We start from the raw sequence: 117,381 nt of genomic DNA on the forward strand, positions 1-117,381 counted from the left end.
CTAAGTTCAAACTTAGCCTAGTTATAGCTTAACCCATTCAATCCGGGGACGCATCTCTGCCATTTTAGATGTCTTTGGCTATTCAAAAATAGCAGATATACAAGCTCATAGCGCGGCACCGAGTGCCGCGCTATGAGCTTGTAGATCTGCTATTTTTTGAAAAACGTGAAAATGTGTGCAAATCTTTGAATATAGATTTTTTTTAAATATATATCTATTTAAATATTTGCACACATTTAAAAAAATATATATATATATCTGCTATTTTTGAATAGCCAAATACATCTAAAAATGACACAGATACTTTCCTGGTCTAAATGGGTTTTTTAAAAGCCATTTAAGCTATAACTAGGCTAAGTTTGAACTTAGTGTGAGGTGGTGCAACTGGGTCCTGGTGTCTGTGGCAGTGTGAGCGGCCCTCTGCTGGCCTCAGTTGGAGCCTCATTCATTCATTCATTCATTCTTCCTGGTTGGTCAAGTGGTTCTCAATAGTTCAACATGTCTACATCCAACATTGTGAAATGTTTAGGACCACTCGACCAGCGTCAAGGAACCATCAGCTTTGTGGACACGCGCCTTCTTTGGACATCACAAGGTGGGATTTATAGGGAGGCAAATATTGCACTTTGTAATCCACTGCAATCATCTGAAAACGTCATAGTTACAAGTTACTTTGCAGATTTCGATTGTTATAAAAGAAAAAGCAAATCACACATTTTCAACCTTATCTTACTAATCGGTCCTCACTAATGCTCATTATAAGATGTCACAATATTCGTCTACTCACTCTGCTGTGTCTCGTTGGTGGGCGGCGGACAGCCGCCAAAACCTGTTTAAAAACACGTTTGAACGTTCAAAACCTGCCCTACCAATGATGTCACTGGTAGGGCAGGTTTCCTGAACTGTCAGCCCTCCTCCGAGACACAGACCAAGTAGACAGAAAAGTTAACATCAGAGCATTTTAGTGAGGACCATTTATATGAAGATGGACGAAGTGGTCCTTTAAGCACTACTTTATACATCAGCTATTCAAAAACAGCCGATCTACAAGCTCGCGACGCGTCGTGAGCTTGCAGATCGGCTATTTTCGAGAGAAGTTAGCACATTTTGACGAACACATTGTGAAATGAGATATTCTGCATGATCAGTAGTGGAAAGTACATGTGCTCAACTGTACTTAACTACAATTTTGTGATACTTTTACTTTACTGGAGTATTTCCAATTTTCTATATGCTTTTACTTTTCTATACTATCTAAACTTTGGCTGTTTAGAAATAGCAGATCTACAAACTCACAATGTGAGCTGCGACGCATTGTGAGCTTGTAGATCTGCTGTTTTCAAATGTTTTTCTACAGTTTAGACATAAGACACTTTTACTTTTGGTACTTCAAGTATATTTTTATGCCAATGCTTTTGTGCTTTTACTCAAGTACATTTTGAATACCAGACTTTTACTTGTAACAGAGTGTTTCATTGCATTATTGATACTTTTACTTAAGTAAAACATGTGAGTACTTTTTCCCACCACTGTGCGTGATGACAACTTTTACTTTGGTAGCGTATACATACGCGGCCGGTCTCATTCTGCTGGCCTCTGGCCTCAGTTGGAGCCGCATTTATTCATTCATTCATTCATTATTCCTGGTTGGTCAAGTGGTTCTCAATAGTTCAACATGTCTGTATCCACATTGTGAAATGTTTAGGACCACTTGACCAGCGTCAAGGAACCATCAGCTTTCTGGACACGCTACCTTTCAAGGTTGGATTTGGAGAAGTCATTTCTAGTTACTGTATAAGGAATGGTTTTAAATCTGTTGGTTCAAGTTTAAACCATTAAGTAACGCAACTGTATAGATTTCTTTGGTTATTTTTGGAAACACGTGGAAAATTTGTGCAAATCTTTGAAAATATATCTTCTAACTCAAATCTTTGCTTCTGGGGATTCTACAAATGTCTTCTAAATCCTAACAGTTTAAAAAAATATATATATATCAGTGGTTCTCAAACTGTTTTGCGGACCCCCATCTTAAAATATGCTGTTCCAGGGACCCCCAGAAGCAAAGATTTTAGTTAAAAATGCTCAAAAAATAAATAAAAAAAAATAAATATATATATATATATATATATATATATATATATATATATATATATATATATTCAAAGATTTGAACGCATTTTCAAGATAAAAAAAATTGCAGATCTACAAGCTCATAGCGCGGCACTTGGTGCCGCGCTATGAGCTTGTATATCTGCTATTTTTGAATAGCCAAAGAAATATTAAAATGACACAGATGCGTTCCCAGATTAAATGGGTTAATATAGTTGCTGAGATATTTTTGCTTTTGATAAAATAAGTGTTAACTAGCTACATATATTGTGTTAGTAATCATTGCTATGGAGTGTTTGTTCAGTAACAGGGGGTCTTCCCATCTCTCCAGCTCTTTAGTAAGCGGTAAACACATTATATATTGTACAGAAATGTGGTTGTAATGACTTATAGATGCAATAAAAGTGTGAGACTGAGTCTGAAGTGATATTGAGAGTTGTAATTGTTCACAACACGTGTAGCCTGCATGTTTAAACTGCAATCATACCTGATATTTATCAGTGGTGTAAAATAACTAAGTACATTTACTCAAGTACTATACTTAAGTAACATTGAGGTATTTTTACTTTTATAAAATTTTACAAAGTTGTTATTTTGTTGTGTTCTCCTCCCCCACATGTAAAGCGTCTTTGGGTACTTAGAAAAACACTCTATAAATTAGAGATATTATTATTACTATTATTATGACTGCTTCAAAGGACCAGAACATGGATAATTAAAGCAGCACTATGCAACATTTTAACAACTATATATAGCATAATATGTCCCACAAAATTATAAAGTTAAATGTATAGACTCAGGGGGGTCCCTGCTAGGGGCTTGTATAGGTATGTATAGGGGAGACAATGAGTTTCATCCTGGCATTTGCCAAGGCACCAAGGCAGTACCGTTAGTCACATAGGTTAGTCACAGCATGTCCTCTCCGGACATACTTTCAGAGACTCTTGGGTAATGGAGTCAAAGACGATGGCTGCCATGTTATTTGTGTCCAAAGTGGCCACTGATACCAACCAACCTGAAATGAATCAACAAAATCAATGTGTTCCATCCAGTAGAGGGAGCCACACACACACACACACACACACACACACACACACACACACACACACACACACACACACACACACACACACACACACACACACACACACACAAAGCAAGACCAGACTGACTGTCTCCTATATCTACAGGACCAATCTGCAACACATAGAAAACACACCTGGGCTGATGTAATCTTTAATTATTAATAATCAATGTCTGTTCTGCTTATCTGAGCCGACCGCCTAAATGTATATGAGACATTACTTTGCTCAGTGGTGTTAAAGGACAAGTCCGGACTAAATAACATATATGCTCATTTTCCTACTTATATTGATCCCAAATGACTGGCCATGGGGTCTATTTGCAGAATTGCCCCCGTCGTCAGGCCCGGATCAAGGTCTCTCAGGGCCGTGGGGCTACACCAAATGAAGGGCCCTCCTCAACATTAAACGCACAATTTCGAGTGTGGTTGTGTGCCCAGCAAATGCACGTGCATTCGGCGCACGTGCCACCAAGAGCACACCACAGCTGACACTGCCTTTGTGTTTTTCCAAGTTAACTTCAGTCTCTACTATGGCTACAGTGTATCTGTCTCATCTTACTAATTACATTTATTAATAAGGAGGTTACTTTATGGTTAATACAGTTGTAGGCTGCAAGCACTTAGCACACAACAGGTATTATTGTACAGCATTATATTTGTTATTTTTGACATGTTAAATTACTACCTTTTTAGGTCTGTTTCGTTCTTCACATGCCTACAGCACAGTACATATTGTAGCACCAACTAGCCTAACTTGTATGGATAGTACAATTCAGGTCCAGACAGAAATCAATTGCAAATTCATTTAAATCTAATCTGGATCCGAGTCACATTCTCCTCAAAAGTTAGTGGTGTACTCGAATCAGAATTGAATAGGTTGAATCATATTCTGGATTTAAATGTTTTAAATTTAAATGTAGCCTGCATTTACTGAAAGCATTTCAGTGCTGTAGTTCTGTAATTATATATAACACAAATAAAGACCTGTAGCAGTGGAACGTTAAAAAAAAAGAAAACAACTTTATTGCAGGTTCGTACAATATATGTGATCCATTTAATAATACAAAAATGTATAATACAAAGACAGTAAAAGTAATAAAGTAAAAGTAAAAGAAAGTAAAAGTAAAAGTAAAGAAAAAAGTGAGACCATTTAAAATAAGGATAGCTTTCCTGTACTACTCTTAAATTTACCTTTAGACTTTTTCTGAGACTCATTTAATAGGTATTTCTGAGACCCATTTAGCAGTGAAACCTTTATAAAAAAATATATAACAGCAAACCTTTGCTTTTCCCAAAAGAATCGTTGATTAGTCACCTTTACAACGAGGTACAGCTTGTAAGGATCGGACATTCGTGGAATGAGCAACACAGCTAAACGTGTGGGTAGCGCCCCCAGAACATTTGCCAAAATTCCGCAATATGCTTCTGTTGGTAAGCACTCTCGTTTTGAGCGACCTGCCAGCACACACCTGCAGTGCTGAGAGGTTTGTGGGACAAAAGTGGCATCTTTCCATGGGGGCAGTGTTGCTGCTTGGAGCATACACAAACTCAACACAGTTGCAAGACCCATGCTCAGGTGCCAGTCCCTCACCTGTGACTGGCACACACCTCTCAGCAGGTGTGTGCTGGCAAGTCGCTCAAAACAAGAGCGATTACCAACAGAAGCATATTGGGGGATTTTGGAAATTTTGTTGGAGGCATTACCCACACGTTTAATTGTGTTGCTCATTCCACAAATGCCCGATCCTTACAAGCTGTACCTCTTTGTAAAGGTGACTAACCAACGATAAAAAATGATATAAAACAAAATACCAATTGGTATTATAAAAGGGGAGGTATAATGGACCGAAGTTACGTTGTGAGAATGTACTATTATTATCCGCTTTGTTAAAAAAATATTTTGTGTAAACATGTTGGCCCAATGTTGTGTCCAAGATCTTTGACAACTCATTCGATTTCTACAAAAAACATAATTTAATCAGGCATAAACAGGCGTAGCTATATCCTAAGGTCCCCTGTCTCACGTCCTGGTTTAAAAAAAGACAGGAAAGCTGCTGAATCTATTGCAAGCTTTCTATTTTTTGATTAATGCATTAAATACTATTATTGCATTTTTTTTATTGAAATGTATTGAACATTTTCTGGCACAGGATGCAATCCTCTACGCCAGACTTGCGACATTCACAATTCATAATGTACTACCCTTCAACCCACCCCAACCCACCCCCCACATACAATCCCCCACTATACATACGGTACACACATAATTTCATTTTCACATCAAATCAAATCTGTTGGTTAACCAGTCTATGAAGTTACAAGCCAGCCCTATAATTGTACAGAAACTTTCTGTACAATTATAGGGCTATAGGGCTTATAGGGCTTATAAGTCTTTTGATGACCAGAATTTGTCAAGTCTATTCTTGAAGGTATTGACTGAAGGAGCCTGGACCACTTCCTCTGGAAGTTTGTTCCATGCTCTCACAGCTCGAATTGTAAAGACATTCTTTCTCTTTTCAGAGTTACAGTTTAGTGATAGCAATTTTAGGGAATTCCCTCTCAACTCGTACCTATTGTCCCAGAAGTGGACAATAGGTTCGGCTGTGAAGTCATCTGGTGAACAAGTTTATAGACCTCAATCATATCTCCTCTGTGTCTCCTATATACTAACGTTGGTAACTGTAAATGTCTTAACCTTCCTTCATATGACATTTCTTTCAGGCCTGGAATTAATTTAGCAGCCCTTCTCTGAACCTTCTCAATTGTCTCTATAAATTTGATTTTGTAAGGACACCAGACTGAGCTTGCAAATTCAAGATGAGACCTCACCAAGGATTTGTATAATGCAATCACACTAGCTAGTTCCTTTACAATCCTAGGATGTATTGCATCAGGCCCTGGAGATTTGTAAATGTTCATGCTCTGTAGCAGTTTTTTGGTGTCCTCAGTGGTTATTATAAGACATTCTGTGTGCTGAACTTCCACTCTTGGCAGTTCAGGTATCACATGCCCTTCAGGTTCATTCACAAATACACTGCTAAAATAATCTGAGAGTATTTCATCTTTTTCAGAGTCCTTCTCTGTTTTGGGGGAGTTCTTGTTTTCCTGGTTAACATGTATATCTCCTACAGCTGTTTTAATTTTTGTCCTTTTGTTAATGTAATCCCAAATAACTTTTGGTTTGTGTTTAGATTGTCTTGCTAAGTCTTCTTCATATAGATTTCTTAAATTCCGGGTTCTCGATCTCACACAATTTCGAACTCTCCGATATTCTTTTTGTACCTCTGGGTCTTTACTTTTTATAGCCTTTCTTGCAAGAGAGTTTTTTTCCTTAATTTTTGTTTTTGTAATACTGTCTAAGGGAAAGTTGTGCTTCCTATTCAATGGCCTGCTCTTGATATTTGGCACATATTTATCCTCTGTTTCTTTCAACTTCAACTTTAATAATCTCCATTTATTGTCTACATCATAGTCAGAGAAATATGTTTTCCAATCAAATATTTCCAATTCTCTAATTGCTGCCTCAAAATTCCCCTTATTGTAATTATTTCTTATTTTTTCGTTTTCCTAATTTTTGTACAACATATGACCTTAAACAGCAAAACACAGTGATCGCTTTTACCTAATGGTCCTAGATATTGAACATCCTCAACCAAATTTTCCTCATTTGTGAATATAAGCTCCAACACATGTGGTGTGTCACACCCTCTCCACCTTGTTGGTTCCAGAACATGTTGAAACAACAATGCATTCTGAACACAGTCCAAATATTGCTATCAGATGTGTCTCAACCATAGCATGTCAACTTTGTGAGTCCTTCTAAATCCAAACTAGGGATGTTAACAATTAATCGATTTTCGATTAACTACTGTTAAGAAATTATTCGATTAAATCAAACGATTAACAATTAATTGAAAATTCTGCGGTTCTATCATTGGGCGGTTTTCTGTGAATGTAATGCTGATGTAATGTCTCGCCACAACACACAAGGGCGCCATTGCTTAGTATAATTATTTTCAAGAGGCCACACCACGCCTACACCAGCTGCCTACACCCTCCAGTGACACACGCGAGTCGACAGGAAAAAAAAAAAGAAAACAAACATGAAGCGGGTAAAACAAAGTCCTGTGTGGGAACACTTTGAACTTAAAAACCAAGACAAAGATGCAAGGTGTAAAATATGTGACGCTGTTTTCAAGTACAGCAATTCAACCAGTACGTTAATGTACCACCTAAAAAACCCACATGCAGTCGTGTTGTTGGGGGAGAGTAGTGGATCGCAACCTAAAATACCTGCAGCGTTTGCCAAAAAAAAAGACGTGTGATGAGGCACGAACGGAGAGCATTACCCAGAGGAATTGCAACATGGTTGCAAAAGACATGATGCCAATAAGCGTAGTGGATGGCCAGGGGTTTCAAGGGCTATTAAACTTCATTGAGCCAGGGTACAATATCCCTTCTCGAGGAACCATAACAACCCGCACGGAAGCACGCTACAAAGTAAAAAAAGCAGAGCTGAAAACACAGTTAGCCACAACAAATGTAGCTCTGACAACAGATTGTTGGACTTCGTTAACAACAGAAAGCTACATCACAGTCACTTGCCACTACATGGAGAAGGACTGGGAGATGAAGTCCGCGGTCCTGGTCACAGAAAGCATGTCGGTGAGCCATACGGCTGAGAATTTAGCTGAAAAATTAAACAAGGTCGTGGAGTCATGGGGACTGACCGGACGAGTGATCGCCTGTGTTCACGACAACGCGCGGAACATAGTCTCGGTAAACAGACTAGATCGAGTCAACTGGGCCTCGGTTCCATGCTACGCGCATACTCTACAGCTGGCCGTCAACGACGGGTTCGCTGTCCACCTGCACAGAGTCATTGCAGCTGCGGGGAGATTGGTAAAACACTTCAACCACAGCACCAAAGCCACCAAGGCGCTGGAAGCGAAGCAAGTGTCAATGAATGTGGCAGATCATCAACTCATTCAGTCCTGTAAAACCAGGTGGAACTCTGTATGTGACATGTTTGCCAGACTAGTAGAACAGCAGTGGGCAGTGTGCGCCGTGCTTTCAGACCGCACAGTGACCAAGCTGACAGACGCTCGGACACTGGAGCTGAAAGACGAGCACTGGCAAATAATGGAGGATGTAGCGCCTGTGCTGGAAGCACTCAAGTGTGCAACTACCTTCATGTCTAGAGAGAGTGAGGTGTCCATCTCCAACACATATCCCATCAAATTCAGTCTAATCAACATCCATCTCAAGAGAGTAGAGGGAGACTCCAGCAAAGTGGCAGAATTCAAATTTAAAGTGGCTTCTTCACTGAGTGAAAGGATGAAGGTAATAGCTAATGTCCATTATAATTATAATTAATACAACACTAATGTAATCAACCTAAAATATATATTTACAGTTAAAATGCATCAGCTCTACACTACACTTACTATTTTTTGATTTCCACATACATAGCATTGTTACCACCAACAAATAACATTGCCCATGTAAGGTTAGGTGGCGCTGCTTATCAGTGGTGTAAAGTAACTACTGTAAGTACATTTACTCAAGTACTGTACTTAGCTACAATTTTGGGGTACTTTTCTTTAATGGAGTACTTCCAATTGTCTGCACTTTTACTTCTACTCCACTACATCTCAAAGGCAAATGTACCTTTACTCCAGTCCACTACAATTATTTGAAAACTTTAGTTACTAGTTATTTGCAGATATAAATTATTACATTATAAAACAAACATACATTAACCGCTTTAGCCCTATTTTATACCAAGGCTATTTGAAAATAGCAGATCTACAAGCTCAACGCAACGCGTTGTGAGCTTGTAGATCTGCTATTTTCAAACATTTTAGTACTTTTACTTTTGTTAATTGTTACTTTTATTTTAAGTACATTTTGATACCATTACTTTTGTACTTTTACTCAAGTACATTTTTAATTCGGGACTTACTTGTAACAGTCTAACAGAGTACTTCTACATTGCAGTATTATTGATACTTTTACTTATGTAAAACATTTGAGTACTTTTTCCTCCACTGCTGCTTGATATAATATATAGAATTTAAGTTATCATATTATTATTATTTATTTGACACGGGTAGCGTCTGATGACCTCACATCAACAACACCAATGATAGCGACGATGCTGGACCCTCTGCACAAGCACCTGGGATTTCTGACCCCAACCAGGAGGATTTCAGCAAATGCCAAACTGATTGAACTGGCTCTAGCAGAAGATGCGAGCTCCACAACAACAGATGAAGCAACTCAAGCAAGCGGTACCTCTACCTCTACCGCTGCCACTAGAGCAGTGGTTCTCGACCTTTTCAGGCCGTGACCCCCAAAATGATCATATTTGAACTGGGGACCCCCCATTTTGTTTGACTCCATTCCACAGATAAATATTGTGAAAATAGCAGATCTACAAGCTCACAACGCCTCGCGTTGCGAGGCGTTGTGAGCTTGTAGATCGGCTATTTTCACAATATTTGCCTCTTTCTTATATTATTTGAGAATTTGGCCAATGTTTTATAATATAGTTTGTTGATTACTTTTGATGCAGTAATGGTCTTTTTCTTTTCTTTAATTTATTTTAATTTTTTAGGTATTAAAAAGGTCTTAACAGTCCATAAATTGTCACTTCACTGTCATCTGGGGACCTGCCCAAAATCATGTGGGGACCCCCCTGGGGGTCCCGACCCACAGGTTGAGAACCACTGCACTAGAGAGGACAACGTGCCAGTCCAGGCCCAGGTCGACGTGCCTGTGCAGGGAGCTGCGCTTCAGAGGCGCAGATCAGCTATGGTTCTACTCCTGGGTGCCAACTATACCACCAACCAGCACTGATGATGTGGAAAAAGAAGTGGACAGTTTTCTGAAGGATCCCGCAGTGGGACTTGATGCTAGTCCCACAGAGTGGTGGAAAGCCAATGAAGGAAGGTTTCCGAGGTTGGCAAAAGTCGCACGGCGATACTTGTGTATCCCTGCCACATCGGTCCCTTCTGAACGTGTGTTCTCAGCAGCTGGCCTTACTGTAAACAGGCTGCGCTCACGGCTCACTCCTGAGCATGTAGATATGCTGATATTCTTGAATAAAAATGAATAAATAGGTCTATCTATTTCCTCTCGGGGTGACATAAGGTACCTAGAACTACCTACCTACCTACCTATCTATGCATAATGAGGAAGAGAGCCTATTCAAAACAGTGACATTTTCACTTTAAGCCTGAGCTTAACATTTTAAGTTGACTGTTCTAGTCATGGATGCTTAATTTTCAGTTTAAGTCAGCCTATAGGCTAGGCCAACTAATTTCACTGTCACTTCTCACTTTTCCCAGTTCAAGAGGGATTATAGAAAATAAATGCTGCTGCTAATAATTTTGCATGCTGTGACAGACGAGACAGTGCACTTTTCATTTGATTGTATGTTCCTCATCCAAAGATGCCATTGCCTGTATCTGAAATGGTCAAATAAATATTTGATTAATGAATATATGCCTTTTGTATTCTATATCAGCAAAATGTAGATTTTTATGTTAGACCTTATTGAGGGAAATTAAGATTCTCAGATTTTTAAAAAAAACGCCGCTTATCAGTTAACCGGTTAATCGGTTAATAAGGTTATCAATTATCAATTAATGAATTGATCGATAATTTGCATCCCTAATCCAAACTAAATATTAGCATTAAAAAAAAGAATTGAAAAAAATATGTTGATTTTCATCTTTGGTATCTGACTTGTCATTGTCACTTGTCGTTGTCATCCTGGACCTGGATTATATTGAATGATCATCCATCTGTGATCATACATCTACGTCTGTGTGTGATATCACGTGTCAATTAAGATTGCTTTTTTGAAACAGGCATTCACTACTTGTTCATCTAACAGCTTCCCCCTTGTATGAATCCTCATTATCTTCACATGTGCATTTTGATCAAAGCATTTGCCAACAGCTGCAGCTAAAGGGTTTTTCTGCCTGTATGAGTCCTCATGTGTTCTTCCAGAATATCATTTAGACGGAAGCTTTTTTTTGTTTGTTTTTTTACAAACTGGGCAAGCAAAGGGCTTGTCCCCTGCATGAGACCCTTTGTATTTTAGATTACCCTTTTTACCAAAGCCTTTACCACAAACTGTACAAGCAAAGTTCTTTCCCCCTGTATGAGAACTCATATGATTCTTGAGACCTTGCATGTGACTAAAGCCTTCATCACAAACTGTACAAGCAAAGGGCTTTCCCCCCTTATGAGTCCTCATGTGTATTTTTAGATGCCCCTTTTGACTACAGCTTTTACCACAAACTGTGCAAGAAAATGGCTTTTCTCCAGTATGAGTCATTGTGTGTTTTTTTAGCACGGTACTTCGACTAAAGCCTCTACCACAAACTGTACAAATACATGGCCTTTCCCCTGTATGAGTCCTCATGTGTCCTTTTAAGGCACCACTTTGACTACATCCTTTGCCACAAACTGTACACGTAAAGGGTTTTATACCTGTATGAGTCCTCATGTGCGTTTTCAGATGACCCATTTGACCAAAGCCTATAGCACAAACTGTGCAAGCATAAGGCTTTTCCCCTGTATGAGTCCTCATGTGTGTTTTTAGGTCGCTACTATGACCAAAATCTTTACCACAAACTTTGCAATTAAAGGGCTTTTCCCCTGTATGAGTCCTCATGTGCGATTTCAGGTTACACATTTGACCAAAGCCTGTACCACAAACTTTGCAAGTAAAGGGCTTTTCCCCTGTATGAGTCCTCATGTGTTTTTTTACATCACGGTTGTGTACAAAATCTTTACCACAAACTTTGCAACTAAAGGGTCTTTCCCCTGTATGAGTCTTCATATGTGTTTTCAGATTACTCATTTGGCTATGGCCTTTACCACAAACTTTGCAAGTAAAGGGTTTTTCCCCTGTATGAGCCCTCATGTGTGTTTTTAGATCACTGTTGCAACCAAAACCTTTACCACAATTTTTACAAGTAAAGTACTTTTCCCCTGTGTGAACAAGTGTGTGCCTTTTCAGACTTACCTTGTGATTAAATATTTTGCCACACTCAGTACAAGTGAAACTTTTCTTCCCTGTGTGACTCTTCATGGAGTGAGTTTGTTTTGACGATGGCAGGTCCTGGGACAGCTTGTGGCTTGAAGATGATGTTTGTCCTTCCGCATTTTGTGTCTTGGGTGAAGTCAGTGTGTTTACAACCGACTGACCTTCCCTGGTCTCCTCCAACTCATCACTGTCTTCAGTGACGTCAGATTCAGAACAGTGTGGAGAGAGGAGCTGGTCACTACTAGTTGGTTGTGATGTACCAGGCTCCTCTACATCAGCTTGTGTTTTTATGTGTTCATCACTCATTGGTTGTGATGTTCCACAGTCTTCTACATCAGCTTGTGTTTTCATGTGTTCAGTTGAGGTTCTGGCTACAGGTTCTATCTTTCCGTTGTCATCATCATCTTCACCTTTCACTGCTGGTAATGTCAACGTTGACCCATCAGCCTCTGGTCTTTGAAGTAGCTCCTCCTCTTCCTCTTTAATATGTGGAGGTTGTGGTTCCTCCTGGACCAGACTGGGGCTCCTCTCCTCATGTTGTGGAGGTTGTGGTTCCTCCTGGACCAGACTGGGGCTCCTCTCCTGCAGTTCAGGGAAACCCTCCTCTTTACACACAAGGAAGGGCAAGTTGTCTAGGGGGGGGGGGGGTGAGAGAAAAAACATTAAAGGTTTGACCTTAACATTATTTCATGCAGTGTTTCCTCTGTTTCATAGCGTTGGTGGTTGTAAATTCAGCTCATGCAGTGTTTCCTCTGTTTTATAGCGTTGGTGGTTGTAAATTCAGCTGTAAATACATTTTCCATTTCCAAACCATGAGTCTATTCTCAAAAAATGCCATTTGCGACAAACATTCTAATTTACCAACATTCTAATTTACCAACACATGCTCAGAGCATATTCCAGTCTGGATGTGCATGCTCTTCTACTTCTCTGTTGATAAGAGGATAGCCTTACAATAAAACAGAAAAAATGAGAGAGAGAGAGAGAGAGAGAGAGAGAGAGAGAGAGAGAGAGAGAAAGAGAGACAGAGAAAGAGAAAGAGAAAGAGAGAGAGAGAGAGAGAGAGAGAGAGAGAAACGTACTGATGTCCAGGTGGTTTTCAGGTTCCTGTTTAATAGAAACACTCCAACTCATCTTCACCTTCAGGCTGGACTCCGCACACTGGTCTGCAATGAAGTACAATGAGGGCTTTAATAATAAGGACATTTATGTGACATGAATAAGGACTTTAATAATAAGGACTATGATGTGATAATAAGGACTATGATGTGACATGAATAAGGACTTTATTAATAAGGACATTGATGTGATCAGATTGGGCTGTGACGGCCGGCCCAATCTGAGGCATTTGACCCAAATTAAACGAGCCATCACTAATTGACTAATGATGGTTGACACCTGGCAATCAGACCTGCCAACATTGGGGAAATGTTTTGAGTACCACACTCGCACGCTTTTTGAATGGGGCCCATTCAAATGAATGGGGCCCATTCATTGGGCAAGAGGGTATGTCACGTCACCGGCCGTCCCTTCCTCTTTCCGGAAGGACATATAAGGCCCGGTCGTGACGTAGTACTTCCTCTTCAGTTCCTCTGTTAGCAGATGTAACTACGGCTCACACGCATTAAAACTGAATTTATTTAACAACAACTAAAATCTTCGATTCCAGTCTTCACGAGAGAAACCAGCTTTAGCCCTAAAAGCGGAGATTAGGATAAATCACCCACAGGTTTTCTCTCGCTCTAGAAACCATCTTTACAACTTATTTCTACCTCGTGGCAAGTTGGCTAACTAGCCACCTTTAGCTGCTAACTAGCTACCTTAGCCCCTAACTTGGCTGCTAACTAGCCACTTTAGCTGCTAGACTACAGCCACAGCTTCCGCTAGCACCTCGTTTCTTTAGGCTAACTCCCCGTATAGAGCTTTTAGCCTAGTTTACGGCCGCCTCTCACGATGGCCAACGCTAGCAGCGTCTCCACCTACGATGGCCCCCTACCATCACGGCGATGTGGACTCCCAGACTGCTCGGCCCTGATCGCCGGGGACAGCAGCAGCGGTGAGTCGCCCGCCATCACCGGCCCCTTGCGCCGCAGAGACGCTGAGGCCTTGGATGCTAGTAGCGGCTCCCGCACCGCAACGGCACTCCCACCTCCCACCTCCCCCCTCCCCCCCTCTACCCCCCCTCTACCCCAGTAGCCACGAGCGGCGGTTCTCATCGCTCGCAGCACCTTGATGGGACCCCACCACTATCTGCCACGGGCCCTGTGGGTCGCAGCACTAGCCTCCCACGGAGCCGCAGAAACCAGCACCCGACCACCGCCGCTGTGAGTGCTGATATTCACTACTCCTAGCCCCGCCGTGGCCAGGCACAATCCGCCGTTATTGTTCCTGATGGTTCTCTTCTAGAACAACACACCAGCTGCCCTCCCCCCCCGCCCCAAGCGGTCCTTCCAAACAGCAGGTTCCAGCCCCAGGAGGACGTTTATTACTCGGACGAGGAATATTCGGGCGGAGAGGAGGAGGACGACGACGACGAAGGGGAACTCCCGTGCTACCAGCGCTCCAGCGACAGCGTCTCGCGCAGCCCCAGTCCTGAGCATGGAGTCGACTCCGGAGCCACATCGGCCCATATCGGAGCAGTGATCTCCACCAGCACCCCCCTCCCGTCCGGCTCATCTGGTCACCTTAGCACCACCAAGCTCTCCATTTCCTCCGTCTTCGAGAGGGCGGTGGCTAGGTGCAGGCAGCAGCTTCCAGTTGAGGAGATACAAGCCTCCTCCTCCGCACCCACGCCGGCGTTCGCAGGCATGGTCGCCCTAGAACCTCACCAGCCCCGTGTGAGGAAGCTGCCAGTGGCCACTGGATCTAAAGAGAACTTCCAGACCGCCTGCAAGGGCCACGCCGATCCCCGTAAGTTCCCCGAGCTTGATGCTGCAGGACCTCAAATGTGAGGCGGCGTCGGGCGTCTTTGAGCCCCCTCCTCCCCCCAATGCTGCCAGGTCACAACGTTGCGACGCCACCCGACCCCCTCGGGGGCGGGGTACACGACACTGACCACCCTGTTCCTCCCAGTGTCTGACATACCTAGAAGGAGACACAGCATTGCCGACCGTCCCACCCAGGTCTGCTAGGTCGGCGTGGGTGGGAGCGGTACAAAATATAATGCCTGTTTTTTGTGCCAATAAATGTGTTACAAAGAACCAAACCTTGCATTATTCAAACCCTGTCGAAATAAGTCCACAGTGCTAGGAAAAGGGCTGGTGCTCGGCTTTCCAAACACTGCTGGATACAACATATAATGCCTATCACTGTGTCAATATATTGTTATATAATGCTTGTCATTGTGCCAATATGTTTGTTACACTTGCCACACCTTGCATTATTCAAATCCTGTTGAAATAAGCCCAAAAGTACTTGGAAAAGGGCCGGTACTCGGCTTTCCAAACACTGTTGGGATACAACATATAATGCCTATCATTGTGTCAATATATTGTTATATATCGCTTGTCATTGTGCCATTATGTTTGAAACTTTTACCACACCTTGCATTTTCAAACCCTGTTTGAAATAAGCCCACAGTGCTTGGGAAAGAGCCGGTTTCTCGGCTTTCCAAACACTGCTGGGATACAAAATATAAAGCCTATCATTGTATCAATATATTGCTATATAATGTTCGCCATTATGCCAATGTGTTTGTTACACTGAATTTAATAACACCAGTGCAGGTAATAAGACCAGTATCACCTCTGTCCGCCAGAGGGCGCCTTTGCACAGGGATCATGCCGGTTTTATCTCCCGTCCGACAGAGGGCGCCAAAACGCCACTGTAGTAAAGGCATTTCACAAGATGGCCGCACGGAAGGTAGGCAAGATGGCGACAACCAGGTTAAACCGGATGTTGACATCGAGGAGGCATCGCGTGCAGGGTCACGTGACTTCCTCGAATTCCCCAGTCAGTCATATAACACCTATACTGTCTCTAGTGGGCGCCACACGTGTGGCCCCACCAGATCGACCGACCACGTCACTAGTTCCCATGCTTACGACCGAACGGTTTGTGGGACAAATGACGCCAGCAGCCCCCCCCCCAACCCTCCCGCTCGCTGGTTAACACAGTGGAAAGCTTGCAACCCACCTCCTTAGGTGCTCCGCACCATACAGAAGGGTTACAAGATATATTTTTCCGCAAAACACCCCGTGTCGGACAAGGTATTGTTCTCCCATGCGACGGGCGGAGCTGCGCTGACTTTGGGAGAGGAGGTTCTCTCTCTCCTAAGCAAGGGCGCTATCAGAGAGGACCAAGCGTGTTTACAACCCTCTGTGTACTGTGCCCCCCTCGTCTCTGGAGGGCGACAGAACGCCTCCACCGAGGAAGAAGGCCCGACTAACAACTCTAACTCGACAGCCAGGGCTAGACAAGATGGCGACGACCAAGTTAGACTGAATGTTGACGTCGAGGAGGAATCTTGTGCACGGTCACGTGACTTCCCCAAATTCCCCGGTCAGTCATATAACGCCCATACTGTCTCTAGCGGGCGCATCACGTACGGGCCCACTGGATCAGACAACGACGTCACAGTTCCCATGCAAACTACGAAACGGTCTGTGGGGCGAATGACGCAATGGAAAGCTTGCAACCCATTTTCTTGGGCGTTACGCACCATACGGAAGGGTTACAGACTACAATTCACTGTGAAACCTCCCATGTCGGACAAGGTATTGTTCTCCCATGATTCACTTAGCGGCTAACTGCCCCCACTCGCAACGACACATAGCAGTGTTGTTTCTCTAGTGCAGCGCATAGCCAGCCCCGCTGAGGCAACACCACGGTGACCACCTACCAGCGCTACCCTCCACGACCTCCAGCGGGCACCGCGTGTGCAGACCCGCTGGATCACGTGACGACGTCACCGATCCCCTTGGAAACGGATGTCAACGTCTCCTCGTTCATGGTGTGTCAGCCTTTGACTAGCTTGGATAGCTTCTATGCTAGCAGAGACCTACACGCACTCTCGTGAGTTCGGAGTGCTTGTGTTTCTCTAATAACGACGGGAAGGTTCTTTTGAGACCGAACCTGCCGTTTGTTACCAGGACCGGGGTGGTGGCACCGGCTCCGGTTGAGTTGGTGGCTTTCCATCTACCTCCTTTCGCATCGGCGGAGGATAAGCGGTTGCATTGTCTCTGCCCAGTGAGGGCTTTGAAAATCTATTGTCAGAGGACGGCGGCCAGCAGGTCGTCTACGCAGCTCTTTGTCTCCTATGGCCGCGGTAACCAGATGAAAATGATCGCCAGAGCGATGCTCTCCAGGTGGATCGTTGAGGCTATATGGCTCGCCCATACTGGTGGTGGAGCCCCGATACCTAATGGACTGAAGGCTCACTCTACTAGAGGAGTGGCTGCATCCTGGGCCCTCTCTAGGGGGAGCTTCGGTTCAAGAGATTTGCACGGCCGCTGATTGGTCGTCACCTTCGACCTTTGCAGGCCTCTTATAGCCTGGACGTGGCGGCGTCCTAGTTGGTGCACGCAGTCCTAGGTGAAGCGGCCGCATCTACTTGAGGTTTTCTCCTCCTTATTTTTTCATTCCAATGCTGGGATTTGCATGGTCATATTAATAATGGTCTTTTGTATGTTTTGTGAGGTTATACAACGAAAGTGATTTATTTTATGCAAAGGATAATTGACGGCGATTCGGTCATTGTTGAGAAATAAACCAGACGGGGTGATTAAATCCTGAAAGTAAACACACTCGCCCGATTTGTTTTCGGGGACCGCTTGCCCCTGTACAACTTTACTAAATGTTGTAAATTAAACAGTACATACCTATCCTGTGCAACTTTAATACAGGTTGCATCGTTGCATCAAACAGTCCACGTCCCTGGTCCGTCTCTCGCTGTCCCTTTGACAACGTCGAGTATTTTTGGGAGGCCATCTCTCTAGATACGGTAGACCTCTCCTTGTGGGGCTCTGTGGAAATCACCAGTAGAAATGACTTTTGGTTATCATTCAGTAACCTTACATTGTACCATGTAATCAAATCACACTAGACTTTTACCATGTTCTGTTCAGTTGAAAGGTGCAGTCACTAGGTGTGCTACAGTAAGTGCAAAAATAATTGTCCCCATCCTGATGTAAACACCAAGTGAAAATGTAAATTAATTTAAATAAATGAAAAAGAAAATCCCAGTAACTGATACAAGTAAAAAAATATTGCCGATCCACAAGCTTAACATCATCATTGTGAGCTTGTGGATCGGCTATTTAAGTGACTTTATTGGTCCTGGTTTGTGTTTTTGGAAATATGGTCACCTTAACGTACGTAAAACGTGTTTACAAACCTGCAGCGTGTAGTTTGGTGGTGTGTATGCAACATGCTAGCCTTGGATCATACATGTATTTTATCGATTTTTACATTTGCAAATCTATGTTCGTCTTGGTCATTACTCCCCAATTGTCACTGGAGTGAACATCGGCCCGTAAAGTCTGTATTTCTCCGAACATTTACAAATGCAAAACCCGGTAGTCAAGGATGTTAACTAGGCATTTGGAATCGTCGTGCACTGTATTAGTCCGTATTTTTCGATTGATATGCATTTTAATTCCATCTGTGCATGAATGAACCCCATTTTCCCCCTTTGTTTAGTTTAAATTGAGTGTAATGCCGGCTTTCACCAGATGCGCCCCGCCACCAAGGAAGCTAAATTAAGGAAAGGACACCAAAGTAATTTTCTCTATCCAGACATTCCAGCCGGAAGATTCGTCGCTATGCATGTGACGATATGGAAATCACAATTATTGTGGCCAAAATAAGAGCGATTCACAATATTAATCGCAATTTATGCAAATTAAGCTTATACAATTTTAAAATTATAGAAAACGGACTGGATTCACTTGACCTGTAATTTTTTAAGAAATATGTTTATTGTCGGTCACTCAGGACAATTTTTAAACATCCAACAGCCTTTCTTGACAGTCACATATCATTTGCTCAAATACATGTTTTTAATAACATTTTAAAAGGTATACATATCCAACAGATGCTGACTCACACGGATCTAGAGCAGTAGTTCTCAACCTGGGGGTCGCCAAATAATTTGGGGGGGGGGTCGCCAGATTTTTTGGTGAATTTGAACTCCAAGTAATTCATAATATAAGGTGCCTCTGCAAAGACACAGCCTAGAGGGGAAAATGTCAATGAATTAATTGACCCAATAACTTCATTCAGAAGTAATCAAAGATGACATCTCTACTTCTATTGCTATATAAATAGCAATCTGACAACGGAAAGTTAAAACGGAAAGGGACATGCTGCTATAAAATAATGCCTAATTTATACTTGGTTGAGCGCTGTGTCACTCACTAAAACAAGCCGATCTACGAGCTCAAAAATGTAATGAGAGGCTACAAGAGATATCTGTGCAACAGCTGCAAAGTGTGCATATTTAAGGTCATTTTTTGCAACCAAAAGACCATGTTGTATTATGCAAGTACATAATGAAGTTGACCAAAGTTTCTCAGCTGCATTTAAAAGACATTTTCTTTATTATATTAAGCCTTTAAATGTCTTAATAACTTAATATAGGGTGCATTTGGAAATTAAGCACTGAGCGCACTGGCCCATACAGACTAATATGCGAGTGCGCTCCCGGTGTGCATTTCCGAACGCACCATAGATCAAAATGATAATGTGAACAATCATGGTGCCGAGTCCCCCTGGTTTATAGCGGTGTTCGATTTTTTTACATTGCCAACTCTCACATGTACATAAACGTTCAGATTTCAAATATAAAGTGCTTACCCCCGAGCCACGGATGTTACAAGGCGATCCGGACCGCGATAAGTACCTGTATCTCCTGTATTGTTCAATAAAAAGCATTTTAATCCCATCGCCAGCCATTTTCTTTTTTTTTGGGTAATGTATCAGAGTGGAATACACCTCCCAACCATTAGTGTCGCATGGTTGAAAGTATGGGAGAAAATTTGGAGAAAATGGCCGGCGATCGGATTAAAATGCTTTTTATTGAACAATACGGGAGATACGGGTACTTATCGCGGTCCGGGTCGCCTTGTAACATCCGTGGCTCGGGGGTAAGCACTTTATATTTGAAATCTGAACGTTTATGTACATGTGAGAGTTGGCAATGTCAACAAAATCGAACACCGTTATAGACCAGGGGGACTCGGCACCATGACGCTTGTATACAAGAGTCATGTGAACCATGGCTAATACATGCAGTGTGTAGTGTGATGCTGCGTATGTAACACACATACCTGTGGTGTGTAGTGTGATGTTGTGTGTGTAACACAAACACGCAGTGTGTAGTGTGATGCTGTGTGTGTAACACACATACCTGCAGTGTGTAGTGTGATGTTGTGTATGTAACACACATACATGCAGTGTGTAGTGTGATGTTGTGTATGTAACACACATACATGCAGTGTGTATTTTGTTGCTGTGTATGTAACACACATACATGCAGTGTGTATTTTGATGTTGTGTGTGTAACACACATGCATGCAGTGTGTAGTGTGATGGTGTGTATGTAACACACATACCTGCAGTGTGTAGTGTGATGTTGTGTATGTAACACACATACCTGCAGTGTGTAGTTCGGTGTTGTGTAGTGTCTCTATCTCTCTCTGGAAGAGGTTGCACATGAACTCTGCAGCCGCACTGAGGTGCTCCAACACAAACACTCTGACAAGCTTCACACAACAAACATCAGCACCACGCTGCTGTTTGTCCAAAACACACAATATCTCCTCTCCCACCGACGTCATGTGTGCATTTATCTTCAGCCGTACAGACTCCATTGTTTTTACCTCCATTATGAGACGGTTTTCACCTCCTTTATGAGACAGTTTTCACCTCCTTTGTGAGACGGTTTTCACCTCCTTTGTGAGACGGTTTTCACCTCCTTTGTGAGACGGTTTTCATCTCCTTTGTGAGACGGTTTTCACCTCCTTTGTGAGACGGTTTTCATCAGGCGCTATGATGTTCCAGGGGTAATTTCTCCATTCCGACAACTCACCACTCCGACTAGTGGCTTCCGCGTGCGGTTAGGGTTAGGTGTAGGGTTCGTTAACGTCGGAAAGGCGACATGTCTGAAAGGCGACATGCACCCGATGTTCCAACGCAACGAAGAACCAAACTTTCCTTTGTTGTGAAAAACGACACGCTCTACTTCCGGAAGTTCCGGATCAACGTGCTTAACGCATGCGCAATAATGGATCCAGGCACTGTTGCTTTAATGCCTTTCGCCACCTGGTGGAGGAGATGTGTAACTGTCACAATGATAGACAGACAGACAGACAGACAGACAGACAGACAGACAGACAGACAGACATACTGTTGTTTAAAATATATATATATATCATCTATGAATACAATAGCCTACATCCATCTACGAAAATAGCCAATCTGGAAGCTCACAACGTGTCAAGCTTGTAGATCTGCTTCTGCTAATGTTGTAGAAAAGAAAAGTGTAGAAAGAAACATGAATAAAATAGCCTACAATATGCAAGTATAATCAATATGGTTTTTAATTTTTCAGAGGCGAACATGACGACCTGCTCACATTATTGAGTCATTTCAAAATTGCGAACAACAGCAAAGTTAACAAGTCAAATAATGCTCAAACATATCTACATACTACAGCGTCACGATATTTAATCAAACCTGTAATTACATCTCTCTCATAAGGTAGGCTATGTACAGTGGTTCTCAACCTGTGGGTCGGCACCCCCAGGGTCTTTGTTACATGTGTGTGATTTTGGGGGCTGTCCCCAGATGACAGTGAAGTGATAATTTAAGGACCTTTAAGACCTTTTTAATACCAAATAAAAAGAAGAAAGACAACAAAGAAAAAGACCATTACAGCATAAAAGGTAATCAACAAACTAACTGATCAAACATTGGCCAAATTGTCAAATAGCATAAGAAAGAGGCAAACATTTTGAAAATAGCCGATCTTCAAGCTCACAACGCGAGGCGTTTGTGAGCTTGTAGATGAATTGCTGCCCATTTTCCCAGTAGTCTAATCTTTTGTTATACAATGGCTCCTTAATCACTCTTCTTAATTCTGTAATCATATATATTTTCTGTGTGTCTCCTGCTGCGAGTTTGCGCACCGTTTGCGGAGTGACATTGATATGCTCAGTTGGCTCAAAAAATCCTCTGCGTCCCGTCTGCGACCCAGGGGAGATCAATTTGCGTCCCAAATACATATTTTTATGTCAGGTTTCCCTTATTCTAGAGGGGGGGGGGGGGGGGGGGGGGTTAGGCTATGACTTTTACAGGGGCAAGCTTCGAACTGCAGCCACCTGTAAGTGCCTTTTAGAGCGGTTTTGAAGGAGAGTAGGAATTTACACTCCTTTATGACTGTTGGTAGGGCGTTTCACAATTGTGTGGCATAGCAGGAGAACAAATTGAACCCCTTGTTAGAGACAAATCTGGGTTGGACGTGATTAGTGGAGCTCCCTATGGTGTTTTGATTGTGTACTTCATTGTTCAGTAGCTATTATGAGGTAGGCCTGTATTGTTCACAGTAGTTATTATGGGGTAGGCCTGTATTGTTCACAGTAGTTATTATAGGGTAGACTGTATTGTTCACAGTAGTTATTATGGGGTAGGCCTGTATTGTTCACAGTAGTTATTATGGGGTAGACTTGTATTGTTCAGAGTAGTTATTATAGGGTAGACCTAGACTGTATTGTTCACAGTAGTTATTATGGGGTAGACTGTATTGTTCACAGTAGTTATTATAGGGTAGACTGTATTGTTCAAAGTAGCTAGGGGTAGACTATATTGTTCACAGTAGTCATTATAGGGTAGGCTGTATTGTTCAAAGTAGTTATTATGGGGTAGGTAGGCCTAAATACACGATTTACACAATTAGAGTAGATGAACCAGACATCTTTTGATAAAATGTCTTTAATGATATATGAAACAAATAAAACACATGTAGCAGTGAAACCTTTATTACAAAAAGGAATAACAGCAAATATTTGTCTTTACAAAAACACTTCTACTTCTACTTACTTACAAAAAAAGGTAAGTATAATTTAAACAAGTAATCAAACTAAGTGATGATGTCGTCTGTCTTTCTGGCACCAACCAAATATGGACCATAACATGTCAACTCTGTAAGTCCTTCTAAATCCAAACTAAATATTAGCATTAAGGCAATGTTGAACAAAAAAAAATTGTCTACTCACTATGACTGCGGTGCTGAATGAAAAATATATATAATTTTGTCAACTCCGTAAGACTCCATAAGATGTCAACTCCGTCTTATGGAGTTAACATCTGAATAAAATAATAGTGGGAGGTTGGCCCATTGCATGGTTTAATCAACACTTTGATCTTTTAAAATATATTTTCCGGGCAGATTTGAAGAGTATCTTAACACAATCCCTGCCACTGACGCAGATCTACAGTACGTCTTTTCAAATCAGGATGACAGTAGAGGGCGCTCTTCTCCAACCTATGAATGATCCTTTGACTGAGAGAAGGCTAGAACAGGACATGACATCATCCCAAAAAAAGTTAACCCGTTCAGTCCCATGTTATGAAATTTAGAAAAACACATCTAGCTCGGATGTCTTCTCCCAGACTGCCTTTTCTGATGAAAACGAGCCTTATTAAACTGCCCATAACAACAGGATGGACGATTGTGGTTAAAAAATAAATTGTTCCGGTGGAATGCAGAGAGTCTGTTTACATCCAGGTAGAAAAACAAGTTTGGTGGCTCATCAAAACAACACAAAAGGTAAAAACGCTGACAGGTTTGGATGAATTAAGTAATTAATACCTGGCGGTGAATGTGTTAGAATATATAAAAATAAATATAAATATAAAGAATATTTGAAAAAAATAGGTTTTGTCCCAATTCTCAAGAGTGGGTGTCATGTTATGTTGATTTTCATCTTTACTTAAGTATCTGACTTGTCATTGTCACTTGTCGTTGTCATCCTGGATAGCCCTTTAAGGTCGGGAAGGGAACGCATGTGTGTCATTTTAAGATTTCTTTGGCTATAAAAAAAATAGCAGATCTACAAGCTCAAAGCGCGGCACTGATTGCCGCGCTATCAGCTTGTAGATCTGCTATTTTTTTAAACATCGTGAAAATTCAAATCTTTGCATCTGGGGGTCCCTGGAACAAGATATTTTGAGATGGGGGTCCGCGGACAAATACATGAAAAAAGGTTGAGAACCATTGATAATATAGCAACATAAGTAAAAAATAAGAATACAAAAAAAGTGTTAGGAAGCAAAGATTTGAGTTAAACACTTTCGCTTTGAAAAAGTATATATATATATTCAAACTAAAGATTTGCACACATTTTCACGATTTTTCAAAAACAATGCAGATCTAGAAGCTCAGCATGGCACTCGGTGCCGCGCTATGAGCTTGTAGATCTGCTATTTTTATATAGCCAAAGAAATCTCGAAATGAAACAGATGCGTTCCCGGTCTTAAAGGGTTAGATTGAATGATCATCCATCTGTGATCATACATCTACGTCTGTGTGTGATGCCACGTGTCAATTCAGATTGCTTTTTTGAAATAGGCATTCACTACTTGTTCATCTAACAGCTTCCCCCTGTACGTATGAATTGTATGAATCCTCATTATCTTCACATGAGCATTTTGATCAAAGCATTTGCCAACAGCAGCTAAAGGGTTTTACTGCCTGTATGAGTCATCATGCGTTCTTTCAGAATATTATTTAGATGGAAGCTTTTTTTTGTTTCGTTTTTAACAAGCTGGACAAGTAAAGGGCTTTTCCCCTGCATGAGACCCTGTGTGTTTTAGATTACCCTTTTTACCAAAGCCTTTACCACAAACTGTACAAGCAAAGTTCTTTACACCTGTATGAAAACTCATATGATTCTTTAGACCTTACATGTGACAAAAGCCTTTGTCACAAACCGTACAAGCTAAGGGCTTTCCCCCTGTATGAGTCCTCATGTGTATTTTTAGATGGCACTTTTGACTACAGCTTTTACCACAAACTGTACAAGAAAATGGCTTTTCTCCAGTATGAGTCATTGTGTATTTTTTTAGCACAGTACTTTTACTAAAGCCTCTACCACAAACTGTACAAATAAATGGCTTTTCCCCTGTATGAGTCCTCATGTGTCATTTTAGGGCACCACTTTGACTACATCTTTTGCCACAAATTGTACACGTAATGGGTTTTATACCTGTGCCACAAACTGTACACGTAATGGGTTTTATACCTGTATGAGTCCTCATGTGCGTTTTCAGATGACTCATTTGACCAAAGCCTATAGCACAAACTGTGCAAGCATAGGGCTTTTCCCCTGTATGAGTCCTCATGTGTGTTTTCAGGTTATACATTTGACCAAAGCCTGTACCACAAACTTTGCAAGTAAAGGGCTTTTCCCCTGTATGAGTCCTCATGTGTTTTTTCAGGTTATACATTTGACCAAAGCCTGTACCACAAACTTTGCAATTAAAGGGCTTTTCCCCTGTATGAGTCCTCATGTGTGTTTTCAGGTTATACATTTGACCAAAGCCTGTACCACAAACTTTGCAAGTAAAGGGCTTTTCCCCTGTATGAGTCCTCATGTGTTTTTTCAGATTACTCACTTGACTACAGCCTTTACCACAAACCTTTCAAGAAAAGGGCTTTTCCCCTGTATGAGACCTCATGTGTCGTTTTAGCTCATCACTTTGACCCCAGCCTTTACCACAAACTTTGCAAGTAAAGGGCTTTTCCCCTGTATGAGTCTTCATGTGTGATTTCAGACTACTCATTTGACTACAGCCTTTACCACAAACTGATGAGAGAAAAAGCATTAAAGGCTTGACCTTAACATTATTTCATGCAGTGTTTCCTCTTTTTTTATAGCTTTGGTGGTTGTAAATTCAGCTGTAAATACATTTTCCATTTCCAAACCATAAGTCTATTCTCATTCTTAAAAAATGACATTTGCTGCAAACATTCTAATTTACCAACACATGCTCAGAGCATATTCCAGTTTGGATGTGCATGCTGTTGAACATCTGGAAATGTATTAGAACGTAATTTATGTTGAACAGCTCACTTTAGGATATAGGCTTTAAATTATGTTATCACTTGATTTGTCTAAAGAAAGAATATGATATTGACTGGTTGAAATGACTGCTGAGGTGCACTCGAAGGCTTGCAGCAGGCAGAGGCCTGCATTCCCTTTATGTGCATTTCCTGTATGTGAGCTGCACTCACTGTGTACATGACATACAGCCTGCATCTATGGCTGATCAGTGAGGTCAAAGGGTACCCAAGATTTGATCGTTTTAACCAAATGTTACATGCACACATGCAAGTGTGAATCATTTGATTTTCTGATAAACAATTTAATTTAATCATATATAATTGCTGATAACATGCAGTATAATTGCATTTACTGAATTATGCTCAGGTATAAGATTTTGGGGGACATCTAACCCCTCAGTATGCCCATATATGGCCATGCTGATAATGTTGTACAAGGTGCAAAGTAAGCGTTTTTTTTGTGTGTGGGTGGCTGTTGGCAAAGTCACACATAAACACACATACAGACACACTGACTTCTGAGAATCACCTATAGCGCCTGACTTCTAAGAATAGGCATGCACGCCTATGTGCACGCATATACACACACTGACTTTCTTAACTTTCGAAAAGTCACCTACGTGCACGCATACGTGCACACACATACACACACTGATGTCTGGAGAGCTTCCTTTTGACCGTACTACCGTATAAAGGGGCGCTCACAAGAGCACCACAGGAGAGGCTGGGGAGACAGAGGCTGAGGGAGACTTGGGAGGTTTTGGACACGGACGGCTGTTGGGGGCCCCTTGGGCTCTTAGGTTTTTGGGGCTTCTTCTCTTGCACGTTGCTCAGATGTTAAGCAGTCATGGCTCCACATGGAGGAAGGTAAAAAATTACTTAAATTAGGAAGGTGAAACACTGAAATTAAGAAGGTAAAACAATACTTAAATTTAAAAAGGGTACATTTCTCTATTTTGAGATTAAACCTATTTAGTGCTACTTTAAGGACATTTTTTGAATTACCAAATTTAGACTAGCCTTTATTTCAGGCTGAATGACATCTAAATGGAACCTCCTCTTTTTAATCTAAATTCTAAATTATTTTAGGACAAGCCTAAATTAAGGCATTTGTAATCTGACCAGACAGACATGAAACATTACTAGATTTCATTTCTATTGGTATTTTGTATTTGTATTTTGTATTGTTAAATACACATCTGTAATCCCACTATGAACTGAGCAAATAAAGGGAAGCTTTTAATCTTCCAAAAAGCCTCATTTTATGAGTTAGTGTTATAAAGATAAATAGACTAGGGGTTTCTTTTGAAGGACACCATCACGCCCTCGGTGAGTATGAGAATTCTACACTACGGCAACATACATACACATTCAATTCACACCCCATACAGGTAGAGATGTGTGACTGATGCAAAGTTTGATGCCAGTGTTTGATGCAATGCTGAGCGGAGTAATGTGTTGAGTAATGTTTTTGGAGTACAATGTTTGGTATGCAATGAATTGTGAGCATTGAGTTGTTTTGCAATGACAGTGTGCTATAATGATGTGCTGTGGGTATGCATGGTGGCGTAAAGAGTGATACGGTTTGCATGTGTTGGCTCATTATCCCTATGTGACTAGACTTAAGAGTAACAATAATTCTCTGGGTTGTAGGCATTGGGGATGTAGTGGGTTTGAAGAACGCATGAGCTTCAGTCCATTTCTATAGTCAGAGGAGTAGGATAGGTTGTTTCAGTAGAGTCTCTTGATCGAGTGAGTGGTGAAGTTGATATTTCTGTTGAAGCGGGCCAGTAAGTTTAGGGGGCCCCTCTGCCCCCTGCCTTTCTTATAACTGTGATATCCTCAGATCCATAGTTTGTCTTAAGTCGGGGACTGGTTATTATGGGAGGGGATTAAGTTATTAAAGGGCTTACAGATGGTGACCAGACTTAGACTAAAAAGTTGCCGTAAATTCCCTGAAGGCCACAGGCCTGCTAACACAGTCGAATTTGCTCTGAAATCACCATGACGGAGAACAGGTTGTTCTTCCGTCGCCACAAGTAAATATACAGTTTTTACGCTTCTGTGTGTTGCTTGTTATGCCTATCTGTATTGAACGCCGCTCCAGTCGTGGTCTGGAACGATTATTAATGCTCTTCCACTTCTCTGTTGATAAGAGGATAGCCTTACAATAAAACAGAAAAAAGGAGAGAGAGAGAGAGAGAGAGAGAGAGAGAGAGAGAGAGAGAGAGAGAGAGACGTACTGATGTCCAGGTGGTTTTCAGGTTCTTGTTTAATAGAAACACTCCAACTCCTCTTCACCTTCAGGCTGGACTCCGCACACTGGTCTGCAATGAAGTACAATGAGGACTTTATTAATAAGGATATTGATGTGACATGAATAAGGGCTGTGACGGCCAGCCCAATCTGAGGCATTTGACTCAAATTAAACGAGCCATCACCAATTGACTAATGATGGTTGACACCTGGCAAACAGACCTGCCAACATTGGGAAAATGTTTTGAGTACCACACTCGCACGCTTTCTCGCCGCTTTCGCGCACCATAACAATACGCCACCATACAGTATTACCAGCCTGGAAATCAGAATAATCTGCCAGTGCGAAAATAAATGAAAAAGAAGCTCTTGGCAGATTTGGACTGGCCCCACTCGGTTATGATTGGATTTCGCTGCCCCCGAAGTCGTGGGGCTCACCAAAGAGCACCTACCAAGCCTGGGGCGTTTAGCATGCTGGGAACTGGAGTTATGGCAGAGGAACTGGGAGACAGAGTGTGGAATCGTGTCCAAGGAGACAATGAAAGTATAAGGAATTTTGTTAACAGTTTTCACTCTTTGCGCCATAGGTGGAGGCCTGAAATTTATCAGGGGGAATTAATCAAACTAATCTTTAAAAATATTAGATCTAGGTGTCCATTTTGTTCTGGGCATTTTTTTATTTTGTTTTTTCATTCTAATGCTGGGATTTGTATGGTCATATTCATAATGGTCTCTCGTATGTTTTGTGAGATTATACAACAAAAGTGATTTATTTTATGCAAAGGACAATTGACGGCGATTCGGTCATTGTTGAGAAATAAACTTGACGGGGTGATTAAATCCTGAAAGTAAACACACTCGCCGATTTGTTTTCGCGGACCGCTTGCCCCCAGCGGTTCTTGTATTCCTATATTTGTTTTACTGAGGTTACGTTTAGGAATACCTAGTGGCGACCGCTCCGAGGTTGCCGGATTTGGGAGCGAGCGTGTTTTGGGGCTTGTATTCAATAAAACACTACAAACATATCCTGTACACTACAGGTTTAAACCACCAGTACATAAAACAGTACATACCTATCCTGTAAAACTTTGCTAAATGTTGTAAATTAAACAGTACACACCTATCCTGTGCAACTTTAATACAGGTTGCATCAAACAGTCCACGTCCCTGGTCCGTCTCTCGCTGTCCCTTCGACAACGTCGAGTATGTTTGGGAGGCCATCTCTCTAGATACGGTAGACCTCTCCTTGTGGTGCTCTGTGGAAATCACCAGTAGAAATGACTTTTGGTTATCATTCAGTAACCTTACATTATACCATGTAATCTAATCACACTAGAGGTTTATCATGTTCTGTTCAGTTGAAAGGTGCAGTCACTGGGTGTGCTACAGTAAGAGCTAAAATAATTGTCCCCATCCTGATGTAAACACCAGGTGAAAATGCAAATTAATGCAAATTAATTTAAAGGTAGGGTAAGTGATTTGCAATTATTCAAATCATTGCAAAATGGGTCTATGTTCTGATAGTGCTCGTTACTATAGAGTGTCCTGTCCATATAGGAGTCTCCAATGTCTCTCCAGCTCTTTATTAAACAGAAAATGCATTTTCAGTACGCTCTCCTGATTGGCTTAAAATGTGTCACCTACCTGAAAATGTACTATATTCTGTTTACTAAGAGCTGGAGAGACCCCTGTGACCGAAACAACACTCTGTAGCAATGATTACTGTCAGAATATAGTACTTTAAACTTTTTAACAAAAAATAATAATAACTCAAAAAAATCACTTACCCTACCTTTAAATAAATGGGGTAAAAAATCCCAGTAATTGATACAAGTAACAAAAAATTGCCGATCCACAAGCCACATCATCGTGAGCTTGTGGATCGGCTATTTAAGTGACTTTATTGGTCCTGGTTTGTGTTTTTGGAAATATGGTCACCCTACAAACCTGCAGCGTGTAGTTTGGTGGTGTGTATGCAACATGCTAGCCTTGGATCATACATGTATTTTAGTGATTTTACATTTGCAAATCTATGTTCGTCTTGCTCCCCAATTGTCACTGGAGTGAACATCGGCCCGTAAAGTCTGTATTTCTCCGAACATTTACAAATGCAAAACCTGGTAGTCAAGGATGTTAACTAGGCATTTGGAATCTTTGTGCACTGTATTAGTTCGTATTTTTCAATTGATATGCATTTTTATCCCGTCTGTGCAAGAACCCCATTTTTCCCCCGTTTACTTTACATTGAGTGTAATACCGGCTTTCACCCGATGCGCCCCGCCACCAAGGAAGCTAAATTAAGGAAAGGACGCCAATTTTCTCTATCCAGACATTCCAGCCGGCAGATTCGTCGCTACGCATGTGACGATATGAAAATCACAATTCTCTATCCTGATTGGATCAAATTGGAAATTAAACTTAAACTGAAACGAAAATGCATTTTCTGTTTTATAAAGAGCTGGAGAGACAAGGAGACTCCTTTTACTGAACAAACACTCTATTACAATGAGTACTATCAGAACTATTTAACACTTATTTTAACCAAAGAAAATCACTTACCCTACCTTTAATTGCAATTTATGCAAATTAAGCTTATACAATTTTAAAATTATAGAAAACGGACTGGATTCACTTGACCTGTAATTTTTTTTAAAATATATTTATTGTCTATCACTCAGGACAATTTTTAAACATCCAACAGCCTTTCTTGACAGTCACACATATCCAATAGATGCTGACTCACACGGATGTAGAGAAAGATAACGGAATGTAAACATCTTAAAATGATATTTCACTTTCAAAGATATTTGGGGTAATTTTATCATCTATTAAGGCTTTTGTGAGCACCCTCGACAGTTTTTAAGTTGCTTGATTCAGTATGTAGATATTTGATATCTAAATACAAACCCATTGCAGCTTTTTTCATTGTCACAATCATTTTTTTTAATACATGTAAAAAGTAAAAGAAAAAACATTGCGCATCAAGCCGCCTCACGCATTAGAAGGACAATATCAGTCACCAGAACCAAGGATGGGTGTTTTTGATGAATCTATCATGATTAAAATAGAGTTTGAAGTTACATTTTGTTTGTATAGGATATTTGATATTCATTTTATCAGGCACTGATAAGATGAATATCAAATATCTAAATACTGAATAAAGCAACTGAAAAACTGTCTGGGGTGATCACAAAAGCCTGAGTTGATATTCAAATGAACCTAATCATGTTTGAAAGTAAAATATCCCTATAAGCAATCTCAACTTCAAGTAATCATTCAAAATATAAGGTGCCACTGCAAAGACACAGCCTAGAGGTGAAAATGTCAATGGATTAATTGACCCAATAACATCATTCAGAAGAAATCAAAGATGAAATCTCTACTTCTATTGCTATATAAATAACAATCTGACAATGTAAAGTTAAAAGGGAACGGGACATGCTGCCTATATAATATAATGCCTAATTTATACTTGGTTGAGCGCTGTGTCACTCAATAAAACAAGCCGATCTACGGGCTCAAAAACATAATGATAGCATACAAGATATCTGATATCTGTGAAACAGCTGCAAAGTGTGCATATTTAAGGTAATTTTTTTTCAACTAAAAGACCGTATTATGCAAGTACATAATGAAGTTGACCAAAGTTTCTCAGCTGCATTTAAAAGATATTTTCGTTATTATATTAAATTACAGTTTGTGACAAAAGCTTTAGTCAAAATGCTAATCTTAAGAAACACATGATACACACAGGAGAAAGGGCTTTAAATGTACTCTTTGTGGCAAAAGCTTTAGTCAACTTACTGTAAATGTTGTTTAAACCAGTGAAATTGCTGCAGATGATGTATCCATATCAAGGGCCCAATTGATATAAAAACCCGCGGCAAATAAAGTCGGTCTTCTACGCCACTGGTATACGGGGTTCCAAAACAGCTACCTAACGTAACGTTTGCTATGTTTTTACAAAACTGCAGTGTGTAGTGTAATGCTGTGTATGTAACACACATGCAGTGTGTAGTGTGATGCTGTGTATGTAACACACATACCTGCAGTTTGTAGTTCGGTGTTGTGTATCGTGTCTCCATCTCTCTCTGGAAGAGGTTGCACATGAACTCTGCAGTCGCACTGAGGCGCTCCAACACAAACGCTCTGACAAGCTTCACACAACAAACATCAGCACCACGCTGCTGTTTGTCAAAAATACACAATATCTCCTCTCCCACCGACGTCATGTGTTCATTTATCTTCAGCCGTACAGACTCCATAGTTTTTACCTCCATAATGAGACGTTTTTCACCTCCTTTATGAGACGGTTTTCACCTCCTTTGTGAGACGGTTTTCACCTCCTTTATGAGACGGTTTTCATCAGGCGCTATGATGTTCCAACGCAATGAAGAAGCAACTAACTGTCACAATGATAGACAAAGACAGAGACAGACAGACAGACAGACAGACAGACAGACAGACAGACAGACAGACAGACAGACAGACAGACAGACAGACAGACAGACAGAACAGACAGACAGACAGACAGACAGACAGACAGACAGACAGACAGACAGACAGACAGAACAGACAGACAGACAGACAGACAGACAGACAGACAGACAGACAGACAGACAGACAGACAGACAGACTGACTGTTGTTTAAAGTATATCATCTATGCATACAATAGCATACATCCATCTACGAAAATAGCCGATCGGGAAGCTCACAACGTGTCGAGCTTGTAGATCTGCTTCTGCTAATGTTGTAGAAAAGAAAAGTGTAGTGAGAAACGAGAATAAAATAGCCTACAATATGCAAGTATACTCAATATGAGAACAACAGCAAAGTTAACAAATCAAATAATGCTCAAACAAATCTACATACTACAGCGTCACAATATTTAATCAAACGCATAATTACATCTCTCTCATACGGTATGCTATGCAGTGGTTCTCAACCTGTGGGTCGGCACCCCCAGGGTCTTTGTTACATGAGTGATTTTGGGGGGCTTTCCCCAGATGACAGTGAAGGGATAATTTAAGGACCTTTAAAGGACCTTTTTAATACCAAATAAAAAGAAGAAAGACAACAAAGAAAAAGACCATTACAGCATAAAAAGTAATCAACAAACTAACTGGTCAAACATTGGCCAAATTGTAAAATAGCATAAGAAAGGCAAACATTTTGAAAATAGCCGAACTTCAAGCTCAAAACGCGAGGCGTTCGTGAGCTTGTAGATGAATTGCTGCCCATTTTCCCAGTAGTCTAATCTTTTGTTATACAATGGCTCCTTAATCACTCTTCTTAAACATAAATGTGCATACAGTTTAAACACCTTTGGAGGTGTTGTTGGGGGGACACGGTGAGTTGCTGACTCTCCATCCATCGTTAAGCAGAGACGTTTTTATTTTAGTTTATTCCGGTCAGTCTTTCAGGGGCAGGCAAGAGCTCACATGGGCAGGCAACGGTCTGCCTTAATGGTGGGGGTGGCTATGGCTTCTGACCTGAAATGAATCAACAAAATTAATTTGTGTTTAATCCAATAGAGGGAATAGAGGGAACCACACACAACAACACCATGACCAAGACCAGTCTCCCATCTGCAACACATAGAAAACACACCTGGGCTGGTGTAAATATTCATAATGATTAATGTCTGTCTGCTTATCTGAACAAACTGCCTAAATGTATACGAGATATTTATTTGCTCAGTGGTGTTAATTTCTTGCTATTCACTCAGTGAATAAACAATAATAGATTTAACTTTTTACAGTTGTGGCCCCCTGCCTAATCTAGTTGAATACCCCTGTTCTACAAGGTTGAATACAAGTAGAATAAACACACATTTGACTACAAATCTTGCCAACACAACCCCAACCTGTTGACATTATACATTTCACATCATTTCACCAAGTCAGGGGACTTCAATGTTTGTCATGCCCAAGAAAGACCCTTTAAGCTGCATGAGGATGAAGTAGGGACCCCCTATATGTTGTCTACAATTGTTTTGCAGTTTAAACTTTTTCATAGTAATAGTATTCAGTGTAAAAATAATACTTACTCCAATAATGTTTAAAGGTGGGGTAAGTGATTTTATTTCGTTCAGATAAGTCTTAAAGGTAGGGTAAGTGATTTTCTTTGGTTAAAATAAGTGTTAAATAGCTCTATATTCTGATAGTACTCATTGCTATAGAGTGTTTGTTCAGTATTAGGAGTCTCCTTGTCTCACCAGCTCTTTATTAAACAGAAAATGCATTTTCGTTTCAGTTTCAGTTTCATTTCCAATTTTATCCAATCAGGATAGAGAACTCAATCAGGATACAGATTAAACAAGTGAAATTGGAAATGATGACACTAAGAAATGAGCAGGCAAATTGGAACTGGAACACTATAAAAATGAAGCTTAAAAATGGGTACTTTCTCCTGATTGGCTGAGATTTTGACACCAGAAAATGTATTTTCTGTTTATTAAAGAGCTGGAGAGACGGGGAGACTCCTGTTACTGAACAAACACTCTATAGCGATGATTACTATCAGAATATAGTGCTTTAACCTTTTAACAAAATACTTTTTGTTTTAACCCAAAAATATCACTTACCCTACCTTTAAATTGCTCTATATTGTGATAATAATCATTGCTATATAGAGTATTTGTTCAGTAACAGGAGTCTCCCCGTCTCTTAGCGCTTTGCGGATGCCAATTTTCTCCAAACAGGATAGATAAATCAAACAGGATATTACATAGATAGATAGATACATAGATACATATTAGACAGATACATAGATACATATTAGACAAGTGACATTGGAAGTGATGACAAAGAAATGAGCAGACACAATTGGAACTGGAACAATATAACATTTAAGCTGAGAAATGGGTACTCTCCTGATTGGTTGTAATGTTGTCATCCAGCTGAAAATGTATTTTCTGTTTATTAAAGAGCTGGAGCTGAATTAACTTTCTGTGCCAATTTATTTTAATAAAATGTATTTTCATTCTGGGTTATTTAAAGCAGCACCCTGGAATTTCCCTCCTCTACCCCAGGTTTGAGCCCGGTTTCCTGCGCAAGTGCTGCCATTTTTTACCATTGAGCTAATAGAGCCTTGCCTGCTTGCTCAGGGGATGAATTGAATCTTGACCATCAGGTCAAAATCCATGTCAGATCCTGTGTCTAGGTGAGATATGACCTTTGATACGATCTAAATGCCTCAATAGAAGAGCAGGGAGACAAAATACATCCACCCCAATTGTATACATTACATTGTATTAACATACTCTACCATACACGTTTTACGAAATTACATTTTATTCATCAAAAAAAGTTACATAGTGAGGCTTTAACAAATTGGTTTGTATGTTTACCGGTTTTATTGAGAACTAGTCTGTGATGTTTTGTGATTCTTTGTTACTTCTTCTTTGTGTGTGTGTGTGTGTGTGTGTGTGTGTGTGTGTGTGTGTGTGTGTGTGTGTGTGTGTGTGTGTGTGTGTATTAGTTAATATTAGATCATTGGTTTACTTCCGTATTACTTTATTATTAGATTACTATTTCTATGCATTTCCTGCGAATCGCTCTGGATTAAGAGCTAAAAGCCTAAATTGTAAATTGTGTGTATAAAACCTGTTGGAAAATGTCAATACATTTTTTTTTAATAATAAAACTTAAAGAACTGGAGACAAGGAGACCCCTGTTACTGAACAGACACTCTATAGCAATAAGTACTATAGGAACATGGTGCTTTAACCTTTTTACAAAAAAAACGTTTTGTTTTAACCAAAATGGTACATGGTATGTAGGCTGTAAATGTAATACCTACTCCAATAATGTATCCTAGTGTAGTGATAGTTTAATTATAATGTTTACAGGCTGTAAAATTAAGCCGTAATTGTTCCTGTATTGTTCACAGTAGTTATTATGGGGTAGGCCTGTATTGTTCACAGCAGTTATTATGGGGTAGGCCTGTATTTCTCACAGTAGTTATTATGGGGTAGGCCTGTATTGTTCACAAGAATACAAGAACAATCACCCCAAAACACGCTCACCCCGAGTCAAATCCGACGACCTCGGAGCGGTCGCCAGCAGGTATTCCTGAACGTAACCGAACCTTTAACTTATTCCTAAACCGAATCTTAGTAAAACTATGCCTAGATCTAACCTTATTCCTAAATGTAACCTCAGTAAGACGATGCCTAAACTTAACCTTATTCCTAAATGTAATCTCAGTAAAACTATGCCTAGACCCAAGCTTAATCCTAAACTTAACCTTAGTAAAACAAATACAAGAAATACAAGAACCGTTGGGGAAGAGCAGTCCGTGGAAAAAATGAAAAAAAATGGTGAGTGTGTTTTGGCACGGTTACCGTTCACAGTAGTTATTATGGGGTAGGTAGGCCAAAGTACATGATTTCCACAATTAGAGGAGGTGAATCAGGCACCTTTCGATAACATTTCTGTATTGATGTATAATACAAATAAAAGACAAGTAGCACTGAAACCTTTATTATAAAAAGGTATAACAGCAAATCTTTGTCTTTACAAAAACACTTTTACTTCTACTTACTTACAAAAAAAGGTAAGTAGAAGTAATCAAACTAAATGATGATGTCGTCTGTCTTTCTGGCACCAACCACATATGGACTTTAAAATATAACAAGGATACAAAATATATATATATATATATATATATATATATATATATATATATATATATATATATGAATTACGTAATGATTTGTACAATGTTTTGTTCTGGTTTCCTCTACCAGAAAACAATCTTGTCTCAGACAAGGATTCACAACTTCAAACACATTTTTTGTTGTTGTTTAATTCAAAAATATAAATTAAATAAAGAACACAAAGAAAAGACTAACCAAGTGTACTGATAACATGGGTGTAAGAATGTACTCTTATTGTGATCTTTGTTTAAACGTATATTTTTGTAAAAATGTTGGTACTTTAAAGTCCAAGAAGATCTTTGTCAACACCTTCGACTTCTACAAAAACATAGTTTAATCAGTGATGAACAGGTTTAGCCATATCCTAAGGTCCCCTGTCTCACTTCTGGTTTTAAAAAAGGCAGGAAAGCTGCTGAATCTATTGCAAGATTTATATTTTTTGGTAAACGCATTAAGTAATATTGCTATCAGATGTGTCTCAACCATAACATGTGAACTCTGTAGGTCCTTCTAAATCCAAACTGAATAAAAAATATGGTTAAAAATGTATAATTGTATTAATATTTAGAGAACTCTGAGCAATGTTGACAAACTATGACTGCACTGTATGAGTCCTCATGTGTGTTTTTAGATTACTCATTTGACTACAGCCTTTACCACAAACTGTACAAGCAAAGGGCTTTTCCCCAGTATGAATTCTCATGTGTATTTTTAGACAACTCATTGTACTATAACCTTTACCACAAACTGTACAACTAAAGGGCCTTTCCCCTGTATGAGTCCTCATGTGTCGTTTTAGCTGACCACTTTGACTACATCCTTTACCACAAACTGTACAAGCAAAGGGTTTTTCCCCAGTATGAATACTCATGTGTATTTTCAGATAACTCATTTTACTATAACCTTTACCACAAACTGTACAAGTAGAGAGCTTTTCCCCTGTATGAGTCCTCATGTGTCGTTTTAGCTCATCACTTCGACAACAGCCTTTACCACAATCTTTGCAAGTGAAGGGTTTTTCCCCTGTATGAGTCCTCATGTGTCGTTTTAGCTGACCACTTTGATTAAAACCTTTACCACAAACTGTACAAGCAAAGGGTTTTTCCCCAGTATGAATACTCATGTGTATTTTCATATAACTCATTTTACTATAACCTTTACCACAAACTGTACAAGTAGAGAGCTTTTCCCCTGTATGAGTCCTCATGTGTCGTTTTAGCTCATCACTTCGACAACAGCCTTTACCACAAACTTTGCAAGTGAAGGGTTTTCCCCCTGTATGTGTCCATGTGTGTGTTTTCAGACGACACTTTTGACTAAAACCTTTACCACAAACCTTGCAAGTAAAGGACTTTTCCCCTGTATTAACAACTGTGTGCCTTTTCAGACTTACCTTACAACTTAACATTTTGGCACACTCTGTACCACTAAAACGTTTCTTCCCTGTGTGACTCTTCATGGAGTGAGTTTGTGTTGACGATGGCAGGTCCTGGGACAGCTTGTGGCTTGAAGACGATGTTTGTCCTTCCGCATTTTGTGTCTTGGCTGAAGTCAGTGTGTTTACAACCGACTGACCTTCCCTGGTCTCCTCCAACTCATCACTGTCTTCAGTGACGTCAGATTCAGAACAGTGTGTAGAGAGGAGCTGGTCACCACTAGTTGGTTGTGATGTACCAGGTTCCTCTACATCAGCTTGTGTTTTTATGTGTTCATCACTCATTGGTTGTGATGTTCCACAGTCCTCTACATCAGCTAGTGTTTTCATGTGTTCAGTTGAGGTGCTGGCTACAGGTTCTATCTTTCCGTTGTCATCATCATCTTCACCTTTCACTGCTGGTAATGTCAACGTTGACCCATCAGCCTCTGGTCTTTGAAGTAGCTCCTCCTGTTCCTCTTTAATATGTGGAGGTTGTGGTTCCTCCTGGACCAGACTGAGGCTCCTCTCCTGCAGTTCAGGGAAACCCTCCTCTTTACACACAAGGGGGGGAAGGTCGTCTGGGGGGGGGGAACATAGGTTTGAACTTAACATTATTTCATGCAGTGTTTCCTCTGTTTTATAGCTTTGGTGGTTGTAAATTCAGCTGTAAATACATTTTCCATTTCCAAACCATGAGTCTATTCTCCTTCTCGAAAAATGCCATTTGCGCCAAACATTCTAATTTACCAACACGTGCCCAGAGCATATTCCAGTTTGGATGTGCATGCTCTTCTACTTCTCTGTTGATAAGAGGATACCCTTACAATAAAACAGAACAAAGGAGAGAGAGAGAGAGAGAGAGAGAGAATGAAACGTACTGATGTCCAGGTGGTTTTTAAATTCCTGTTTAATAGAAACACTCCAACTCATCTTCACCTTCAGGCTGGACTCCGCACACTGGTCTGCAATGAAGTACAATGAGGACTGTATTAATAAGGACGTTGATGTGACATGAATAAGGGCTGTAACGGCCGGCCCAATTTGAGGCATTTGACTCAAATTAAACGAGCCATCACCAATTGACTAATGATGGTTGACAACTGGCAATCAGACCTGCCAACATTGAGAAAATGTTTTGAGTACCACACTCGCACACTTTCTCGCCGCTTTCGTGCACCATAACAATACGCCACCATATAGTATTACTAGCCTGGAAATCAGACAAATCTGCCAGTGCGAAAAGAAAAAAAAAGAAGCTCTTGGCGGATTTGGTCTGGCCCCGCTCGTTTATGATTGGATTTCGCTGCCCCCGAAGTCGTGGGGCTCACCAAAGAGCACCTACCAAGTTTGGGGCGTTTAGCATGCTGGGAACTGGAGTTATGGCAGAGGGACTGGGAGACAGAGTGTGGAATCGTGTCCAAGGAGACAATGAAAGTATAAGGGAACAGTTTTCACTCTTTGCGCCATAGGTGGAGGCCTGAAATTGATGAGGGGGAATTAATCAAACTAATCCTTAAATATATTAGATCTAGGTGTCCGATTTTGAGATTTTGTTCTGGGCAGAAAGAAACATTCTTGTTTTGTTTTTTCATTCTAATGCTGGGATTTGCGTGGTCATATTCATAATGGTCTTTTGTATGTTTTGTGAGGTTATACAACAAAAGTGATTTATTTTATGCAAAGGATAATTGACAGCGATTCGTCATTGTTGAGAAATGAACCAGACGGGGTGATTAAATCCTGAAAGTAAACACATTCGCCCTATTTGCTTTCGCGGACCGCTTTCCCCCAGCGGTTCTTGTATTCTTATATTCGTTTTACTGAGGTTACGTTTAGGAATACCTAGTGGCATAATTAATGAATTTGTATCTTTGATACACCTGGAGAGGCTTCGTTGCAACAAACAGGACAGTCTGGCAACATTTGAATATATCTCGACTCTGTGTGATTGCTCTGTTTTTGTCTTTTCCTTTTTTTCTTTCCTACAAGCTTGATTGTTAATGTGTCCAAATGTATATTGTGGTCTGTTGTACTCTGCCTATACATTACCTCATTAAAGGAGAATTCCGGTCATTGTAGCTAGAGATGCACGATATAATCGGTAACGTATCGGAATCGGCCGATATTGGCCCTAAAATGCCATATCGGTATCGAACCGATCTCAAAATAAACCCGATTAAATTCACCGATGTTGAGAAGCATTAATAAAATGACCGTCTGTCTGCATGTCTCTGTCTCTTTAAGACAATCAGCTGTCGCTCCGCCCCCCCTCCACATGACGTTCTCTCAGACAATGCAGTAAGCAGCAGGCTACATGCTGCTAGGCTAAGCTGCTGCGTGAACAAGTTGTCAAACTAACACTAACAGCAAACAAACTCTTCACGTCCATAGTTCATACCCAGAACAGTCAGAGGGTTTCTTGTACATCTTAAATTAGATAGAGTAACACTGCGGAGGATATATTTTCAACACGAATGTGTACCAACTCTATGATGTGTACATTGCCCCGTTATTTAACATCGACGTAACAAACACTCGTCGTTACTGGACTCGAGTGTAGCCATGGTTCACTTGACAGTCATGTTTCAGGGCTAGAGATCGAGTGCAAACAGCGGCCGCTTTTGAACAAGCAAGCTGCTTGTTTATTTAACCACAGAGAATGAGCACAGATTAGCTCTCAGCTGGTAATGTTTCTGTCTTTGACATCCTGTCCTACAATTTGTAGTGTTGTGTATGAAGCAAGCTGTCCTTCTCCTAAACTCACTGATGTTATAGAATGTTAGAGTTAGTGATAAACCAAACAATGATTGTATTTATGGTTGACAGAGCCGATTCTCAGTTCTATGTAATGTGGGTTTATAAGTTCTATTCATATTGTTAATGTGTTCAACTAATTAATCATTCAATTGAATAGATGATGTATATTCTTCTCCTTATGTGTGCAGGAGCCAGAGACTGCATATTAGGTGGTTTGTTATCGTTACAGCTACAGATGTTTACATAGTTTCCTTATCTCTAAGTCCAGCAGAAGCTTGCTGTCTCTGTATCCTCTGCTCTGCCTGCTAACTTCAAGTACTGAGTACTCATAGAGTACTTCCTAAGCCCTGCCTCCTGCTTAACTGTATCTCCTGTCTCATGTTGCTGTATATAAACCAATGTAAAGTATTTGTACTTCAGAAATGATTCAGGTCAAGCTGTACATTGCTCCTTGCGCAAGTAAAAAGAAGGAGATCTCCGTTGTGTCTGTGTCTATCTTATTCCAATGTGTGATCTGAGCCTAAGGTGTTTGTAAAATGATAAAGCAATCTATCATTACAATGGTCCCTCGAGCCTGGATGTCAGAGCTGTTCCAAGAAGAGTAAGAAGGAAGACGCCGCTGGAAAAGTCTGCAGCCAGGACCCGGATCCTGAAAAAATCCTGGAGCGTTGAATTCGCCTCCAGGCCGGTGGTCATCTCGTCTTATCATCTGCTCTTCAAGGAACGGCCGACGGCATTTGAACGCTGATCACACAACTATAAGATAGCACGTAAGTGAGACACAAAAGTTGTCTATGTGAATATAGACATAGGCCTAAGCACTGAATAAGCAGTGAAATCTTAGGATATTTTGCTACGTTTTAGAAGCAACAGAGTGATTTATTTCCTGCAAATTGTATACTGTAGTGTGTATGAAATCACAGATATTGACAGACGTGCGTCATCACTATGTGTATCCAAAACGCGATCTGAGTGAGTTATCCGGGTCTAACGATTTTCTCTCCGCGGTCATCACTATGTGAGTGAGCCGTGAGCACTTTTCCGGATCATCTTCTAGAATAACCCACGAGGTATCTATATTCAGTCTAAATCTAGAATAACCCCCATTTCATTCTAAGGGGTGTTCGGTCTAGATTGGATGAGAGTACTCTTGGGTGTTCGATGAGAAATCCGTTGGAACGTGGTGAAACTGAATGTGTTTATATTGTATGTTTGTGCTTAATATTACTAAAAGATCCTCACTACCGTGAGCACCTTTCCGGAGAAATCCGTTGGAACGTGGTGATAGTGTGATATTAAGATGTGTTATTAAGGAATGTGTGAAGTATGATTCAAACAGTATACAGCAGTGTAAATAACGCTCGAAATAAGTATGAATGATAATCACGGTGGTTGAGAGACGAGGTCTGTTTGGGACAGTCGCGTGGACTGGTGATTTCTGTATGAATCTATGAATGAGAGTACAGTGAATGTGTGTGGGGATCCCCAGGGAATATGTGTATGTTCCTGTAGAAGCCTATGAGAGATTGTGAGGAATGTTCAGTGGAATATATGTGAATGAGAGAGAGAGAGAGAGAGACTAAGTGTGTGATTTGGACAGTTATACAGACTGTTTAAAGACTAATGAGTGGATCTGCCTCTCTTTGTGTGACTGTGAATGAATGAGATTTTCAGTGTCTGTGTATGTCCTCACGAGTATAGGAATACAAGTGAATGTGTGTGTGTAGGTTAGGGGGTTAGGCTCCCCAATCCCTGCACACAACAGGCGGCAGCGGGGTCGCAAGGCTCCCAGAGCACGTTAAATACCACATATAGTGCTGGGGAGAGACTGAAAGGCCCCCGTGTTCTGTCAAGGATGAATTAACATCCTAGCTGTGTAAACAACCGTCTAGTCTGCGGGGGTGTCGCACATGGCAACATTTTGAAAGTCACAGCGTTGCTTGGTGTCACCTGTGGGTTTTTGTAAATGTTGTGATGTGTCAGGCACTGCGTGGTACGTGGATGACAGTCCACACCTAGCAGAGGGTGCGCTTTGTAGGGGTGACCTCTGTGAAAAGGCAAGGCTGGTGAAAACGGTTAATATTCTGGTTCCCGTAGCCAAGCGGGGCCAGGACAAGACCGTCGGTTTCCTGCCTGAGGCGCCAACCACGCCGACAGGTAAGGGGTCGCTATCGACTGGGTCACCGGCCGGTCGGGTCACAGGTGACATTAAGACCATGCGATGCCTTTGGAAGGTATGCTTGGCCGTCGTGCTCGGCTCAATGTACAGTCAGGCCATCACAAGCTCAAAGCGACCGCCGCTTGTGCAACAGTTACTAAGCGAGTGATGCTCCTGTGATCGGTGGGCTTTGAAAAGAAGACGCCGGGAAGCAGGAGACTTGAATTCTCTATCCAGGGTGACCTGGGTGTAGACCTCAAGTGGAAAGGGGTCTAGCCTAGGACTGCGTCCCGGTGCAGGAGGCACAGGAGTGGGGAGGTCCGAAAGACTTAAGCGGAGAGCGGCATGTGTGTGCAGAGAGAGAGAGATAGCGACTGCTTGAGAGAAAGCCGTGTGTGTGAAAAGTAACTGAGTACATTTACTCAGATACTGTACTCAAACGTGCTGTGTGTGGGACTGTGTGGGAGTGCGCGCGGGTGTGCAAGATGGATGTGAGAGAGAACGAAAGAGAGTGGGGTGCTAAGTCAAAAGGGAGGAGAGGCCCCGCTAGGCACCCGCGAGAGCGAGTATGTTATCGGTGTGGCCATAGCGGCCATTTCATAGCAGATTGTAAATCGAGCACTACGGTTGACGGATGGGAAGAGGAAAGTGATAATAACAGAAAGACACGTAAACCTAAGAGCAGAATGGAGAAAGATGATACATGGCAGGACATTGGTTTAATTGGGACAGAAACCCTTATCTATATGTATATTTATATGGTGAGGGCACACATTTGGTATTAATTAGCTACGATGTCTTGGCTCCTTTCCTGTTTACAGTAAGCCTTTTGTCTAAAGCTACAGTTAAATGCCCCTTGTAGATACCCAAAACTTTCCCAGTAGTCAACTAGTGACACACAAGACCGACAAAGTGTTTGCACAGGAAGAGTAAAACTAGTGACGGTGTGGGGAGCATTTCCAATACATTATTTTATTGTCTACATAATAAGTTGTTAAGTAAGCCTTGCCCAGCAACAGTGTGAGGCCCATAGAACAGGAGCCTATCTCCTGTTTCCTTAGTGTGAGCCAGTTTTGATGTACAAGTACACCCCCCTGGACATGATGTTTTATGATTTCTGTTACAGTAAAATATGAAGTTTTTAGTAAATTATCTAAGCAAAGCGCTTAAGTATTGAGCATTGTAGTAGTTGTCACACACCCAGCAGTCCCAGCAGAACGGTGTATTAGGTGCAAGTACCCCAAGCTAGGAATGTGCACTCACAGGTCAAGGGTCATTTTTGTCCAGCAAGTTAGCCCAGGGTTTGTGTGTGGCTTTCAGGATCATGGTGTGAACGATGGCACTGCAGGGCCATCTAAAGCTCCATTATAATGAAAAGTGGCTCACAGACTTTGGGGAGATAGGGAGCATTTTTTTTGTATTAAAACTATATTCAATATTTTTGTTTTGATTTAAAAATAGTTAAAAGACTTAAGCGAAGATAGCTCTACTTTTGTAAGTGACATTTGTGTCTTAACTAGCAATGGAAATCTTTTTCCAAAAGATGGCAGATCTACAAGCTGTAGAGCAGTTGTTGATTTTAAGAAATACTCAATAATGAAAAGTATCATAAGTATTAGAAGACTTATGTAAAGTTACCCTATGTCAAAACTGACACTTCGTACATGTTTGAGAATCAGTAGTATTCATAGTTTTGGCCCTTTCCCTCTCCACATGTAAGAAACTAGAGTATTTCTACTCAAATTGTGGAGTATATCATGTGAAGACATTCTAATCTCAGCCTGCAAGATGTTATGGGTAGAGCAGTGACTACCTCGTCCCAAGCCCATGGGAACGCTTATATAAAAAAAAAAGCAAAGGAAGCGAGTTCAGTTCTCATGGAACTTATCTTTCATTTGTTGTGTCTTGATACTAGTGTGTCAAATTCCTATATTTGAAGTACCCAAGCAGTGTTATAAGGCGATTGTTTTATTTTTTTATTTTTTTATAATTATAGTGTCTTAATGCAGTAATTGAAATATATTGAACCAATCATCTGAGTAATGGTTCAACAGGAGGGATAGTTGAAGATTATGAAGCATATTCACACTATATTCACACTTATATTTTAAAAATTCTGGTAAAAGCCATACACTGTAAAAATGAATTTGAAGACGTTACAAAGGTCAAAAGAACTAGTAAGCTGCCAAGATTTTATCTCTTCCACAGGAACGATGGGACTGCTTATGGTGATGCTGACCAGGTCATCAAGTGTGAACTGAACTCTCCGTGCTAGGAGGGTCCATGCCCGGGTCACGTCAACATGCCAACTGCTGTGAGATGCAGTCCCTGGTCAACATGTCACCTGATGTGAGACGTGTGGTTTGTCCAATCCACACAAAAACATTCGCAAGTTGGTGCAAACATCATCGAACATTACGTAAGAAGGTGAAGAAGGCCGGCTTGTGGGGTGGAGTCTCACATATAGAGTGATATTAGGCCCTAACCGGTGAAGAATCCACTTAGAATAGTACCCCCTCCCTCACCTGATTACACTTAGAAGGACGATGCACCACACTTGTTTTTATTTTTATATTTTCCTATCTATGTTATTGTATATTTTTCTATGTATCTTTTGTCTCTATTATTAAAAGTTAAGCAGGGGAAGGCTAAAGCTAAGATAATTATGATTGTTATGTTGCATATATATACATTTCCTGTTGCAGTTAACTGGTAGTAAGTAAGTGCCTCGAATCCAAAATAGTGAGTGCGCCTTGGGGGTCAATGCTATTTGCCGTGCAAAACGTATGATCAGTTTTAAGCACATAAATAAGAGCTTTTATGTCACTCTGAAGCGGACTAAGTATGAAGTGTGAGGAGGTTAAATGCATATCATGGAGTGTAAATGTGTTAGTGTGGAATGAGGGCGCATTTAAGACAACCTCCGAAGGGAGGGGCGGGATAACCGACCAAACGGTCATCATCTGGGCTAAGCCACACCCTAACATGCCATCAAACCCTCTCCGAAGCCACATACTAATGATGCCATCAAAACACCGTGACACCACTGGGGATCCAGTGGTCCTGGTGAGAAGTACTTTTCGAACAAGTACCTGTTGTGTTTACATTTCAGATGACATTAATGCTAAGGAGGCCAATAACGCGATGTCCAATCTACGTGCCCTTCAGAAAGCTATGAATGGTAACATCACGATAAGGGGTGGTTTTTCTTGGTTAATGGGAGGGGGTTGGATTCAAGCTCTGTGCAAATTTGAAACAATGGTACTCTGTGCTTTGGTGCTGTTTCGCGTGTTATCGGTCTGTGTGATCCCGTGCATCAGGACCTTAGTGAAACGCATGGTTGCTGACACGTTCGTTCAAACGTATACTGCGGTATCCCAGACTGGGCAAGACTTAAAAGATGACGGGAATGTGTTCTCCCTTCGAAGCCTTTATGATGAAAATGACACAGACATTTAAGCTCTGTTAATATTTGAAAATGAATTGTCAGTTCATAATGGTCAAATTAATGATACAAACGGTTGAAGGTTATTAAGTGTTACAACCACTGCTCACAAGAAAGCCACACATTTTGAGAGTGATAATGTCCTTTTTCCTATCCGTGGGTTTTTTCAGCATTATCTACAATCGTTTATATCATTATTGATCAGGATCAATTGACATTCTAATAGTCTCATCATGTGCCCTGATAACAGCTTTGTGCTATGCTCTGTATGACAAAGTGCGAAAAGCGGATAGCTTAAGTACCAAGGCCACTGAAAGCAAAAGAGGCAAGTGATTCCTGTTATGATGTCCATTTTGAAAAAGCGGAAAACAAGAAGAATGTGAAGATTAATAAATTTGATCAACAGGAGGGAAATGACAGAGCCGATTCTCAGTTCTATGTAATGTGGGTTTATAAGTTCTATTCATATTGTTAATGTGTTCAACTAATTAATCATTCAATTGAATAGATGATGTATATTCTTCTCCTTATGTGTGCAGGAGCCAGAGACTGCATATTAGGTGGTTTGTTATCGTTACAGCTACAGATGTTTACATAGTTTCCTTATCTCTAAGTCCAGCAGAAGCTTGCTGTCTCTGTATCCTCTGCTCTGCCTGCTAACTTCAAGTACTGAGTACTCATAGAGTACTTCCTAAGCCCTGCCTCCTGCTTAACTGTATCTCCTGTCTCATGTTGCTGTATATAAACCAATGTAAAGTATTTGTACTTCAGAAATGATTCAGGTCAAGCTGTACATTGCTCCTTGCGCAAGTAAAAAGAAGGAGATCTCCGTTGTGTCTGTGTCTATCTTATTCCAATGTGTGATCTGAGCCTAAGGTGTTTGTAAAATGATAAAGCAATCTATCAATGGTAAGATTAGTTTGTATATCACTCACACACACAGTGGTGGCTCCAGGGAGTTTAGATTGGGAGCTCCCCTAAGGGGGGCTTTATTGTTTAGAGCAGAGGCTAATTAATTTAGGCAACAGACAATATGAATAACACTAATAACAAACTAGATTCAATGATCTTGTTCCATAGGCCACATAACATATGGTTTTGTGTTATACAAAGATTCAAATAATTGTGTGATGGCTTATAGCATACAAAAATGATGTCATAGTTAAGTTTGTTACTTAGAAGAATATATATAATTAATGTATTTATTCCATAAATATTTTTCATCACAGTAGGGCTAGTGGAGAGGGGGGTTTACCATCAACTTTCACCAGTAAAACAAATTAAAATAAAAAAAAATCAGCAATGAGCTCAATATAAATATACTATATAATTAGGGATGTCTGATATTATCGGCCTCCCGATATTATCGGCCGATATTAGCATAAAAATTGATATCGGGAAAATATCGGTATCGGTTTTTGAAAAAATTTTTTTTTTTTTTTTTTTTTTTTTTTTGCTTTATAAATAAGTTACAGGAGTTCTTACTGTATATGGTGTGTGTGATATGAAATTTGAGCTTACCCTAATCACAATAATCCCCGCATATATCGGTATCGGTTGATATCGGTATCGGTAATTAAGAGTTGGACAATATCGGTATATCGGTTATCGGTAAAAAAGCCAATATCGGACAACCCTATATATAATATATCGGTATCGGATCGGTATCGGCCGATATGACCAAGCAAATAATCGGGTATCGGATATCGGTCATAATTTCAATATCGTGCATCTCTAATTTTAGCTTGTATGTTTGATGTGTCGCTAATCACTCACCAACATACAAAGGAACGTTGAATAATTCCAGATCTGCCCCTGTCGTCCATTCTGCAGACCCCTTGCAGCGGCATAATGGGAGAGTGTGTATGACAAATGCAAAGTCTGTTTTTTTTCTCCTAGTACTCATTGTGGAGTCTCATGATACTCAAACACGCGATGAATGTCGCGCTGAATGTACCGTTCGTGCAGAAAGTCATGACGCTGGTTGCTTGTTTCTCTCCCAGAACCTGGCGTCTAGGAGAGAAACAAGCAACCAGCGTCATCTCGTTCTGCATTAGCGTTAGCTTGTGACGGACATTCAGCGCCTGTTTGAGTATCATGAGACTCCACAATGAGTACTAGGAGAAAAAAAACAGACTTTGCATTTGTTAAAATAGGCGATTTTCAGTCATACACACTCTCCCATTATGCCGCTGCAAGGGGTCTGCAGAATGGACGACAGGGGCAGATCTGGAATTATTCAACGTTCCTTTGTATGTTGGTGAGTGATTAGTGACACATCAAACATACAAGCTAAAATGACCGGAATTCTCCTTTAAGATAGGTTAATTACTCATGCTTACACATTATAGTCTGGTGTTTGTTTGTCTTGTTGTGTCTTGTCTTCTTATAAAAAATCAATCAATCAAAAATGAGTTTTGGGGCTTGTATTCAATAAAACACTACAAACCTATCCTGTACACTACAGGTTTAAACCACTAGTACATAAAACAATACATACCTATCCTGTACAACTTTACTAAATGTTTTAATTTAAACAGTACATACCTATCCTGTGCAACTTTAATACAGGTTGCATCGTTGCATCAAACAGTCCACGTCCCTGGTCCGTCTCTCGCTGTCCCTTTGACAACGTTGAGTATGTTTGGGAGGCCATCTCTCTAGATACGGTAGACCTCTCCTTGTGGTGCTCTGTGGAAATCACCAGTAGAAAGGACTTCTGGTTATATTTCAGTAGCCAGTAATCAAACTATAGACGTTAGCCATGTTCTGTTCTGTGCAGTCACTAGGTGTGCTAAGGTAAGTGCTAAAATAATTGTCCCCATCCGGATGTAAACACCAGGTGAAAATGTAAATAAAATAAAATAAATGAAAATAATTCCCAGAAATGTATAAAAGTAACAAAAAATTGCCGATCCACAAGCTCAACATGTGTGTCATCGTGAGCTTGTGGATCGGCTATTTAAGTGACGTCATTGGTCCTGGTTTGTGTTTTTGGAAATATGGTCACCCTAGCGTACGTAAAACGTGTTTACAAACCTGCAGCGTGTAGTTTGGTGTTGTGTATGTAACATACTATGTATTTTGTATTTTATGGATTTTCACATTTGCATATCTATGTTCGTCTTGGTCATTACTCCCCAATTGTCACTGGAGTGAACATCGGCCCGTAAAGTCACATTTACAAATGCAAAACCCGGTAACCACAGATGTTAACTCGGCAGGTTTATTACTTTTGTCATTATTATTTTTAAAATAATGTTATTGTATTTCTTTTTTTCCCCCATTTTCACAAACATTAAAAAAAAACAATTTAAAAAGTAATTGAATGGCCGCCTCACGCATTAGAAGGACAATATCAGTCACCAGAACCAAGGATGGGTGTTTTTGATGAATCCATCATGATAAAATGGAGTTTGAAGTTACAATGAGCAAACAAAATCTCAAAATAAAATCAATTCATTTTTGAAAGTGACTTTGCCCTCCATTATTATGTCACCTCCCCTACCCTAGACAGGGGAGGGGGTCGTAACACCCTACCTTTAATATAAACGTGATTTAGTTTATTAAAGTTCAGCAGCTCAGCAATAAAGCCGGGTACATCGCCTGTTCTCTAGGGCACTGCCGTAAATTATATCTAAGCTACGGAGACCTGATTGATTGATTGAATATTTTATTAGACAGAAATGTCTCTGACTGAAACTGTATCCAGTGCATATACACTCATGCTCACCACTGTTTCCATTGATTCTCTCTAGGCTGGATAAGCAACCTGGCAAAGCAAATCGACACGAATCGTTGGTCAAACTTTTTTTCTTCTTATCTTTTTTTTATCACGATGAACGATAATATCGAATATCGTCCCGTGCCTTTTCGTCGCACTGGGTGGCAAAATGCAGCTGGTAATTCTATGGAAGTTAATGAGGGCCAGGTGGATCAGCTTATAAATAATCACCATTTCTGAATGACCTTTGTAAAATACTAGGTCCAGGAAAATAAAAGAAGACATATCCCTCATTGTTTTCAGCTGTGTTGCTTTTCGATGTGTACACTGTATATTTTTAAAGAGTATTTAAAGAGCACAAATACGTTTATGACACTGGCTTCGAATGCTATCAATGCATTGAATGGGAGATTATCACGTTTTATCAGACCATTGAATGGGCGAAGTAGGCGAGCTACTGTCTACCCCGCGATTTGTCAGACCATTCATTGGGCGTAATCAGGAGCTACTGACCTACCGACGGAGGCGGAGCAGTCCCCACAACAATATTTACGATTCTGTGCGTATCGGTACATAACTCGAACGGCGCTGAGTAGGCACAGGCGAGCGTCGCACCGCTCCGGACGGCAACTCAGTCGCCTTAGCTCCTTCGGTGGCCCGTCGCGGGGCTCCAGCTCGCCTGAGACTGCGCGCCTCCGTCATGGTCCGAAACCAAAACAACCAAAACCAAAACCGAAACTGAAGTATTTAAGTCATCTCCGTCGGTAGGTCAGTAGCTCCTGATTACGCCCAATGAATGGTCTGATAAATCGCGGGGTAGACAGTAGGTCGCCTACTTCGCCCATTTAATGGTCTGATAGAACGTGATAATCTCCCATTCTATGCATTGATAGCATCCGAATCAGGTGTTTATGAACATGCCAAAGCCTTTCAATCATTGCGAGTCCAAGAACCAATTATCGCGATACTACCAAGCCTGAAACGTTGCCTGGCGCCCATTTTAGATGCCTCAATAAAACGACCTACTGTGCACATCAATAGCTTCTCTCCTCAGCCGGTTCCATAATATTATGCATTGGAAGATGCAATTCAACATTTGACCAGTAGGGGCGCAACTTCCGGGTATATCTTAAAAACATCCTACTATAATTCTAGTAACCTCACGGCGGAGTCTTCGTTGGTCGTTGGTTGGGGGGACTCTTGATCAAACTGCGCATGCGTCGTTGCCAGGTTTCGCGAGAGAAACAAGCAGTAAACAAGGCCAAACCAAACGAACCCTACAAGCAACGAGGTCTATCAAAAGAAGGCCAAACGAAGCGCCTTCACACATTTACCTTGCCTATTGGAAAACAGCCGAACTACAAGCTCACAACGCGTCCCCACACCCACCTGCACTTTCACAACCAACGCCAAAACACAACACCACCAATATCGCCACTAAAGCGCTTACAATAAGCGAACATGGCAACACCGCAACACCGAGACACATGATTCCATTCAGACTGCGACACCGCAGCACATCAACTGCTCAACAGAAACACGGTGACATCATTTACGCATGTTTACACAGAAAACATTCTTACAGATGTCTCTCTCTCTGTGTGTGTGTGTGTGTGTGTGTGTGTGTGTGTGTGTGTGTGTGTGTGTGTGTGTGTGTGTGTGTGTGTGTGTGTGTGTGTGTGTGTGTGTGTGTGTGGGGTGGGGGGTGGACGGGTCCGCGGCCCATATGCGTGTCAACGCATACACGGCTCGAGGGAGGGAGAGAGCCGCGCGCCGGGTATAGCCGCTATCATTGATAATCACTTGGATCTAAACAAACGCGCTGGACGATCTCTGTGTGTGTGTGTGTGTGTGTGTGTGTGTGTGTGTGTGTGTGTGTGTGTGTGTGTGTGTGTGTGTGTGTGTGTTCGCGACGGGAGCATGTACCGTGGACTTTACTATATAACTTGGGGTCCAAGACATAGAAATGCCATTAAATGGGGGTCCATAGCCCTAATGCATGTCAAACTGGGGGTCCTTGAAATTAAAATGGTTGAGATTCACTGCTAGAGCCGTAAAAAAAAAACGCTCTTATGGGGGTCCCTGGCATATCTTTTCAAATGGGGGTCCGCGGGCTAACAAGTGTCAATTTGGGGGTCCTTGACATAAAAACGTTTGCGAACCACTCCACTACACAGTACAAACTCACTTTCGATCCCTGTTACTGTCTGTTCTCAGCGCATAAGCCAAACTGCACACGTTGGATGTTCATATTCCCCTACGGGTATGGTCTAGTATCTTAAAAACATGTAAGAGAAGCTATTTAAACGCTTTTTTTCAACTCGTTGGATAGATTTTATTGCACGTTAGAAGTTAAAACATCTGAGAGCATTTCAGAAAACCTTTACTTTTTGGATACGATGTGCAAAAAGGGGTAAGAAACATGCAAAGTGGAAAATGTTCGAAAGATTTTCGCTAAAACGGCACCGACAAACGTGGAACCTCATCTCGGAGCTATACAGCGGAGGGAGAGGTTCCGATTGGAGCTACCATATGTTGTGCTATGACGAAATAAACCCATAAAATGTAACAATGTGTACGTTCCGTAACGCAATTCCAATGGTGAGAGCTGTGTTGTTTCAATCCAATCCCCGAAATACCCATGTGTGTCTCAAAGAATACCTTTTTTAGCCGCTTGCTGAAAGCGCGGCTCTACAAACAGGCTCAGACATCGTCATCCCCGACATGTATTTGTCTATTGGCTGTCCTGGCTGTCCTTCACTACTTATAAGCCAATGGGGAGACACTACTTTAAAGCCAATGGACGGCCGTCCTTTGCAGCACCCGCCTCCCCTCGCAGCACCGCGGCGCAGGCACGGCAGGCAGTTGTCCCCCCAACCCCCCTTACCTCTGACTGCAAAGGTCTAATAGTGGCCAAACAACGGATGCACGCTTATACAGTACTTGAGTAAATGTACTTAGTTACTTTACACCTCTGTGTTGTAGGCACGGCAGGCAGTTGTCCCCCCAACCCCCCTTACCTCTGACTGCAAAGGTCTAATAGTGGCCAAACAACGGATGCACGCTTATACAGTACTTGAGTAAATGTACTTAGTTACTTTACACCTCTGTAGGCAGACAGACAGAACATTTATTTTTCGCCGACTTCACATCGCCCGTCCCCGCAGGGAAGGGGGTTCCCTGGCTCAAAATAGATGGGGGGGGGGCTGTTGACAAATACATATTCATCTGGGGGACCATGAACATGTTTGAGCACGCGAACGGCGTTTTCCTTTCGCCTCCGCCGACTTCACATCGCCCGTCCCCGCAGGGAAGGGGGTTCCCTGGGGCTGTTGACAAATACATATTAATCTGGGGGTCCATGAACATGTTTGAGCACGCGAATGGCGTTTTCCTTTCGCCTCCGAGGCACCCAAACCAGTAGAGACGCGAAAGGAGTTGGGGAGAGCCTGGCTGTGTTGTTGACTGACAACAGATGCACTCTTTTATGCGAAACAACAACAATACAACCTGGCGCAACAGTTGTGTGCATTAACGCAAGATGAGGACAAAGGAAACGTATGAAAAGGCTACTACAGTCAAGCTGGACTGAATGACTATGCCCGTGCCGTGGGTTTCAATCACCGTCACACAGAGTACTCACACACGAGCATACTGTCTGAAATACTCTGAAAACAGCCGATCTACAAGCTCACAATCATTGTACAGTACTGGAGTAAATGTACTTAGTTACTTTACACCTGACGAACATACTGTTGAGGCTCCGAAAATCTCTACGAGCCACAACTCACTATCTCTCGCCCCTAAACACGGTCGCCCCTGATCGCAACGGTCAGAGGTGAGCGATCAGTGCCGTTCTGCCTCGCCCCTAAACACGGTCGCCCCGGATCGCAAAGAACGGTCTGGAGTGAGTGATCTGCTCTGCCCTTCAGTGCATATTTGCATGCACATAATGATATTGTTGTTGTGGTTAAGTTGAAATAAAATAAAATTTGTTGCAGTTGCAGTATGTACGTACGTACATACATACATACATACATACATACATACATACATACATACATACATACATACATACATACATACATACATACATACATACATACATATATATATATATATATATTCCAAATATTATTTAACTTAACTACTGCTCATGTAGCCTAGTCGCTTCTTTTGGCCTTGTTTTCATAGAACTGACTGCTTATTTCACTCATGCAAGAGAGCCTAGTGAGCCTACGTGAAACATAACATCACACTTTTGCGGATTCCCCTGTATTGCACGTTTAGATGGAGAAGCGAGGCTGCGCCATTTACACCCTGAAAGGTGGTTTCACTTAGGATTAGGGTTGCACTTAACTTTCATAGCCTAAGCATAAGTAGGCTAGGCTAACTATTTTTGTTGTTGATACAAATTTAATTTACTTCTACTCAACTACATCTCTGAGGCAAATATTGTACATTACATTATAAAACATACATTTACCACTTTAGCCCTATTTTACACCTACAAGTATAATACCTACTTGTAGATCTGCTATTTTCAAACATTTTAGTACTTTCACTTTTGGAACTTTACGTACATTTTGATACCAATAGCCTACTATTGTACTTTCACACAAGTACATTGCGACACACACACACACACACGCGCGCACACACACACACGCACGCACGCACACACACACACACACACACACAAACACACACACACACACACACACACACACACACACATCCTTTATATTGGTAGCCAACCGATGAACCTCTCTGTGGAGTTATTTTGGTTGCATTGGAATGGCTGAGATTTCATTTTAAAGACCACTTTTACATTTTGTGCTGCAGATTGGGGCAAAAAAAGCCTGCCGCAAGCGGCTATATTATGACTTTAGTCATTTCTTGTTTGTATGTCATCCCAAATAAAAAAAAAAGGTGTACAGGGTTCCGAAAGAAACGTGTTTACAAAACTGCAGTGTGATTCTGTAACAGACATACCTGCAGTGTGTAGTTCGGTGTTGAGTATAACACACATACCTGCAGTGTGTAGTTTGGTGTTGTGTAGTGTCTCTATCTCTCTCTGGAAGAGGTTGCACATGAACTCTGCAGCCGCATTGAGGCGCTCCAACACAAACACTCTGACAAGCTTCACACAACAAACATCAGCACCACGCTGCTGTTTGTCCAAAACACACAATATCTCCTCTGCCACCGACGTCATGTGTTCATTTATCTTCAGCCGTACAGACTCCATTGTTTTCACTTCCATTATGAAACGTTTTTCACCTCCTTTATGAGACGGTTTTCACCTCCTTTATGAAACGGGTTTTACCTCCTTTATGAAACGGGTTTCACCTCCTGTATGAGAAACCAACAGTTCCTTCGTCGTGGAAAAAACGACACACCCTACTTCAGGAAGTTCTGGGTTCCGGATCAACTTGTTTAACGCATGCGCAATAATGGATGCAGGCACTGTTGCTTTAATGCCTTCGCCGCCTGGTGGAGGAGATGTGTAACTGTCACTGAATGATAGATCACCCTCAAACACACAATAATTCATAGCATTTTGTTTCCTGTCTGATGCTTGGGGTGGCAGGGTTATTTTAGTGACGTGGAAATTGTGCATCAAGTGGCTTTCTTACAATGTGTGATCATCATCTAGGTCAAGGGTTCCCAAATGCTTCAGGCCGCAACCCCCCAAAATAATCATATTTGAACCAGGGACCCCCCAAAATAATCGTATTTGCACTGGGGACCCCCCAAAATAATCATATTTGAAATGGGGACCCCCCCACCCTGACAAGCATTTGGAATTGAAGGAGTTGAGGCATTACATTTAGTTTGACTCGGTTCCACACATAAATATTGTGAAAATAGCCGATCTACAAGCGCACAACGCCTCATGGTGCAAGGCGTTGTGAGCTTGTATTTGCCTCTTTCTTTGACAATTTGGCCAATTTGGTATTAAAGCAGTCTTAAAGGTCATTAAATTGTAACTTTAGAAATGTACAGATACCCTATACACTTATACGTATGATGGTTTGTTTACCGTTGAGTGAGAAAACAATGTTGCAAATTAAGCTAATCTGGGGATCCCCACCAGTTTGGGAACCAATGATGTAGCTGACCAGATATTGGCTGATGGTGGATTCTCAATGAAGGAGGAATTAGCTGCCGATCTGTTCCCTTGAGCTCCAGGCTCCCTCTTCAGGCCAACTTACACGGGACCCTAACCTTAGTGGGGGAACATAGAACCCGGGGAACATAGGGATGACCCCACTTACACACTCACAGTGGTGCCACTGATGAGGGCAGTGACTGGTGTCACACAACCCATCATTGGGACTTTGTCAGCAGTCCCTCATGAGCAGTGCTGTGTGTTGTCACCCAGTCACCATCATCAGGACCTTTCTATTAGCCTGGGATCAATACCATTTTCGTCTTTTTGATCCGGTCTGGAGCGGAAATAACTTTACGTCGGAACCCACGGCCGGAACCAAGTGCACCTCCAAAACGATTCTCCTTGTTTAAAATGTGTTTAGTTTGGTATAATTGTTTTGTTTCTTTTGGTATAATAATAATAATAATAATAATTTACTGGTATGCAAATGGCGTGTGCCACGCATATGATAGGCGTGTGTGCTGTGTAGCTGTGTGTGAATCCACAGAGATTATACGTGGGGTAACTTCACATGTCGGAGAAGTTCCTCTTCTTGGCCGTATCCCGCTACTTCATCTACGTTATCGCTGCTGTTTTCATTGTTTGTTAAGCTGTATTTTAGATTTTGTGTGGTTGTGTTTCCATAATTCATTGTATTTTATTGGGCGCTTAGATAACGCTGTACAGTGTTTTTTCATTATTAAATGTGGGTCTTTAACTTTCATTAAGGTTGTGCCTTGGTTAAATGTTTGCCAAATTCTCTCATATTGTCCTACGAACCTGTGTAGCATATCTTTTGTGAATTTAAACCAGAGGACCTGTACCTCTACAAAAAGGTGGCAAAGTCATTGTTTATACATTTGATTGTCTAGACACAACACACTGCACTTTAACTAGCCTGTGTCAGGGCGAGGGCCACACATGGATATTGTCATAATGAGAACTTATTTAATTTGCTATTACATGCCTTGATGTCAAATTTGACCTGTGGGCCTTATATATCACATTTTGTTATTAAACTTCTGTAGCCTATGGAATATTTCTCATGTTATTTTTAGATAGATAAATAGATGCTGTCTAGAAGATAGATAGTGTAGAGCAGAGGTCGGCAACCTTTTTTACATGAAGTGCCATGTTTTTATTTCCTTTATAGTCAGTCAGTGTGCCAAACCAACATCAAGTTTAATCATGATGTGGAGGGTGATTACTGTCACTGTACGTATTCCTACAGGCTGGGACGGCACCTGTCAGCAGGGAGTGTCGGGCGGGAGGAGTAGGACGAAGGCTCTATGTCCTCCTGGTGGGGGCTCCTCACTGGTAGGATACAATACAACCACCCCAATTGTATACGTTATAATATAACGTATACAATCCGTCGCAGCCATTACTTATCACCTTAAGAACAATAGCTTCACACATGATAAGCCATCAACTCAGAGTTAGCCCACATTCTTGCTGCCCCCCAGCCTTGGGCAGTTAGCGTATCAGAGCATCAGATACGCTGTTTTGAACAGTTTTTGAAGGTATACGGTGGCGACGAAAAAAAATCTCAAGGTATACGCCGTACACAGCATCTGACGGTAGAACACACCACTGCGTTATATTGTATTAAGATAGTCTACCATACAGGTTTACACGTTACAACAAAATTACATGTTATTCATTAAGACAAGCTACAGTACATAGTGAGGCTTAATTTAACAAATTGGTTTGTATGTTTACCCATTTTATGTTGTATTGAGTACTAGTGTCTGTGATGCTTTGTGATGCTTTGTTACGTGTGTGTGTGTGTGTGTGTGTGTGTGTGTGTGTGTGTGTGTGTGTGTGTGTGTGTGTGTGTGTGTGTGTGTGTGTGTGTGTGTGTGTGTGTGGCTGTCAGGGCTCCAGGCTAACTTATTTCACCCCTGTCCCAGAACCGTACCAAAATACAAATGTAACAGTCACAAAATGAATGTAATCCATCCCCAATGTTTTCTTAATTAATACATTTATGTATTTCTTTAATGAATGAATGTATTATTATTATTATTATTATTATTATTATTATTATTATTAGTAGTAGTAGTAGTAGTAGTAGTAGTAGTATTATCGTTATTACTGGTATGGCTTGGCAATCCTTTCTATTTTTATACTGTGATTTGTGGCTACTGAAAATCTGATTGCTTCAGCTAGGGTTGCTTGCTGGTGTAAGAGGGGGTGTGGGTTTCTTAGTGTGTATACGGTAAAGAACCATGCGCGATTGTTGGAGGAATTACAGTAATACCTGGTTTGTACTTTGTGCGTACGACGGTGTCACTGGGTGAGGGCTTTTAGATCGGCTATGCTCACAGCACAACACAGTCGTACGGTCCGGACAAAGTATAACCACGCTTATTTGAACGGTCTCTCCATGCAGTCTGTCTCGCGGCATAAGTCGTTGTTTTAGTTCAGATGGAACTGTAGCCGAGAGATGGAGTCATTTATTTGAGACGAGCTGACCTGTTGTTATTGAGAGTTAAATAAAATACCATTATTGAGTAAATAAGCCTTCACAGCACGGAACTCCGTGAATGCCAGCGTGGACGACTGATAACAATGTGTCCTCTATTCAAAACAAACGGCTCACTTTTGAAAGTATGTATCTATGTGCTTGGTGTGATGACGTCGCGTTCCGTTTAACATTTTATCTTTAATAACAAAATCAAAATCATATCCATGACATTACTTAACTTACTTTTTAAGTAGCGCAGCAATATTTTCCATGGAAAGGAGACAGGGACGCTAAGATTTATCTCTCAGCCACAGCTTGTAGATCGGCTCTTTTCGACTAGTTGTTGGATAAAGTTCCAATACATCCTATAGGCCTACTACAATCAGAAAAGGGTGGGGTTTTGCTGTTTGTGGGTGTCGCTTCTCCCAGCAGACCAGTTGTCCAATTGCCTCCACACTTGGCATACATATTGGTCATGGGTCTGGCCTTTGAACTGCCTACTTTTGGTACTTTCAGTATTCTCTCCGAATGCAAGTTCTCCATCTCTTCCTACTCTGTAACTTAACCTCTTCAAATAGTGCATGTTTGCAACTAAGTTCTACCTGAAAAGGATGATCAGCACTGCCTGCGGTAACGTTTAAGGATTCTGTAATCATATGTATTTTCTGTGTGTCTCCTGCTGCGAGTTTGTGCTAAAAAAATCTCTGCGTCCCGTCTGCGTCCCAGGGGAGATTAATTTGCGTCCCAAATACATATTTGTATGTCCCTGGGACATCAGGTTTCCCTTAGTCTAGGGGGGGGGGTCTAGGCTTTGACTTTTACAGGGGCCAGTTTCGAATTGCAGCCACCTGTAAGTGCCCTTTTAGAGTGGTTTTGAAGGAGAGTAGGGATTTACACTCCTTTACGACTGTTGGGGCGTTCCACAATAGTAGGGCATAGGAGAACTAATTTAACCCCTTGTTAGAGCCAAATCTGGGTTGGACGTGATTAGTGGAGCTCCCTCTGGTGTTTTGATTGTGGACTTCATTGTTCAGTAGTTATTATGAGGTAGGCCTGTATTGTTCACAGTAGTTAGTATGGTCACCAGATGAATCGACCCAGGACAATTCGACCCGGTCAGGTCGACCCGCTTTCGACCCGCTTGGACCCGACAATTCGACCCGGACCAAGGGCGCCGATATTTATAAACACCTGCGGGTGCCCAACATGCCTGCATGTGGGGCCCACGCGCTTTGCGCGTGCGCGAAAAAATTTGCGGGTTTGGGTCGGATAATTAACTTTTTTGGGGGGGTTTTGTAACTTTATTTCGGTTAATTCGGTTTATTCAGTACACAAAATTTACTCTGAACTGAGTATGTTTAAACTCCCCCGTCCCCCCACCCGCGGCCGAAAGAAAAGGCATTCTTTTTCTTTGGGTACTTTATTAACAGTTTGCCAATAGTACAGTGGTACTGGTATGATTTTACAACAATGAATGTCAACTCAGACTCACTCATGACTTTACCGACCACGACCACCACCAGCAGCGGAGCTGGCTGTGCTATCCTCCGCTTCCTCCTCCTCCTCCTCCTCACTCTGACTGTGCTGTTCGCCTCGGCGGGTTTGAAGAAATTTAGTTTCTGCTGGGTGAATCTCTTCTTTGCTGAAGGTGCTGGTGGCTTCATCTTGCTATTAGTGCAGTAAAGGCAAGCCTCTCTCTCTTAGTTTGTGAACTTTGTGTTAATTTACCTGCTAGGTGAAGACTGTCTAGAGCCGGCAAAACGTAAACAAATGGGAGCGCGCTGCAAGTACGAGCGGCTGCGCGTTGACTGCGAGTATGAGCGCGTGCACCCCCCCCCCTCATACTCGCGCGTGGCGCCCCCCCCACCAATGAGTGGATCTCCGAGTTAGACAGCTAGTAGCTACTGTAATGGTTATGGTACTGTAAATCCGGGCACCCACCACTACTGATTTTGAAAAAATAAAAAATAAAAAAATAAAAAAAATATATATATATATATATTTTTTTTTTGGGACCAGCACCCAGTGGGTGCTCCTCATTTCAGGTGGGTGCTTCAGCCCCGAGGCACCCACGGTATCGGCGCCCTTGACCCGGACCGCGAGAGAGAGAGAGAGACAGAGAGAGAGAGAGAGACAGAGACATAATAATAATAATATGTACATTGATTTACCAAACAATTATTATTTGTCTGTCAGGGTGAAACAAGCCCAAAGGCTTTCAAGCACAGCCATTGAGATAGACACCTCCTTACCTCAAGCCCTATTGTCTTCTTGAGGTGATAAGGCTTTCAAGCACAGCCATTAGACACCTCCTTACCTCAGCTCTAAATCCTTTTGTAATTGATTACAGTGTGTCTATTATCAATTGGTTCAGCCTGGCGATCCTCAATCTGTGTTGTCTGACAATTATTCTTGCACTCACTTTATTCTCCCCTTTTCAGGTAAAGTGCAAAGTTGCCATGTTATAATAAGTTTCTATGAATGCTTTAGCTTCAAGACTGTATGTGTGTGGGACTGTGTTGGTGTTTTTGTTGCACTTGTTACAAAGCTAATGGAGGGTAATGCCTTTATTGATTGTATGCTGTGCTTTGAATACACTATATTATTTGTATGTGTTATGGAAATGATTATTTTGTGGAAATGCATATTTCATCTTACTTACATTTTGTTTACAAGGTGAATATGTACACAGCATATGACCGTGTCCTTAATCATGTTTAAGGAGGATAGGCTATCATAAGCTTTTAGCTTCAGCCTATTTCCTTTTGATCACCTCAAACAATGATGGATGTAAGACTTGTATAGAAAAGAAGGTTTACAAAAACACTTCTTTAAAAAAAAGTATGCAACTGGGGGAGCATGCTTACAATATTTACTCTTAAATATACTATAAATATACTCAGGACCTCCCTCACCGTCACCTTGTACCTTGTACTCTACTACCCTCTAGGGCAGGCTTGTCAAGGTGGCGGCCCACGGGCAGTAAATTTATACTACCTCTAACAGACATAGTCGCAGTTTGCATTGTCTTGCTGTGCGGCTCTGAGGACGCTCCCCCTCCCCCCACTCCCCCACTCGCTGCAGCGAAACTTGTTCTTCTGTGAGAACAATAGGCAGCAATTGAAGCCATGGCCATGTAAATTAACATAAGGTGTCCTCTTCTACGTCGTCTATTACCGCATAAAAAGAGCCACAGGTGAACAGTTATTTACCATTCACCTGAAAGCTAAGGAGAAGAGAGAACACAAACCCTGCTGGCTGCTGCTGCTGACTGCTGAGACACCCCTGAGATTGCTGTGACTCATTCAATATGACTACTACGCTGTCCAGGAAAAGAAAACTTGTGGATGAAGGCCGTTCATTCAAGGAGGATTGGAGAGAACGCTATTTCTTCTACGAATACAAGGGCAAGTCTACTTGTATGATATGCAATTTGGCAGTTTGTGAAGGAATACAACGTCAAGCGAATTATCTGAAGTAGTATCTCTGTGTAACCCCTAGAGTCTAGGGGTTACACAGAGATACTACTTCAGATAATTCAACCCGGTCGATTTGGGTCGAGCTGACTCAAATTCGCGGCTGGGCGAATTGTCCTGGGTCGAATCATCTGGTGACCGTTATTATAGGGTAGACTGTATTGTTCACAGTCGTTATTATAGGGTAGACTGTATTGTTCACAGTAGTTATTATAGGGTAGGCTGTATTGTTCACAGTAGTTATTATAGGGTAGGCTGTATTGTTCACAGTAGTTATTATGGGGTAGGTAGGCCTAAATACACGATTTACACAATTAGAGGAGATGAACCAGACACCTTTCGATAACATTTCTGTAATGACATATGAAAAAGGGGGAAAATGTTATAATAAAGACATTTCATATACAAGATAATGATAATCAACAGAGAAACTGTTTATCACCCATTATTTTTGGATTGGGAAATATCATGTCGTACCTTGACATTTCAAATTATTACTTATCACCACAAAAAAATATATTCTTATAACACGTATATATATATATATATGAATTACATAATGATTTGTACAATGTTTTGATCTGGTTTCCTTTTTTTCTTTTACATCTTAACTTGCACTCTACCAGAAAACACCCTCATCTCAGAAAAGGATTCACAACTTCAAACACATTTTTAGTTGGTGTTAAATGCAAAAAATAAAGTAAAATGAAGAACACGAAGAAAAGACTAACCATGTGTATTGTTAACATAAGTGCAATAATGTACTATTATCATCCTTGTTTAAAAATGTTGGCACTTTAAAGTTGTGTCCAAGAAGATCTTTGTCAACTCGTTAGATTTCTACAAAAACATAAATTAATCAGTGATTAACAGCTTTAGCTATATCCTATGGTCCCCTGTCTCACTTCCGGGTTTAAAAAGGCAGGAAAGCTGCTGAAGCTATTGCTAGCTTTCTATTTTTTGATTATGTTTTAAATAATATTGCTATCAGATGTGTATCAACCATAATATGTCAACTATGTCAGTCCTTCTAAATTCAGACTAAATACAAATTATGGTTGAAAATGTGTAATTGTATTAGCATTTAGAGAACTCTGAGCTTTGTTGAAAAACTATGACTCCCCTGTATGAGTCCTCATATGTGTTTTCAGATTTCCCTTGTAATAAAACATATTGCCACAAACTGTACACGTAAAGGGCTGAGTCCTCATGTGTGATGTCAGATTACTCATTTGACTAAAGGCTTCACCACAAACTTTGCAAGCAAAGGGTTTTTCCCCTGTATGAGTCCTCATGTGTTTTTTTAGATCACCACTTTGAACACATCCTTTGCCACAAACTGTACAAGTGACTGTGTGACTCTTCATGGAGTGAGTTCGTGTTGACGATGGCAGGTCCTGGGACAGCTCGTGGCTTGAAGACAATCTTTGTTCTTCCACATTTTGTGTCGTGGGTGAAGTCAGTGTGTTTACAACCGACTGACCTTCCTTGGTCTCCTCCCACTCGTCTTCAGTGACGTCAGATTCAGAACAGTGTGAAGAGAGGAGCTGGTCACTAGTTGGCTGTGATGTTCCACAGTCCTCTACATCAGCTTGTGTATTCATGTGTTCAGTTGAGGTGCTGGCTCTGCAGGTGGTTCTATCTTTCTGTTTTCATCATCAGCTTCCCTTGTCACTGCTAGTAATGTCAATGTTGACCCATCAGACTCCTCTGGTCTTTGAAGTAGCTCCTCCTGTTCCTCTTTAATGTGTGGAGGTTGTGGTTCCACCTGGACCAGACTGGGGCTCCTCTCCTCATGTTGTGGAGGGGTACATTTCTCCTTTCCGACATGTCGCCTTTCCGACGTTGACGAACCCTATACCTAACCCTAACCCTAACCCTAACCGCACGCGGAAGCCACTAGTCGGAGTGGTGAGATGTCGGAATGGAGAGTGAACACCGTTGTGGAGGTTGTGGTTCCTCCTTGACCAGACTGGGGCTCCTCTCCTCATGTTGTGGAGGTTGTGGTTCGTCCTTGACCAGACTGGGCCCTCGGTGGGCCCCAACTAGGCAAGTCTATATGGGACCGAGGTGGGTCCTGACTGGGTTTAGTTTGCCTTAGGAGTGCAATGGTTCCTTTGATTTCCAACGTGGGTCCTAATAAGAAATTTGAATAAAATAGACTAAGCAGTATTTGACATGAGCCATGTTAATTATTGTAAACACACCGAAAATAAAAATTGGGTATAACAGTTTACATATCTTAAGCTTTACCAGGATGAAAATAGACAATAGACAATATCTATTTTGACAAAGTTTATTAAATAAAATATTACAAGATAATAAAAATACAATTAAAGTAAAAATGGAAATAAAGATAGCAGTAGTGTACAGCCGCAGGAAGAGAAGGCACACACATCAAATATGCAAGTGTGCATACAGTATGTACATAACAATCACAACAATGCAAAATAATATTCACACAATGCTCCACAGAGACTAATAACAGAACAAAATATAAGAATACAAATTGTCAAAAAAAAAAAGAAATAGTGTATAAGAGGTGCATCAAAATCTTCCATTGTCCATGTAACAGGGCCGAGGGATTCTGAGATCCAGTTTCATGTTAGATGAATCTTGTCCCTCTGTGCTTGTGGGTGTCTCTTGAGCCTTTCTGTTTAAATCCCCAGTGACAGGACCAACCAAACAGAGAGTTTGTCTACTGGGGTGGTGCATCATCCAGTTGTGGAAGATGTCTCTGAGGTCAAACTCTGTTTCCACCTCTATCACGAGCCCCAGTGAACCACTTGGAGAGAGCCCTCTATGCATCCTTGTGTTCTTCAGTCCTCCTAATAGAAATGACAAGAAGCCAACTGTTAGAAATTATAGAATTATGAAACCTTCCATTATTGTATATGCTGTGGCATGCCTTCTACTGGTATACATCAAATGTTTTGCCAAATTACACTTAAAGTTAGACAGATAAAGGAAAATTAAACAACCAAACTTACCATATATAACATCATAAAGAAGCAGGTCTCTGAACTTCTCTTGCCGTTACGCACAAAAAGGTTGAACTGGAGTGCCAAATCATGTGAGAGGAGGTACGACATTGGTAGCATCATCCAGTGAAGAAACTCCGATATCTCCAACCATGGCAACCTGAGTGTATGGTAAAGGCCACAGGAAGAAAAAGCTGTAAGTGAACACCAAGATATAAATATCAAGTAGTCATTCTATCTTTAAAATACTTACACTTAACTGTTCCCATTCTACCAGAACTCCAGAGGTCCAGTCTTGTCACTGCCCACTACATTACATTACATTACAGTCATTTAGCAGACGCTTTTATCCAAAGTGACTTAGTTACAATAAGTGCATTCAACATAGGGTAGGCAAGAAAACTACTAATCACCAGAAGTCTTAAGTGCATTCTCTTCTACCTGCTCCTTTTCCCCCCAAATACAAATGTACAAATACAATACAAGCACATTTTCTTAGCAAATACCATGGCTGTGGTATGTGTTAATCCTATATTATTTTTGGTTTATTGTACGCAAATTAGAAAATATAATTTACTAAGTTACCAAATATAGACTTACTTGTGCATGCACTGTCATTGAAAAGAACAAAAACAAAATAACAAACTTACTTTTCCCCCTCTTTTTCAAGCTCATCTTATTTGACCCGACTTTAGCCTGGACAAAACAATCATTAGCATCTGCAAGAAAAGCAATATTCAAAATGTTAAACTTAAACCATATCTTTGCTGTCGGGCAGAAACCAGCTAACTCCAAAATGTCAATTGTTCAGGAAATGAAAAAACGAAATATATTTTTTTTCCGAAAAAGAAGAAAACCCTATATTTTTAAAACAAAGCAATACTGCCGCATCAAAGTTGGTATTGTGACTTTATATATTGTGAGATACTTGCATGTGTCATTATATTATCACCACTTTACCCAAAGTTTTGTCCATCATTGATAAGAACAGCTGACAATGGATCTCCAAGCTCACAATGCATCACAACACGTGGATTAATACGTGGATCGTCACAGGCAGACCTGTATCCCGAGAGAAGACAGACTATGCACCCACTGCACACAAAAGGAAGTGGAAACCGAGCTACACTTCCTAACCGTCTGTCCATTGTACCAAGACATCAGAGACACATACTTCCCACAGATTACAACCACACATAGAGATTTTGAAAACATGACCAATGACAAAAAACTCCCATATCTGCTGGGCGAAGTACAACAATGTGCAAACACAGCAGCAAGATTCGTGAGTTGCTGTGATAGGAGAAGGATATCGAACGGAACACAACCACCCTAAAGACTAATCATTGTGTATATTCCTGCACTATACCTGCACCCAGTGATATTGGTACATAGAAATTGATCTATTGAAGATTCTGACTTTCAAATGTACATTTTTTGTTTTGATTGTATTGCTGTATTGCTGTATTGTTGTATTGTGCTTTTTGCTTTGGCAATGTAAACGTATGTTTTCTCATGCCAATAAAGCCCTTTGAATTGAATAGGCTCTATGCACAGCAGCCATATTGGAAAGAAATTGGGCCTCTTCTTACTTCCTTCACAGGTGTTACCAATGATACTAATGAAGGCTCTGTTCCATTCTGGTCAGGGTGTTGACATTGTGCATGTTGGCTCACTAGAAACACTCCATTTTGGTTCCCAAATGGCCCCTTATGGTGGGTGTGTAACTCTGAGAGTGTACAAATGGAACCAAATGGACTCGTAAGGGTCCATTTGGTTCCATTTGTACACTCTCAGAGTTATGGGGGTCCTTGAAAATAAGACAACCACTATGCCACACTAAATGGAACAGAGCCTTAATTAGTATCATTGGTAACACCTGTGAAGGAAGTAAGGAAGGGGCCCAATTCATTCCCAATATGGCTGCTGTGCATAGAGCCTATTGAATTGATTAATGCCCTGATGCTTCATGACACTGCTTATATAGGCCTACAATAATAAGCAGGACTTTAAGATGCACCGCATTGTGAGCTTGTAGATCACAAATAACTTCTGCAAAGAGGGGTTCACAGAGTTGCAGTTTCAGTAGAAATGCTATGAAGTAAAAGGTTAACTGGTAAGAAAAAGAGGGGGCCTGAAGGACCCAAAGCAAGCAGGACCTTTAGCGGTCCTTAGAAATACCTGAGCAAATAAACAATAAATAAATAACAATAAAATACTAACTGAATACTAAATACAATAGCCTTGCCTGTCTTAAGTAAAGTCTGTAACCTTGTCTTAAGTAAAGTGTGTAACCTTGTCTTAAGTAAAGTGTGCCTCTGTTTAACACAATGCTGTACCCCCTCCAACTGTACTTCTTAAATTATTCTCATTATGTTTTTTAAAAAGACATCATTCTAAAGGGAAAAATGTTTGTCCCCACAAGCCAAAAAACAAGGCTTTACAAAAAAATATATCCGAAACAGGAAGGATTGTGTATTTTCAAAGGTAACTAAAACAATCTTTCTGAAAAAGACACATTGTGAGCTTGTAGATCGGCTATTTTTGTGAACTTCTCTGACTAATCCATATTACAATAAATAGAAAGAAATAAACTAAACCATCCGCCCTCCACCCATCCAACCCTAGACCAGTCTGGCATGGCTTGGAAGTGAGAAATTTGAAAAAATGTTGAAGGACCCACAGGGTCACACACAGATAAGGCCATTAATAGGCAGTTCAGGGGGAGGGGATTTAGTGTGGATTTGACCAGGAGAATACAGACATGCTTTGACTTGAAGCGGCATATTTCACTTTTTTTTTTAAATTAATACAATGTAATGTCAAATCTGTATTATATGTATGTTCATATAATATAACTTATACAATTGGGGTGGTTGTATTTTGTCTCCCTGCTGTTCTATTGTTTACCAGTTAACCTTTCCTGATTTCTATCTCTCTGGCACTAGCACTTTCCTTAGTGTCTGCAGTGAGATTAAATATTTGGGCCATTTCATTTCAAATGACCTATTTGATGACAAGGACAGACAGTGTCGGACGCTGTATGCTCAAGGAAACATGCTATATGTCGCAAATGTAGCATTTCACTCTTTAAATCTTTCTGTACACCTCTGCATACTGTCGACCTGTGGTGTCGCTACAAACAAGTCAGTATCAGATGACTCACAGTGGCTTATAATGACTGCACGAGGCTGCTACTGAGAGCTCCAAGAAGCTCCAGTGCAAGCCAGATGTTTGTTAGTGTTGGGGTACCAACCTGCTCTGCTACACAATCCTATGCATACATTTATGTGTAGGGCATCTGAACACTACATTTGAAGAAACTACTTGGAAATCTAAAGAACTGTCCAACTTGTGTGGTGCAAAACGAGACGAAGAGAACCAGGAAACACAGTTGAAGTGAGCGGTCTGCTGACGGAGTCGCTCGTCAGCAATGCAAGAACAGTGAAACCACGCCCCACTGATACAAATCTATATACAACTAATTAGATATGCCTAGGTCATGTCGCAGAAATTGAACAGATTGAGCAAATATGTAATGGGTGGCGCCAAATATTTATTTTCTACCCAGAGCCAGGAAATACACCGAAATAGCTACAGATCCACAAGGCTATGAGTAAATTGTATTAACATTGCTCCCCATCACAAACGACACATTTATACTTGTTCAAATGTAAGAAAAAGTGTGTTGGGGTGTCCTGCCCCTTTAACCACTTAAACCCTTAGTAAACTTGTACTTGGTCTGCTCTTTTCCCCCCTCTACACCACACCTCTTTGCCTAAAATAGCCAATCTACAAGCTTGAGCTTGTAGATTGGCTTATTAGCCAGGGATCCTATATAACCTAATATAACTTATCCTATATATATATTTGGGATGGTTGCATTTTGTCTCCCTGCTCTTCTAGATTAAGTCAAAGGTCATGTCTCACCTAGACACAGGTTCTGACACAAATTCTGACCTGATGGTCAAGATTCAAATCATCCCCTGAGCAGGCAGGCTCAATCTTAATGGTAAAAAATGTCAGCACTTGCGCAGGAAGCTGGGTTAAAATCCGGGGTAGAAGAGGTTACATAGTACAACTTTAAATGGGGTTGAATCTTTTGTCCATCTTTGTGAGCTTGTAGATTATTTTTGGCCTTAGCATTTAGTTTGGCAGTGGTAAAACTAAAAACTAAAACAAATGTCTCCGTTAACACATTATTCGATTTAGAGTGAGTGAGTGAGTGAGTGAGTGAGTGAGCACGTTCCATCCCATGCCCAGTGATCACATATGTACATGCCAGTTAGCCCACATGTAGACCATGTGGGAACGACATAGGCTTGCCCACTTCCAACCCATGCCAGTTAGCCCACATGCACACCACGTGGGAACCACATGGGCGTGCCCACTTCCATCCCACGCCCAGTTACCCCATATGCAGACCACGTGGGCCCAGGATGGGCTTGCCCAGTTCAAGCCCACGCCCAGTTAGCCCATATGCAGACCATGTGGGACCCTCATAATTTGCCTAGTTCAAGCCCATGCCCATTTGGTACCCAAGCAGCCCGCATTGAAACCATATGGGTCCCACGTGGACGTGCTGGCTGGGATACATACCTGCAGTGTGTAGTTCTATTTCATCCTTCCTGACTGCCAGAGGCAGTGCTTAACACTGGATGATATCCGTCTCACGCACGTGCAGTCGAGTAATTAATATCAACAAAGTCACAGCTGTGACATAATGACGGTGGGCGTGGAACGCAGTAGTCAGCGTACATAAGCCCACAGCCGTCATTAATGACTTCCCTTTGATCTTCTCGCAGGCTACGCGTTGCAGGTTTGAGGTTCTAAAGAAACAAACTAAACTATCGTCTTTTTCGCAGGGAACCCTACTGTAACCTACAGTAGGTTGGAGCTTCGCGTCTCGCGTCCTCCAAGGGCTGCGATTAAGACTCACTATTGTGTTTTTCCGAAGACCGACATAGCTCCCCAGCAGAGCAGTGTTTGCGCGGCCACGCTGTGGGAGACGCACAGGTTGGTGTGGGTTATCAGAGTCTGTTTTCGGTCTCTGTCTCTTTATAAGTTGTGGAAAGACACCATATATACATTTATTTTTTGTTAAATTGCCTGTTCTAGTAAACTGAACAACCTAAGTTATCCAATTTTGATTGCCTGCTGAGTGTTTCTGCTCTTTAAAGGTGCTTATTTGAGTTGATATTGTAACTGTTTCCCAATAGTGGGTGATTTTCTGTTTATCATTGGGGGTGCCTTCGCCCCTTAGTTACTGTATTACTGTTCCCCAGTACAGCGTGTACGTTGGTGGGTGATTTTTCTCGTATTGTAATACTTATTTTAGCTTTATAGCTGTTTCCCAATTTTGGGCGATTTTCTGTTTGTTACTAGGGGTGCTTTCGCTCCACAGTAACTGTATTGAGTTTTCCCAGGTAAAGCGTGCACGCTTAGTGGGTGTTTTGTTTTTTTCTTGCAGAGTGCATACTGGCCATGGCACATGCGTGCCGTGCCTGCGCGGTGCCTTTGTTGCCCGACGATGGTCATGATGAATGCCACAGGTGCCTGGGTGTGGCACACCTAAGGCAGGGGCTGACGGAGGAGCAGTGCGCGAACTGCAGTTTCATGCCACATGACCTTAAGCTGGCCAGACTGGCTGAAGTGGAGCAGCAGCCAGAAGACCAGATGCCCCCATCTGGTGTCCCTCCACAGGCAGGCAGGCGGCGGAAAGGGTCTCCGCACCGGAATGCCCCGCACAGCAAAGAAAGGAAGAAGGACCCACTGGCTGTTAAGGTAGACACCTTGGCATCCCAGTTCGTGGAGTTGAAGGAGCTGCTCCTTAACATCCGACCGGACAGGACTGTTCCCCGGGCCGGCAGCCGCCCCTGCCCCAGTATGGGATGTTGATTTGGGGTGCATTTCGCCTTTCCGACAAATCGCCTTTCCGACGTTAACGAACCCCATACCTAACCCTAACCCTAACCGCACGCGGAAGCCACTAGTCGGAGTGGCGAGATGTCGGAATGGAAGGAGCACCCCGTTGATTTGCTGTCGACAATGGCTTCCTGTACCGACTTCCATGATGCTCCAGAGGAGGCAGAAGAGGCCACCCACACTTCATACCCCGGCTCTCAAGTCTAGAGCGGGCTCGGGGCCTGCCTCGGCTTCGATTAAGCCTGTGATTCGGATGGTGCTGGCACGCCTGGGCCAGGACAAGGTCCGGGCAGCAGCGAGGCCTACAAACGTCTTTTCTAGACGCGCTCAACCTCAGGCTGCTTTCACTGTGCCTCCCGCTGAGCAGTACATCCAGGAGCTCCACAAGTGCTGGGAAGACCCCAAGTCCCAGACCCATCGGTTCTCCGACGCTAGGGCCTTGGCGTCTATGCAGGATGCTGACAGGTATGGGTTGGGCAGCATGCCATTGGTGGAGCCATCCATCGCCTCCCTGATCTGCTCACCCGATAAGGTCCTGCGGCCGGTTTCCCGTTGCCCCAGGCCCCAGTGCCGTATCACAGATGACCTGCTGGTCAAAAGCTATGACGCAGCGGCCCGTGTCGGCTGCATAGGCAACTCTTTGACGCATATCCTGTTGGCCTTGTCCCAGTCCCTGCAGCCCCTGGGCGCGGCGGCTCCCTCAGGTGCGGATGCTGTGTCTGCCGCAGATGTTAACCCAGGCATGGATGCTTCCGTCCAGAGTCTGAGCGACGCTTCTCTGGAAGCTTTCGCGTATATGACAACGGAGCTTGGCAGACTACTGTCGACATTGACTCTCACTCGCCGACAGGTATGGCTGGCTCCGTCCCCACTGTCGGAGCCATGCCGGAGGGTCCTCCATGCACTCTCCGTGATTCCGGGGCAGCTGTTTGGCCCTGCAGGACAGCAGGCCTTGGAGCGTAGTCTCCAGGCTAATCAGACACGGCAGCAGTACGCCAGCCTTCAGGGGCCTTCCCCTGCAGTGAGACAAAGGCCTGCGCCAGGTTATGGCACCGGTCGCCCCCGGCCACAGCCGCGGCAGGACAGCTACCCAAGGAATTTCGAGCAGCCCGACCAGCGTCGCCGCGCCCCTACTCGCCCAGGCCCCCAACGTCCGGCACCTCAAACGCAGAGGGCTCAGGGGTCTATGTTTCGCCCCTCAAAATGAACAGTTGGTTCACTTCAATAGATTTAAAAGACGCATATTTTCACATCCCTATAGCGCCGCATCACAGGCAGTACCTGCGCTTCGCATTCAAAGGCAGGGCCTACCAATTCAGGGTTCTCCCGTTCGGGATTTCCCTGGCCCCTCGGATATTTACAAGGTGCATGCGGGCTGCGCTGGCCCCAATGCAGGCCCGGGGCATGCAAATCCTCCCATACCTGGACGACTGGCTGGTCTGTGCCCCAACCAGGGAACAGGTGGGGCGGGATACGGCGGCCTTAATACATCATGTGACACGACTAGGCCTCATGGTCAACTACAAAAAAAGCTGCCTTGTTCACAGCCAGAGAGTTATATTTATCGGCTTGGCCCTGGACTCCTGCCGAATGCTGGCCTCTCCCACTTCTCAACGGGTGGAAGCCATCCTACAGCTCTTCTCTGGTTTCGGGGGAACAAGAAGTTGAGGTTCAGCCTTTTTCTCAGGCTGTTAGGAATGCTGACATCAGTGACAGCAGTAGTGCCACTGGGTCTCCTTTGCTTGCGGCCATTCCAGGTCTGGGTCAATGGCCTACATCTAGACCCAAAATTCCACAGGTCCAGGAGAGTCAGGGTATCCGGCAGCTGCCTCCTCACACTACAGCCCTGGAGACAGGGCATTTCTGTCCAGGTGTCTCCTTGGGTTCGATCCCCTCGCGTTGCGAGGTGGTGGTGACAGATGCCTCGCCCTCTGGGTGGGGAGCAGTATGGCAACACAGGGCTATGAGGGGGCTCTGGACGAAACAAGAGAGGACAGAGCACATAAATGTGCTCGAGCTTTGTGCTATATTTCTAGCACTACAACACTTTGTACCGCAGTTGGAGGCCCGACATGTGCTTGTGCGGTCCCACAGAAGGTCAGCTGTCTACCACGTAAACCGGCAGGGGGGCACCAGATCGACCCTGTCGTTACAGGTGGCACGGCGACTCCTCATGTGGGCTTTCCCTCATTTTCCCAGCCTGAGGGCTATGTATCTGCCAGGGCCACAGAATGTGGTGGAGGATTTTCTGTCACGCCAGAAACCTCCTTCGGGGGAGTGGAGACTCCACCCGGAGGTAGTGGAGGAGATTTGGCACAGATACGGCGCTGCAGAGGCGGACCTGTTTGCCTCAGAGTCCACAACACACTGCCCTCTTTGGTTCTCCCTGATGGAGACATCGAGTCCATTGGGACAGGATGCTCTAGCACACCCATGGCCAGATCACCTCCTCTATGCTTTCCCACCTTTCCCGCTGATAGCATTAACGCTACACAGGGTTCAGCAAGACAACCACAGACTCCTGCTGGTTGCTCTGGCATGGCTGGGGAGGACGTGGTTCTCGATGCTGCACAATCTCTGCTGCAGCTCTCCATGGCACCTCCCCAACAGGAAGGATCTCCTGTCCCAATAAGATGGCCACATTTGGCATCCGTGCCCGGAACGCCTGCAGCTGTGTGTGTGGCCCCTGAGGGGCCGGACCCACTCCTGAGTCTGTGTGACCAGGCTGTGATCCAGACCGTGTTGGACGCAAGAGCACCCTCCACCAGGGCAATCTATGCCAACAGGTGGAAAATATTCTCGCAATGGTGTGGTGTTAACAGAGAGGTCCCTGAGAGTTGCTCGGTGCCAATAATATTGCGTTTTTTACAATCACTATTGGAAAAGAAGCTGTCAGCGTCGACACTCAAGGTCTATGTGGCTGAAATCTCGGCCAGCCATAGCAGGGTGGACAACCAGACTGTGGGGTCTCACACTCTGGTGACCCGGTTTCTTCGTGGAGCCCAGCGGCGGAACCCCCTGCGGGCCGTGAAACACCCCTCATGGGACTTAACCCTGGTCCTGGAGGCTCTTCGTCTCCCCCCCTTCGAGCCCCTAGAGCAATCAGGGCTGATGTGGGCTTCAGCCAAATTGGCCTTTCTTCTGGCAATGGCATCGGCGAAGCGTGTGGGTGAGCTTCATGCCCTATCGATGAGTGTATGCGCTGGAACTCGGATGGCACGGGAGTGGCACTTTGGCCTAACCCCTCATTCTTGCCGAAGAGGTTGGCTTCAGACCACACTAACCAGGTCATAAGACTGGCAGCGTATGACCCCTCAGGTCTGCAGGGTGATGCTGCTTTGGCAAGGCAGCTCTGCCCGGTAAGGGCTTTGAGGCAGTATACAGGTGACTGTTGGGTTCCGTCGCTCTGATAGCCTGTTCGTCTGTTATGGTGGGCATAGAAAGGGGCACACCCTGTCCAAGCAGAGACTCTCTAAATGGGTTGTCATGGCGATAGAGGAGGCATACAGATCAAGATGCCTGCCACCGCCTCATAATATCAGAGGCCACTCCACCAGAAGCGTTTCCACTTCCTGGGCGCCCCTACGAGGGGTTCCTCTGAGCGAAATTTGTGCGGCAGCCACGTGGGCTGCACCATGCACCTTTGCCCGGTTCTATAGGGTCAATGTAGCTGCAACCAATGTGGTTGCGACTGCTGTTCTGGGGGTCCCTTAGGCCGTTCCCGGCAAGGTAAGATTCCTCGTGACTTTGTTGATACTAGTCATCCAGTGTTAAGCACTGCCTCTGGCAGTCAGGAAGGATGAAATAGAAATTAAGTTACGTATGTAACTATGGTTCTATGAATCCTGGATGACTGCCAGAGTTCCCTGTCACTCGGAATCTCGCGAGAAGATTCCGCAGGGAAGTCATTAATGACGGCTGTGGGCTTATGTACGCTGACTACTGCGTTCCACGCCCACCGTCATTATGTCACAGAGTGACTTTGTTGATATTAATTACTCGACTGCACGCACGTGAGACGGATATCATCCAGTGTTAAGCACTGCCTCTGGCAGTCATCCAGGAGTACCTATAGTTACATACGTAACTTACGTTTGATGTGTGTGTAACAGACATACCTGCAGTGTGTTGTTTGATGTTGTGTGTGTAACAGACATACCTGCAGTGTGTAGATCGATGTCCATATCAAAATCAATGTCCAGCAGTTTGTTTTGTTTCTCCAGCAGAGTTTCTAGTGACTCTATCTCTCTCTCTGGAAGAGGTTGCACATGAACTCTGCAGCCGCACTGAGGAGCTCCAAAACAAACACTCTGACAAGCTTCACACAACAAACATCAGCACCACGCTGCTGTTTGTCCAAAACACACAATATCTCCTCTCCCACCGACGTCATGTGTTCATTTATCTTCAGCCTTTCACCTCCTTTATGGCACGGCTTTCGCCTCCTTTATGACACTGGTTCTCAAACTTTGTCATGTCAAGGACCCCCAAATTAACATTTATTAGCCCGCGGACCCCCATTTGAAAAGATAAGCCAGGGACCCCCATAAGAGAAGATTTTTACAGCTCTAGCAGTGATTTTCAACCATTTTAATTTCAAGGACCCCCAGTTTGACCATGCATTAGGGCTACGAACCGCCATTTAATGGCATTTCTATCTCTGGGACCCCAATTCATATAGTAAAATCAATGTTAATTTCACTCTGACGGGTCCATTTGGTTCCATTTGTACACCCTCAGAGTTACAGACCCATAGGCCTAAGTGTCCATTTGGTTCCTATCCATCATTTAACTGGGGACCCCCTGGAACCCCCTAAAGTACCCCTGGGGGTCCCCGGACCCCACTTTGAGAACCAATGCTTTATGAGACTGTTAGCACCTCCTTTATGATACGATTTGCACCTCCTTTATTAGACGGGTTTCAACACAGCTAGCTGCAGAGTAACCTCGGTCCCAGCCTCACTCATGGCTGCAGAGTGACTGCTTAAAGCTTATGTAAGCGTTGCCAGTTTTGTTAGAAAAACAAGCAGCCAAGGTCTGTGAAAACCTTTCGCAGATGAGTGAGGCTGGGACCGAGGTTAGTGAAAACAAGGCCCAAAATAGCCACTATTCTTAGTTTAAAGTCCACGGCTATTTGAAAATAGCAGATGTACAAGCTCACAACGGACTAAAACTATGATTTAGATTTAATGTCAATTTTGTATGTCGCCCCGCCCCCCCCCCCAATTAACGATTAACAACTACAGAAAACAACAACCCGAAGTCGCTTAGAAGAGGCGGACATGGCAACACCGCCTCTGTTGTTTACGTTGAAGTGCGTCAACACAGCGCTAGTTCAGATCACCAGATGTCTGATTCAGCTGGGTTTCAAAATAAGGTGTCACTGACCTTCAACATAAAACATTTTTACTGAGCTCACGTCACCAGGCTTTCCGTTATATCTCAGTATTGTTATAAGTAACTATTATTATAACTAATATTATAACTAACAACATGAAGATATTCAGTAAAAACCTACATTATATTAACATACCCTATTATATTAACATACATTATAACTAATTAAATTCCAGCATTCTTAACCATATGAAATCAACAGCTATAATTAATCTAACTATTGTAAACAGTTTAAAACACATTAACAATATGAAATCAACAGCTATAATGTAATACAATATTGTAAACAGTGTAAAACACATTAACAATATGAAATCAACAGCTATAATGTAATACAATATTATTGTAAACAGTGTAAAACACATCTTGTGTTTGTTTTCTGTCTGACAGTCTGACTCACTGTCTCTTTTCATTCTGCGGTCTGTGTTGCCCTCCTGTGGACAAAGTCAACAGTGCAAGTGAGATGGAACATTATAGCTAGTAGCAGGTAGATACAAGCTCACAACTTGTCAGATCTGCTATTTTCACTACGTTTGTGTGGCACTCTGGTATGGTGAAGTAGGGCTTTAATTTATGAACAAAACATAAAACATTTAATTATGGAGATAAGAGGTTTCTGCCCGACAACAACAATGTACAGAATATACAGTAAATCAGGGCATATATATGGGCTGATATATAAAGTATATTATATACAGTATTATATTATATACAGTAAATCAGGGCTTTTCAAACCTTATCAAACCTGGCGTCTCCCCTGGATCCAAACTTTAAAAAAATACATCATGAATTAAAGGTAGGGTTAGGGATTTTCTCTGGTTACAATAAGTGTTAAATATCTCTATATTGTGATAGTTGTTATAGTGTTTGTTCAGTAACAATGATTACTACCACAATATAGAGCTATTTTAACACTGTTCTAGTGTTTGTTCAGTAACAGTGTTAAATAGCTCTATATAGACCAATTAATTGTTTACTAACATTGAGACTGGATGTGCAGGTGATTGTTTCACGCAATCAATTTCCAACCTGTTGTTTCGGGGTGCGCTAGTTTCAGCACATCCCAACCCCCTCTTGTGTTGGCTAGTGAGGCGCGTCCTAGCGAGACCTGATAGAATGGGTTTCATTTAGCGCATACTGGTTGCACGCATACTGGTTCTTATCAGTGTGACGTCGTCTGTTAAGGGGTCTATAGTGATAGTAATCATTGCTAGTGTTTGTTCAGTGTTAAATAGCTCTATATTGTCGTAGTAAACATTGCTGTAGTGTTTGTTCAGCAACAGTGTTAAATAGTTCTATATTGTGATATTAATCATTTCCATGTATAACATATTAACTCTTCAGTAAATTAAAGAAACATTAAAGATGTTTTTAAAACAACACCTCATCAAACTTGGTACGGTGACTTAATACATTGTCAGATACTTGAATGTGTCCTTACATAATAATCACTTTACCCAAATACAGCTCAAGTGGAGTTAGGTTTTTGACCATTAATGTGGAGATAGTTGTTTTGTCCATCATTGATTACAATGAGAAGTTGAAGTTAGGAGGTTTGACTGACAGTTTGAGGATCCAACAATGGACTTAGGAGGTTTAGTCAGAAGTGCTTTTTAATACTATTCATTGGTTCAATATTCGTAAAATCCACACAAAGACATAAAGGGTGTTCAATATAACTGCTTTATTAAAGAAATAAAAAAAGTTTAAAAACAGACATATAACGATATATCGAAATATGAAAAAAAAAAAAAATCCCATAAGAACATGAACCAATAATAACTGAAACATGACTGTTCAGAGTACTTTAACCCACCTTGCAATAAAAGGACCCCTTTAACTCTGAGTGTACAAATGGAACCATAATGAACCCTTATGAGTCTGTAACTCTGAGAGTTATAGATCTGTGAGGGTCCATTTAGAACCCCTTCATGGAACCCTGACGGTCCCTGGAGAACCAACAGCATTAACCCATTAAGACCTGGAACGCATCAGTGTCACTTTAGATTTCTTTGGCTATTCAAAAATAGCAGATATACAAGCTCATAGCGCGGCACCGAGTGCCGCGCTATGAGCTTGTAGATCTGCTATTTTTGAAAAATCTTGAAAACATTTTTTTTTTTTTTCAAAAAAACTGTTAGGATTTAGATTTTTTTAAAGAATCGCCTCAGGTCTTAATGGGTTAACCAATGAGAAGCGTGCTGGTCAGTGATTTGAAGAGCTCATTTCTTCTTGCCTTTGGCGGCTTTGGCCATCAGAAGCGGATTGATCTGGTCTGCCTTCAGTCCCTTGACGGAGAAGAGACGAGCGGCGCGGTCGCTAAGCGTTCCCCCACATTTCAAACCTCTGCTCATTAGTTCCACCTTCAGCAGCTCCAGACCAAACACCTCCAGCTCCTGAGCGGAGGTCGCGACCTCCAGGTCAACTGGACCTAAGGTCGTGACCGCCGGGTCAACTGGACCCGAGATCGCGACCTCCGGGTCAACTGGACCCGAGGTCGCGACCTCAGGGTCAACTGGACCCGGGGTCGAGACCTCAGGGTCAACTGGACCTGAGGTTGTGACCTCCGGGTCAACTGGAGCCTCCGTCTGCTGTTGAGAACAAACAAACACACAGAGGCACATCAACACCTTATGTTACGATACATCAGTCCACGTACAGTATGAACAGTGAACAATTTCTCCACACAAATGGGACAAACTTCAGGACTCTCTGAAACTGGTTGGATTGATTGGTCTCCATAGACATATTTAGGACGCCTTTTGAGGAGAGATAGATATATATTGACTTAATATATCTTATGTCTAACCTCATGTTCGTTTCACAAGAGCAGAATGAAAACCTCCAGGATTTAAGAGCAGGTCTAGTCAGTCTTCAGCACTGTGACTGACTTCATGAAAACAACAGGACGTTTGATTCTCCTTAAGATTACATTGTTTCCTATTCATTATATTGAATTGAAATGAAAAAGAACAAGCGATAACGTTCTTACAGTTTTCAACACATCCGTCAAACTTCCTTTTGTACTTTACAAAACATCTGTAAAGACATTTTAATGCACTACTGTTGTGCAGATTCGTATGATTCTGAACTGTTACTCTCTGTCCAGCACCACTAACTGACGCAAAAGCGTCTCCAAACAGGTTTTAATTTACCTTCTGCTCGCTGTGCTGTGGTGAGTTGGCTTCTGGAGCACTGGGATCACACTGGGATCCACTGGGATCACACCGCACACTGGGCCCAGGCTGAGGTTCTGCTGGACTGGACTGTGGACCACTGGAGCTGCTCTCTGCACTGGACTGTGGTTCTGTCTCCATGGCAGTGGAACTGCTTTGTTCTCTGAAATACATCAATGATAACACAAGTTATACCGGCCCGCAGCCCATAAGCAAAGAAGAAGTCAACACACTGGATCATATATAATAAAGAAAGAAGAAGTCAACAACACACTGGAGCATAAGACCCCTTCAAACTAGTATTACTGAACACATATCCAACAAACATAATCATGATGGCAGTCAGTCACTTCACAACAGCAGCTCATAATGTTTCAACTGAACATGTCAAACCACCCTAGCCTCGGAAACCCATGGCTTTTTTTTGTTACAAAAGAAAAAAAGCCTGGGAGAACCATGCAGGAATGGTCTTAGGACCTTGTTATCTCCTAACCAATCAGAGTGCAGAGGGGCGTCGCTCTAAATTTGGTGAAGTCAGCGTGCTCCGTGCACAGGCCGGGGGGGAGGGGAGGTGGGGACATAGATTGGTGAAGCAATAGGAAGCGCCGCAGGAAACCGGGCGGCTGGGTTTGGATCCGCCCTTCAAGACCATCGATTGGGCTCGTTCTTTCAGTCTAAACCTCCCTGACATAGTGCTGACATGACATAAATACGTCACTACTTAAACAATTACACTGTTAGAGACATTAGCCCCTAAGGGTAAGTGCTAATGCTCCAATGCAAAATGGAATGGTGGTCCTAAAAATAAAGAGGGATGACCATCGTACGTTGTCATAAAGGATATGATGAGGAGCCCTAGTTTCACCAGTAATACAACTAAAGACTTTTTCAGTTACTTGAGCCCCCAATGAAGATAATGAATAGTGTTAATCGATGAAGATAGTGAATACATAGTTAATAGATGAAGCTATTGAATACATAGTTAATCGATGAAGATATTGAATACATAGTTAATAGATGAAGATATTGAATAAATAGTTAATGTGGTCCTTGGGGGAGGAGCCATAGAGGATCCATTACCTGTCAGACAGCTGGGGTTCAACGCTCCTCTGAGCTGCCTGGCTCACAGGACTGATGGAGGGCAAGCCTTCATCATCATCATCATCATCATCATCATCCTCAGAGCTGTCCAGGTCATCAACCCCCGTCCTGAAACACATTTAACCAGGGTTCACATTGTGTGTGTAACAGCCAGAAACACAGTTAACCAGGGTTCGCATTATGTGTGTAACATGGATAACATCTGTAGGAGTACTGTCAAAAAATGTGTTGTGCAAAAATCTGCCTACTGGTGGCGCTATAACAAGTCGATGTGAAACATTTGGGCCAGAGGTTCACCGTTGGCTCATCAAGCCAACGGTGACGAGATTAGCTGTTTACAGCCGGCCGGACGGACAGGGTGCAAAACGTAGTCTTTAGTCAACTAAAAATGTAACACTGATGTGAAAACAGATGTATTGAGGTGACCAATCAGAAGCCAGTATCAGTGTGACTGACCACATGCGTGTCTTCTTGGCGTGCTGCTGGTCCTCTTGACGTGATTTGTTGATTCTTTTTCCTCTGCGTCCTTCCTGCCCCTCCTCCACTGACACCAGAGCACTGGACGATGCCTGCATCCCTGTTAGATATACATCATATATTATTAATTTTTTTTTTTTAATATATATATATATATATATATATATATATATATATATATATATATATATATATATATATATATATATATATATATATATATATATATATGCCTGCATCCCTGTTAGATATATATAAAATTAGGGCTGTGACTCGATTAAAATGTATCTAATTAAATAGAGACTTTGTAATGAATTAATCAAAATATATATATACATTCAAGGACCTTCTGTAAACTCAAGCACAAGTAAAACACAATACTTTCAAGTACATTCCAAAACAGTGGAAACCCTGACCATTAGGAGAAATAAAAATAAAGATGTCTTGATTGACCTTATTGTCCAATATCCTGTATGAACAAACCAGACTAACAAAAACAAAACTCTGTTGCTTCAAAGGCCATAACACTACCAACAATTTAGTTAGTCCATATTGATCTAAAAATAAAAATAAGATAGACGCCTTCAGTCTATCAACTCTCCCTCAATATCCTTGGCCAAAATAATAAACAGACCACCGGTCTTGGTGCACCGGCATGATCGGAACGCCTGAAACCCCTCCAGTGAGAAGGGTTCTGTGGTGCAAAAACTAAGCGCGATTAAAATGTTAATTTTCTGTAATTAAGTAATCGAAATGAATCAGTTCAAGTACCAGCCCTAATAAAAATACACAATATGATATACTGTATATATGTCTGCATCCCTGAAACAAGGACAATTACTATTTATAATAGACATTCAGCACACCTCTTATCCAGAGAGACTTAGTAGTGTGAGATCACAATAAGCAGAGTAAACATCAACTCTAGTCAATAAGAAACATGGTAAACAGTCAAATAAATAGAATGCAGAGAGAACAACGAAGTGCCTCAAAGAAACGTGTGTGTGTGTGTGTGTGTGCGTGCGTGCGATCCAACCCTACAACCCCTCCCACTCACTTAGATCAGCTAACACAGGCAAGCCGTAAGAACCTTCTCTAAAACACCCTGGACATCGCTCCACACGTGCTAGACTCTTCCCCCATTCTCTAAAACACCCTGGACAACGCTCCACACGTCCTAGACTCTTCCCCATTCTCTAAAACACCCTGGACATCGCTCCACACGTCCTAGACTCTTCCCCCATTCTCTAAAACACCCTGGACATCGCTCCACACGTCCTAGGCTCTTCCCCCTTCCCTAGAACACCCTGGACAACGCTCCACACGTCCTAGACTCTTCCCCCATTCTCTAAAACACCCTGGACAACGCTCCACACGTCCTAGACTCTTCACCCTTACAGTACTACTTCTGTACCTTTAAGAACAGAAAGGTGCTACTGTACCTTTCAGAACAGAGTCGTCCAGTCTCTCAGAAAGGTGGTGACATTGCTGGTGGAACTGGGGGTCAGTGAAGTGGTGTTTGGGTTCAGACAGTTTCCTCTGGATTCTGTCCAGTCGACGTTGTTCTTTCTCTGCTTCACGTTCGCCCTGTTTCTGCAACCACTCTGCCATCCTGACACACACACACACACACACACACACACACACACACACACACACACACACACGTGAGGACATTCAACATGGACTGCAATTTTAAGAATGTTATGTTTAATACATTTTGCCATCTTTAACCTTAAAGCTGAAAAATAGCAGATCTACAAGCTTAAGGATCGGCTATTTGTCGGTGCATGGCGCACGCAATTAAGTATAAATCATGTTTAAGTCTAATTCCAACCCCTAAACCTGACCTCTAAATGTCTAATCATAATCCCTAAATGTCTAATGTCTTCATCACCTTTATTACTGTAAAATGTACTCTTTGTGCTCCTCGAGCAGATTGCTAAGCTTCAAGCACTGTAGTACAAAAAAATATATAAAAACAGATAGTTTTAAAAAATGTAAAAAATGTCTAAACATTGTCTTTATACTTGCATGTCATGTGGTGGGACACCCACAATAGTAAATATTCACAGATCGGTGTTCAATATAACCTACTTCTGCCCTATAAGTTCCGTGGTCACGTGTTGTGACCCACTACTATATAAAGGGAGGTGGGTCACCTGATGAAGAACAACTGTGACCCAAACGTTGTACCATGTGATATTTTCTGTGTTTTAAAGTGAACTAAACACTTCTTTTGAACTGTTACACTGTATCCAGCACCAGCGACAAACTGGATGACGTGCGCAACCCACTGTTCTGAACTAGTGTGGGCGTGTCTTAATGTGTGGCCGTGTCTTACTCTTTCTCATGATTGACGTCTCTCAGGCGACGCCCACTCAGGTCTCGACACGCCTCCCTGTTGGTGGTCTTCTCAATCTGAGCCCCCAGAGCTCTGAGCATGGAGCCGAACCCTAGGGGGTTAACATATTATTAATATACCATTTAATACTATAACATAGTAACCCCAGAGCTCTGAGTATGGAGCCGAACCCTAGGGGGTTAATATATTATTAATATACCATTTAATACTATAACATAATAACCCCAGAGCTGAGTATGGAGCCGAACCCCAAGGGGCTAATATACTGTACCATATAATACTATAACATAACCCTAGAGCTCTGAGCATAGAGCAAAACCCTTAAGGGTTATTATTATAGGGTTAATATAGCATTAATATACCATATAATATTATAAGCTAACCCTAAAGAGTTAATATAGCATTAATATACCATATCATACTATAACATAGTAACCCCAGAGCTCTGAGCATGGAGCAAAACCCTTAAGAATTAATATATTATTATAGAGTTAATATAACATTAATAATATACCATATAATACTATAACATAACCCTAATAATATACAGCATGATCAGAGGAACAGGAAGTCACCTCCTTTCCCTCCAGGTAGGCGGGGCTCCAGGTGATAAACGCCTCCATGTTGGACGATGTCATCAAGGCTGGACAGACGGCCGTTGTTCTTCACGTAGAAGTCGAGACGAGGAAGTCCCTGATACACAATTATGACATCATCAATACAACCATGACATCATCAATACAGCCATGACATCATCAATACAACCATGAGGACGTAATCATGCCAGGTTAAGTCCTGCCCCACGCAGGATCTATCTATTTCCATAGACCAGTGGTTCTCTAACCTTTTCATGTCAAGACCCCCAAATTAATATGTATATTTGGCCGCGGACCCCCGTCTAATAATATTTTGTTCCAGGGACCCCCAGAAGCAAAGATTTGATTTTTCAAAACAGATCCATGAGCTATGATCAGAGGAACAGGAAGTCACCTCCGACGCGTTGTGAGCTTGTACATCTGCTATTTTCAAATAGCCGAAATATAAATAGAGTATAGTGTATGTTTAATGTATGTTTACAAATAAAAACCTAAATCTAGAAAGTAACTAGTAACTAAGTGTTCATAGAATTGTTGTAGTGGAGTAAAAGTACAATATTTGTCTCTGAGATGTAGTGGAGTAAATACTGAAAATTGGAAATACTCCAGTAAAGTAAAAAAAAACACCTCAAAATTGTACTTAAGTACAGTAAATGTACTTAGTTACTTTCCAGCACTGCCTACGTAGTGGAACCTCATCTAAGAGCAGAGGTTACAAACGGGCCTGTGTTGTTAGCATGTTTAGCCGCTAGCTCACTGCTAACAGCACGATAAAGTTGTATTAGTGTAAACTATGTGTTGTTAGCACAAGTTGTATTATAGTAAACATTCTTACATGTGTCTCGGTCACAGTGTGCAGCAGCTCACACACTGTAGCGTCAGATGATAAAGTAACGGCTTTCGACTTTAACGACTTAATAAACGGAACACAAATAAACGCCTCCATGTTGTCGCTGTTGTTGTTTTTTTCAGACCTACGAGACGAGAAGAACACTTCCTGGTGATATATTGTTGTTCCGGTGCCGCTGGGAGCGGAAGCTGAAGTCCTCACAGTGCCCCCTGGCGGCTCCGGGTTTCTCTGCATCATTACCGACAGACCGTTGCTGATCCGGTCTGAGTCTAGAGCGGATACGGAAACGTTTCTTGAATGTATGTGTGCGTGTAAATGACCGGATACCGTAGGCGGGCTGTAGACCGGATCACACTAGTTGATTCACAATAAACCAAGTGAAAATAAAACTTACACATAAAAAAAAATAGAATAAAATAACTCAATGGACGGCAGCAGCAAAGAGTTTGTTATTTTTTGTTGCTGCTATGTATCATCCAATGAATTACAAATACACTACATGTATCATCTAATTTATTACAAATACACACTATATGTATCATTGAATTTATTACAATATATGTAGGCAACACAATTATAATAATGTGTTGTTGTTGTTGTTGTTGTTGTTGTTGTTGTTGTTGTTGTTGTTGTTGTTGTTGTTGTTGTTGTGTATCCCAAAGAAGTCCTTCTTCAACTAAACTAGCCATGGATTACATGACGCTCGTCCATCACGACCGTCATAGCTGAACTTCTACCTGTTTTTTTTGTTGTTAAACTTTCTTCCATTTTAGTCCGTTCATCTACATAAACGTTCATATTTCAGATATAAAGTGCTTACCTCATGGCCACAAATGTTAGTATTCAGTAAGGGCCCTCAGAAGTACCCGTATTTTCCTAATTGTTCAATAAAAAGTATTTTAAGCGGATTGGTGGCCATTTTCTCCGCATTTTCTCACGCTTTCAACTACGGGACCCTTTCGGCTAGGAGGTGTATTGCACGCTGATACATGATAACTCTATGAGAAAATGGCCACCAATCGGATTAAAATGCATTTTATTGAACACTACGGAGGATATACGGGTACTTATACCCTCCCGAAGTGAATTGTAATATCCTAGGCATCCATGGGGTAAGCACTTTATATTTGTCATGATATGACAGTCATGATATGACAGTCATGTTTCAGGGCTACAACTGAGCCAGAGTGGGGAACAGTTACGAGTGAACGTATTGTCCAGTTTCGAGTTACAATGGCCCCCTCATGTGGTCATTATATGGAAGATCAGCATGTAGTATAACTTTTTTTCTTTTTTTTTTATTAGTTTCGGCGTCAAGCCTTCCTCAGCATGTTAAGAAAGTGGTCAGTGGTGCTCGGTGTACTGATAGACAGACAGACAGACAGACAGACAGACAGACAGACAGACAGACAGACATTACAAGGACTTCAGTTGACTGTCACTGTCGGTATTATTATTATTATTTTTAAGTTTAAGTTTTTTTTTTAAGTATTTAGATATTTGATATCCATTTGATCAGACACGCCCCTTCCTATATGAACCCATTGTAACTTCAAACTCCATTTTAACCATGTTAGATTAATTGAAAACACCCGTCCTTGGTTCTGCATGGTGACTGATGTTGGCCTTCTGATGTGTGAGAGGCTGTGGTTTTTCAATTACCTATTTTTTTAAATACATTTTATATTTTTTGGGGAAAATGAAAAAAAGAAATACAATAAAACAAATTAGGAAATTAAAAAGTAATTGAAAAAAAAAAAACGGACGGAGGACAGGGTGCAAAACATAGTCTCTGCCATGCCGACAGTTAAACGGCTGCTGTATAGTGTTGAACAGGATCAAAGGATTTTATACCTAAGCTATTTGAAAATAGCCGATCTACAAGCTCACAACGCGTCGCGATGCGGCGCATTGTGAGCTTGTAGATCTGCTATTTTCAAACATTTTAGTACTTTACTTTTGGTACTTTAAGTACATTTTGATACCAATACTTTTGTACTTTTACTTGTAACAGAGGAGGCTACTTCTACATTGCAGCATTGATGTTTTTACTTAAAGTAAAACATTTGAGTACTTTTCCCACCACTGGTTTTATGCAGCCATTATCTAGTTGCTATCACTGAAGCCTCTATCCTGTATAGGCTACTGTCCTCCCATCTTCTCACTTCTCCTCTTGCTCTTTTACAAACACTGTTTTGGAGGGTCTTCCTGATTGGAGGACAGACCCCCAAACCTCTAAAAACAGGTCCCGCTATTAGCACAAGTGTTGGATCTCATCTCAATCCCCTCCATTATTCGCTCCCCTGCCATTAGGATGGCTTAGATCAGCATAAGGATGACCTTTAAACAAATTAATTCATTACACTTCACACACACACCTGCACTTAAATGACTATAGTCAGTAGCCACTGTTTATATAACAGTATACTGAACAAAAAATTCTGCGACTGCCTTGAATTCATGGAGAATTTTCTTTTTGTCTGAGCCAATAATTTGATGACCGGGTGTGTATTTGATAGAAAATAAGTCATTGTTTGGGTGAACTACTCCTGTAAACATAAAACACATTTTAATTGCTTTTTAAAAAAAAACATTTTGACGCATAGTGCCTAAAAAATACCTCCTATAAAAGTATAACTTGAGTAAATACTCTACAGTGTGACAAAATTACACACAGTGATATCATTGTATCAAGCAACATATCAAAAAGCATTCAAAATACAGATAAAGAAAATTCAAACATTTCTTGAAAAGAATGTACATTTTCAACTTTTATAAAATTGTGACAATAGCAAATCTACAATCTCGGCGTGCATGGCATGGACTTGTGAGCTTGTACTGTACATCTGCTATTTTCACTGTTAAATAAGTGCTTAAGTAGTTCATTCATAATGCTTTTTGTTTGGGTCCCAGGGAGACATCACATTGGGTCTCATCTGTAATGCTTTGGGAACCCCTGACTTAGACACATTACTGTAAGACCTTTCTTATCTTGGCCTTGTGGTACATCTTCAAACATACTCATGAATATTCATGCATTTTCAAGACATTTCAAACATATTATTACAGAAATATCAAAATGTTCAATAATATCATATATGTACAAGCTTGTGAGCTTGTAGATCAGCTATTTTATAGGGGCTTCAAAGGATAAAGTTGTTATCTTAAAAATCCAAAGTGTGTCCAACTCCAAGTTGCTTCAACATGCTGACTGATCCAGAATTCCTCCACAGTGTAAATATTAACACTTAACCCAATAAGACCTGAGGCCCATTCTATAAAAGTCTTCTAAAAGTGTTTTCTGAAAAACCTAAGTTGCTATATCAGCGGTGCTGAAAACCTTTTCATGTCAAGGACCCCCAAAATGATATGTATTCGGCCGCGGACCCCCATCTCAAAATATTTCCAGAAGCAAAGATTTCAGTTTAAAAAGTTTGCTTTAAAAATATATATGGTATTATTCAAAGATTTGCAAAAAAATTCAAGATTTTTCAAAAATAGCAGATCTACAAGCTCATAGAGTGCCAGATGTTTTGATGGGTTAAACCCTATAATAGTTGACTGGGGTCCCCCAGGGCTCTATACTAGATCCTCTAGAACAGTGGTTCCCAAACTTGGGGCCGGGTACCCCAAGGGGGTCCCCAAATGATTTTGGGGGATCCCAAGATGATTAACTTAATGTGCAACATTGAACAAAACAACATACAGTATAAGTGGCCTCATGTAGGCCTCTGCAATTCCAAGTGAGGGTGGGGGGTCCCTAGTCTAAATATGATTATGTTGGGGGGTCCCCAGTTCAAATATGATTATTTCGGGTGGTCCCCAGTTAAAATATGATTATTATGGGGGGTCCCCAGTTAAAATATGATTATTTTGGGGGGTCCCCAGTTAAAATATGATTATTTTGGGGGTCACAGCCTGAAAAGTTTTGGAACCCTTGCTAGTAAAGTGGATCTCAAACATTTTCATGTCAAGACCCCCAAATTGATATATAATTGGCCGCGAACCCCCATCTAAAATACATTTTGCACAAGGGACCCCCATAAGAGGAGATTTGTGTTAAGAAAATAAGAAAAATGTAAAAAATATAATTATATTGTTTTTTTTTAAATTACAAAAAATAGCCAAATAACAAAATAGTTAACACTTGCTTTGATGCTATATTAACTACTTTTACTGGGGACCATGGAACCCCCCCAATGACCCCTAGGGGTCCCTGAACCCCACTTTGATTATTTCCCTCTTCACCAAATCTCCTTGCTGTAAATAGCCGATCTACAAGCTCACAATGCATCGTGTTGGGACGCTTTGTGAGTTTGTAGATCTGCTATTTTCTGCAAATATTCGTCCCCAGAATTGGGTCACTAGGGTTCAAGTTGTTACATTAAAATGAATAACATGCTAAACCATCATAGTTGGTGTTTTGTATTAAAGTGGTTATGGCTACAACAGTTTGAACTTCTGTACAATAAAATGTTGCGTTTTTTATCATTTTCACTACTATTACTACTGTAACAGAACACTGAGCTTCAGTTTCATCAATGAAGTGAAAACAAAAATCATTTCTCGCAGATCGCGGCCCTTGTAGCTGAACATAACTCACTAGCCCAAAAGCCTTTGCGATTATAGTGCTGGTAGACTGCACAGTAATTGTCTTTATTGATTGGCCATCCACTGCCCCAGTACCTGCAAATGAACAGCAATGTATTTTAACATCCACTCAGTCACTCACATACAGTGACTTTGCTAGAATTACAATTCTTCTGTACTGTTAATGACACAAGATCAGCTCCTTGATTCAGACATTCTTCTCTACTTTGCTGCCATGTTTTCTCCTCTGTAGATCTGTAGTAACATCTGCATCCAAACTTCTCCCATCCATTGGGACACGACTTGTCTAAAAACATCAAACAGGAGATTTACTGATGGATTTTCAATATACTGATAATCCATTCTAACATGTAGTTGTAATAATAATAGTAGTCAGAGAACAAAGAGTGTCTCCTCTATCCACCGGAGATCCCCCCCCCCCATTCCTAAGTTGTGTTAGAGCGCCCTCTTGTGGAAATGGAAAGAACGCGTATGTTCTTGGCAGCATAGGCGGCGGGTAATGAAGACTAGGGTAGGCTAAGCCTTCCCAAATGTTATGCTGGGAAATTCTGGGATTTGTGCAAATCTTACTATCTTACTACTATATAATTGACAAAAGCTCCGAAAGTTCGTCCGGGGTCGCAAGCACAGGATCACTCCACATGCCTCCAAGACCCGCCACAGACTGTTGATCAGAGCTCTGGCTATGTTTTAGGCTCCTCACCCCACCTCGATCAGTGATCAGACTCTCGGCTTGATTGATTTTCCGATTTGCCTATCAGACCCTCAGCCTGATCTGGCAGGTTGCCATAGCAACCAGATACAGGAAGTCTGACCTCCTTATCACATGACCAAGGTTGGGAGGCTGGGACTAGAGGTTAGGCCGCAAAGCAAAGCGGGGAGGGAGGAGAGGAGAGGGCTTCGCGGCCCTCACATCACGTTAAATAACATAACATCACATTAAACATAACATCACATTAAATAACCTAACACTATACCCTAACCCTAAAACCGCTAGGCTCGAGCCCCCCAGCCTCGAGCCTAGCCTTCCCAATTGTCAGGCTCACCCGCCACCTATGCTTGGCAGGCAATGTGTTAAGACCTGAGGCTGATTCTAATGCCTTCAAAATCAGTAGTTCTCAAACTTTTTCATGCTGCGGACCCCGCAAAATTATATGTATTCGGTCACGGACCCCCCATCTGAGCAAGGGACCCCCCTCTCAGAAGATAAGATTTAAAAGATTTAAAATCTAAATTATTCAACATTTTTCTAACACTTCAAGATCTTTCAAGATTATTTTTTTTTCGAGCTTGCAGTGCGGCATAAAGTGACACGCTGTGAGCTTGTATATCGGCTATTTTTGAGAACCACTGTTCTAAATCCTAAGAGTTTTTGTTCTAAATCCTATATGATTTTTCTTTTTGTTTTACATTACTGTTCTATAATAGTTGTCATACACCAGCAGTGATGAGTTTACTCAGATTTTCTACCTCTATATCCCTGATAACAATTTAATATTTCTTCATCAAGGTTTGCAACATCTCTCACCCTCTGTCTGTCTCTTCAGCTGGCTTACTTCAAGGGTCAGGTGGTTTACTTCACTCTCTAACTGGATTATCTTCACGTTATCTTTGTAGATCTTCAGCTCGTCGCAGTTTTCAGCTGCAAACAGAAGACCAAAAGGTGAAGATAAACACAGTTGTGACTGTTATAAGAGAGACTTAACCGACACTGAACCCCATGCTGAGTCTCACAGCAATGATGTCACCAGTGTGCCCTGGTTGTGCTTTGACATCACTCTCTTATAAAAAATAATTTCAGCTGATTGACATTGTAATGTATAGATCAACAGACTGCTTAGACCTTGGACTACTCTACATCCGGTTGAAACTTCATTTCTGATGGAATTACGACTTTGTAACTGTGAATTCTAGTTGAAAATGTCCGTCATCTTGAAAACTATAAGCCATATTGAATTTCTATTGGCACCATTGAATTTCTCATGTCAAAATACATACATTTTGATAACTAGAACATTGAAATATGTTCATACATTCAAGTTCTACACTTCTTTTCCCATTCCGACCCCGGACAATAATTAAAATGTTAATAATAATGTTAATATTGCTTCAAAATGGTTTGTAACCTCACTCACCTCTAAATAATTTCCAATTCAAATTTTCCATGGTCTGGTGTTCATAGGCTAATTTATCTGCAAAGAACCAAACATCGTGATTATAAACACTGATGTTTCTACTGTTGCTAACACAATGATATTCTTATTTTTTATGTGAATAACCTTCTAACAACACTTTATTCACCTCAATCTGCAAGTGCAAGCAATAATACACGTAAAAAAAAAAGAGTCTAGAAAAGGAGAAATAGGTCAAAAAGAGAAGCTACATCATCAAGGTTTAGGTTCATACTGCGGTATATTCTGTAATTGCCAAAGATAGAAAATGTCAGGCGACAAAATCCCTCAGCAAGCTTTGTATGGTTGTTTTGTGATATGGAATACTTACAGTGCACAAGCAGACCTATGAACACCACTAGCAGTATAAGACCCATCATCCCCAGAAACACAGCAACATCTCTAAGAGGCCTTCTCACTGTTTTAGAGCTCTGCCCTGCAATGGAAAATACAGCTTGAGCAATATACTGTAGGCTCATTGGTATTTAGATGAGGCACAAACCACTTTTGATATGGAAAAGTGAATATGTGGGACCATTCTCAATTATGTTTAAAATGTAAAGCATGACAAAGACGATGCAGTCTGTGCATCCTGTGCATTCTTGTGTCGTAGCTCTATGGATATTGACAACTGTTAACTGCTGTCCATTCAGCAGAGACAGATAAAGACAGACAGGATTGAGCCCAGTGCGGCTCAGGACATTCCTACTGGATGAGAGCCCCTAAATGAATACAGTAGGCTCTCTGTCTCCCTCACTCTCTCTGTGTGTGTGTGTGTGTGTGTGTGTGTGTGTGTGTGTGTGTGTGTGTGTGTGTGTGTGTGTGTGTGTGTGTGTGTGTGTGTGTGTCTCTCTCTCTCTCTCTCTCTCTCTCTCTCTCTCTCTCTCTCTCTCTCTCTCTCTCTCTCTCTCTCTCTCTCTCTCTCTCTCTCTCTCTCTCTCTCTCTCTCTCTGACTCTGTCTCTCTCTAAATCACACACATTTTATACATTTCATCATAAAACCTTAAAATACATTCCAAGTCAAAATGTATCAGAAAGTTATAACAGACAAAAATCTGAAATGGAGGTAAAAATGTCTTTCTAAATTATGGAAAATTAGGAAGAAGTTAAATAACTTTACCGTTGAGACAAATACCAATACAAGATTAAATATATTAAATAAAATACATTCCCAATGTTTTTCCTTGATGATTACTATTATTGATCAGACATGTTTATGTCTATTAAAAAGGTATTTTGTTCAGTTCATACTTCTGTCTTTACTTACCAACAGATTCTTCCTGTGCCATTGTAGGATGCAGGAAAAGTGTACAGTAAAATGATGAGAGACCAGGCCTGTAGAAAGGGAGTGGTCTAATAGATCTGTCACGTTTATGTTCACGCTACATGTATGTTCTCTTTGTGCTGTATTGTACTGCGATTATGTCTCAGAAAAGATTCGATTTTCCCCATTGGACAACAACTAAACACCCACTAACATCTGGCTTTTAGAGGGAAGGGTTCCCACACCTACAAAACCCTATAGACCTACGTACTGTACACAATGTAAGTATGTACTGTAGAATTACAGTCATATGTCTCTTCCATATGTTGGCTCTGCAGGAGTCACGGGTATTTATCTATAACACTTAAGGATAATTCCTTTTAACAGGTCGTTCATGAAAGTCCTTGCGGTCTTGTTTCCAATGAGAACCTGTGAGCAATTAGGGGTTAAGAGTCTTGCTCAGGGACAAATTTCATTTCATCGACACATATGCTGGCCTGGCCGGGAATCGAACCTGCGGCAACCAGGGCCTCTGGCTCCCTAGGCGGACTCACTAACCACTCAGCTATGGACCAAAAAAATACCCACTAACATCTGGCTTTTATTATTACTAGAGGTTGGGCCCCCTCACGCCACCTCACGTCTACAGTTCGGCCCTGCCTTAGGACAATTTAATTTAATTTAAGTAATTTGTATGTATGTATGTGTTACCGGCCTCAGACCTAGGGGAATCTGGGCCGGTACAAGTGACACACAGGCAAGGGTGCACTGTGGATCATGTATTCTGTGGAAAACGAGGAACAGACACGTTACTTTTATCTTGCCTCGCTCAGCCAGCAGCGGTTTATTACTGAACAAATATCAATATCATTTACCATCTCAATACTTTCAATCATATCACAAAATGCTTTCAATATCACAAAATACTGTTTAACAGTCCAACAGACATTTCTCTTCACAATACTTGCAAAAATACAATAAATCAAATAATACAAAAATACAATGTATTCTTCAGAAAAACAAAATAAAGTGCAAAAATACTCTTTTGTATTCTTTACTCCAAATAAACTCTTAATACTGTGGTCAGAATCATCAGATTCCATCAACAATAACAATAAAACATTTCCTAAATCTAATACTCTTATATTCATACCATTAGCTCCAAATACACGTTCTCAGTCACACAAGCACGCACGCACGTGCACGCGCACCACGTGTGCTTTCTGTGTGCTTTCTGTGTGGTAACACAGTGAAACAAACTACCTGGCAGCAGCCATTATTCAACTCAACAAAACAATAAAACTACTCGTCCAAACTTACTTCAGGTACACTCAAAACGTTACAAAACATGTCACTGACAGTTCACATTAGTTTTAACATCCTTAGGAATGTTTTAGATAGTTATATCATTACCTGTGGAAAACGAGGAACAGACACGTTACTTTTATCTTGCCTCGCTCAGCCAGCAGCGGTTTATTACTGAGCTGCGCATGCGTGGGCCAAGACTATAGTGTTTCCTCTGTCATTCACAGGAGCGCAGGGGCGCCATCTACTGACTTGGAAGTCTAATAAGATGTGAAAACACATACAAAGTGTCACAATAATGTTAGAGTAATTCTGATAATCTTAAAAAATGGGGGGTGTATGTTTTACTGCAAAACTTTAAATAGAGGCATTTTCTGAACCCTCTACACTCTCCCCTGCTTTAAGAGATGTCTCCTGACATCTAGAACTAAACCAACAATGAGTAGTCAGGTAATAGTCTAGGAAAAGGTCATCTGTCTGGTCTGTGTAGTGTCTGGTAAGTTTTGTTGGGGTTAGTCAATGTCCGTCAAGTCAGTAAGTGTGACAGTGTCTGTCAAATCCTATGCTAATACAAGTCCTCTGTCCTATGTCTAATAAGTCCATACGGTTGGGGTAGGGTAGTAGTAGGTTTCGGGCAGGACTGGGTAAGGGGTCATGGGGTAAGGCACACATGTGAACATGGCGTTTGCTCCGGGTCTCCAGTGCTGGTATGACGGCTGACCGAAATGTTCATATGTGAATCTTTCTCTGGGTTTTACATTCCGGGTAGACCTCCTTGCAGGCAGTTCCTCTTCACCTCGTGGCTCTGTGTCAGGTTCAACCATTTCCTCTGGTACCCCTGGATCTGTATCACCCTCATTGTCATCCATTACAGGTTGTTCCTGATCATCCTCAGCAGGCAGTGTGTCAGCTGGTGTTGGTGCTTGTGCTGATGCTGGCACTGCAACTGGAAGAGTTTCCTCTTGCTGCTGCACATCACCTGCTTCTGTTGCTAGTCCTGGAGGTTGGAATTCAGGTGCTACTGCTCTGAGATTACTGTGTGGTTCAGGTTGAGGTGCCTGATGTCTGACTGACCTCCTTGTAAACACAGGTAACGGTCGGAGGCTGTAGTAATATCCTTCCTCTTCAGCAGAATCATCAGACTCCTGCTCAGCTGCTTCTCTGCTGTGAGTCTGTCTGTCTCTCTGTTTTTTCTGTTTCTTTTGGGGAAGGCTGGGCTGCTCATCTTGTTCAAATGGCAAGTCATTTACAGGTAGCAGGAGGTTACGGTGCAGCACACGGATAGTTTTGTCTCCTTTTTCTGCTTGCACTTTGTACACAGGTCCGTCTCCCATCCTTTCAATAACTCTGTGAACTCTCTCCTCCCAGTAAGCACGGAGTTTGCCAGGTCCACCTCTCTGAGAAAGGTTTCTGACAAGCACACGATCTCCTGGCTGAAGTGCAATCCCTTTAACACCATGGTCGTAGTATTTTTTTCCTTTTGCTGAGGACTTTTGGCTATTCTCTGAGGCGATCCTGTAAGCATCTTGCATCCGAGAAGCCCATTTCTGTGCAAATTCCTGTCGATTCGACACCTCTTCATCAGTTCTCAGATCAAACACTAAGTCAATGGGCAAGCGTGGGGCTCTTCCGTAGAGGAGAAAGAAGGGCGAATAGCCGGTTGCTTCATGCCTCGTACAATTGTACGCATGGACTATGTGGGGCAAATGGTCTTTCCACTCAGCTTTTCTTTCCTCTTGGAGAGTGCGGAGCATCTGTAACAGTGTTCTATTCAGGCGTTCCACAGGGTTCCCCTGCGGGTGGTATGGGGTAGTTCGAGAATGGGAAATGCCAGACAGCTGCTGGAGTCGCTGGAACAGATTATTCTCAAATTCTCGTCCCTGGTCATGGTGCAATTTTTCAGGGTACGCAAAACGTGGAATAAAATCACTGAAGATTTTCTCAGCTGCGGTTTTGCCTGACTTATTCTTAGTCGGGTAGGCTTGTGCAAAGCGGGTAAAGTGATCTACCAGGACTAAAATGTACTCAAAGCCTCCTTTACTTGGCTCTAGGTGGAGATAATCGATAGAAATAAGCTCAAATGGGGCACTGGTTGTGATTGAACCCATGGGTGCTTTTTCTGGGATGGTGGGTCGTTTCTGCTTAATACATGAGCACTGGCGGATGACATAGTCCTCTATTTCACGCTGCATGAATGGCCAATAGAACCTTTGCCTCGCCAGGTGGATTACTTTGTCAGCCCCGACATGACCCATGTCATCATGCAGGTGTTTGAGCACGGTGGACTTCAGCTTACTGGGGAGAACGAGCTGTTTCCATTTTCCTGATTGCCTGTACAGAATTCCTTTGTCAAGTTTGAGTCTGTTCCATTCATGTACTAGTCTCCTTGTCTCTTGTCCCATTTGTCTTTTGTCTTTGTCATTAGGGTTCCATCCATTCCTCTTTAATGTCATCACCTCAAAGATTGATGCATCCTCTTTCTGGGCAGCTCTAATGTCCTCTGGGGTGATGGTGGGGACTGTCACAGAGGGGTCGTCATCACCACCAGATGAGAGTTGCAGTGCAGCCATCCATGGCACATCCTTCTCGGCCACCGCTTTGTTCCCCTGCCATATGGTGGAAACTACATCTGGGGGCAGGGCTTCAGTGTACTCCCCTATGTGACCCTGGAGCTTTACTGGATACCGTGACAGTGTGTCTGCGTCAGCATTCGCCTTGCCTGGCCTGTATTTTATGGTGAAGTGGAAATCCGCCAACTCACCCACCCAGCGATGTCCAACAGCGTTGAGTTTGGCTGTGCTTAAAACATAAGTAAGGGGGTTATTGTCTGTGTACACAGTGAATGTGGGTGCATAGTAGAGATAATCCCGGAACTTATCGCAGATGGCCCACTTCAATGCCAGAAACTCGAGCTTACCAGAATGGAGATGGTAATTATTTTCTGCAGGCGTGAGTGTTCTGGATCCATAAGCGATGACGCAGAGTTTACCCCCCTGCTGTTGATAGAGCACAGCCCCCAGACCTTCGTTGGATGCGTCAGTATTTAACACAAAAGGCAAATTAAAATCTGGGTAGGCTAAAATGGGTGGATTGGTCAACATGTCTACAAGGCGAGAGACAACAGCACTGTGTTGTGTTCGAGGGTCCACTGGACAGGTGTTTTAGAGGGGAGCTGGCTAGACTTTGTGACATTTCTTTTGGGTGCAGTATTATTATCTTTAACAGGCCTCTGGTTGGGCTGACTGGGACCCTCTGCTAGCTTAAACAGTGGCCGTGCAATCCTAGAGAAGTCCTGTATGAAGGATCTATAATAGCCTAAGAAGCCTAATAGACCTCTGACTTCCCCCACATTCTTTGGCTCTCTCTCTTTTAACTGCAACACTGCTTCCAGGTCTTTAGGGTCTATCTGGACACCTTCACTTGTCACTAGGCGCCCTATGTATCTCACTTGTCGTCTGAACAGCTCACATTTCTTTGCACGTAACTTGATGCCATGCTCCCGCAGGCGACGGAGCACCCGCCTCAGGTCCTCCACGTGGTCATGGAAGGATTTGGAAAAGCAGAGCACGTCATCCAGATAAGGAGAGCAGCACTCGTCTCTCATGCCATCAAAGACGCCCTCCATACATCGTTGAAAGGCCGCTGGGGCGTTGGTAAGGCCAAAAGGGAGGCGAAGCCACTCGTATAGTCCCCAAGGGGTACTAAAAGCAGTCAGGTGCCTGGAACTCTCATCGACAAAGCCCTGGTGGTAAGCGCTGCCTTGGTCGAGTAGTGAGAACCAGGAGTAGCCCCCCAGGTTATCCAGCAGGTCTTGAATGCGTGGGAGTGGATGACGGTCTGGGACAGTTTTGCGGTTTAACTCCCTGTAGTCAACGCATAGACGCAAGCTCTTATCTTTTTTTCGGACACAGACCACGGGGGATGAGTACGGTGAAGTGGACTTTCTTATCCAGCCATGGTCAAGCAGGTTCTGGACATACTCTTTTACCTCTCTGTAGAGGGGTTTTGGAATTGCATTGTAGCGCTTTTGGACTGGTGTCTCATCATTTAGCTGAATCTTAAGCTGCAGGTTTGGGATGCAACCTATGTCAGCATCATCCTTGGCAAATGCATCTGACTCGTCGTATAACATGTCTCTGGCTATCTCTTGTTCCTCCTCTTCGAGGTGTGACAATTCGACAGGTGGGTGCCATTTATCTCGAGTCAGAGCGGAGCAGGTTTGAGCAGTGGGACGGTTTATGGGCTTTGGGTTGTTGGGGGAATGGTTAATGGGTTTGGCCTCAGTAATTTCCTCAAGTGTGCCCAGAATGGTTCTCTGTGACAGATAGATGTCATGTTTAGTGAAATTCTGAATAGGGATTTTGGCCATTTTTGATGAGCCACAGGGGACATCTACTAAAGAGGGAAAGGGGTCTAAACCCTCAGGACAGTGGTTTTCTGGGCTGGGCTCAAATAACATTGTTCTGCCCTGGGGCCATGCTCTGACTCTGCACTTCACCTCACAGATTTGGCCAGCGAGGATAGTTAGTCCTTTCTTTCCGACCCGTACAGTGCAATGGGGAGGCGTTTCATCAGGGGCCAGTATCTGGAGAACAGAAATCAGGGTTTCCACTGTGCTTTCACTGACACTCATGGCTTCCTTCAGTATGGCTGTAATATCCACCTGTTCTATGTTCTCTTTGATCATCTCTGCAATGACATTGCTACCTAAAAGGGGACAGTCAAGGCAGCTCTGACTGATTAATATGGGCACTTGTATGTCAGCATGTCCATGGCTCTCACTGCGTATCTGTAAGTCAACATAAGCCCATCCATCAAAGGGAACCGCTGTGCCATTTGCTGCAGATATTTCGATATATCGATTTTGATCGGGGAATAGGGATGAGAGTGGCTGGATTTTGACACTGGGCAACGCTTCCTCTATCCACGCCCTCCCCACCATGGTCACCTGGGCCCCTGAGTCAAGCAGCATTTGGAGCGGGACCCCATTAATTGCACATGAGACCATACATCGCTTGCCAATTAGTTGTGCTACACGTTTTCTGGGTGTTGACTGGCGCTGTGTAGTTTGTTTTACGGGGTTTACAGTTTCAATGGAGTTAACCTGTACTGGAGGCTTGTTACTGGCAACAGTCACTGGCAGCCTCACTCCAGTGACCTCCTCTCGTTTCCCGAAGCCTTTCTTTTCAGACAGCCAACTGCTCTATGTCCTTCCTGACCACAAATGAAACAGTGAGGGCAGCTCTTAATGTTCTTTTGCACACAATCATGACATCTGCCCCTGGTCTCATTCGTTGATGTCTGGGGTCGAATTGAGGGTCGGGTGGGGGGTGGACCAGAGCTTTCAGGAGTGACAGGTTCTGTGGGCTTGACCCCCTGGGCAAAGTGTTTAGTTAGTGAGGCCACTTGTGCAGTCAGCTCTAGAATAGCAGCACGATTAGCCTGTAATTCAGAGTCAACTTTGGTCTGTTTTGTCTGGTCAGTCTGCTCAGTCTGAGCTGCACTTACAGCCACTGGTCGGGTTTTAGTAACTGTACCAAGGCGTTTCAACCTATCTGCCTCCTCACTTGTGGACTTAGTGATCTGTTCTAAGAGAAGGTCATCATTAACCTGCAAGTCTGTAAGGAAAGGTTTGAGATCACATCTGACATGGTTATTTTTCTCATTTAACCCTTGGTAGAGCGTGTGAAGGAATGTACCTTGAACAAGCTTTCTGTCATAACAAAAATCTGCACCTGGCTGTTGTGACTCAAAAACAACTCTCTGTTTTAGTCCCATGATTCTGTACAAAAATTGCTGTGGGCCCTCTTTGTCTTGCTGTTTGGCAGTACTAAGCTCCTGAAAGAGCTCAGTGCTGTTTTTGTCTCTAATGTGGGAGCGGAGAAAACGTTTTAACTCACTCATAGTAAGGTCATCTTTGTTAGTTAACATCTCCCTGAATGTACCAGGTTTAGTGATCTTAAGCACAGTGCGGATAACCTCTGACTCACTAAACCCTTCATTTAACCCTTCATCCATTTGTTTACAAAGGCTACTGTATGACATCTCAGACCCTGTGTCAGAAATCTGACCACCATAAAGTTTAAACTCTCTGCGTGGAAACAGAGCGGCTACATCAGTAAACCTCACCACCTGCTCACCCATACTTGAGGACGGACTGGCACGGCCAGGAGGGGCACCACCTGCACTGTTGGTGATGGATCTGGCTGGTGATGTAGTGGCGTGGTTCCTGGCTGGTGCGTTATTGTCTCTGTCCATGGTCGGTTGTGGTGTGTGAATGTCTCTTTCCCTGGGTGAGGACAGCAGGTGACTGTCCATGGTTGCTGCAGTTGAACTGGTCAGTTGACGAGTCGCTGTATCTTCCACCTGGAGGGGTGCAGCCTCGACCACTCCTCCGTCGTCAGCTCCTTCAACGCCAGCTCCTCTCACAGCATCTCCTTTATCCGGGGCTCTTAACATGTCATCGAGCATGTCGTCGAGGTGAAGCAGTTGAGACATGCCTTCATCATCCATGCCTCTCAACTTCTCACTTCTTAGGTAATCGACAATCAAATCAAATAGTTCTGGTTCACTCAGGACCGCAAGGTCCTCAGTGTCTAAGTCTTTATCAACCGCACTGGCAAAAGCCAGTAACTGACTGGTACTTAAAGCTAAGATTCTCTTTTGGATCTTGAAGATCAGCATCCGTCGTGGGGTTGTGGTAGCCATCTTTAGCCCCTGTGGCCTCTACTTTCTGGATGACGCACAGCAATGCAGCCTTCCCTGAAGCTTTAGGCACAGGTTCTCTCCGTGGCAGTTCCCACTTTCCCAGCTAGGTGGCGCTGTATCCCGGACGAGCCCCCAATTGTTACCGGCCTCAGACCTAGGGGAATCTGGGCCGGTACAAGTGACACACAGGCAAGGGTGCACTGTGGATCATGTATTCTGTGGAAAACGAGGAACAGACACGTTACTTTTATCTTGCCTCGCTCAGCCAGCAGCGGTTTATTACTGAACAAATATCAATATCATTTACCATCTCAATACTTTCAATCATATCACAAAATGCTTTCAATATCACAAAATACTGTTTAACAGTCCAACAGACATTTCTCTTCACAATACTTGCAAAAATACAATAAATCAAATAATACAAAAATACAATGTATTCTTCAGAAAAACAAAATAAAGTGCAAAAATACTCTTTTGTATTCTTTACTCCAAATAAACTCTTAATACTGTGGTCAGAATCATCAGATTCCATCAACAATAACAATAAAACATTTCCTAAATCTAATACTCTTATATTCATACCATTAGCTCCAAATACACGTTCTCAGTCACACAAGCACGCACGCACGTGCACGCGCACCACGTGTGCTTTCTGTGTGCTTTCTGTGTGGTAACACAGTGAAACAAACTACCTGGCAGCAGCCATTATTCAACTCAACAAAACAATAAAACTACTCGTCCAAACTTACTTCAGGTACACTCAAAACGTTACAAAACATGTCACTGACAGTTCACATTAGTTTTAACATCCTTAGGAATGTTTTAGATAGTTATATCATTACCTGTGGAAAACGAGGAACAGACACGTTACTTTTATCTTGCCTCGCTCAGCCAGCAGCGGTTTATTACTGAGCTGCGCATGCGTGGGCCAAGACTATAGTGTTTCCTCTGTCATTCACAGGAGCGCAGGGGCGCCATCTACTGACTTGGAAGTCTAATAAGATGTGAAAACACATACAAAGTGTCACAATAATGTTAGAGTAATTCTGATAATCTTAAAAAATGGGGGGTGTATGTTTTACTGCAAAACTTTAAATAGAGGCATTTTCTGAACCCTCTACATATGCATGTATGTGCGTGCGTGTGTGCGTGTGTGTATCTGTGCTCTATGCATGTGCTGTTTATTTCTCTGCAACCACACAGTTTGATAGCCAGAAATCATACAGCATGTCATGTGTGTGTGTGTGTGTGTGTGTGTGTGTGTGTGTGTGTGTGTGTGTGTGTGTGTGTGTGTGTGTGTGTGTGTGTGTGTGTGTGTGTGTGTGTTGGACTGCGTGGGGATTCTGGGGAATGGGGGAGACATAAGGGAAGTGAAAAGCTGGCTGAGAGAGAGAGAGAGAGAGAGAGAGAGAGAGAGAGAGAGAGAGGGAGTGTGTGTGTGTGTGTGTGTGTGTGTGTGTGTGTGTGTGTGTGTGTGTGTGTGTACAGCCTGCTGGAAATTGTATACTGTACCCCTAAATTAATATGGGTTTGGCCACGTACACCCATGCAAGATTTGTGTTGTTAAAATATTGCAAAAATATTCAAAATTTTCCAAGATTCCCTTTTGAAAATAGCAGATCTACAAGCTCACAACTTTGAGCTTGTAGATGGGCTATTTTCAAATAGGACATGGTTTAGTCTGGACTAGTCTCGCGTAGCCAGACCCAACTGAAAATGAAAAACAGCGACCTCTGCTGTTTGTTATATGTCTGTTGGGTCTGGCAGGAAGCAAACGTAAAACCAGTGCGCAAGGAAACCGGGGTTTGTGTCTGCCTTCAGCGCATCACTTCCGGTTGGTGCGACTATGTTTTCATTCCCACTAACAATATTTCTACACGGAACACTAACACCACTTCTCCCAGAGAACATGGATGGTTTTGGTTATAAGCCCACTTGTTATGATGAAAAAGTAAGTTAAAATGTGAATATCTTTCCGTGGTTTTGTCTGCTCCGAGGACGCTATTGTTAAATTAGTTTTGGTTAGTTTCGAGGGGGGAAGGGTGGACGGACACGTAAATCCCGCCCACTACATTTGATTGGGTAAAGCACGGCCTGCTTCCTGATCTGAAGGCACACCCACTTGAAACCAATGCGCACGGGTTGTCAACACGGCTACCGACAGATTCCAACGCAGAGCAGAATCTGTTCTTGAGAGATTAAGTCTGGACCAAAGAGCAAGGACTTAAACATACTTTAAATATTACTTTAAAGAGTATTATCTGGTTCACACATAGGCCTACATAGTATTTTTCACAGATCAGTAGAATTGACAATTAATAGACTAGAACAATAAATATTGTCAAGTAAAGTTTTATTAAATGATTCCACTGCTCAGTTTACAAGGTCATACAAAGAAGGCTTACAATACAGTAAGTTATGAATGAATCACTGTAACAGTCAAGGTGTTTTATCACATAACAGTGCAGCTGTGACAACATTACACACAGTGATGTGATATTATTATATTAAACAGTACAAATATAATAAGATCAAAAGGCCATAATAAAAGCAACAAAGCAAAAACAGTAGAAATAGAATATATAGCAACATTGAAACAGAATATATTGCAAAATAGAATAAAACAAAGTAAAATGATTTGAGTAAAGAAAATTAGCTTTACAAATATATATAATGTATAAATTCAAAGATTATGACAAATGTTCAAGATTAGTCAAAGTATAAAATAATGGTTTAAGTTGTTAAAATCTAAAGTGACACAGATGTTTTAATGGGTTAAACCCTATTATAGTTGAATGGGGTCACCCAGGGCGCTATACTAGATCCTCTAAAACACTGTTTCCAAACCTGGGGGTCGGGTCCCCCAGGGAGGTCCCCAAATGATTTTAGGGGGTCCCCAAATAATTAGCTTAATGTGCAACATTGAACAAAACAACAGTATGAGGGTACACAGGGCATCTGCACATTTCTAAAGTTACAATTTAAGGACTTTTAAGACCTTTTAATACCTCTAAAATGAATAAAATAAACTAATAACTAATGACCATTACTTCAAAAGTAATCAACAAACTATATTATAAAGATTTGTACAAAATTGTCCGCATTGTCAAATATCTTAACTAAGAAAAATGCTAAATGTCTGAAAATAGCAGATCTACAAGCTCATTTGTAATGCGAATTGTTGTGAGCTTGTAGTTTAGGCCTCTTGCAGAGGCCTCTTGTATAGGCCTCTGCAATTCCAAGTGAGGGTGGGGGGTCCCCAGTCAAATATGATTATTTTGGGGGATCCCCAGTTAAAATATGATAATTTTGGGGGTCAATTAAGGCCTGAAAAGTTTTGGAACCCTTGCTAGTAAAGTGGTTCTCAAACATTTTCATGTCAAGGACCCCCAAATTGATATAAAATTGGCCGCAAACCCCCATCTAAAATACATTTTGCGCAAGGGACCCCCATAAGAGGATATCTGTGTTAAAAAAAATAAGAAAAATGTAAAAAATATAATTGTATTAATTTTTTTTTAATGACAAAAAATAGCCAAATAACAAAATAGTTAACAGTTGTTTTGATGCTATATCAACTACTTTTGCTGGGGACCATGGAACCCCCCAATGACACCTAGGGGTCCCTGGACCCCACTTTGAGGACCACTGCTCTATTATTTCCCTCTTCACCAAATCTCCTTGCTGTAAATAGCCGATCTACAAGCTCACAATGCATCGTGTTGTGACGGTTTGTGAGTTTGTAGATCTGCTATTTTCGGCAAATATTCGTTCCCAGAATAAGGTCACTAGGGTTCAAGTTGTTAAATTAAAATGAATAACATGCTAAACCATCATAGTTGGTGGTTTGTATTAAAGTGTTTATGGCTACAACAGTTTGTACTTATGTACAATAAAATGTTGAGTTTTTATCATTTTCACTAATAATTACTACTGCAACAGAATACTGATCTACAGTTTAATCAATGACGTGCAAACAAAAATAATTTCTCGCAGATTGTTTTCCTTGTTTGTGAACATAACTCAGTAGCCCATAATCCTTTGCGAGAGAAAGTACGGTGCTGGTAGACTGCACAGTACTTGTCTTCATTGATAGGCCATCCACTGCCCCAGTACCTGCAAAATGAACAACAATGTATTTTAACATCCACTCAGTCACTCACATACAGTGACTTTGATAGAATTACAATATAAAAACATGTCAAATGTCTCACTGTGTTGTCAGTGGTGTTGCATCCACCCATGTCCAGTTGCCTCCTGTCCTTTTCAGACCAATCCATGATCCATCAATCTCCGGAGGCTTCAATCCATCGAAGAAATCCTGATCATTTGCACATGATTGAATCAATCATTAATTCTAATCGCACGCACGCACGCACGCACGCACGCACGCACGCACGCACGCACGCACGCACGCACGCACGCACGCACACACACACACACACACACACACACACACACACACACACACACACGCACACACACACACACAGACAGACACACAGACAGACAGACTAACCTGTTTTATTCTACTAATGACTAGATCAGCTCCTTGATTCAGACATTCTTCTCTACTTTGCTGCCATGTTTTCTCCTCTGTAGATCTGTAGTAACATCTGCATCCAAACTTCTCCCATCCATTGGGACACGGCCTATCTAAAAACATCAAACAGGAGATTTACTGATGGATTTTCATTATACTGATAATCAATTCTAACATGTAGTTGTAATAATAATAGTAGTCAGAGAACAAAGAGTGTCTGGGGGGTGGGGGATGGTCTCCTCTATCCACCGGAGATTTTTTACCGTGATCGGCCATTTTGTTGCTATCGCCCGTTTAATAAGGCTTGTTTAAAAAAAAAAAAAAAACTGAGTAAGATGTGTTTTTCTACAAATCCTAATATGGAGGGGGAATGCAAGTGAAGTTTTTGGGATGACATCCGTCCATTCCTTCTCTCAGGGCGGTTTCACATTGGGTGCGTTTGAAGCGAAGCGTTCCCCCTCCGTTCCCGAGTGCGCTTGGTTGGCCAGCATTCACACTGGCCAAGACTCGAGACCATTTAATTTAACAGTAATGGTAAATAGGAGAGCTTTGGGAGAGCGAATGTCATTCACAGAAGAAAAGTCATTCTAGAGTGAATAATAAAGTTTGACTGTGTTCCTGACGTTGTCTTGAGTTATAATAACAACAGATCAACAATACACAACCAAAGCAGTGTGTGCACTGGCCTTTGAAACCTCGAAATGCACTGTCGTCTGTTAATATGATATTGGCGTCACGGACGCATCCTTTGTAATTTAGCAGTGACGTCACGTCACGGACTAATCCTTGGTGTATTTATCCTTACAAATACGTTCGCCACACATGTGTTTATTATTTTTCACGGCTCGCGCTACTCAAACACTAGCGGGATTATTATTTCTTGTCAACATTCAAGTATAATCAAGTATAACTATGAGAAGGTATAACCCAGCTAAAATAATGCGTCATTATAAAAATATATAAATGATATATGATTAACAGTCCACTTCCTTCTCTTGGTACGGATGGATTCACACTGCCGCGCTCCGTTCCCGACTCCGCAGCAATCGGACCCGAAACTACCTCCCGAGGTGGTTTCGGGTACGGAACGGTGATGCGTTACGGGGAACGGTTCGCTACGTTCACACTACCACAACAACAGCCAAGTGGTCCAGGGTGCGCACCCGGGACCATAGTGTGAAACCGCTATCAGAGTCAAGGGATCATTCCTAAGTTGTGTTAGAGTGCCCTCTTGTGGAATTTTCAAAATAAATTGGAAAGAACGCATAATGTTCTTGGCAGGCAATGTGTTAAGACCTGAGGCTGATTCTACTAATGCCTTCAAAATCAGTAGTTCTCAAACTTTTTCATGCCGCAGACCCCCCAAAATTATATGTAGCCTATTCGGCCACGGAACCCCCATCTGAAAATGTTTTGTGCAAGGGACCCCCCTCCCAGAAGATAAGATTTGTGTTAAAAACAAATTTAGATTATTCAACATTTCAAGATCTTTCAAGAAAAAAAAAGCACATGTTCGAGCTTGCAGTGCGGCACAAATGACGCGCTGAGAGCTTTTATATCTGCTATTTTTGAGAACCACTGTTCAAAGTTTTTTTTTGTTTTACATTATTGTTGATGAGTTTACTCAGATTTTCTACCTCTATATCCCTGATAACAATTTAGTATTTCTTCATCAAGGTTTGCAACATCTCTCACCCTCTGTCTGTCTCTTCAGCTCGTTTACTTCACTCTCTAACTGGATTATCCTCGGGGTCAGATTGTAGATTATCTTCTGCTCCTCTGTGGCTAAATCATCTGCAAACAGAGGACCAAAAGGTGAAGATAAACACAGTTGTGACTGTTATAAGAGAGACTTAGCCGTCACTGAACCCCATGCTGAGTCTCACAGCAATGATGTCACCAGTGTGCCCTGGTTGTGCTTTGACATCACTCCCTTATAAAAATAATTTCAGCTGATTGACATTGACATTGTAATGTAGCTCAACAGACTGCTTAGACCTTGGACTAGGCCTACTCTACATCCGGTTGAAACTTCGACTACGACTTTGTAACTGTGAATTCTAGTTGAAAATGGCCGTCATCTTGACAACTATCAGCCATATTGAATTTCTATTGGCACCATTGAATTTCTGTAATGGATATTTTAGAATGCCAAACTGTTCTAAATCATTTCTGTTCTATCTAACTGTATTTGAACGAAAGAGGTTTAAACTCACAGCAGGGGTCTTTTCATAGCTCCTGTTGCTGTCATTAAGCAACAACTGTTCCACTGTCTATTTACACACTATTCTCTTTCTAGCTGGTTCAGCAACACCATTGATGTTGTCTATGAGTGTAACAGGCCTGTACATAGAATATGACCATTGAAGGACAGCATCTCTGGTAGAGTGGACACTATAAGAACAGTCTGAGACTGGTGCTCAGAGGGCTTCTGTTGGCCAGGCCATTAGGCGTGTTTATACTGATCTGCACTGCTGTTGCATCTGCTTAATCTTCTTAATAAATGATCAACACTGCACCCTGACTGGACATTAATATTTTCCCTTATAGTGTGCGTATGTGTGTGTGTGTGTGTGTGTGTGTGTGTGTGTGTGTGTGTGTGTGTGTGTGTGTGTGTGTGTGTGTGTGTGTGTGTGCGTGCGCGTGCGTGCGTGCGTGCGTGCGTGCGTGCGTGCATGTGCACACGTGCGCGTGTGCGTGCGTGTGTGGTTATGTTGGCAAATACCAAAGACTATGAAATCCTCCTCTGATTTAAAGTGTGATAGCTCGAAATGTACAAAAATCAAATATATATTTAAGGTACAAAAGTTTTTTTTTTTTTAAATTGCCAAGCTTTTAAAAAATGAGAAGATCTAAAAGCACATTGTGGATCAGCTTTTTAACTCTTTAGTTAAAAAGGTCAATTTCACATCTTTATGTGAAATTCTGTTGAGTAAAAAGTACAATATTTGCCTCTGAGGTGTAGGGGGAGTAGAAGTATAAAGTATTGAAAATAAAGCAAAAATACCTCAAACTTTTACATAAGTACAGTACTTGAGTGAATGCACTATTTTCCACCACTGGTAGCATGTGCCTATAGTATATTTGAGACACAGTGTGTTTGGCTTGTAGATCTGCTATTTTTGAATATACATGCATGTGTGTGTGTGTGTGTGTGTGTGTGTGTGTGTGTGTGTGTGTGTGTGTGTGTGTGTGTGTGCGCGTGCGTGCGTGCGTGCGTGCGTGAGAGCGAGAGAGAGAGAGAGAGAGAGATTGTGTGATTGTAATTTGTAATTTTTAGGCCACAGTAAGCTGAAGTTTTTAAATGTTAAATGAAGTTCATGAAAGTATAAAGGAGTTGTGAGGTGTAACATTTTCCCATTCTGATCCCGGACAATAATTAAAATGTTTCAAAATGGTTTGTAACCTCACTCACCTGTAAGTGATTTTACTTCACTTTCTTTCTGTTTTAACTTAAGGTTTCTTTCCAGGGTCAGGTCATAGTAGTTGATCTGTAACTGTTCATAGGCTAATTTATCTGCAAAGAACCAAACATTGTGATTATAAACACTGATGTTGCTACTGTTGCTAACACAATGATATTGTTATTTTTTATGTGAACAACCTTTTAACAACACTTTATTCACCCCACTCTGCAAATGCAAGCAATACTACACATACAAAAGCCTCTAAAAAAAGTCAAAAAGAGAAGTTACATCATCAAGGTTTAGGTTCATACTGCGGTATATTCTGTAATTGCCAAAGCTAGAAAATGTCAGGCGACAAAATCCCACAGCAAGCTTTGTATGGTTGTTTTGTGATATGGAATACTTACAGTGCACAACCAGACCTATGAGCACCACCAGCAGTATAAGACCCATCATCCCCAGAAACACAGCAACATCTCTAAGAGGCCTTCTCACTGTTTTAGAGCTCTGCCCTGCAATGGAAAATGTCTCCCTCTCTCTCTCTCTGTCTCCCGCTCTCTTTATCTCTCTCTCTCTCTCTCTCTCTCTCTCTCTCTCTCTCTCTCTCTCTCTAAATCACACACATTTTATACATTTCATCATAAAACCTTAAAATACATTCTAAGTTAAAATGTATCAGAAAGTAACAGACAAAAATCTGAAATGGAGGTAAAAATGTCTTTCTAAATTATAGGAAGAAGTTAAATAACTTTACTGTTGAGACAAATACTTACAAATAAAAATATATCAATACAAGATTAATTATATTAAATAAAATACATTCCCAATGTTTTTCCTTGATGATTACAATTATTGATCAGACATGTTTATGTCTATTAAAAAGGTATTTTGTCCAGTTCATACTTTTGTCTTTACTTACCAACAGATTCTTCCTGTGCCATTGTAGGATGCAGGAAAAGTGTACAGTAAAATGATGAGAGACCAGGCCTGTAGAAAGGGAGTGGTCTAATAGATCTGTCCCGTTTATGTTCACGCTACATGTATGTTCTCTTTGTGCTATATTGTACTGCGATCATGTCTCAAAAGATTCGATTTTCCCCATTGGACAAAAACTAAACACCCACTAACATCTGGCTTTTAGAGGGAAGGGTTCCCATACCAACAAAACCCCTATAGACCTACGTACCATACACAATGTAAGTATGTACTGTAGAATTACAGTCATATGTATGTCTCTGCCATATGTTGGCTCTGCACTGCTGCAGAGTCTGCAGGAGTCACGGGTATTTATCTATAACATAGACACTTCCCCTTTGGACAAAAAAAAAACACCCACCAACATCTGACTTTTATTATTACTAGAGGTTGGGCCCCCTATGCGGCCCTCACGTCCACAGTTCGGCCCTGCCTTAGGACAATTTAATTTAATGTAAGTAATTTGTATGCATGTATATATGTATGTATGCATGGATGTGCGTGCGTGCGTGTGTATCTGTACTGAATGCGTGTGTTGTTTATTTATCTGTTGGTTAGAGGTCACAGCTCTTCCAGTGCAACCACAAAGTTTGATAACCAGGAATCATTAGCATATCGTGTGTGTGTGTGTGTGTGTGTGTGTGTGTGTGTGTGTGTGTGTGTGTGTGTGTGTGTGTGGGTGGGAGGGTGGGGGGGGGCGATCGAGAGTTCTTGAATGGACTGCGTGGGGATTCTGGGGAATAGGGAGACATAAGGGAAGTGAAATGCTGGCTGACAAGAAGTCAAGACAAGAGTACAGGGGGATTTACACATACAGACACGCACGCACGCACACACACCAGGGGCGTCACGGCCATTCACTGTGCGTACGACGCGACACCCTCACTCTCACAGATCTGTGATTTCTCATTATGAGCTTGTATATCTGCTATTTTTGAATAGCCACAGTGTAAAATAAGGGGTACAGTCCACCGAAAGTCCATCCCCCCCACCTTCTGAGAGCCTGTGACGTCCCTGACACACACACACACACACACACACACACACACACACACACACACACACACACACACACAGTGACACAGAGAGATGAGTATGAACTCATCTCTGCATGTAGAGACCTGCAGCACGCATGACTGTGACACAGCGACACAGAGGAGTAGAATGAAGTAGTTCAGTGTGCCGTTGCAAAGCACTGCTTATCTCTCTGGGGGAGATCAGTCACCAGAACCAAGGACGGCTGTTTTCAATGAATCTATCATGTGGTTAGAATGGAGTTTGAAGTTACAATGGGTTTGGTATGGGAAGGGGGCGTGTCTGATGAAATTAATTTTGTTAAAATGACCCCAAACATGTTTGAAAGTGAAATATCCCTGTCATTTGGAGAAATTAAACAGAGTAGGCTATAGGTCTGTTTGTATTTTACCTCTGGTGATCAATTTAGCAAATAAAACAGTTGGTGCTTATCGGTCAGTGTTCTTTCATACCTTTGAAACCAAAACAATTGGTCATTTCACTCCCGTCTTGCATTTTTCATTCAAAAAAAGAACATTAAGAATAAATCAATTATTTTTTTCATTTGAAATACAAAATCACGTTGTATTATTATTATTATTATTATTTTAATTCAACGAGAAAACCTAAGTTAATAAAACTGGGAAAAAAATGTTATTAACTTGTACAATGCTTGAGGGTTTTGTAAACAATCTCTTTTGCAATTATCTTATGACTTGCATTATGATGCTGTTGGTGTAACATCTTTGTGACTGACATCATGGTTTGGTATCAGAGTTATAAGATTCTGACCAAATGCAATACTATTAAAAATGTAATAGTTTAAATTTTTATGTCATCACAAAGTTAATAAGGCACCCAGACACACGCACACACGGATGCATGCACGCACGCACGCACGCACGCACGCACGCACGCACGCACGCACGCACGCACGCACGCACACACACACACACACACACACACACACACACACACACACACACACACACACAGGGTATCTGCACATTTATAAAGTTACAATAAAGTTTTCACAACATTTATCTGTGGAACTGAGTCAAACAAAATGTAATGCCTCAACTCCTACAATTCCAAGTGCTTGTCAGGGTGTGGGTCCCAAGTTCAAATATGATTATTTGGGGGTCGTGGCCATGCATGAAAAGTTTAGGAACCCTTGACGTACAGTAACAATTATCACCCTCCCCGCCCGGCTTCCCTCCACTGAACACGGGCCAATTGTATTCGTATTCATGCTCGACAAAGCCGGATGCACCACGGTGGATTCGAACCCACAAGCTCTGTGGTGGTGGTGGGAAGACACTTTACCACGGTACCATCCGAGCGCCTAGTATTGATACTTTTACTTGAAAAAAAAAGAAATGTGGTACTTTTTACAGCACTGCTTGTTGCAAAGATCTGACTCAGTTGATCTGCTTTTATTCAGCGGTCTTTGTCGTCCTCATGTGGACAAAATGAACAACTACAAGTGGATGTCGTCAATAAATCCAGTTCATCATATGGGCACACCTAACAATAGATGCCAAAAAATTAAAAAAAATAAACATTTTTGTGTATTTTTACATCTAAAGTCCCTAAAAAGCCAATCTTAGTTACTTCCTGTAAACGAAAACGTGCTGCGTGATGACATAACGCAGCCTTCATGAATATAAATGAATCTTGATTACATGCACCTGTTTGATTCCCATAGCTGCACGTTCTTCAAACACAGCTGATTTTAATTACAGAGATACTCCATTTTGAATCTCATTGAAGATGAGTGTATTACTCATTTTAAACTTCATCTGCACACTAAAATAAGTATCTGAAAACATTATAGGTTAGAAATAAGCCAGGTAGTAGCAAACATGCTTCACTGGCCGTCTCTCTCTCACTTGTAAACAAACACTAGCCGTGTTGCGCACGGCTGAAGTGATTGAGATCCAACGTCCCATAGCCTGAAGGGATGGGACCTTCTGATTGGTTTAGAGTCGTTGAGCCGATGTTTCAGGCTGAACCTTCAAAATAAAATGACCGAAAATGTCACTTCAGTGCGTCGTTAACCCAAATATTAATAACGACGCAATATGGCACTAGTTTCTATCATATAAGCTGTTAAAATATACAAGCTCACACAGCTATTTTCTGCGCCATTGTAGAACCACAGCATGACGATCCTAGCTAAGCCAAAATAAAACCCAAATGTTGCCTGTCATTTTACACATCGAACGCCACGCGAGAACTTCCGGTTTTGCGTCAAGCCTCATGCCAAACGCAACGCAAGCGTTTCCGCTTTATTTTCAAAATAAAATCATTTAAAGCTTACTTCATGCCCAGCTGGTCTCTACGGCCGAAGGTAGCAGTCTAGCAGATATACAAGCTCACAAAGCACCTCATTGTGAGCTTGTAGATTTAAACAGCTGATATACTATATAACTAGTGCCATTTTGTTGTGTCATTATCTCGTTTCTAATATTTTATTAACCGAGTGATAACGCTGCATTTATTCATTGTGTTCACATGAGGGCGATAGAGTCAATAAACACAGACCAACTACCAGGGGCGTGTAGTTGGCAACTACACGTTGTAAACATGAACACAGCTGTTACATTTATCACTGTATTAGTTCCAGAGGTGGCAAAAGTACTCAGATTCTTTACTCACTTAAAAGTATCAATACTGCAATGTAGAAAAAAATCCGGAATTCAAAATCCACTTTAGTAAAAGTACAAAAGTATCAATATGCAGTTAAAAGGGGTGCAGTACGTTAGTCCGACAGCGCATTCCTCCGACAGCGCATTGCTCCGACGTTAAACAGTAAACCCGAACCAAACCCGCACCCTAACCCTAACCGCACGCGGATGCCACATAGTCGGAGAAAAGGTCTGTCGGATTAGGAATTGCGCCGCGTTAAAAGTACCAAAACTGAAAATAGCCACAGTTTAAATAGGGCTGAAGTGGTTAATGTATGTTTTGTAATAATAATTAAAATCTACAAAGTAACTAACTAAAGTGTTCAAATAATTGTAGTGGAGTAAAAAGTACAATATTTGCCTCTGATATGTAATGAAGTAAAAGTAGTAGAAGTAAAAGGATTGAAAATTGGAAATACTCCAGTAAAGTATAAACACCTCAAAACTGTACTTGAGTAAATGTACTTAGTAACTTTCCACCACAGCTGTCCGTCTGTCAGTCTGTCTGTCTGTCTGTCTGTCTGTCTGTCTGTCTGTCTGGTCATACTCACATATTGAAGACACAGCATCTTGTGTTGTATTATATGTATTACTGATGAACAGTAATATATAATATATATGTAATATATATATAGCCATAAGAGTAGCTGTGGCTAAGGTAGTAGCTAATGGGGATCCAAATATATAATAAACAATGTTCCTCTCAGCAGGCTGAGTGTGTACAGCCTGCTGGAAATTGTATATCCTACTGTAACCCTAACTTAAAGGGTTTGGCCACGGACACCCATACAAGATATGTTGTTAAAATGTTGCAAAAAAATATTCAATATTTTCATAATCTTTTACAAGATTCCTTTTTGAAAATAGCAGATCTACAAGCTCACAACTTTGAGCTTGCAGATAGGCTATTTTCAAATACGACATGGTTTATCTGGACCAAAGAGCAAGGATTTAAACATACTTTAAATATTACTATTATCTGGTTCACACACACATACTGTAGTATTGTTCACAGATCAGTAGAATTGATAATTAATAGACTAGAACAATAAATACTGTCAAGTAAAGTTTTATTAAATGCTTCCACTGCTCAGTTTACAACGTCATAAAAAGAAGGGTTACAATACAGTAAGTTATGAATGAATCACTGTAACAGTCAAGGTGTTTTATCACAAAGTACAACTGTGACAACACAGTGATATTATTGTATTAAACTTCCTCTACAGTGTAACAATACACATGATAAGATCAAAAAGCCATAATAAAAGCAATAAAGCAAAAAACTGTAGAAATAGAATATATAGCAAAATTGAAATAGAATATATTGCAAAATAGAATAAAACTAAGTCAAATTAATTGTGTGTGCGTGCGTGCGTGCGTGTGTGTGTGGGTGGGTGTGTGTGCGCACACGCGCGTGTGAGTTCACAATTCACACTCATTTACACATGAACATCTATCTATCTATCCGGGATGGGTGGTCACCCTAATCCAACCTATCTATCTATCTATCTATCTATCTATCTATCTATCTATCTATCTATCTATCTATCTATCTATCTATCTATCTATCTGGCTGGCTGGCTGGCTGGCTGGCTGGCTGGCTGGCTGTCTGTCTGTCTACAGTTCAGTACATTAAGTTGATGCAAATGAGCTGCTGATGTAAATTCATTAGTTCATACATTTCTTTTTTGCATTTCCTACAATTAAACGTTTTTTTTTTTAAAGAATGTACGTAATATATTTTAAACTTATACAAAATTGTGTAAATAGCAGATCTACAATCTCACCGTGCTCAAAACCTTTTCATGTCAAGGGCCCCCACAATTATATGTATTTGGCTGCGGACCACCCCATCTCAAAATATTTTTGTTCCATGCAGGGACCTCCAGAAGCAAAGATTTGAGTAAAGAAAATTAGCTTCATGTATAAATTCAAAGATTTCCCCAAATAACACAGTATACTATAAAAAATGGTCAAACATTGGCCAAATTGTAAAATATTACATGAAAGAGGCAAAATGTTTGAAAATAGCCGATCTACAAGCAAGCATTGCGAGGCGTTGTGAGCTTGTAGATCGGCTATTTTCACAATCTGTGGAACAGAGTCAAACTAAATGTAATGCCTCAACTCTTCAATTCCAATTGATTGTCAGGGTGGGGGTCCCCAGGTTAAATATGATTATTTTGGTCAAGAACCCCAAATTGTTATATATTTGTCCGCAAACCCCCATCTAAAAATATGTTGTGCCAAGGACCCCCATAAGAGAAGATTTGAGTTAAGAAAAAAAGAAAAATTACACAATTATAATAGAATAGATTTTGTTTTAATTTACAAAAAATACTTGTTTTGATGATATATTAGCTACTTTTTCTGGGGACCCCACTTTGAGAACCGCTGCTCTAGTATTTCCCTCTTCACCAAATGTCCTTGCTGTAAATAACTGATCTACAAGCTCACAATGCATTGTGTTGTGAGCTTGTAGATCTACTATTTACCCCAGAATAAGGTCATTAGGGTTCAAGTTGTTAAAGCAAAATTAATAACCTACTAAACCATCATAGTTGGTGGTTTGTATTAAAGTGGCTACAATAGTTTGTACTTGTACAATAAAATGGTTGATTATTTTTAAAACCACCGAAATTTAGGTTCTTCAATGAGTAAAAACAAACATAATTTCTCACAGATTGGGGCATTTGTTTCTGAACATTCGAAATTGCCCCATTTTCCGGCGAGAGACCAGTGACTGTACCATACACAGTTCTTGTCTTCATCGTCCTTAGGCTCCTCCATCTGAGGTTCACTTCCAGTGAACCAGTACCTGCACAATAAACAACAATGTATTTTAAAGGGATATTTCACTTTCAAAAAAACTTTGGGTCATTTTATTGTCTACTCAGGCTTTTGTCAGCCCCCCAGACCGTTTTTAAGTTGCTTGATTCAGTATTTAGATATTTGATATTCATTTTATCAGACACCCTT

At 41.8% G+C, this 117,381-nt stretch overlaps 2 protein-coding genes across 10 annotated transcripts; both read right to left on the minus strand.

Annotated features, from left to right (window-relative positions):
- Window positions 1–10,983: 10,983 nt before the first annotated feature.
- Window positions 10,984–56,077, minus strand: LOC311062494 (uncharacterized protein). Of its 9 annotated transcripts, none has more exons than XM_084081565.1 (5): window positions 32,873–32,971; window positions 20,851–21,145; window positions 18,077–18,220; window positions 13,340–13,423; window positions 10,984–12,889 (listed from the first exon to the last, which is right to left on the minus strand). In XM_084081565.1, exons 2-5 carry the CDS (start codon window positions 21,080–21,082, stop codon window positions 11,217–11,219), a joined length of 2,133 nt encoding a protein of 710 aa, XP_083937691.1. In that variant the 5' UTR covers window positions 21,083–21,145; window positions 32,873–32,971; the 3' UTR covers window positions 10,984–11,216. The 9 variants fall into 9 exon arrangements, with proteins under 9 accessions (XP_083937691.1, XP_083937690.1, XP_083937692.1 ...); XM_084081564.1 differs by having other exon boundaries at window positions 20,851–21,214; XM_084081566.1 differs by lacking the exon at window positions 32,873–32,971 and adding an exon at window positions 21,215–21,254 and having other exon boundaries at window positions 20,851–21,122.
- Window positions 56,078–78,809: 22,732 nt separating this feature from the next.
- sde2 (SDE2 telomere maintenance homolog (S. pombe)) lies at window positions 78,810–85,823 on the minus strand. Its single transcript, XM_084081600.1, has 8 exons — window positions 85,696–85,823; window positions 84,840–84,957; window positions 84,244–84,355; window positions 83,342–83,511; window positions 81,879–81,999; window positions 81,402–81,530; window positions 80,301–80,484; window positions 78,810–79,736 (listed from the first exon to the last, which is right to left on the minus strand). Exons 1-8 carry the CDS (start codon window positions 85,804–85,806, stop codon window positions 79,368–79,370), a joined length of 1,314 nt encoding a protein of 437 aa, XP_083937726.1. The 5' UTR covers window positions 85,807–85,823; the 3' UTR covers window positions 78,810–79,367.
- Window positions 85,824–117,381: the final 31,558 nt, after the last annotated feature.

Source organism: Gymnoscopelus microlampas (assembly GCF_963454915.1).
Source record: "Gymnoscopelus microlampas genome assembly, chromosome: 16".
In the NCBI taxonomy this organism is placed as follows: Eukaryota; Metazoa; Chordata; class Actinopteri; order Myctophiformes; family Myctophidae; genus Gymnoscopelus; species Gymnoscopelus microlampas.

What these genes read in the sequence shown, in the direction of transcription:
- sde2 (XM_084081600.1), bottom strand. Translation starts at nt 85,806, where the DNA reads ATGGAGGCGTTTATTTGTGTTCCGTTTATTAAGTCGTTAAAGTCGAAA. An exon ending in GAACCCCAGCTGTCTGACAG is followed by an intron (nt 80,485 to 81,401) that starts GTAATGGATCCT and finishes GATGTATTTCAG; the next exon opens with AGAACAAAGCAGTTCCACTG. An exon ending in CACAGCACAGCGAGCAGAAG is followed by an intron (nt 79,737 to 80,300) that starts GTAAATTAAAAC and finishes TGTTCTCAACAG; the next exon opens with CAGACGGAGGCTCCAGTTGA.
- LOC311062494 (XM_084081565.1), bottom strand. Translation starts at nt 21,082, where the DNA reads ATGGAGGTAAAAACAATGGAGTCTGTACGGCTGAAGATAAATGCACAC. An exon ending in CACCGAACTACACACTGCAG is followed by an intron (nt 18,221 to 20,850) that starts GTATGTGTGTTA and finishes TGATTTCCACAG; the next exon opens with AGCCCCACAAGGAGAGGTCT. An exon ending in TGAAAACCACCTGGACATCA is followed by an intron (nt 12,890 to 13,339) that starts GTACGTTTCTCT and finishes CCCCCCCCCTAG; the next exon opens with ACAACTTGCCCTTCCTTGTG.